A 144,179-nucleotide genomic window follows, 5' to 3' on the forward strand; every position below is an offset into this window, starting at 1 on the left:
TTCCAAAGTCTTCAGTTGTGTTTTGAGTCTCTGCATTTCTGTTCAAATTCAATTATTCATGTTTGACAGAACCTGCTCTGGCACTATTGTGCTTTTAAAAACTGAAAACTCCTCCAAGGTATAGTACAGAAAAAAAACCCCAAACCCAAGCTATTGTCCTTGAAGGAAACCCTGCAAGGCTGCTGATTCTGTTATTTCAAGCAGACTGATAGCTTTTTGTCCTATGATGTCCGTTCATAGTTGCTGAATGTATCCTAAAACATCTCAATTACTCTCTATTTTACAGACATTTTTATTAGATCTATAATCTCATGCCTCATATCCTCAGAGGGTCCTCAGTGCCCTGCCATTGCCAAACAATTATCAGGGGGATGTATTTTCTCCCTGATGGATTATAAGCTTTTCTTCCAGAAGCTAGATATTATTGCACATTTTATGTCAGGACAGCAGAGGCTCGTTGTTTCTTCTTAATTGTTCCCACTAGAAGTCAAAAGCATAAATACAGAAAGAAGAGCTGGAGTAATAATTCAGGCAAGAGAGAGTGAGCAATTTTTGATGTCCAACATTCTCATAAAAATTCATTTCATGGTCCTGCTGACCTCTTACTTGTTGATTCATGGCAGAGAAACAGAACACATATCTCTTTTTTCCTCTGTCATAATGCATCAGAGAGGCCAGGCTCCTCTCTTAGCCAGCCTCTTTACTGCAGAATAACAGGCTACAGGGTGGCAGATAATTTTGCAAACTTTCATATTTTTTCTGTTCATTCTGCCCATGCCTTTTACTTCATCCTCTTCATATCCTGGAAAACTTCACCCATCATAGGTAGTCTTAACTCCACAAAAATCGCCACTGAAAAAGCATGTTAATGCTGTCCCCAGAACATGATATTTCAGATGTCTGTTGTGCTTGCACTTTCCACAGCAAAACTACACAGAAATATATTCCTGTCTTTCAGCTAAGGGTGCCAAATTCATTAATCAGCTTTCTAATTAATATTAAGTCTAAACCTCCATTGTCTCTCCTCTAGCCATCACAGTAGCAATGTCATAGATAAATAAGACTTCTCAGAAGTATTGCACATAACCTGTTTCATTCATATATGGGCACTTCCAAATAGATATTTTAATGAATATATCTCTTAATGAATTGAAAAGACAGCATGTGAAGGAATCAGGCTAGACTTCTCAGTATCAGTGTTTGGGAGATTTCCTACCAGCTGGCTGCTATGAAGTTGCCAAGACTACAGACTGCTGACATTCTTTAGGATCAAAGCAGAAGATGGGGAACCAGAAGTCAACAACACTTTGAGAAATGAAACAGCAAGACAATCAAAGTAGACTTTCTTAACATAATTCCAGTGCATCCTTAGGGAAGCAAGTAAGAGTGTAGCATTTGATTTTTCACTAAAAGGCCAACCACTACAATGATTTTACTGATTTTGCTGAAAAAAATATAAGGTTTTTGTCTGCAAAAGTCTCACAATTTGAGGCTACTGCTGCCAAGTTTTTTATTTATTCTTCCTTCATTCTGAACACCTTCTTTGCCATGCATTTGACAAGCACTTTAAATACCACTACAAAACAAATTCACAGATTTAAGCCATCATCCTTTTGCATAAATGTATTATCTTCAGAAACACCTATATTACTTTGGACCCAAAGCAATTTCTAAAAATATCACTCAGAGGAGTGATAGGGTAAAATTATATCACTCTCCAGTGGAGTGCCAAGGGCAGTAGCCTCTGTAGTTGGGCGTCACTCACGAATTGTCCCATCCTAACAAAGTGCCTGGTAGGCTGATGTATGAACAGTGTTATAGCTTTCACAGGCAGGATTTAGGGTCTGTCTCACCACCATAGAAACTGGCTTTTATCTGCTTTGGGTGCCTGAGAGAAGTTGGACCAGGTCCCTCACTAACAACCTATCTCACCAGTAAAACCCTGAGATGCTTCATTCTTGCCAAGCAGCACATTTGAGAAGAAGATAAATACTCATGGTTAATATTAAAATATTTAGTGTTTCAAATTCACTCTTGGGTTTTTCCCACCCAATTTCTTGCAAAGGTTGCCTACTGCCTCCTTCCCCATTCTGGCAGCAGCCTATGTGTAGGAAAACTCATGTCTTGGTAAGAAAGGAGCTCATAACCATAGATTTGAAGTGTTCAAGCCTGACAAGATATAGCTTTCAGGTTTAGAATGACCACAACCCCAATGTTGTGGGTCTTCCTGTATTGCTTCTTTAAAAGAATAATACAGTTACATGTGGCTCCTTTTGGTATGTTTTGCATTTCCAATCTGCCTTCTATTTGAATCTATCCATGTCTTAGGATATGAACTGAACATTTGTGAAGGGCAAACTGTGAGGGCTGGCTGACTTTCCAGCCTAACAGCACAGTGCCTTAGACAACTTAGCTTGCCATGAGTTGTGCTTCTGTGGGGTGACTGCATTACAGTGTCTGAAGTCTCTTCATTTTCTCCTTTGAATTGAAGATCTCTTTTGATTTGTTGTCTCTGTCTTGTAAAACTAATGTAAAAATGTTTGGGACTTGGTTCTGATGTGCATCTTTGGCCACTTGCACAGCTGGCTCTGCATGATCCCGACCCTGAGCTGGGTTCACATGAGCTGGCTCTGCTAATTCTGGAGCTGGGAGCCTCAGGGTGTTACCCAGCTGGCATCTGCAGAAGTGCTGCTATGTTACTCCTTGTGCTGCTCCATCAGCACAGGGCTCCATGCTGCAGCAGGGGGATGCTCCAGCTCAGGCGAGCCCATGCCAGGGCTCCCTGTGCCCTGCTCCATCCAGCAGAGCTCTGCCTGTCCCTCCTTGACACAGTAATACACAGAGAGGTTTTCAGACAGTTTAGCTGGGTTTGAGCCTCTGTATTTGATTTTAATATTCTGCGAGTGGCAGAACCAACCTTGTGATGATGGACAATTTTCTGCAGAAAGCGCAGGTTTAGATTGTGTATTTTTATGTTCTTATCTGCTTCTGTACACTACCTTGGGCAGAAATGGTAGGAAAATATTTGCCATACAATTGTAAGGGAAAATGGAGTCAGAAGAGAGGATTTTATAGATCTACTCAGTACACGAGGACCCTAATGGTACCACCAGCCCTGACTGTCCCTGCCCACACTCCTGGGGCTCCCCCACACTGCCCACCCCATGTCAGCCCCCCAGGGCCATCAGCCCCTGCTCCAGAGATGCCACAGCAGCACGAGCCTGCAGCTTCCTACAACTCTGTCCATCCTGTCCCCATGCCCAGGGCAGTGACTGATGCTGGTGCCCCCCTGCTGTCCCTCTACCAGCCCAGTGGGTACCCAGGCAGCAGCAGCTCTGCTCCTTTGCTTGAAGCTCTAAGACGTGACACTGGGAGAAATTACTAAGTTAAAAATGGGAATGCCAGAGATGGGCTATCAAGCAAAATGAAGATATTCATAAGAAACAAAGCATATGGCTCCTAGGTCTGTATTACATGTCATTTCACCTTCACAGAATTACCCCTTCTCCCTGTGAGACAGGCAGGGACCGGGTTTGTGTTACCCAGGGGAGCTCACATCTACACAACTGCCAGAGTATTCTCAGCTGCAACACGCTGACCTGCAACTTTGCAGATGAAATTATTTTTGTTGTCAGCCCCCTCCTGCTCTATTAAAATTCAGTTTTATGGTGTAACTTTCCCTATGGACATGTTTTGTTATTTGTTTCCAAGACATGACAGAAACATTTATGTGCTTCTAGCAACTGCTGAAACCTAAGAGCAAGAGCTTATAAATTAGCAGCAGCATGCTTTAGTATAATAAACTCCTTACTTCTTTTGCTACAATATATGACCATTTGTAGCAGTTTTAAAGCCCAGATATATACTCATCTATTAAATACCATTCTGTGTGCCAAACCTTTTACTTCCACTGTATTAAAGCATGAGTGAGCCTTTTTTCTTTTCTTTTTTTTTCTTTTTTTTTTTTTAAGGACCACTAAAAGCACCAGCAGTAAATGAAACCCAAGATGACCAAGGTCCTGCAAGTTCAGAAGTGTTGCCACTTCCCATTACCATCAAGATGTGCATTTAGAGTGCTGGGAAACCTCTTAAGTGATGATTCTCTCAAGAACAGGGGATGATAGTCTTAAACTTTGCAGCAATTCAAGGGAAGTCTGTCTCATCAAGCTGCAAGAATCATTGTGCTATTTTGACTGTGTTACCTCAGCATCTCAAGGGAGATGATACAGTCATTGCATTGAAAATGTCTTGGCATCTAGAGACTTTTTTCTAGTGAAGAATCGTGAAAGAGGGTTAAATCATCTGCCTCTTTCTGGAATTATCTACATTGCCCATGGTTTTTGATGTTTCTGATCAGGCATGGTTTTTTACTCTGATCTGCAAGCTCAGAAAGGCAGACTTGGAATCGTGCATCTGTAGATTTCCATCCTCTCCTAACCCAGATCTTTGCACAGCAGATTAGAGCTGCGTAGCACGGCTGTCAGCTTTAATGTGACAGCTCAGTTTGCCTGCATTCATTCCAAAAACAGTGCCACTGGTTCATTCCCCACACCTTCAAGATTTGATTATACCTCCTTTATGTTTTGATGTCTTTTATGATTCCCAAGCATACCATCTACACATACAACTTTCTGAACTCTAGGCTTGTTTTTTTATAATCACACAGCATGATGTTTAACATGGTGTATTGAGTACTGGGCATGTTTGAGTTTGCATTTCAGATTAGCCATTTGCATCCAAACCTTATGAATGTTTGATGTACTTTACTTACTTTATTATTTTAATGACTGGTTATGGGGATTATTTCTTCATTTGGTCATACCTTCAATATTCTGGCAGTCCTTATATGAATCTAATGAAAGAATTTTCCCCCACTGTATCAATGAGTCAGTGGAAGAGGTTGCTGCTATGTATCCTTGCTTAGTCAAGGGCAGAAAACTGTTACCGCTCTTTTCCATTAAAACAGAGTCAAATTTATATTGGCCCCTATGCTTAGAGTACTTGCCTTTGTGCAACTGTTATTAGTTTACCTTAAATTCAACAAAAACCTAAATAAGATGGTAATTCATGCAACATTTTCCATCACAATTTTGGAAGTTTTTCATAAGTGCTGTTGGCTTATTTTGTCTGTCCTTAATTCCAATTATATAATAAATCTAAAATACCTGCATGGCATGCTTTAAGGACATCAATAAGCAAATTAATTGTTCTCTACAAAAAAAGAAACAACTTCAAAACAAAACCAACCACAGAGAATTTAAACATCTCCCATGAAAAGCAAATAGCCACCCCTGAGGTAATCAGGCAGTTGGACTAGATGATTATTGTAGGTCTCTTCCAACTGAGCACTTCTCATCTCTAGCTCTTCTCTATTATCAGAAACTTTCTGGATTTAATATTTCATTTTATTTTTCACTACTTTTGATAAAGTTTCCCTCTTTTATATTGTTTTCCAGAGCTATTCTTTTTTTCTCCTCTTACATGAAGGCAAAGCACCTTTCATGCCCCATGAATGAGCAGGTCCATCCCTGGCAATACACCTCCCTTGACAATGGGCTCTACACATTCACTGCCATGACCATGATGACAACAATTCCTCAAGAGGATTGTAAAACAGTAGTATTCTAGGACCATGCTATTTATAGAAGTGTCTTATTAATTTATGTTTGGAAATCACCTTGCTTACTGAAAATTATTTTAATTCAGCTAGAAAATTCTCATTTTTAAAAGGGAAGGGTGTTAGTTGACCATGTTCCTCAGAGCTTGCTTTATATATGAGCAGGGAAAATATTTGCTTCATTTGATATAAAGTACCAAAAATAATTCATTTATTGGCTTTCAACCAAAGATTGTAAATGAAACTCTTAAACGTTATTTTTCTCTTATCATTCAGCCCACTTCAACCTAAATTCCTGAGGATGCAGTATTCCATAAAACCATTGCTGAATATTTATGGCTTCATTCTCAATAGTCTCTTTTTAAAGTAGTGGAATTACTCTTAATTTTATTTTATTGCTTTGTCACTGGTTTTCATTTTGGCACTGAGTTTCTGCCTCAGCAACTGCCTGTGTTTCAAAAATTCATTCTTTGGATATATTCTGCACCTTCTCCAAAGGCAGCTAGAATAATCAGCCCAACACAAAAGATATAAAGAGAGGTCTGAGAGAGGACAAAGGATAATGAAAATGAAAATAGAAAAGGAAAAAAGTTTGGAAAGTGTAGTCCAGTCTTCAGTTTAAGTCTGTCCATTTTCCTTTACAAATATGGAGCATAATTCAGCGTCAGCTGCATCACAGTAGTCCTGGGTTTCCCCAAAAAATGAGCACAGGCAGATATGTCAGCAGAACAAACTGGTACGTGTGGCATGTTACTGAATGTGCCAAGAACAAGCTCTAGGGGGAAACTCACAGGAGACTAACAGACTCAGGTAAATGAAAAATTATTTTAGTGCACCTATTAGATCTACCTAGTCTAAGTAATGAGAACACAAAGTAATAGCCACTTTGACTGTAATGAACAAAGAAAGGAGAGATGGTCCTTTGACATAAAAGAGAGCAGCAAAGTCATCCATGAGTATGATATGGTATCAAGATCAGATATTTAAAACACAGTGAGTGGGAAATAGAAGCACATCATCTTAAAGGGAAAAAAGTGAGAATAAAAAGTCAAGTTAGATAACCCCACTCATTTTCTGCACTTTTAAATCAATGCAGAATTTGTCAGCAGTGGAATTGCATCAGCAAAGATAATCACCTAGGGAAATAATATGATTGCTTTATGTCACTCAAGGGCTATATATATTTCATGCTAATAAGATTATTTTGGCAGAAAAGAAATATACAATTTTATACCACCAAAAATGGAGAGCAAGGGTGCTATGCTTAGCAGCAACTTACGTTTAGTGCTTACCCTCTGTGTTCAAATACTAAGTAATGATTCTACAAAAAACTTACTTGAAAGCAACAGAAAGTGACAGAAAGAATCTCTCCAGAAAGAGATACTGGATTCACAGGCTGATGTGCTTACTGTTTTGAAAGCACAAGATTAATTTAGACATTTAGGATTCAACAAATACAGTTTATTCAGGGTTTTTTTTTTAATATATGTCTAGCATCTTGCAGATTGTCCCTGTTTTCTCTATGTGCTTATGCCATCAGCATTATATTTCAATAACTCTATGGGGAAATCTCCCTGAATATAATTTAAAACAGGGATTTGGGGTCCAATTATACAGTAGGAAACTACATGCAGAAAAGGCTCCCTTTAGATGAAATGGGTGGCAATTTCACCACTGGAAGGGCATTTCCAGCTTCCAGTAGTCAAATGGAAAGTTTGTTCTCCTAAAGAAAGTGAAGGAGAAATAGTACAAATATATTATTTTTCTGATGTTTTATATCAAACATTGCCACTAGGCCTTTTTTAAGACTAGCAACCTCCTGGACTGTTTCCAAGGGAGCAAGAGGCTATGTAGCAAAAGAGAAGACTTCCTTAGGCAGAGTCATCCTGTTCTGTAAAAGCCCTATCATTTGCAGACCAGTAGACAATGTTATGGCTTCTTATACCATCAAAAGAAGCTTGCCTCCAACAGATACACTCAGGAGGAGTAGAGAAGGTGATTTTCCCTTTTAGGACCCCTGTCCATGCTGTGTATGCTACAGGCTACAGAGAGGACCCAGACATTGGATGATAGTTCAGGTGAAATTTTTCCAACATTTTTAGTCCTGTTTCAGGAGGATTGCTTCATGGTATCTAAAACTGCCTGTCATGATGTACAGTGCTATTTGGCAAACAGTAAAGAATAGTATAAACACAGCATCTGACTTTCTTCTCTTCACAACAATGTAAATCAAGATGACCACCACTGGAATTCAGAAACACACTGATATAAACTGGTGTAAGAGCATTGCCAGGCTCTCTTTGGTGATGCTTGGGAACAAACTGCCTAATGCAGCCACTGTGACTGATCCTCTGCACTGGCTGTGCAGAGAACCTGACCATGCTCGGCAGTGAGGGAAATCACAGGTAGTGAGGGAAATCACATCCCCCACTGCTGCCTTGTACAGCAGCACTGGCTGACATGTGGCAGCACATTACATGGCCACACGGCTGCTGTCCCCAGCCATCCCGGCTGACAGATGCTGCCACCGATGAGTAAGGACACTTGATCCCCTCATGAGTCCTCTCCTGAACTGCCATGGCTTTCTGCCCAGGATGCTGAAATCTCACATTACCCTAGAAGAGAGGGCTGAAGCCTGCAGTGGTTCAGGATTGGACCTGCAGTGAGATCTGATGGATCTGCCTTCCAGGACAGTCACCCCTGTCCCTGTCATATTTTCTGGAAAAATTCCTTTGCAGGATTTCTTCTCCTGGGAAACGGAGAAGCCTCAGAGAAAAAAATGAAAACAATAATTATCTGATTGCTTCTCCTGTGTTTTGCTGCTTTGGAATGTGGTTGGAGAATTGTTTATCAAACATGTGAATTGTTTTTACTTAATGACCAATCACGGTCAGGCTGTGTTGGACTCGGAGGAGTCAGTCACAAGTTTTTAATCAGTATCTTGTTATGCCTTCTGTAAGTATCCTTTCTCTATTCTTTAGTATAGATTTAGTATAGCATTCTTTAATATAATATAATATCATAAAATAATAAATTAGCCTTCTAAGAACATGGAGTCAGATTCATCTTTCCTTCCTGCCACAGGTGACCCCAAAAATACCACGACCCTTCTCAAGAGGGCAGGGCAGCCAGTTGGGACCAGTCACACAGGTTTCATTCATATCCACACAGCTGTCAGAGCCCTGAGATACTGTAACAGAAGCAGTGCCTGCAGCTATAAGAGGCACTGTATTGAAGAATTTCACTGTCTGATTTCTGTTTTCAATCATGCATATTTAATATTCTCTTAATGCACTTGCTTTGAGAGCATTTGCAGCCGGATTTTATTTTTAAAGACAAATTCTGTGGAGCTGTCATGCAAACTCACAGGCTTTCAGTCACCCAAACTGGTCCAAACTGTGAGAAGTGGATGTTCTCCATGTAGGAGTGAATGCAGAGAGAAATCATAGACTTGGATAAACCCATGCAGAATGACACGTTTTATATATTCATTTTGGTACACACATTTAGATAGGTGGGTGTCATTTCCAATACATAAAGCACAAGGCTCAAACAGTAATGGGATAAGAAAATGAAGCATAGATAGAGAATAATAAAGATAATTACTCATAGCCCCTCTGCAAATATACTCAGAGAACAGGACCATGACATGGCTTCTCCAGATATTTTAGCCCTTGATAGGGAAGTTAGTTTTTTGGGTCACTATGCAAGTGACAATTATGCAAGAGAAATTTTCAGAGGCACCTCAGTACAGTGGCAAATCCATCTGATGATTTATTAATTAAAATGGGATTAATCAAAACTATGTATGAAAAGTGAAGGACATGCACAACTGTTTTAAAGATACGCATTTTTGTAGGGTTAGGTAAGGTACTTTTGACTTGGTACCTATTTTTGTACTAAGACATTCCAACATTTTTACTTTAAGTTTTGACCTGCCATGAGAATAAACATTTAGCTTTAATTGCAATATTTCCTTGCAAAGTTAAACATTGTTTACACAAACTTTTAGTTGTTTTAAGTGTTGATGGCATAATACAAAGCTACTACTAAGAAATGTGTGTTAAAAGTCTTTTATTTCACTGTCACATTTCACAGTCTAGTAGAATACAGATGCTAAAAAAGCTGCAGTCATGCCTAGCACTGAATCATGTGTACAGATGTGTATTCCATAAATATGTTTTGTCTCTGCCAAAGGGTTTTCTTCCTAATAACTTGTTAAAGAAGATAAAATTCATGTCACAGAATAGAGACTCATAAGACTTTGTGCTATTTACTTCCCAGTTTGGCTGTTGTTTGGCTTACCTGAAAATTAAAAGGTCTCCAGACCTTATGCCCCTTTTCACAGTGATTAACATAAAGGAAAACAAAGGCAAGAAAATCTGTGTGAATGTGGTACTGCTGAACTGTTTTCCTTTTGTGAGAATATGACCTAAAATAATTTTCTAGTGTGTGTGGTGTTTAACAAATATTACAGACTTGTCCCTACTGCATGCCTAGTTAAGTAGAGCTGGATAAAACCTCTTGGGTCAATAGGGAGAGCACTTCACACATCAGCCTATGGAGCATTCAATGCAATCACACGGAAGAGCATTTCCTGCCATTGATCAGGACAACAATTCCTGGCATTTACAAGGCATCTTTAATCAGAGAGATAAAACTGCTCTGCAACGGTAATAAATTCCCAGAGTACCCCCCTGAATGAGATGACAGAGTTTTTGATTTACAAGTGAGCATAGTAAATTATAGAGAAGTGAAATACTTGCTTAAGGTCAGATAGTAATTTTTTTGGCAGAGTCCAGAAAAACATCTAACCTTACAGTCTTTTAGATTCGTGGGAAATAGGAGCAAACTTTCTTACTGTAGCAGATTGTTGGGTTTGTGTCTGCCATTTGCTTCCTCTGCACAGACCATAACATCTCTGTAATGACAATGCCAAACAATGAAGAATCACATTTCCATGTAATTATGTTAGATTGTATGTAGATTAGGAAAGGACAGGGAATGCTTGAAGTGTGGAAAACTTTTTAAACTTCTGAAGCACTGCTAGCTTTTGAATGAGGAGCTCCAATACAGAGGCACAGTAGCACAATCCCATATTCCAGTTCTGCTGTTACTTGGTAGTAAAAGGGACACTTGTTCTGAAGAAAGATATAATAGGCTGCACATGAACTATACTCACAGATCAGGCCCCAGCTCAAACAGCAAAAATTCTCTGTACAGAAATATCTGGTAACAGAATTGGTTTGCAAATGTATAGATCTGTGAAGAACAGGCTATAAATCTGACAGATGTCAGAGTATTTGTTTACAATCCAGTTCAGAGCTATGGGACAAAGCATAACTTCTTCAGTGTTCTAAGGAAAAATAATCTGAATAGTAAAAATACTATAAAGATTTTTAGTTATTTTATCACCCTTGCTTTTATTATAAAAAGGAGTGATGAACTGTCATGATTAATAGGATTTCTATTTCTGGAGGTTGTAGGGGGTTGAAAACCCTCTTCCTCATGCAAATCAAATTGCAAATTATATCTAAGCCCTAGTACATTTAATAATATAGACAGTTAAAAAAAGATCCTCTCCTGTATACTCAGTGTCTTGTTCTGCTCTTTTAGCACTTCAGCCCCTATGGTTTCAAAGATGTGCTTTGAGACCTGTTTCACACCCTCGCTTTCTAAATCTTATGTCATTCTTCTTCACAATTTTGATTTCAAATACATTAAAAAGAAGACATTTATGGTTTAACATTTTAATAATGCTGCAGTCAGATTTTATTAGTGCTTCTCTGTTACATTTTGCATGAGATAGGAAAGAGTAATGAAGAGAATATCATTGTAGGGTTTTAGGCTTATGAGCTTAATGTATTGTGATACAACAAAATGTATTATCCAAAGGTCCCTTTCTCACAAAGGCAAATGAGAGCACCATAGATATAGCAATATAGAGCAGTAGTCAAATCAGCAATAACGTTCTGTAATTGCAAAACCATTTTTGATTAAAATGTAATTTACTTTTTAAAAAAAGAAATAAAGCGCTTTAGGATTCCTGATCTTGGCTGTATGCACATTATTCAGCCTGTGAGAGTAGAAATGACCAGCTAAACAGAGTTATTTTGTCACTTGTCCCCAAATCTGCAGCCATCTGGTCGGGATGTGAGGAACCACAGGCCCAGTAGGGCACAAATGGTTGCAAGGAATTGATTCCTCAGGGAGTCCTGCTGGGGGGAGGGTTCAAACATTCCTGCAGCTGGGAGCAAAAACCTAATTAAAACCTTCTTGCTTTCTTCCCATGCTCTCCTTGCTACTCCAGCAGGCATGAAGTTAACCCCCAACGAAAAATGGACAGACACTGCTTAGTATGGAACCAAATCTCCATTAAAGGCAGAAGGTGAAGGGCTCTCTTTTGGCTCACATTCCAAGTTGTAATGAACCCCACTCCTTATTAGGGCTATCTCTGTAAACCTGTGCTATACTGAGTATCCATTCCAGGAGAACTGGGACCGGTGTCTCCGCAGACACAGGGGGGTGCACACACACACACCCCCACACACTCAGGTACATGACACACGCTGTGTGTGTATATATGTACACCATACACAACACACACTCTGTGTGTGTGTACATGTACACCACACATGACACATGCTGTGTGTGTATATATGTACACCATACACAACACACGCTGTGTGTGTGTGTACATGTACACCACACATGACACACGCTGTGTGTGTATATATGTACACCATACACAACACACGCTCTGTGTGTGTGTATATGAACACCACACATGACACACGCTGTGTGTGTGTGTGTATATGTACATCATACACGACACACGCTGTGTGTGTATATTTGTACACCACGCATGACACACGCTGTGTGTATATGTACACCATACACGACACACTCTGTGTATATATGTACACCACACACGACGCAACACACACTGTGTGTATGTATATGTACACCACACACGATGCACGCTGTGTGTGTGTGTATATATATACACCATACACAACACACACTGTGTGTAGGTATATGTACACCACACACGACGCATATATATATATATATATATCTGTGTGTGTTGTGTGTACACCCGTAGCTAACCCGCACCCTCAGGCCGCCTCACACCGCTCCGTCCCTCCCGCCCGGGCCGCCAGAGGAAGCGGCGGCGCGCGGGGGCGCGGCGGGCACGCGCACTACCCGGCATGCAGCGGGCGCGGGGCTGGCAGGAAGATGGCGGCGCCGCTGGAGGAGTACGAGAAGGAGGCGGGCTGCGTCCCCATCCTGCACCCGGAGGTGCGAGCGGCCCGCCCGCACGGAGCGGGGCGCGGGAGCGGGGCTCGGGCCGCAGGCCGGGGCGGCGTCCCGCCGTGGGGCGGGGGGGAGCGGGGCTCGGCGGGCGGGCGGGGTGCACGGAGGGCGGGAGGTGCGGCGCCGCCGCCCCCCGCCGCCGGCCTGGGTGTGCGCGGCGGCGGCGGTGGCGGGCCTGGGTGGGCAGGACCGGGCCGGGCCAGGCCGGGCCGGGAGGCGGGTGCGGATGGCGGGGAGCGGTGCAAGGTCCGCCGCCGGCCCTCGCCGGCAGTCCCGGCCGCCCCCGAGCCGGGGGGAAGCAGCGGCGGGGGCAGAGGCGCCCCGGGTGGTGCCGCCGCACCGGCCCGAGCGGCAGCGCTCGGAGCCCGCCCCGGCCCGGCTGCCCGGGGGAAAGCGGCTCGCAGGAATTAGCGTTTCCCTTGGGTTTGATGGCACCGGTCTGCAGCTCACCCGCAGGTCGGGGCTGGCCCCATCCAGCCCAGCGCTCCCTGTGTGGCGTGGGCTTATCTAGAGAGCAAGCGGTCTGGTTTTTTCCAGTGTTGACGGTGGGAGGAATGTTTACAGGTAACATGTAGAGGTCGTTTTATGCCGTTTTCTTTTATCCTTCTTTTGTGCCGCCCACCTTTGTCAGCAGCATGTGTGTATTCTTGAGGACTAGCATGATTGTTTTGAAAGGTATTTTAAATAGTTTAGAAAAGCTTTTACATTTGGACTTGTCACCTGATACGTTAAGGACTGTAAGAATTGATTTTTCAGCCTACAGAACAGATAAGTGCATATGTCAGGCTCCAGTTTTTGCCAAACAGATGGTATCTTTTCCTTAAACAGTATCTTAAAAGACTGTTAGTTTATTTGATGACTGAAGAGGCTGTATAGGCCTCTGTACATGGTACCTTACCTGCTCTACCTCTCTAAACTATGCTCATGACTTTCGAATAGACCAGTCTGTTCTGAGAGGTAATTAGCTATCAATAAACCCCAAGTGAATGTCTCGAGTTTTTTGTTGTTGGTTGGGGTTTTTTTTTGTGGTTTTGGTTTGTTTGTTTGTTTTTTGGGGATTTATTTTAAGGGATGTGTGTAGACTGTTGCTACACGTTTTTGCAGCCTAACTGGAGTCAGATTAAATGCAGTACCCTCGGTAGTGATGTCTGATGATTTTCAGAAGTGACACAACTTTTCAGTACTGATCCAGACTGCAGGATATTGATGTTCTTTGAAAGGAAGTGTTCTTAACTTGTGGAAACTTTAAATAGGCAATCTAAGATTGGAAAGTGGAATAAAAAGCGTTTACAGCTTGTCAGAAATTCATTGTGTTATAAAGATTGAAGACTAGTGTTTGTTAACTTGGAGTACTTACTGTATAGCAAACGAAAATATCTCAATTTAAATTTGTAGTCTAGCTAGTTCATCTGGTAGAATTTTATACTGTTCCTTTGATGCATAAAGTTGAATGTCTGCCCAAAAGATGGGAACGGAAGTTAATATATATTGTGTGCTGTAATATAAACTGGAATCTTTTAATATGCAATCAACCTCACTAGTTTGGAGGGAGTTTTATTCGATATTTCCAGAAATGCTGAGTTTTTGACTAGATCTTACTCACAAGATAGTGTCTATATGGATTTCAGTGAGTGTTTCTTTATTCCCTAAAGTCTTTGTACAGATAAACTTTAAAAGAGAAGGATGTTTTTCATGTTGGTGCTGACACATCAGTGTCTGGCTGTTAAAAGAGCCTCCAGAGATGCTCTTTTAAAAACTTACGGATTGTGTGCCATAGCGGAGCTGTACTGGCACAGACCTGCCCACTGAACAATGCACTGCATCTGTGTTCAGTCGTTTCTGAAGGTCAGGGGCCCTAATACATGGTGATTTCCACTTTTTAAGAAAATAGCACCATGTCCTTATGTAAGTAATGACGTTAGAGCATATAATCAGTTTCAACATTTGTGTACATTTAAAACCGACGCTTTTTATAGGACTGTCAAAATCTTAACCATTTTTTTTTTTTTGCTTCATGCTGTTGTTTTTTTTGGTATCCAGGTATTTTTGTATGCCTTTTTTAATGAGGCTTTTGCTTCTTACAGTCTTTTTGTATTGACTAATTTGGATTACTTTCAAATTGTTTGAAGTTTTTGCAGGTTTTTGTTTGTTTGTTGGTTTTTTTTTTTGAAGGGATGTGTTTGTTTTTATCTGGGCTCTAAGGCTTTGAATTTTGCCATGAAATACTATGAATACAATATTAGTGTTGTAGGAAAGAGCTTTGAAGGAATAGTGAAAATTACTTAAATACTGTCATGCTGGGAGATCTGTTTGTTTATTTATTTGTTTGTGAAAGACTCAGTTTAAAGCGATTTGGTAATTTTGGTAAGAAGAGGTAGAAATGAATGGAAATGTGAATGCTTTAGGAAATTTATGGCGGGAGTGCTTTTGAGGGGGGTTTGTGTGGTACTGTGCTGAGTGCTTGGGCCTCCTCGCTGCCTCCCTCATGAATGCAAGCTGAACCTAAGTAATAGACTCTTCTTTCCAATGATATTTATTCTGCTTTATTACAAGTTCAGTTTAGTGTGACAGGGTAGATCCCATCTTTCTAGCTGTAAGATTGCCAGTGGGACAACAAAACTTCTGAAGATAATTTTAGTGGTGAAGTACAACAAATAATATTGATTGCAAATGGGGTACTTGTAGGAGGATCTTATAATATGTGATAAATGCTTGGAGAACTGTTGGCTAACTGATCCATCTTGGTAATAGCTGTTAGGATTATTCCTGAATTTCATTGTTCCTAAAAGTCTTGAAGGAGTTAGTCTACTAGACTCAGATTTTTTTCTTTAATGATTTGGATGCAATATCAAAATTGTCAATAATTTTGCAGACAAACAAGATGGATGGGTGCGAAGCAGGGAGGATGGAACTGTAGAAAACCATATAGAATTCATGTGAAATTATGCTAAAATATTAGCAAGGCACACCTTAGAGCAGCTATATTCAAAGTAGTGCACTGAAGGTAAGAAGCATATGCATGGGATTGTATCCCAAAAGTTATTGACTGATAGGATACAAATATGAACAAGCAGTTCAGCAGAAGTTCTCAGTATAATGCTTTGTTTAAAAATGTATAAGAACAAGGAGATGATTTTTGGCTGAACATGTGGCAATGCTAATGATGAAGTTTTGTCTTTAAAAAATATTAAATAGTGAAGAGTATGGGAAAGAATTCAAAATTATTTTAATAATGCCTTACAGAGGTAAAAGGCCTGCAAAAGCCCTGTTCACATTATCTGAAAAAGTGAGTGGTATCTTTTTTTCCCCTTTGTGAATATTTTCTTACTGAAATCCAGTGTTTTATTCAGTTTATGCTTAACAAGATCCAGTGACTGGAAAGTGAAGTTGAATGGGGTCAAATTGAAAAGCACAAGTGGTAAACGTGGAGGGTGAGTAATCATTGTAGTGAAGGAAGGAGGGCAGTAGTGGATTATCCAGCTGTTGATGCTTTCAGCTGGAGTTCAGGGATCTTTCTATAGACCAGATCTAAGTTTTTTAATTCCACAAATGGATAACTGAGTGGTGTGGCAAATATATGAATGTAGATGAGTGTAGACTGTGTTGGAGTGACTCTGATTCATATACATGAATTCTTAGGAATTCTCAGCAGGACTGGGAAGTGCATGGTCGACCAAAGGGAGCCCCATGGGTGTAGGTCTCAGATGACCTGCAGTGTGATATGGTAGCTCCATTAGAAGGGATGCAGAGCACCCTGCCATGGCAGGCTAACACTGGGCTAAGGACTCCCTCCCTGCTGGTTTGTTTCCTTCTCCCAGTGTTTAGGTTTCTGGCGACAGAATAGCAAGCTCTGCTTCCTTTTATACAGTGTAGCCCTGCTATGGGAATATTGTTCATGCTGATCATGTTTGTTGTCCTCAGATTTAATTATTTTTATAGGCCAACAGACCTAACTTTAAATTCCTTGGATCTTCTAAAGAAGAGTGAATTCCTAACTCTTCTGTGGTAGGTGATGATAGGTTTGGATGTTTTATTCTGAAATTCAAGGGGTGGGAGGGAGAAGAATCTTAGAAAATGGATTTTGCTTGTAATGCTCCTTTGTATTTGAAAAATATTTTAGATACGTGTCTAGTATGGCCCTAACTGCCAAAGATATTGCAGCTGTTGAGAGCTGCCTCTCTTCCTAAATTGTAAGAGCTGTTACTGGGAAGAAGATCTGGTTTGCTACGTCAGTGTAGTGTATTTACCGCTATCAGGTGGTGGTGGATATATTTGAGAAAGATGGAAGTTATTGTTTATTACAGATTCCTCTTGGCATTAAAAAAAATCTTGTCCAAGAACGATCTTCCTGCAAAGTTGAAAAGCAATTTTAACAGTTATAGCCTCTGTTTGACAGGAATTTTTCCAGATGGAAGCCATCATTCTTATCTTTGTTTCTCTCCTTGTGGTTCAGTTTGTAACTACCAAGGAAGTTAGAAGCATATATACTTATGTTCCTTCTTGGTGATTTGAAGAAAGCAAGTAAACCTATTGTAAGTTTTGCTCTAATTTTTTCTGTTCAAAATTTCAGTGAAAGGCCTGACTTTACCATCCAGCTCTATTCTCTGTGGAGTTCTGTAGATATTGTTGAGGTTGTCCTGGAGTGCAGATTGTTCTTAATTGTCCCGTACAGATCCAGAACCTACTGTGTTGTTTAGTCAGGATCACTCCAGAGACTAGTCTTGCATTTGTGAGCTCATTTAAAGATCAGGTATCACTTACTATACTGCTTAGAAAGGACAGCAGATCTGTGAAGTCTCAGACAAATTAGCATGCTTCATACTGAAGGTTTAGTCTTGCTTGGTGTATCTTGGGTAGCTCCAGAGGCTGAGTATGGAGAGGACTGCAGATCTAATCCAACCTTATATCACAGGCTGAAGGTTTTTTAAATAATTCTTTTTATTGCCAGAGTGCTAATTATAAAGTAAAAAAGAAAATAAAATCCTATGTTAATAGGTCATATTGCATAAATGGGAAAGTTGCCCTCAAATTTAATTAGTCTGTTTAAGACTTAAACATGTTTCTAGCCTGAATTTAATTTATTTCTGTTCATTACATCTTGCAAGATACCTATCCAAATATAGGTCTGTCTGTATCTATTTAATATGCTGATGATTATCAGATCCCTACACTACTGTTATGGTCTGCAGTCCTCCTGACCCTTTGAGTCTCTCGTGTTCATTTGTTCTTTCAGTGTTTTGATGGCTTTGCTGTCAGTGCAGTGGCTGTTGCAGGAACTTGGAAGCAGTGCACTGTTCTGGCTCTGGCAGCAAACACCCTCTGGATGACCCATCCCTGGAAGTTTTCAAGGCTAGGCTGGAAGGGGTCTGAGCTCTTGTGGCAGGTGTCTTTGCTCATGGCAGAGGGGTTGAGCTCGATGGGCTTCAAGGTTCCTTCCAACCAAGGCCATCCTGTGATTCCTGCTCATCGTTCCCCACAGATATATTTGCACTGGTCTTGTTGGGAACTGTGTCTCACTGGAAACTTGTACTCAGATAATGACCAACCCTTTGAGGTAGTTTCTAGGATAGGTCCTTATTTTAGATAGGACTTGGCTTTTGTTGATATTTAAAAAACCCTAATTTTGTCCTGTCCCAACATTCCCTAAGTTGTATCAGAAAGAGAGTAATACTTGTTCCCCCTTTTCTCTCTCCACACACTCCCCACCCTCCCCTCCCAGTAAGAATTATCTCTAACTGTTGTTTACTTCTGGGTTGCAGTGATGAAATAGGGTGGGTCAAGGTACAGCCTCTGAAGGATGCTTAGTATTTTCACATGGACACTTCTCTGGGGGTTCAAAAATTGGAGCTTGAAATAACCAGAATGAGGTTTTCTTGGAGCATATTCCTTAACAAGGAGAGTAGGTATAATGGTCACAAAGCAAATCATAAGAATAAAGCTTGCTCACCTGTAGCTTTTATACATGCAAGATAGACCACATTAACTTTCATTGTATTCTAATTTCTTAATCAAAATATCAGACACTACTAACCCAAACATTTTGGACATTAACAGTGTTCGACCATTGCTACTAATTTATCAAAATCAAGTGACAAGTTTAGTTTCCTGTGAAGCCATGGTACTAGTCTTTGTAGTCTGCTATATTAGTATTTGCCCTTTTGTCAGTTTTATATCAAAACCTAGAAAAGCCAGCAAGAACTTAAAATGTTAGCTGTTTATAACCCATGTCATTTTGTATCCAGACTGCAGGAGTTTCTTCTGGCATAATGAATAGCAATATTCACATCTTTTGGACTATATGGTTGACCCAAACAACCTGTAATTAACAGAAGTTTAATAATTACTGTCTATAGAAAGCATTTTATTGGGGCAATTTAAATTTTCTTTTTGTTCTGCACTTACCAAACATTTTCAAATTTTGTGGGTTTGTGTTTTTATTGGCAGTTCTATTATTCTTACTTTGTAATCTTGGCAACTTTTGTTAATTTCTTTTATTGCTAGGATGGTGCTTGCCCTTCTAGGGATAGGGAGGTATTGTATCCTTTTGCTGGCATTTTGTGTTTTCATATTTTTCTAATTTGTCATCATCATTGCCAATGCTTCACTTACAATTCTTACAAGATTTTTTTGCAGTTGTTTTGTTACAGTGGCCTTTTTAAATAGTGCAGTTTTTCACCACTCTCGTCTTTTTCTCAATGGTAAAATTGTGGCTTCTTGGGCATTGGGTAAAACACTTAAACTAGTTTTCAACCGTTTAAAATTTTTGTTCTGTGTATCTTCTGATTTGGGCAGTAATTGATTTTAAAGTTAAAAATTTGGTTTGAGACAGGCCCTCTTAATGCATAAGAGAGAAATGTCTGGTTTGATCCAAATTTGTGTTGATTCAGTTTGCTTTTACTCATTAAGCACAGGCCTTATTTCTCTCAGATTTCACAGAAGATTAGTCTTTCAACAGTGCTTGTTTCACTGTGTTTGCCTGTTTGATTAGGGAAGTAATAAGACTTTATGAATGTGGAAGAAAATTTACAGAATTAAGGAGGAAAATGTTTGTTTGCTGTTTGCTTGAAAACTGAACAATGTTGCCACTGGTACTGACATGTTTAGGTAGGAGCAGCCTCAGTAAGTGATATTTCAGCATGCACACTGTCCTCTGTGGCTTTTCAAAGACAGTATGAGATAAAGATTTGACTTTTGTGGTATCCTTGTAGTTGAGATAAACACTGGGGTATATTACAAATGAGACTGTGAAGCAAAGTAGAAAGCTTTTTGTGAAGTCAGAGGGAGTCTGGCTGAATTGAAGCTTTGGGCCTGTCACATCCAGTATGTAGTGTATCATTAGACTACAATTGTGCAATTTGGAGATCTAGTAATTTCTTCCTACACTTGCAGGATGCCTTGAGGTATGTAGAAGTGTTTCCTTGATTCTCTCTATGAGGGAGGAGGTTCCAAAAGTGGAGGGTAGTGGGAATGCCATGGTCAGAGCTTGGAAAGCTGCTCAAGATCAGGAGAAGATGACTCAAGAAGGAGGGAGGACATCAGAGCATACTCTGAGAACACTTGCATTGCTGGCTCTGAAGGATGTGATTTTTATGATTGAGTTGAAGCTGGTCTCAAGCCATGGTGGAGCACTGACACAGCTCCTCCCCCTTCTTGGGGTGAGCTCTTGCAATTGTGTGGCCAGTAGGTGACTTGGGGTGGCACTTGCTTGGTGGGTCTGTGGCCTGGTCTGACACCTTTGCTGTGCTGTTGTGAGAATGGGTAAGAGGAAGTGGAGAAGGTGCAGCCAGGACCAGGAGTGTGATCACCTGCCTGATTGCAGATTACTTTTAGCTTGGCTTAAGCTGTTTGTGATTTAGGTGCTTCCAGGTGCACTCATATGCCAGTGATGCTTCTCTGGTCCCAGGATGAGTCAGTTCAGAGAAGTAAATCAGTGGAAAATGCATCCATAAAAAAACTGCTGTGAATAACTTTCTGCTAGTTCACTAAGCCTACTCATGGAAGGGTCAAGTGCACTAAAGCACTGACAAAAGGTAGATGGTGAGCTGTCAGTCCTGGTTTGGAAAGTGAGGAGTTGGAGAGAACAGGACCCCTCTGCAGTGTTAGACCATGGATTCACTGAGCTGTCTCATTTGCTGCAGAAGATTGTCTGTTAGCATGACTTGAAACACCTTTCATGCAGTTCCTAGTTGTGGTGGGTTAACCAGCCTCTATTTATTATAAGTGGGAATAGGAGTTTGCTCCACTGGCTGTTGATGAGAGGTTCCATGGACTGCTAGAAAGTTGAGATGGGAATGGTGAATTGAAATTTTTTGTAAGGGTTGAGCACAACTTGTACTAACTTTTTTCTCTGTATCTGCCACGGAGAAAAGGGCATCTGTAGCTAGGCTGAGTGCTAATTCTGTTGTGTGCACTTGCTGGTGATCTAATTCTTGATGGGAAAAAACATTTACCTTTGAAAAAGACTTTTAAGAATATCCTTTTCTGTGAATTTGAAAAGGAGGACTTTTTTCTCCAAGTAACTGAGTATCAGTGTTGGGCTAGACACATCTTGGATGCATTTTTGAAGTTTAGCACTTTAAAAGAGTGAAATATGTAAATGGTTTTACACTAATTTCATGACTGACTCTTAAAGCTTGGTCTTTCAGAGATTTTTTTGTTTAGGTCAATGGCTCTGTAAGCTTCTGTGAGACCTAGACCTGTGTAAATCACTTGGAAAAAGCATAGTTTCATTTTTGCCAAAGTCCTGAGATTTTTGGCTAAGAACATAATGCCACACTCCTCGAAAAGAAAGCCAGAAAGATAAATGTACATGTTAATGTAAGTTGCTGACTAAACAAAAACTTTATAGTGAGCTTTACACCATAGCATTTTAAGTTTTTAAGCTCTTTAACCATTACAAATGCTGATAAATGTAACTCTTTTAAATAGTGCTTGCTTTGTGTGCAAATACAAAGCCTCTTGAAAAGCTTACTTGTGAAGCTATGGCTTCCTAAAGTATAACACTGTTCAATTTAGGAGCATCTTCAAGGAAAATATTAGAAAACAGTTGACTGGTTATGGGTGCTTGGTTTGAAGAAACAAAACTTATCATTATAGCTGTGCTTTAAATCACATGAGCTCTGACCTCTGCATAGAGTGGTTGGATTAAGGGCTCTAGTTGAGCATCTCTAACTCGTTATGTAAAAAATTAGATCTGTGTTGGAGAGTATGCAGGATTATGGTCTCTGTGTGATGCCTGACTTGCATGTGGGTGGAAATCTGTAGCAGCAAAAGGACTGCTTTATGGTGTTTGAGGTGAGGCTTTTCTCAATCTATTTCTCCACTTTTTAAAGAAACATTGTCTTCTTAAGCTGTATATTGATTAAAAAAAAGTTTGAGTATTAGGCAAAGATTTATTAACATTGTTTATATATTCTATAATTAGCTTCTCTAGAGATTTTCATAAATGCATCTTTTCTTTTAGTCAAGAAACTGGCAATTAGACCAAAATTACAGGAAGTAAGCTAACAGACTTCACAAAATGCAGTAAAATGTACACAGTAATGGAAAAAAGTAACAGAAATACCATTGAATGGAAGGTTATTTTATCATGTCATACTCATTTTGTGTAATTCAGTGCTCTAATAGGGGCAGGGAGAATCCTAATGTTAATGGTTAAGGATCAAAGTAAGGCAAGTCTGATGGTATATATTTGCAAGCCAAACACTGAACTATTTTTTAAAATGCATAATTTGATCAGTTAATAAAACAAGTGTATGGCATTTTTTTCCTATGGAGAAAGTAGTCTGGTTTAGGTGGAAATTTTCTAGCACGGATTAGCTAAACTGAAGGTGTGTATGAATCATCCTGGTCCAGACAATCTAACAGCTCATAGCTGCTGAACATTCTCGTTCCTCAAAGTTATGAACCAACATAGCCCTAGAGAAATCTTAACTTTCTGAGCTAGGTGTTGTGTGAATATGAGAAGGATCAGACTGTTCTCACTGCATGACAGTCAACAGTTAGATGAACTGTTGCAGCAGTAAACGTTGGGAGAAACTGGTTTTGAGAGAAGAAAAAGCTGCTCTTCTTAAGCCCGTGGTTGTGGTTCATTGTGATTTCTATAATTCTAACAAATTTTAGCCTCTGTTTCTGGAACTTCGTGAGTTGCAGAGTTAGCTAAAGGGGTGGGGAAGGAAGAGGATCTTTAGAAGAGGATCTTTCATTAAGAATACTAAAATACCATCAGTGTCTCTTTTTTGTTATTTGTGTTTGATCAATTTGCTTGTTTATTTTGGGAGCATTTTTCTATTAATGTTAGTTCATGAGTGACTAGTCTTTGTGTATATAAATGAATGTGGGTGTTTATAATATGCAAATAACTATATATAAATTTGTCTGTATAGATTCTTGCACCTTTTTAAAAGCAGGAGGAAAACTGGGAGAGAAAACTATAAACCACTAGACTGTAGTAAATGAAGTACAGGGAAATTGAACACACAGATATGGGGGAAGGTACTAACCTCCAGTAGTCCCTGCTAAATGTAACACACATACATCAGGGTTATTATTTAGCTTCCCTGAAACACTTGCAGTCACTTCCAATTTGATTATGATTCTCTGACTACAGCCAGATATGAAAATAGTGTAGTCATCAATTAAAGAAGAAATTTATTTTGTTTCTAGTAAGAAACAGATGCAATAGTATGCAATATTTTATGGAAGGTAATACTTCTATTTCTAAGTTAATATTTTGAAACCTGTTAGTATTTTCTCTTTTAGTCTCAATGATCTTGGTCCCCATTCAGAATTTGAGTGTCTGATTTTGATCATGGTATCTCTTCCTTGCAGCAACATTGCATAACGTTAAAGGAAAAGCAGTGCTAGCCATCTGTTAGTGCTCCCAGAGCCATGTGTGGCAGCTGTAAGCAGCAGTTCTTTCCTCCCTTCCTTATGTCCAAGCAGGCATATTGACCTATTCATATCCGCCTGCTATGTATAATTGTGAATTATGAAATTGCTATCTCAGAATAATTCAGCCTTGGTCATCTTATTCTTTCATGCATAACTTCTTTTTTTTTTTTTTTTTTTTTTGTAAATACTACTCTCAAAATCCTCCTTAAGCTTGTTTCATTTAGGCTTTTTTATTGGAAACTATTAAGAACTTTGAATATTGAGGGGAAATTAGTGTAACTTTACTTATGAATTTGGTTAGGAGGAGGACTGATTAGGAATGCTGAAACTAGCAGAGCTTCCGAGAATAAACACTTTCCCCCCTCCTCTCCCTTGTGCTTCATACTTTTGCCTTTGGAGTTATATTTCATATTTTGCATTATCTTCTCTTTCCCCATCTTACTGGTCCTGTTTCCTAGAGGAGGTTTTCTTTTTTTCTGTTGTTTCTTTTTTTACCAAATCATGTCTTTTTTTGTCGTTGTTTTTAAAGCATTATTCTCTTTTGAGGTTTTTTTTTTTACGTTGTGTTACTTGTGCATCTGTGCAAGCAGTCTGCACATTTTGTGACTAATGAATAATGACAAAATTGTCACAGATGCACATGAGTGATTAGGGCCTTGTCAAAGGATAGTCACTGATGTGGGAAGCTCATCTAGAAATGATCCTTGGTAGGAATGGAAGAACCAAATATCATTCTTGCAGATGAGTGAAATTTGTCTTTCTTGCAATCTTCCACACCAGACAACTCTAGCAATTTCTAAGCAGAATAATTTTTTCAACCTGTCAGCCCAACTTTTTTGGTTATTTAAAAACTGAAGTAAGTTGTCCATGATTACTTAGTCAAATTAACAATTAGCAGGTGCAGAAGTATTCATGCTGCCTTCTGTTGGCTTGCTTTCCCTCTGTCAGTGGCTCTGTGTTTTCACAGGACAGATTCAGCTCTCTGTCCTACTAAAAGGTTGAGGTTTTTTTCTGTTTCGTGTTCCTGCCCCTTCCCTGTCATGAGAGGAGTGGGCGTGGTGTGACCACAGCTCCAAGTACCAAAGTTGGCTTGAGTTAGGCAGCAGGAGCATGGAACCAAGAGCAAAGAGTGAGCAGAGGAATGACCTTTCTCTTTTAGCAAAGGTAACAATTTTGACTGAGTCCTGCTTGAAAATGGCTCCTTGAAACAGAATGGAACAACCAGAAATCTAGTGTTTGCAATTTGCCTATTTTAAATCATTGACATCAGGTCTCTGCTCTACTACCTTCTTACAGGTTTTCATGACTCAGCTGGGGAAGAACCATTGTCACAAAAGATCAAAATAGCAAAAGACAAGTGCACTTGGCTTTCAATTAGCTTTCTGTCTTTCAACTGGCTCTTGAGGTTTTTTTAACAGTGGATCATCATTGAAAAATTAAATTTTCCTGGAATAAATATTTTCATCAAAAAAGGGAAAATATTTTAACACTTAGGAAATGTTGTTGAAGCCATTTGTGAATGCAGTTTATACTCTAGGCTCAAAATGTTATGTTGCTACTTTATTATCAATCTGTCATATCATATGTTTAAAATAGTCTTAGTAGTTTCAAGAATTTAAAGTGTATTCCTAAAATTTGTGTGAGGGTGTATGAATTTAGGGGAGATTCATTCTTTTAAGTGGGAACTTACAAGTCTACACTCATAATTTTTCAGTTTTTTATGCTTATTTCTGTTCCTCTAATAGTGGGAGGCAGGCAATCTAGATCATGGTAGAATTTAAAAGTTGAGCGCTCTCTTCTGTCCAGCAAGTTGGAGGAAGCAATCTCTATTTTGTGTGTTACTATTATTTGTTAACTCTGAAAAGAGATACTGTGTAATGTCTTAGGTGTGATTTCTTTCTAGTTCAGCTGCTGATGCAAAATGCACGCTGGGCAAACTCCCCCCAGTGTAGCACCACTGCAGCTGGTCCTGCTGGTGCTGAGCAGGCTGTGTGATGCCTGGGCACAGGGAGCTTTGTTCAGGCAGCCTGCCATCCAGTTAGAGAGGTGCCTGGCTGTGTTATGGCAGTGTCTGCTGAAAACATTGCCTGTGGTAGCAATGCATATGAAAAGAGATTATGTTTAATATGTCAGGTTTTTTGAATGGCAGTCTTTTAAATTGCTGTGCTAAACGTTGTGAAATGGGGAATGTGGCCCCTTGAGCAGATAGCTGGTTTGCATTCACTCGCTGCAGGTCTTCTAAAGGTCTCCTACTTCAGGCTGTCAGTTGTTTTCCTATTTTTGGTAACTTGCCCAGTTAGTGGCGTAAGCCTATGTTGCATTCTCTTAGTCTTTAGTTATTTCTTTCTAAAACATTCTTTCTAGAATAATTAGGAAAATCTGCTTTTCTGCATTTATATTCTGGTGTCCTAGCACTGCACAGAAATTTCAGAGCCCTCAAACAATTGTTTTCAGTTCCTAGCTGCTACCTTGCTTCCTTCATTTTTGCCTTGTCAGCCCAGCATAGTGTGTAACAGCATTATTTGCATTGCCTTGGTCCAAATGACCCATCACCAGGTGAATCAAGGATTACTGTAATTCATAAAATCCAGGTTTTCTTTTCTCCTGATTCCTGATAGCTTTTTGACTCAGGAACCCAGAGGTTACTGTGCAGGTTACAGTCATCAACTAGGCACTCATAATTCAGGTAAGAGTTAACCCCCCAGAATGGCACTTGAAGTAGCCAGCATGCTACTGTGAGCCAGCATGCAACTGTCAAGTTGCATAGATAATAATGAGTAATAAATTTCAAGTCTAAGATTGGGAATCTGTGTCCAGGCTGCAGAGAATTGACTATATTGGCTGAGTGTTCAGATTTTATGTGCTTTGCTGTAATTTACTGTTAAAGATTTACTTCCAAAGTGGTCAGTGTTTGCATATTCTTCTCTAAAATGATCCTTTTCCCCACAGTTTATGCTGTAATATAGAAAACTCCAAGGTATGATTTTGGAGGAAGTGATGTTCATAAAACTTTGGGGATTAAGGAATTGTTTTAACTATTCCTAAATGTAAGATATGAACTCAGCTCTCTCCATGAATTATCTTATCTCCGGCTTATCTAGTAGCTGGGGAAAAAAAAGGTTTGGTTAAGCTGTTGCCTTTTTCAGATACAAAGCAAAGCTATGTTTCTGAATTGTAAGAGGATTGGTTGCAACGTAAGATTTGGATGACAGCAGATGCCCTGTTACATTTTTAGGTTGTCTCTCCTGTAGAGATGGCAACAAAGCAACCTTCCTGCTGAGCTGGCAATGCTTATTTGGTTCATCTAGGTAATTTTTCACACTAGGAAAGAAAAATTAAATGCTGCAGAATAATATTGTGGTCAAACAAAAAGATATAATCTGCTGATCACTTAGGTACTGTGTGAAATGGAAAAATTTGGTTTTTTGAAGAAAAGTCATATCTAAGAATAAGTCTTATTTTAAAAATGAAGACTTACTGCACTAGTCATCAGTGTTAACTGTGCTCTGGTTTTAAAGTTCTAAATGCTTCAAATTCTTGAAAGATTTTTTTAGTGTATAAATATTCATAATTTTTCTAACTATAAATTACTATATTAAGGCAACAAAATATACTCAATACATTAGAAATTCTTACTTGGATTTGTTTTCCTTCTGTCTGGAATAGGCATAGTGTATGTAATGAATACAAACATGCTCAACTGAAGTGACTCAGTTTTTACATAAATATTGAGAGTTTTCATATTTGCAACTAGACTAATTTCTTGATAGTTTACTCTGAAGTTATAACTGATATCCAAAGTTTTTAGACTTCTGCCTAAGTGGTACTTCAGCATATTGAAATCTAGAAATAATTAAAATGTGGGTTTCAGACTTAATTTTTTTCTAGCCTCATTAAAAGAATAATGTATGTAATAATTTTAGAGTAGAAATAGATATTTTAAAATAGCAGCCAAGATGAGTAATATCTGTGGGTTAGAGGGCAGTTTACTTAAAATCCCATCCATTCAAAGGAGAGCTGGGTAATGCCCCAGGAAGCAAGAAAGCACTTTGGTTCACTAGCCACAACTGGGCACAGTATGAAGTTGTTTCTCATTGTGCCCAACATCTCCTTTTGCAGAAATTACTGCCCAGCTGAGAGAATACGAGAAGTAGGAAGGCCTGTTCCTACTGGCAATTGGAATTCTCCCTCCCTGTAAGACATCTCTTAGTCAGTTGAGCTAACAGGGCAACATGCATCTTTAGGGAGAGGTAGTAGTGGAGATTCATGACTATGAATCCTTGTTAAGGTTAGATGCACTACATAATCATTGTCTTGACTCTATTGTCTTTATTTTTTAAAAAACATTTTAAATCTGTATAGTATAATAATGAACAAGTTGATTGCTCATTTCAGTGACTAAGTGGAAGTTGGAACTGTTTTAATTAAACACCTTTCATAAGGTGTTTAAAAGTTTTCTCAGATATAGATGAATGATAAAAATTCTTCTACTGGAAGTATATGTTGGGGAAAACTGAAAGTAAACAATATATTTTAATGAAATCAGCTGAAATGCATTTTTAGAACTTGTAGAGGACTTGCTTCTTTTTTTTTTGTTTTTTCACCTGTGTTGCAGTTTTCATGCTTTTTTTATTAGCATGGCTGATGCACAGAGGTGATTTGCTATAGCATCTGCAACACATACAAAATTGTCCAGAAGATATATAAAATTAATTGTTCAATTTCAGCTTGCTGAGCTTTCACGTGTCTAAAGAAAAACCATGTGTTTCTGTCCTAGTGATATATCAGTAGTGTTTGAATATAGATTCCACCTAAAGGAAGCACTGAGCCTGGAAGTGTTGCCCTTCATCAACAGAATTAAGTCAGAAAGCTGTATCTGCTGAAGAACACATCATGGTCATGCCATTTACATTCAAGACCCACAGCTTAAACATCCACAGATAACCTCTGCTGTTTGAAGTGCAACATTTATTTGTAGTAACAGTGTAAGACTTCATCAATTTATGGCAAATAGCTTTTCTACCTATGTTATGTTGCCTTTATAAAAGCAAAGTAAACCAAAAAAATAACCAAACCCAAACCAAAAGAAATTTGGTCATAGTTTTTGTTTGCCTTCTGTAAAAATACAAGTAGGAAAAAAGTGTAGGATTTGGCAGAACCCTGTGATTGCGAGTTTATTTTCTGTAAAGTGTTTGAGAAGTATACTGGGGGATATGGTGGCCTGCTTTCCAAAATGTAGAAATGTACCACTCTTTTATTTAGGTGGCTTTGTAATACATTGAATTGTTTGTAATAGGTGGCTTTGTAATACATTGAATGTACTGGTTTTAGTTTTGCTCATAATTTTTTTTTTCTCCGAAACTTGCTGATTTGGGTGTTCTAAAAGCAAGTTTGTCTTTTTTTAGGAAATAAAACCTCAAAGCCATTACAACCATGGATACAGTGAATCTCTTGGACGGAAAAGCCACATTGATGATTACAGCACTTGGGACATTGTCAAAGCCACACAGTAAGTTTGTTTTTGAATGTTAGATTTGTCTTGTCGGTATCAGTTAAAAACAGTAAAACAGGTTGTTTTATTTGTGTAAAGTAGAAGATAAACTTTTTTCAAACTGTATTTTTAAATCCAGTAGTGGAAGATTTCAGAGTAAGCTCTACAAAATTGCTGTTATGATAGATTTGGGATCATTGTATAAAAAATACGGGAGGAATTGTGGTAAGTTGTAGATATAGGTGGTTGCTGGACAGATTGTTGGAAGAGAGAATGGTACTGATGTTTATTTTCCATAGGTAATAATTAAGCTGGCAACATTTATATATATGTAAACATAAGGGTTTGATCGATTTATGGGTTAGAAAGAATGTGTCTCTAACTTCCATTATCTCTGATTCTGCAGTCTCAGTCCTACTATGAAACTGAGTTTAATACTGAAGGAGGACTGTAGGAGTAAACTGAGTGCAGATTTAATTGCTCTCTTTATGCAGATGTATTATACAAATTTGTTTGTTCTACAATCCTTTAGCAGACACTAATTTACAAGACAAGAAAGTTGTTACAATATTTTTAGTTTGCTCCTTTTTGCCATTCAGAAACCATCACCACCATCACTTTTCTTTAATGAGCTGAGATAGTTCTGTAAGATTTTTATTATTGTATTTTTAATTTGAATGCTTAAACCATTATGTATCTTGCAGAGCTATTCAGCCTTTTTCTTCTTAAAAGAAGATTTTCTTGCATTTTTTTTCTTAAAAAAACCCTGTCTGAAGTGAAAGCAGCTTTGCAGCTCTGCATGTGACACAGGCCCAGTTTAAGCATAGCAAGTATGTACTTTCCTTCACTTTTTGTTTTGACCTGTAAGGAGTTTAGCTTCCTGAAACAGATGTCTGACTCTGCTATTGTTGCTCTAAATACTTAATAGTAGGAGTGAAACCTATAATACTCACGTTAGGGTATTTTTAGAAATTAAAGTATTGGCACAATATCAAACTAGCTGCTTCTTATAGAAGTATGAAAGTGTGTTTGAGAGCAGAAGTGGTTTCACAAGTTACCTACTTCTATTCTTGTCTGCTCATTGCATGTTTGAAAACCTAAAATATCTTTGTCCTTCTTAACCCTCAGATTCAGGCTGATCTGTGCTTTCAGCTGAGTTGTTACACTTCTTTTCAGCTCTCCTCATACAGGGATCAACAGCTCTGAGTTGACCTCTCACCACAAGGACTGCAGTTTCATATTGTAGCCCTAATGGTTATTATTGTAGGGAAGGGGGACTGTCAACATGATCAAGTTGTGATATCCAGGCAGCACTTCCCTGGCTAGAAGGAGAATTCACAGAATCACAGAATAAACCAGGTTGGAAAAGACCTTTGAAATCATCAAGTCCAACCCGTGACCCAACATTACCTTATCAGCTAAACCATGGCACTGAGTGCTTCATCAAGTGTTTTTTAAACACTTCCAGGTGACTCAACCACCTCCCTGTGGTGGTTCTTCACTCTTTCTATGAATAATTGTTTTCCAATATGTAGCCTAAACTTCCCCTGGTGCAGCTTGAGGCTGTGTCCTCTCAGGCACACCTTTATTTGAGCATTTACTAGGTTTTGAGGGCTATATTATAAAAGAGTCTGTCATAAAGGGAAATAGCTCTGAAATGTCAGGTAGAAAATAAACCCACCAAATAGCATAAGACTTAGAATAAAATAAATAATGCTGCTGCTATATTAATTCAGTGTTCTTGAAAAGATACACTTTTCCTCCTAAAATGATGTAGCTATTTGCATTTATAGAAGCATAACCTATCACATCCATGTAGAAAAAGGTGATCTTATTGTCTATCCTGTGTCCTCAGTTATTAATATTCACTGAGATTAAAGTATCTGCTGATTTTTCCATACGTTTTAGTTCAGTGCTAATGTAAGAAAGATGCCACAACATTTTTTTTAAAAGGGGCCACTCATCAGCCTCCTAGAAGTCTTGCCCCAAGCAGGTCAGTAAGTTCAAGCAAGATGTAGCTAAATATAATAAGAATTATTTTCAGTCTCTTGGTTTGGATTGGTTTTTTCCCCAAGTCCCAGTTTCTCCTGGAAAAAAAAAAATAGTTATGTTATTGTTCCAACATACATGAAAATTGAGAGCATTGTTCCTTAAATCTTAAAGATGATGGTGAGAAAAATGGGACAAAAACATTAAAAACTCATCTGTATTTCATATATGCTGTTTGAGTTTAGAATTCTATTTCGACATGTTTTTATTGACACTAGATTACACAGAAATAAAACAATGTTAGTGAAATACTGTGCTCAGTTTTGTTTCTCAGCAAGGAAAAACAAGAGCTTGCAAACTCCTCACATTATTCCATAAGTATGTTGCTTCACATCTCACTGAACTGTTCCAGTGCTTTATCATCTTAATCTATAGATTGGACACAAATTAACATGCTCATACAGTACGAGCTACAGATATAATAACTTCTTATAATCACATTACGATTTCATATAGAAAACAGTGGTTAGGCTCATTGAAAAGAGTTTATTGGTATTTGTATTTTTTTATCCATTATGGTCCTCATAAGTTCTCACAAAGACCTGGGGCCCTAGGCATATTATGTATCAAAAATAGTCAGTCTCTGTTTTTTATTTTGCAGAAACTTTTGCTGGAGTAAAAATTGTAGTGTTTGGTTTTAGTACCTATTCATACAAAGAATACTTTTCACTGACTTTTTAAACGATCCAAGAGCATCTAGATAGCTTTAAAAGTTGTACTGTCTAGGCCCTTCATCTTGCAGATGTTAGAATGTGTGTGGAACTTTTTGTCATCTTATATTTGGTTACAGCAAAATTGTTTAGTTCACAGAAAGTCTCCACTGTGTTTCTGAAAGCAGAAGCAGGCCACTCATCTGTACTTGAAAAACTGTTTTCAGAGGAATAGTAAAAAAATCATCCATGCTTGCCTTTGGTTTTGTTCCACTGTTATATTCAGAGTTCTCACTGGAGCTCCAGGGAGAGAACGGAATCATTTTTTAAAAAAACCAAAACCCAAAACTGTCACAAGTGTTTTAAAAGTGAAATTTAACGGTGATATGTTGGGTACATTTATTTCTATGGTCTAGCAGCAGTAGCCATCTGTCATCCAAGGCAGCAGTCATAACTTTTTAACATGATGTCTTGGGGAGCATCTTGTGTTAACTTGATGAAGTTGCTGCCTTTGTTTTGTTTTAAATCTTTTAAGCTGAGAAACTGAGAAGTAGCTAAAGTTCTCATGTAGAGAAGCATGTGATGGGCTGTCACAGGAGAACAAAATCTGAGACATTAATCCTCGCATTGTGTTCTATGTTCTCTTGAGAGTGAATAGACACCTTGGGCTTGTAGCGAGCTTGATCCAATTCCAGTTTTGTTGAAAGTAAGTTAAATGATCATTATGAACATGGGTATTAAACATTAATGGTATTAATAAGTGCTTTTGTGACATCTGGAAGATTGATTCCTTGTGCTCAAGTATTATAATTTCATTATCTCAAGATGAACTTTTCTGTTAAGTTTTATTCAATGAGATCATTCAAAATGAAGTTGTGTGCATTCTGAAATAGTGCAGCATAAAATATAAATTATGTTGAATCTTGCCAAGGAAAAAATTGTCAGATACATGCTTTTTTCATGACTATTTCTCAGCAGTCATAGGGCAACTGATTTAGAAAAAGGTATATATAGAATAATTAAAATTGGTAAGGATTGGCCAAAGGAACAGTTACTCCTGGCTCTTTTCAGCTAGTCATAGGAGAGAGTGGACAGACTGTGACACAGGTACACATTCATTATTCCTGGTTATTTGTGCCCATGAGGTTGATTATATTGCTGAAAGTGAAATGTACCTGACTTTCATGTGGAAGGGTGGGACTTTTTAAACCACATTAGTAATATGACCACAACTGTCTAGACAATTTAGGGCTTTGGAACAGTATTTAAGAGCTGAATTTCTTTTGTCTTTCAACATTACTGTTAATGGTCTATTAAGTAGCTCTTGAATTAAACCTTTTCTGTTGAAAACAAAACTGTTTTACTGTTAACACAAAAACCTTGAGAATGTGTTAAAGGCTTTTTAAGTATCTACCACCATTATTCATGGGAAGGAGATTTCCAAAGAGGAAAAAAGATCGTGTTTCTGTTAATTGCATTTCCACTTCAAACAGCTTTGATTTGAGTTACAATGACAGCAAGATGAGGGAGTGAGCTCCTGGTTTACCTGCTCTTTGTTGGCATGGTGATGTGCTCACTGTAGAGAGATTCCTTGCTATTATTGTGGCCAAATCTAATGTTAATTGTGCTGCAAAGCTGGCAGTGTCTATTTCCAAGAGTCTGCGTATTTGTAGACAAAAGAATAGAAAATGGATTACATATTTAAAATGCAAAAGGCAGTAGGGTACTGTTTTTCTAGGTATTAAGGTCAGAATATCTTTAACCTGAGATGACAAATAAAATGTTACAGGTTAGTTACTGAAACGGTTTAGAGACTGTGGTAGCAAAAGGAGCTTGCACAATGGTATTTTTGTCCTGGACTAATCCCGTTTCTTTCAGAACAAGCCAAACTCAATAATATGCTTTAATATGCTCCGTATTGATGTTTACAGCATCACTCTCTAGGATTCACTCAGATGCTGAATATCTGTTGGATTAATGTATCGGTCTCCTGTGAGGATTTCAATCTTACTCTCCATTACCCTTGAAGGGCATAGAGCCCTTTATGACAGCATTGCAAGTGTGATTATGCTGAGTGTCTGAAATAGGTGACTTTGTCATTTTCTAACCTAACAGTGCATCATGAACCTTTGGAGAAGGCAAGGTGAAGTCAGCTGCAGCAAATTGATGGAACAAGACTGTAGGTTGTATGTGAGAGAAGAATGCTGCACTTCTGGGACGGATATGGAGAAACTATAACTGCAGCAGATTCAGTGTTTTATTTAATTGTAGAGAGCCTGCTGTTTCCAGGAAGAGGAGCAAATGGATGCAAATTCCTAACGTTTTTTCCAGGCAGATTTTGTCTGTCAAGATCCTTAACTCCTCTTCTGACAATAAATTGAAGAGTCAAAAATTATACCTTGTGTGCTGCATCTTTACTAAACAGTTATGATTGTGTTCAAGATACTAAATGTAAATTGCTAGAAACAGACAAACTGAGGTGACTTAAATTAAAAGATTTCTGTATGCTTCATTCTCAGTGTCCCTTTTGGAAAGAGCTTTATTTTCCTGTAAAGGCTGTTGTGGTATATTGCAGAATTTCATGTTCTGTTTTGTGGTGAAGTAGTACCATGCACTGTGACTTGTAGATTGCCTTCTAGTGGGAGGAATGGGAAGTCTATGATGCTAACACCAAAAGAGTGAATCCATTCCTACTATTCCTTCTTGTATCTGAGGCGATGTCAGCAGTCTTTGCCCTGGGCCTCATCACAGCGTATGGGTGAATTCTAGAAGGAGGTACTTGTAAACATCAGTGTAACATAATTGGAGCATTCTATGGCAACTGGCAACAGCATTCTGCATCTACAGGCTGCAGGGTCACTTGTGACTGCTTTCCTTGGTTTTCATGCATCTTAAGCCAAGTCCTTCAGAAAGTAGCATCACATTTTCTGTAAGACTGGAGTTTTGCTTTTAATTAAATAATCTGACAAATAACCCCTCCAACCTCCTTCCCACAAAACTGCCAAAGAATAATTACCCTTCTTCCCCCTTCCCCTAAGACTGTCAGGGGGCTTCTTGGTTTTTCCTATCTTGACAATATGGCCTAACAAAAACTTGGGTAGCAGTCAAAGGTTACTTTCAAGGAGGTTCATGTTGTGTTGTGTAGTCAACTTGATAGGACACTCAAAGCATATGTGCAGTTGCCATAGCTGGCCAATAGTGATGTAGTGGTTAGCTGCTGTGCAGCTGAGCCCTGCTCAGCTGCTTTCTTGCTTGCCTATGCTGGGGTGGAGAAATTGGCCAAAAGGGTAAAGGCAAACAATGTTTAATACATAAAGTAAAAGCTGCACAGACAAGCAAAGCAAAAAAAGGAATTAATTTGCTGCTTCCCATGGGCAGGTGAGTGTTCAGCCATACCCATGTAATGGTTACTTTGGTGGGTGAGCACCTTCACTCCAGATGTCCCTCCTATGTCCCTCAGCTTTTATTGCTGAGCACACTGCCATGCAGTATTGGCTCTCTTTGGTCAATTGGCATTAGCTGTCCCTGCCGTGTCCACATCCAACATTTGTGCACCCCCAGCCTGCTCACTGGTGGGGCAGCATGAGGAACAGCCAAGGCCTTGACCCTGTGTAAGCACTGCTCAGCAATAGCTAAAACATCCCTGTGTCACCAATACTGCTTTGCTCACAAATCCAAAACACAGCACAGTACAAACCACTCTGAAGAAGAGTAACTTAATCCCACTCAAAACAAGTACATGTAGGGAAAATCCTAATCCATTTGCATGAAAGCTTTATGTGATTGCCTCTTGCATTTTATATGAAGTAAAAGTTATTGTATCTTTGTGTTCTTTGTATCTTTCCAATAACTTAGAATATTTTATTTAAAAATTCCTGCTTGTTGTTTTGTACTCCTTATTTAAGCAGGATGAGAGTCAGCTAAACTCAGCCTTAGACAATACATTTTTTAAAGCTGGTGACTGTTAAAACTGATAGCAGGGCTTATGTGAATTATTTCTTACATAATGGTTTCAATTTGTAGTTTAAGTGAAGGCAGCAGGCATTCCAGCAGGAAAGAGTGTCATAAGAGCTGACTGGAGTAGAACTGCTTGTCAACAAATGATTGCATTGCCATTCTGTATGAATCACTTTCCAGGCTGCCTTCACTGTAATATGGCAGCGTGATACTGTACTGTGGGAAGATCAGAATTTTGTCTGGTTTTGGAAGTCCTTCTTTCCCCCATCTCTTCTCTTTTCTCTTGAATCCTTGTTCTTGCCTGACCTGCCTTTTTTAGTCCTAACCTATTTCAGTGGCCCTTCCAGCTGACATGAGAAGTCAGGAATGGTATGCATGTGTTACAGGCACTCATTAGGCGACGCTACTGATCTAAACTAGGATTTGGTAGATGGTGTGCTTCAAGGCTGGATTGACTTAGAACCTTACCATTTTCCTAGCAGTTATGTTTGTCTGAGTATGTGTATCTTGTCTAGCTGGTTGCATATTTTTAAGTCATCGTAACCCAAACGTCTTCTTTCCACCTGCCTCAGTGCATTAATGAAAAAAGCTTTCTTGTTAAAATTGTTCATGGCTGCTGCTTTTTTACTTAGTCTGGAGGACCACATTTTATCAGCATGTTCTCAGTTGGTATATAGTGCATGCAGTAGTCTGTGTGCTGATCTCTTGTAATGTTTGAAAAGATAATAAGTATGACAACAATTTCCAACATTTTTCATAGTTTCTCATGCAGGCTTCCTAAGAAATTGAAAACAACACAATCTTAGTTGGCTGTTATGTCTAGTACTTTTTTAATAGTGTCCAACTAATTTCTCAGCTTGAAATCTGTGATAGGCTTAGAAAGCGTTCCTGAGTTTTGTTGGCATGAGTCATTTGATCATTCGTTATGGGAGTACCGTCCAGATTGAGGTTACATTCAAATATATGAAAGAAAAAGTAAGAATGGTAACTACCCTAGGAAGGGTCTCTGCATCAGTTATGCAAGCTGATCAAGTGGAACAGAGGAGCCTTTTCTAAGGCTGTTTGTTCTGCAGAAAGTAGAACATAGAAGCAGCATATGAGAAACTTAAGTCCCAACTTTGAGAGGCTGTTAAAATTCTGTTTTAGCAGAAGTTAGATATCACAAGACCTTGACCTTGATTTCAAGATATTCCCACATTCTCCTCATTGAGACTTGAGCAATCCCTATGGGATGTACAGATTTTTGAAATGTAATCTTTACTTACTTTTCTGCATTACATTTTTGACCCTGAAAATAGGTGGTAAAAGAGTGTATACATCAAGGCAAAAATTATTTAATGTTGGAGTTACTCCTCCATTGAATGCTTAAGTGATGTTTATGCTTCCTGATTTGTTTCAAATTTCAGATATGTGCAGATTTTTTTTCAGAAAGCAGTACATCACATTTAATGTGATGTATTCTATTTATTTATAGAATACTTATTCTATAAATATAAATAAATATTCTATTCTATTTAGAATATTTATTTTCTTCAATAGAAGAATAAATTTCGCATTAATGTACAGAATTTCAAAGTGCCCTAAAAAGAAAATTATACTAACTTGTATCAGAAAGATGGGTATTTGTTGTTTTGAGAAGAAGAATGAGGAGAACTTGAGCTGCTTGTGTTTGTAATTGGCTTGATGATCTTATCTTCTGAATTTTAGGAAGATACTGTCAAATCAGCTAACTAAGTTTCATTTGCTCTTCAAGAGCTGGAAAGGAAGGAGAACCGAAGTGGGAGAAGCAAATGTAGTGGAGTCCCTGGAAAGTGAACAGTTACTTAAATTTAGTATACTACTAGTAGATATTTTGCCTTGCTCTGCAGTACAGTTTTCTGTAGACAAAAGTTTTGTGTAATACCTTGATTTGATTAAAGTTGTTTTTGCCATTGGAAGCTTCTTGTTGCAAGGTATTTGTAATCATTTAGAAAAAGAAAGTAAAGTTTCTTCTTCATTTCTCTTCTGTTGAAGATTTTGTATTGTGACCGAAAGTATGGTGTTTGCTGAATGCATTTTAATCTAAGGTAAGCATTTTGACAAATCTTATTTTATTTTCAAGGTATGGAATTTATGAACGATGCAGAGAGTTGGTGGAAGCTGGTTATGATGTTCGACAGCCAGACAAAGAAAACGTAACGCTTCTCCACTGGGCAGCAATCAACAACAGAATAGATCTGGTGAAGTATGTATTAGACTTTAAGTTTAAAATTAATTATGTCCTTAAAAATGTTGATTTGAATGTCTTTAAATTTAATGTGTTTAATATGTCCTTTTTTCCTTGACAGTATGTCAAAGGTCTTGTCCATTAATGCATCTCTACCACTGTGACATACAGCATTGCATTTTCTTCCCACTGTTTACTAGCGTGCATGTAACTACTGGTGTGTCTAACTGTATCTAAAATTCCCTTCTCTTGATGCAGTTCTTGCAGTTCAGATTCCTCTGTCTTTAGAGGATCTTGATTTAATTTTTTTTGTATCACTTGCCTTATTTTATGCTCTCCCATTCTCTTTTTGCAAGGCACTAGTTTATTTTATTTCCTCAGAATTAAACTATTTAGTGGTTTTTCTATTTGTTCAAGCCTACCACATCTTTCCCCAAGTGTTCGCAATTTCCCCATTATGTGCAGTGGATAATTTCATTAAATATGTTGGCTATTAAGCTTGGTACTGCAGAGATAAAGTTGTTTACTCTTGTGATACTAGATCTCAGTGTCTTGTTTAGTGAGTGTTGACTATGTAAGTTCTTTCCAGTGAAGTACCCTAGCAGCTTGTCTGTCAGGAGTGCAGGCTTGGAATTAGACTTCTCTTATTTTTAGTATTTCTTCATCCCATCTATTTTGAGACTTGAGATTCAGTGTACATAACAGTGAAACTCATTGATAAGAAAAACTACAGAACTTTTTCCTATTTCTGTAGAATCAGGGATGAGTGTCTAGAACACCATTCTGTTTTCATAATTGCACTGATCTATTGATATCTCTTCAATTCAACTTTGTAAAAATGCAAAAAAATGGCATTATGTCTCTACAGTTACTTACTTCCTACGTAGTTCCCCATCCCCTGGGGAACTTTCTCCAGACAAGGATTTCTTTTCTACTTTTCCTTCTTCTAATAACAGTGACTGCATGCACTTTGATTCCTCAGTGCAATGCTGAGGTGGTTTTCAAATGCCTGCCAAAGACTTAGTGATCCTAATGTGGAGATCAGTGGAAGTATTTTCTTCTTAAGGCGACCTCTTATGAGATCTGCTTGCTTTGAGTGTAAGTAGTTTGCTTAAATAGAACTGCATGCCTGGCATCTTCTATTGGAAGCTTAGATGACTCACTGAGAGTGGGATTGCCCTGTTCTTTCTTTCTTCAGAGACCTTCTCACCTAGCACAAATTTCCTTCTGCAAGATCTGCTTAGACAAATAGACTAAGTTCTCAGTCTGGTTTTGCAGAAAAATCTTACCATTTTTGTATACTGAAACCGAAATGCAGTGATAAATTTCAACCAAGTCTCAAAACACCCTTAAAGAAACATAAAATGTTATTTCAATGCACCATCTGGCAGGAGATTGTCGCCTTGTCTTTTCCCAGTTGTCAAACTGCAAGTTCTTCCTTCTAAATAAAACCTACTAACCAGTAAGCAGTTCTGCTGTCAGTAGAACCTGAACGTATTCTGCACTTCTGCAAGGCCCAGTGTTTGAATGAAGACAATCTGTTTAGTGTTCACCTCCCCATGAGTGGCTGTCACATCAGAGAGATGAATCCAATCCAAGCTTTGACTGTGAATTTCTCTGTGCCGTCTTTTTATCTAGACAAGATTTCCTTTGGAGCTCCTTCCCAAGGGGGAATAAATAGCTCTTCAGTTAGTAGCTGATACTTCACTGTAACAAAATTTCTTTGTTTCTTTACCATATAATGTGCTTTGTGTTTTCACCTAGGTGGGACAAAGACTTTCACAAAATCTCTGGTTTTTCTCATGGAGAAATAAAAAAAACTTCTGCAGAAAGATGTCAAAGTTTTGTTCTTTTAGTGTTGGAGGCCAGTGGAGTGGACTGTCCTCCAGCAATCAGAGCAGATCTTGTCTTTCACAATGTTTTTATTTTACTTCGGCAAATCTATTGAAGTACTTAATTGTGTCTGATGACTCTAAAGCAACTGTATAAAAACTTTAGATGTGTTCAGTCTGATGTGCATTTTTCAGTTGCTGTTCCTAAAGGTTCCTAAAAGGGCTGTTTTTGAAATTTCATTCTCTGAATCAATAAGCACTCTAGAAAATGAAGGTAGTTACTTAAGACTAATGTTTTTCAAGATTTTCTCTTTGTTGCCCTTCTTCTTGCCATGTCTTGAAACACTTAGCAGAGTTTGAGATGGCAGAAATTCAATGCTGAGGATTTGAAGGACAGCTCGTGTGGGTGGGAGAGCAGTGTTCATATATACCTGACAGGTATTTTCAAAGTGAAAAGTCTGTAGGCACATGCACTGGAAATGTGCAAACACAAATCTATAGCTAGGTATAGACAAAGGTTAGACAGTGATGAATGAAAAACTGGAAGACTTCTGGGAAGGCCTGGATTTGGAAACAGTAATTTCTTTATAAAGCATGCATTTCCTTCTACAAAGGAAAAGTAATCTTGCTAGTTTAGTGTTCCAGATAAAACAGCAATGACAGCCATTCACAGAAATATTACAAATGACTGTGAATATGAATTGTTGCAGTTAAAAATAGGTAACTTCTTTTGTTCTTACAGATAGATCATCTTTTTATAAATGTTTTTGAGGGGAAAATAATGTCTATCCCATCATTTAGAAATACTTTTTAAATACTCAGATGATTTTTGTCCTTTGATTATAATAATTGAAAAGTATGTAAAAATCTCAGTCCTTCACTAAATGTGTAACTTAAGTGTATTCTCTGGGATCTATGACTTCAGCGGTGTCGGGTTCGGCTGTCTGTCTCTGCCCCGACACGGGTAGTGTGGTTCTTGGGTGGCACGCGTTTTAAAGGACGAGTCTGGACTCTTCAGCTTTTCGATCTTCAGATTGTTTATTGTTTCTTATCTACAAAATTTTCTGTCTGCCCAACAGAGGTCTGATCTGCAAGCAGTCACAGGCACTCTCTGACCACCCATGGGGCTGTCATGTCCTTTTATACTAATATCTACGTACATAATATTTACCTTTATTTTCCAATGCTTTTCACCCATGTTAGCAAGTGCACCTTTACCATAAACCAATCCCCAAGTGCCAACATCACCACAGGAGATGGAGGACAAGAAGAAGAAAGAAGAAGGACGAGACACACCCTGATCCCTCCATCTTGTCTCCATAACCCCCCTGTACCAAAAACCTTAAAGTCTATATTTCACCCTCTAAATGTGTCCCTTTTACACCCTTCACTCTAAAGTGATTCTCTTGTCCTCAAACTCTTGTTACTTCTGTGTATGGATCAAAATCAAGCCACCAAACACTCCTGGCAACATTCCAGGATTTTCGAGACCCCCAAGGGTTCTCCTGGCATCTCTGGACATCGGGAACGATGTGCTGAGATCCCACACAGCGGGGTTATTCTAGTGATGATATAAGCTGCAAGTCTAACAGCATATAATTTAACTATTTAGCCAAAATTCTCTAAAAAATATAGTCTTCTAGCACTGTAAACTTTTACCAGTAATTCAGAATTCTATTTAATGTAACAGCCCCATAATATTTAAGAATAGCTTATGAAATACTTCTCTGGTAGCACAGTTTGTACTACTGTACATACTGTACGTTGTATATAGCAATTGTTCTGTTTTACCTTAGAATAAAATTAGGAAATAGCATAATGTTTAAAACACTGTAGGAGGCATCTCTAGTTTCCCAACCCATGTCAGAAATGCAAGAAAATTGAAAGTATATGCATGACATCTAAAAAGGAAGGTTATATGAAGGCAAGAAAAGGCTCTGGTCCTCTGATCTCGAGCTGCCTATTTTGCCTAACATCAGACATGCTCACCTGTGTACTTTCAATTTAACCAAAACAATCAGTAATGTTTACTATTTCTGCTATTCCAGGTACTATATATCAAAAGGTGCTATTGTTGATCAGCTTGGAGGAGATTTAAATTCTACCCCACTTCACTGGGCAACAAGGTATGAAAAAATCTTCTGAAATTTTCTTCTCTCTTTTTTTGCTTAACATGGAGTACTGATGGTTTTGTGAAACTGTTGTGTTTTATGGAAATACTTTTTACTACAATTAATTCAGTCTTTGATAACTGAGCTCACTGTGAATGTGATATGTTTGAATTTAAAGTGCTTTCAGCATATTTTTTTTCTGATATAGAGGAAGATGATTGCTACAGTAGGAAAACAAGTGAAGTATAGGCAACTTACTTCTGAGATCTTATTTTTGTCAAGTCATCTGAAATTCAGTGGCACTTTTGCAGATGGGTTGTAGGATGGTTTGGTGTGACATTGTCCTTGAAATGTTCTATTGCATATGTGGATTTTTAAAAAGATGTACTTAAAATCGGAGTTCTTATGTATAGTAGAAGATAGTCATGATAAATGGCTGGAAAAATTAAAGCCAGCCTTCAGGCATTACCTGCTCCTTTAGACAACCACCTAGAAATAGGTGGGAAAGAAACAGTGTCCATATTAATATTTTAAACTGTAGATGGCAAAAGGAGACTTGGAAAATTAGCTTTTAGAAGATTTAATGTATCAAAATAATACGTTTACTAAAGGTGTGAGGACTTGCTTGTTAGTCTCTATTAAAGATTTTAGCTCCTATATTTCTTTTTGTTACAGAACACAGTCTGTGATTCTGTGTTAGTAGCACAAAATCTTGACTAAATTTCCTGGTGTTCATTCATACCTCTAATGAGTTCTGTGAAGCATTGTCTGAAGTGGCTTCTTCAAAACTGAAAAGGTCTTTTGCTCATGTCAGAAATGGTGTACTGACACTTAGGCACTGTGTCTAAAAGAAGGATATGCCTATGCTCATTAAGCTAAAAAGATGCATAAGCTTTTAAGATAGTGTGGAGGAAATGTAAACCTTCAGTTTTCCTTTTTCCCCCTACTTTTGTTTTACTACAGTTTTTAATCCCCACAAAAAGGGAGAGTATCTAGCCAGTTTGACATCTCTTAAAATAGCAGGTTTCATATGTGGTTTGTAACAAGCCATAGTAGATTACGTTTCTCAATCATAACTTGATATTTTGGTTGACTGTCTTTTTTTGCTGTGCAGTACAGTTAAGCAAATGGCATGTGATGAGTGCACTATATGCATAGAATTTGTCATATGAATGAGTGTGCTTACTCACTTGGAGAATCAGATCATGGCAGTTGCTGTTTTTAAAGTGTGAGTTAAAGTGTGGGAAATCTGATAGTGTAATTAACTGCTAAACATACTTGTTGTTTTTCATTATTCAAATTTTAATAGTTTTCCTGCATATAGTTATTCAGTTGTTTGTTTTTTGTGTTTTGTTACATTTAGACAGGGTCACTTATCCATGGTTGTACAGCTGATGAAATATGGGGCAGATCCGTCGCTAATCGATGGAGAAGGATGTAGCTGTATTCATTTGGCTGCCCAGTTTGGACATACTTCGATTGTTGCTTACCTGATAGCAAAGGGACAGGTAAATTTTAAGTAATACCATATTTAAATAGATTCTACAAATTTTAGAGTAGGAACACAGTTTAAACTTATACCTGTCATTAAGGAGATGCAAAATACTTGCCTGAATAAATATAAGAATAATTCCATGTCCTTTTTTGTAGACTACAGTGTTGATGTGCCACCTATTAACTAATTTCCTGCAAGTCATTTGAGTACTTTGGCTTTGATTCACACCTGCCTAATGTAGTGTATGGAAATTCTCATTCTTTATTTCTAATTAATTTAATCTTTAAATTTAGCTATGGCAATGGTAGCAAGTGTTGTAGAATTCTTCAATGAGAATGAAACAACCCCAAACCTTCTTGCTAGCCCCTTATATTACTGCTAGATCTGTAAAGTGTGTATATAATGTGTACTCATTACTGTTCCTGTTATGTCTCATCTGTCATTCTGTCTGCTCAAAATCTTGATTGTGTTTTTGCTATGCACCCTGCACTGTAATTTGTAGATTTACTCACCCATAGGCATGTGCCTGAAGCACAGATTTGATTTACTGTGTAAACCATATAGGAAAGTCAAAGCCCTCCTCTTGTATGACAGTCCTACTAATGCTGTTCACACTTCTCTATTCTGCTTATTCTTTCAAATACCAAGTGAGATATGATCCAGTGAGTCATGTAGAATATGAAATCAGTGAGTTTGGTCTGTGTAAAACAAATACTGGATTTGCTGCAGAAAATTGCTTACACCTGTACATGTGAAAAACCCCAAGCTACTGCTCCAGGCAGTATTCAGTTTGTATCTGTTTGGTAAAACAGTACTTAGTGTATGATAAAGAGTAAGCTAGGCAAAAGAAGAGTCTGATCCTATTATGTATAACTGCTGTTTTGTAAGAAATAATTATTGGAGAGGAGGGTGTTTTTAGAGGAGCAAGTTTTGTAATTTCTTCTCAAATTATGTATAATTGCACGTAGGTTTTATGTTACTAGAAAAATCTTGCTGGTATTAAACAGGTGTGAATTTGTTTAGAGCATAGCATTAATAAAGCACTAATAGCCTTTAAAGTATTCTACTGTGGTTATGAAGTCTCCCTGTGTTTGTCTTTATGTTTGTATACAGATTTGTCCTGTTTATTTGAACATAAAATGCTTCAGGTTGAAAAGAAGCTGTATGTCTTTACATGAGTACATACATAAAGACACAAAAAGTGCCTTAAAATTTAAAACTGTTCGTTTGAAAATAGCTCTTCTTATAAATAGCTTTTAAAACAATGATTTTTATTAAATCTCTCAAATATTTTCAAGTATGATTTTGGTATTCTTTCCATGATGTAAATTTAAATTAATTTTAACAGTAATTTTTCACAGTGCTTCAAAAAGTTCCACTTGAAAAATTATGTATTGATTTGTATGTTTAAAATCTAGTAATATAAATAGCATTATAATAACAATCCCTAAAGTGATTGTTCTCTAGCTACATTACACAACTACAGAACCTTTAGTTTATCTAGAAGCCATGGGAGATACATGATTCTATTTTTAAATTTTCCTTCAATTAGTACTGAGGTCATTAATTTTTTCTCTTTATTTCTTTCCCTACCTTCCTGGTGGTGCTGAGATTCAGATTTGGAAACTTGAACTGCTTTTGGTTTTGTGGGCTTACCCTATATACTGCTACTTATTTTCCTTTTGTCTTTACAGAGACCAGGTTCCCTTATATCCAAAGAGTAGGCGGCTAGCCCTTGTTCTGAACCTAATTCTTGCAGCTGTGTGGCAAATGACAGCTAAATAAATGTCAAAATGAGGGTCAGTGTAGGCTGTTGTGCTGTGTTAGTTCAGATCCTCATGCCTTTGTGGATGAATGTGGTCAAGAAAAGCCAACTTTCATAATGGAATAGAGGACTGACAGGTGGATTGAGGAATTGTTCCTAATTGCTACCTTGTCAATTTTTGAGACAGATCTGGAACCCAGCTTCAGTGTTGCTGTTTCACTTTCTTCTAGGCTGTAGCAGCCAATGGTAAAATTTGCAATCTGAGGCTTGAGTGAAGGGGAAGAACTCTTGGTCAGATGCACTCTGGCTTTGATTGGAAGTGAACCCATTTTCATGCCAGCAAGTACTACTCAGCCAAGAGGCAGCAGTGGCTGATAGATGTTGCTTTTTCTTTAGTCATGCCTCTTACTGAATTGTGAAAGACTGATACCTGGCTGTATCAGAATTTGAACATGTTGTTTGTGTCACTAGGTTGCCTGGGTCAAAATCAAGCCTGGTACAGGTACATGGTATAAATATAATGAGAAATCAAGTAACAGAATCTGTAGCACAGTTCAAGTTTAGGTAAGACCTTTATTTAAAAAAATGTGAGAAAGAAAAACTGAAAAAGCGCTTGAAGGCACTTAATAATGTGCAGTGTACAATTTGACTGCTTGATCTTGTGCTTAGAGGCATATCAGGAGCTTACATACACAAACATTGACCTGGAATAAGTTAGGATACAGATGTGGTATATGAATGATAAAATAATGTGTTCTCATCCTGTGCATGTGTGAGGTAACTTAATCACAGATAATGAGTGACTGTAAGGTTGCTTGTAGGGTAAAATAATGTAAAAAATATTCTACTTCTAAAATCACAGTTTAACTATTTCATACTCATAGTTCAACTATCACTTTCATAGTTTAACTAGCACTTACTCATCAAGTACGTTTTTTATTTTCAGAGTTACAGTTTTGTATGTTAATAACGTCTCGAGCTATGGAGGGTCTCCTGAGCTGTGACTTAGAAGTGGGTGGCATCTAGGTTGAGAGATGCCAGTGTGGTGCCAGCAGCTGTGGTTACTTTGGTGCTGTGGTCCATGAGCAGTGCTCCTAAGCATTGTCACCTCAGTTGCCACTGAGGCTCCTTCTCTCCACCAAGCTCAGGCCAGCATTAAGACACTGAACCAAGTATTTTATTTCCTAGACCAACTCAGAGCACATTACTTAGAGAATTATAAGCCCAGTTGTGTTCTTCCTTATGATTCATGCCTGACTGTGTTTGATGGACTAGGGTATTCAGAACAGAGCTTTTGTTTGAAGGAATGGAGTATGTTTAGTTCTGTGTGTTGTCTTCTTTGTTGGTCTGTGCTCTGTTCTATGGGACTCTTACAAAATCTCTGCTTTAATGGGAATCTTACAAAATCTCTGCTTCCAGTCCGCAACTAGCACATCTTTTCTAAATTAAGAAGTATTTTCAGACTTACATCAGCCTTACTGATAAATCTTCTTTACTATATGCTTTTAAAGCCTTTTTTCCTTTCCCTGGGCAACAGTTCATGTGAAAGAGATCTTTTCCTTATGGACAATAGGATTCTGAGCAAGGATGTGATGGGTCTTTTCTATGAAGGTCTGTGTTTTGTGAAATAAGCAGTAATGGTTCTAAAGAGGATCAGACTCCTGGTTCCTTTCTGTGTGATTTAAAGTAATTCTAAGTGGGATCTCTTGATGCTTTCTGTGCATATTTTATCACAATACTGGTTTGACCATTGCTTGTTAAATCTCCTGGTAAGCCTAATGCTGCTCTGATCTCTTCAGAATTCTTCCTTGTCAAGTCTTGCTTTCAGAAAGTAGTATTAAGTAGCAGAAGAGTTGCTGCAACTCCTTTTCATGTAGAAAGCTCTTTCTCCCCAGTACTTCTGCCTCACTAAAAGCTTTTTGTGCAATGTTGTATTAGTGTCCTAGGATTAAGTCTGGTTATCTTTGCATGTAAAAAGTTTTTTTTCCTTCAGAACCAGAGTTGTTGTACTTTAGAAACATGAGGAAATTTTGCTTGTTGTGGTCCACAGAATTCACACTTGACCCACATGCAAAGGGCAGCAGTATATGCAACTTTTGATCATTGCATCAGTTATTGTTTGAATCTTTGGTTCTTGCAGTGCTTGCACCATGTCCTAACAGCACAGGCACACCCCTCCATGAGCCCTGATCTGTCACTGAGAGTTAAACAAGAAAGTAATGTTAAAGTGCCTGTTGGACACCACAGAATGGAAGAACAGTCTCTTAATATGAACCAGCTGCTGAAGATTTAATTTTTTGCCTCAGCCCTCTCCTTGTCAAAAAGCAGGAGCAGAGCTTCACTCAATCTGTGCTTATAGTAGTGATCTGGAGAAATAACAAGGAATTTTTGATGAGAGGTTTGTTGGAGCACATGTCTGCTATCCACAGCTACATCATCTTTGTTACATCTGTACAGCAGTGTGCAAATGAATCTTAGCTGCTTTGCCTCTCGTTAAAGTTCCTTTGAACAGGGATCTGCTTCAGCCAACGTGGTAGCTTAATATGAGTAGTAGCTGTAGCCTGCCTAGGTAACTTACATGTAGGGAATGCTCTGGAGCTGATGGGTTTGGGTTTTTTCTTTTAGCTGACTGTCATCTAGTGTGCAAAGTATAGTTTGGATTTGTCAGGTGGAATCATTGAAGGAATTGTTCTACTTACATCTAAACACATTCCTACTGTCACAAAGAGGTGCTTTTCTATACGAAATCTGAAGATGAAGGAGTGCTTGTTCCTGTTGCAGTAATGTGTACAATCCTCCAAGTATGTTGTTCACACAGTGTGAGCTGTGAGCCAGTTGCGCTTCTCAAGGATGAATGAACTTGAGATTGGGCTGTGTTTCTAACTTCCTTCATGATTTCAACCACAGGGGGTTAATGGCAATGCCAGCAGTTGCATAGTCCTGGTAGGCTCAAAAGGATCTAACCTATAGAAGTACTGTGGCAAACAGAGTTGGATCCTGATCTCAAACCATGTAACTCCTCTGAACAAACAGTAGGAGCAAGTAAATCAAGTAACTGTTCTTCTTCTCCTCCATCAACTGTGTTTTTTAAATAACCTTTTTTTTTTAAACTAAGCAACAGAGTAAAAACTCTGAAATACAAAGTAATCTGCAGGCTGGAGGTGTTTTAAAAGCAATTATTTGGAGGCGCTAAGTTGGATTTTCTGGAAAACAGCTGCCTGGCTCAGGCTAGCAGCAGTGTGAGTAGGGATACCAGGATGCTGGGCATTTTGTAGACTCTGGAGCAGAGGAGGTTCTGGGGGTGACAGAAAGCGATATCAGTCACTTTCTGGGTTTTTGTCAGAAATTTCTCTAGCAGAAGACTTCATTGAAATGCTTTCCAATCTATTTTTCCTAGTAAGAACTGAGAAAAGTGGTATAGGAAATGTTGTCATAGCTCTGTTGCCTCTAAGGAAAAGTCTTCATGTCCTGCATTACCTTAACTTGCAGTGATTTTGTTAGTGCTGGTCTGTGAAATCTGCCCAAATGTGCTTGAGAGTCTAATCTGCCTCGAAATATTTAGGAATGACCAATTTCTCTAGGCAGGAGGGGAAAGAGATTATAGATCAGTTTTATTTTTGAGGAGGTTGTTTTTATTAAGGGCTGTTTAATCTTAAAATTCTCTGGCATTCATTAATTGGATATCCAGATACATAAATACTATTGGAACTCAGTGAACTAAGGGAAATTGCTTTGCAAGTGGAAAAATAGGTGCAACTAGCATTTAGTAGGATGTAGAATTCATACAGTGGTATTTATAGTAATTTATCAAGTATCTTTTCAAATATTGGTGCATTATTTTAATTTTTTTTTCTGCTTTTTAATGCAATAATACACCACCTGTATATATCTTTAATATTGAAGATTAATAGTACATTAGAAATTACTGATCTTACACAGTATGACTGTTTCATAGTTTCCAAAATAGATTGGAACAGTTATTTTTTGGCAATGGTGGCATCAATGTTTGTTTTCATTTTTTAAATACTGTTTGACTGCTAAAAGCTTGCCAGTTTTTCTTCCAATTCAGATGATTAGTCTTAGAACACTGCTTCTCATTGAAAACATTGCATCTGCTGGATCTTAAGTATGCTTACTTACCTCACCAACTTTTTTTTTCTTTTCTTTTTTTAGGATGTAGATATGATGGATCAAAATGGAATGACACCTTTAATGTGGGCAGCTTACAGAACACATAGGTAATACATGCAGTTTTGACTTTATCTTAGAGTTAATCAAGTGGCATATAGTAGTGACTGGTTTAGGGAGTTTTTTGGAAGTTTTTTTCTTTCTTTCCACAGTTGCCATTTTATCTTTCTTCATTTATGGTTATTGTGAATTCATCCCACTTGGTAGCTCAGCCCCACACAGACAGTTCTTTACTCCTGCCAAGTGGGATGAGAAGGAGAATCAGGAGGGTAAAAATGAGAAAATTCATGTGTTGCAATAAAGACGGTTCAATAGATAAAGCAAAATAAGGAATTCATTTGTTACTTCCCTTCAGTAGGCAGAAGTTCAGCCATTTCCAGGTCACCAGGGCTCTTCACCTGTAACAGTTACTTGGCAAGGCAGATGCTGTAACTCTGAAATGTCTTCTGCTTCCTACTTCTCTTCCCCAGCTTTTATTGCTGAGCACACTGCCATGCAATACTGGATATCTCTGGTCAGTTGTCCCTGCTGTGTCCTCATCCAACATTTGTGCACCCCCAGCCTGCTCACTGGTGGGGCAGCATGAGGAACTGCAAAGGCCTTGACCCTGTGTAAGCACTGCTCAGCAATAGCTAAAACATCCCTGTGTCACCAATACTGCTTTGGTCACAAATCCAAAACACTGCACAGTAGGAGCTACTGTGGAGATGATTACCTTGATTTTAGCCAAAGCCAGTACAATGACTTTTTCAGGAGAGAGGGTACTATGAAGAGGTGCTCACTAATCCTTCCTGTGGTGATGACTGGAAAAAATGGATAAAAAATAACACTTCTCCAAAGAACAAATGTTTGAATTAGATTCCTGTTTGAAGGGCCTATCTCTATCTATTGTTGGGAGGAACACAAACTAGCTCTTAGCAATACTTGCTATTGCCAGCATTCACATCCTGTTTTAGTTTCATCTTCTGGATTGTGAAGTGGAAACATAACATGTTTTGAACTTTCATTGTTTAAGTATATAATCATGTGCATATTTTTACAAATCTGTTAGTAGTGTTAGATTCTGATAAACACAAAACTAGAGTTGTAGAACAAATGTTTCTTGATATCCCAAAATGAGCTGTCTTAGGGAGATCCTTTAAAGTCAACAGAATAGCAGTTGGTTTTGGTGGGAAGAGATTTTGAGTCATTCATAATTGGCAGCAAAAAATGTCACTTTGCTATTATAGTGTACCTGATTAATGATCTTCATAGATATTGAATGCATCAACAATAAGTTGTGATGTATTTGAGTTCATCTGTAGTTCTAACAAGAATTTTCTTTTCTAGTGTGGATCCAACACGATTACTACTTACATTTAACGTGTCAGTTAATCTGGGAGACAAGTACCACAAAAACACAGCATTGCACTGGGCTGTGCTAGCAGGAAATACTACAGTCATTAGTCTTCTGTTAGAAGCTGGAGCTAATGTTGATGCTCAAAATATTAAGGTAAACATTTGGTCTGGTTTAATTGTAAGTGGTTTGAGGCAGAAATAACAGAGACTATGATAAATCTCAAGAATAGGTGGGTATTGTTGGAATTGTTGGGATTATTGTGGGTATAGTGGGATCATGAAGATGAGCAAAAGCAATGACACTAATTTGTCATTTGGCAATTTTTTTCCTAAGAGTGATGCATAACCACTAGATTTGCACCATAAAAGATGCTCAAGGAAATTATTTAACAATGATTATGTGTAAATATAGGGGAATGGGGTGTGCAATCAGACTGTATGTGTGAAGACTGGTGTATTTGGATGCAAAATTGGAAACCTAACCAAATATCTTCTAGTGAAATTCTAGGGTGACTGTTGGAGTGAGATGTGAGACATCTCAGTCCTGTCCAGGGAGCTGACAAATGCTCTAGTCTGTCTCCCAGTGCCAGTAAGCAAATGGGAGGCCTGAAAATGCCAGTAAGAGTCAAATAAGCAAATGGGCTCTTTTTATGCATGTGAACTTAGCTTGCCTGATTACCAGAATTTCTTAGCTATGGATCTAGATTCTGTACTAGCAGAGCCCATCTTCAGCATATGTTAGACCAGCAAAACAGCTCTTAGAATTTCTGCCACAGACTTGGAGCTTCTCCAGCCTTGGAAGGTGTGCCTTTGGAATTTGGGATTTGGAATGTCCATTACTTCCAGATACTCTGTATATCAAATTAGATGCATTTTGCTACCCAAGCTGTTTCATCTGTGGTGTCAGAGAAGAAATCACTTTTAGAAAAAGAATTCTCTACTTAGTTTCTCTTCAAATATTTGTATTTTCCACTTAAATAGAGTGTTACAGGCAGAGTGGTTATGCTTGAAAACACAGCTGTAACTTAATTTAATTTACTTGTTCTTTCACCACATTTCCTATTGATTAAGATTGCTGGGGCCTGTTTTGCTTGGCCACAAGTGATAGAAATATATATTAAAAAAAAAGTACACATCAATTATCTTGGAGAGCATGGAATAGTCTTTCTAAGGGAGCAGCCAAATTTTGCTGGCAGCTTTTTAGGTACTACATCCACTTCAGAATATCAGAAATGTTCATAATCATGAATGAAAACTCATTACAAGTAATCACCTTTATATATGTTTAAAACAAATCATTTAGCCTCTTGCATGGATTGAGGTGAAGTTACTTTAATTATTCCTGGTCTGTAAGGTCAGTTGTGTGCAGTTGTGTGAGGGAGTTATGATTCTAGTCTCACTTCTTGTGTTGAAAAGCTTTTTTCCTATGCCACCTATGGTAAAAAATTAAGATATTTTTGTTGGGAAAAAAATCAGTATGTCATACCTTACTTGTCTTGGCAGACTGATTACTGTGACAAGAGTTCTAAAGTTGTCACTGTACCTACATTTCTGGACTCTTATGAAATCTGTAACAAAAATTTCTGTGTTTGGCTATATGAAAAAGTATATGCTAGCCTGAAGTAGTTCATGGTCTTGCCTTCTTTATTGACAGACAGCAGCAGTCAGTAGAAAAATAGGTTTTTGAACCTGCTGGATCATGATACCTTTCCAGTCATGCCAGAAGATATGTGTCTGGTTTCACTGACCACTGCCTATCTACTGCAGTGAAATCTAGGTTTCTTGCATGCCTTCTCAGGTTTTTAGGATCTTCAGAGGATCAAAATCATTTGAGCAATGGCAGTTTTGCCATCCACCCAGTGACTTGATAATGGATGCTGATTTAGGTGGTAGTAAGTACACAGGAAATATAACCATTTGGTTGATTCTTAAAGACCAATAGAAACTCAGTTTGGTGCCCCTCCTTTGACTGTTCAGCAAAAGTTTTCTTTGAGCCAAAAACTAATTAAGTGTTTGGCTCATGCTTCCTCAGAAATAAAAGGAATTGTGAAAGGCTTCTTTCTGATGCAGTCAGTTCCAGATTCCTGCAGCACTATTTAGTGAATTCCTTTTCTCAGCTAGCCCATGGAATTGACCAGGAACGGTGGTAAGACAGCTGATATTACAGAAATGCATTGGCTGAAAGCTGTTCATCTTCTTCAAATGATGACATGACTGAAATATGAGATGTGAGCTTTGACTTTATTGTTATCAGCTCTAGTCAGTCTGTGTTAGAAAGGCACGTGCTGCTGGCTGCCTAGGCTTGGAACAAATTGGGACCAGTCATCTCAGCAAGGTGTTCTTTGCTTTGCATGACAGTTTGTGAAGTATTTGAACAACAGCACTCCTGTCCTAGAGCAAAGCTTGATACAAGCAGTGAGTTAGTCCTGTTTTGTTATTTACTCTCTTTTTATTATGCTGTACAAGAAATTAATATTTTCCATTTGGTAGTAAGACACTTCTTTTGTTTTTGAGAACTAGATTAATGTTAGAGTTGGAAGCTGTATTTCAGGAATCAAAGTAGAGTGGATTTTTTGTTTGGTTGATATTTTTCTTAAGGAAATTTTCTTGCCAGACCAGTAGACAGTTTGGGTAGACAAGAATAGGATTTCCCAGGGAGCCAGGGTATCACTGGGAACTTGGGGAAAAGTTGTAAATTTTATTTAAGTACAAGCAGAAACTCCTTTTTTTAGTAGAGAGATATAGAGACCCAAAAGAGCTCTTATGGTCTAAGAAAGATTTTTTTTTTTTTAATCTGTAAGTGAATCATTTATTGAACTTCAATAAATGTAGTTTCTTGATTATGCAGTGTATCTTAGGCTTGTCCATGGAAGTCTGCATGTACAGTTCCCTGTTGTAATGACTCTTCAGATTATATTTTCTATCTAAATACTTTAAATATGTATTACTGAAGCCTTATTGCTTGCTGACAATTTTAAGTATGTTATTAGATTAAGTTCCCCAATACATTTTTTTTTTAAATTTTTAAGGAAGTCAGCCATCAACTACTCCTGTAAAGACAAGGAGAATATTAAAATGGCCAGATGATGAGAGGCATAGTCAAAGACTTCTTTAAAGCTCCCTCAATTTTTTTATCTAGGCAGTTCCTAGGTGTCTCATGGCCCTCTAGTGGAAGGGATGCTCAGCTGGACCCCAAGACAACTTCAGGATTTACTTGGGAGATCAACTCCCAGAGGGAATTGCTTGTCCACAGGTAATCTTTACAGTCTGGATATATAAGGTGATACTAAAACAACAGCATCTCTGGAGTTTCCTAGATATTAGCAATTCAAGGTGCTATTAAACCTGTGTTAAAACAGGCACCAATAGTTTGATTTCAGGCATTTCTGTTGAGAATGGAATTAATTTAATCTGTATTTTTAAACATCTGTCTAAATAACTTTGAAGCCAAGTCAGAAGGTTATTCTTTTTTAACTGATTTTTCTAGTTAAACTTCTCACACAGAAGGTGTGAAAGATCCTGTTAAGTAGCAAAAAGCTTCACCTCATAATTTATATTCTATGCTATTTACTCTCCTAAAGATTTGGAGCAAGATTTGAAAGGCAGAGATGACAGTTAAGCACTCAGTTCCCGTTGTCTTTCTATGGGACATAGGTAGCTAACTGCAGTTTTTAATCTTTGAAATCACTTCTGTCTATAGTAATTATTGCCCTTTCTGGGTAGTTTCAGTTTCTAGTACCTGTCTCACTTTTTTTTTAGGAGGGGGCCGAGCGATGGAGGATTCAGCCATTTTTCAAGCCTCCATGAATGATTTGTTTAGGAGGGGAGTTAACTCCAGTAGAAGAGAGGAAGAGTCAAATGCAAAACTGAAGCTGGAGGTACCTGCAATTGGTTGTCTCTTGCCTCCTCTATAATTTTAGACCGAGTCAATAACTTTTTCATTTATCTCTCTTCCTAAGTGTTTAAAAACAATAAAATCAAATCAGTTTAGTAGGCACCTTTGGTCCCTGTATCTTTCACTCTGTATTTCTCTTTTGCTTCATCTGTTAGTCCTTTCTGAAATTACAGAAATAAAAACATGAGCCATTGCTGGCTTAGCACCCAAAATACATGAAACACAAGCTCAGAGTAAAAGCTTAGAATTTTGAAATAAGTTGGACATGAGCACTCAGTTTATTCTTTCATGTTTTCTTCCTAGGACTTCCGTAACTGAAATGAATTTTAAGAACATTAGGCTGGTGAAAAAAAAAATCCTAGAAGCATTCCATGATACTAGTAACTTCAGTCTGCCAAAAGGCAGAGAATTAACGAAGAAGTCAGGCTTTAGACTTGGGAGAGTTTCCATGATCCAGTGGGTCACAAGTTCTTATTCTTTGCTTGATTTCTGCTGCCTGTCAATAGCTGAGGGGGAAGCACAGTCCTTCCTTTACAGACTAGTAGACTGTGTGTAGAATAGTGGAGCACAGATTTGTTCTCTGCTAAAGGCAACAATTATTACTGTCAGGACATACATCTCGTCAGAATCATGCATTTAGTATGTTACTTGTGCACACTTGTATAATTATGAGAGTGAAAAACCAAAAGGAATGACTGATGTTTGGTGTCAAGTAAGCTGCAGAGCAAGAAGTATGCCAGAATGTAGCTAAACTGCTTTAAAATGTGTTAGTTTTAACAGCCAGTCTTCTGTTTCAGTGCTCCAAATGCATTTTATTTTAAATTGGATGTTTCGCACATTTTTACTTTTGATAGGGAGAATCACCACTTGATCTTGCAAAACAAAGGAAGAACGTTTGGATGATCAATCATCTACAAGAAGCAAGGCAGGCAAAGGGGTATGATAGTCCATCCTTTCTGAGAAAACTAAAAGCAGATAAGGTAAGTAGTAGCATAACACTTGTGTAAATCAATCTTATGGCTGCTCTTGGTTTGGGGACCTGTGTGTTTGTTTAAAAGAAGTTCAGGACTGTGGTTTCCCCACATTTCAGCTTTAAGGAATGTCTTCTTATTATGACTAAAGTGATTGCAAAAGGGAAAAAAAGTGCTTTATTTAGGGCAGGAGGAAATAAAATCCTTAGCTTCTATACACTTACTTTTAGTTTTTGTGCTAGCTAAAAGAAAGTGTTAGGAAGGTATTGTGTGGTCATGTATTGTTTGGGTTAGCCAAGACGTTCCAAAACTGACTCTCAGGTAGCTGAGGAAAGAAGCATTTTGGGTATCCTGAACTCTGATCTCCTCTCTAGTTATGTATTGTTTATTGTTATTGTGTTGAATGAAAGAAGCAGTCAGTCTTAGCAGTATAATGTAATACATGACTCTCTAATGTGGAGGCCTTTTGCTTCCCAGAGCATTGTTTAATACTGCAGATAGGAAGAGGCCATAAATGAGGGTGTAAGGGTTAACATACTGCTCTAGCCTGAAGAACTGTCTTCCTACATATTGTTTGATAATCTAAAAAGAGGTAATGTTTTCTTCTTAGTATCCATCGACACTCAGGCAGAATGTTGTGCTGGATATTAAGTGTTGCTACCACTGATTTAATTTTTTTAAAATAAAGATACATTGCATCAAGATGCTCAAAGTACTGCTACAGTCTGGGCTTCAACCCTGTGGTACTGTAACAATGCTGTGATTATTGACCTGAAGTGGTTTGTACATTTCATTGTCACTGTACTTTAGTTATTTGGAAAGAGTTCAGTGCTCTCATCAGGAGTTGTATCCACGCAGTGTAAGACAAAAAAGGTCCTGTCTATTAATAGATGCTTCTGTATGGCTTAAAAACTGCAGTTACACGAGTAATAAAAATTTACTGACATTGTCATATGCTGTGTGGCAGTTCATACACTTATGGATTTGTTAAAAAGAGCTAGTGTTGTCTTGGTTCTGGATTAGCAGCAAAGTCTCTAGAAGATAGTTCTGAAACAAAGTTATTGATTTGGATTATATAATTTTAGGAAGGTTTATTTTCCTTGCAAATTCATTGGAGGTGTGTAAAGACAAGAAATGAGAAAAATTTATGTGAAGATTTATCCCCCTGAATTTTATTGAAAATTTTTTTATGACTGTTTTTATTATACAATCTGTTCCTGAAAACAGAGTTACTTACTGGTGTTTGTTTCTATATAGGAATTCCGTCAGAAGGTGATGCTGGGAACTCCTTTCCTAGTTATTTGGCTGGTTGGGTTTATAGCAGACCTAGACATTGATTCTTGGCTCATTAAAGGGCTGATGTATGGTGGCGTTTGGGCTATGGTACAGTTTCTTTCAAAGTAAGTGTTTTACTGGGACACTGTCTGTTTAGTGTGCATGTAAGAAGTATTTTGCTGGCATCTTTATTGGATAGATAACCTTAAATTTCTATTTGTTGGAATTGGTCTTTATTTCTGCAAAAATCTTGTGCAACTATAGCTCCTGTAATGCTCTATTGTCTTGTGAAAGCTGGAATTATCTTGGGTGAATACTGCTGAGCTAACAGAAGCTAACAGCAGAACTGAAATTCGGTCATTATCCAGAGGAGGGTGCTGAATATCTGTCTACAAAGAGTTATCAGCATGAATGTTGCAGAAAGCAAGCAATGGAAAAGTTACTATCGAGTAATCAAGACAATGTGCAAGTGTACTATTAAAACTGTTTTCTCTCAATAATTTAAATGCACAAGAGCATCTAAAGATATTTATAGCTAGAAATTAAGTTAGAATCAGATTTTGAAGCTTTTGTTGTTGTGGAAATAAGTGACTAAAGAAAAAGGCTGCTTTCTAAAGTGTTTTTTGTACATCTTGTTACCTGATCATAAATACTTTTAGTTGTATTTATGATTATTTCAAATGTCTGTAAATGTATCTACAAATACACACACACACATATACACATATATGTGTAGTCATACTCCAGTGGATTTTCAAGAGCTGTAGACTACCTCAACTCTCCTTTGCTTTTCATTATCATGTGCTGCCAAGATAGGAGTACTTGTTGTATCCCCATGCTTAGGAGCTTTCTGCTTTTCTAGGGTTGGATATCATGTTTATTTACTTCTCTTTTCTTTCTGTATGAAGAGGAAAATATATCTGCTCCTTAAACCAAGTTCAGAAGATTTTAGTGGACTTAGTAGACTGGGAGGGAAGTGGAAGGTTATCCAGCATTTGCAGGATCTTGGAGATGATCTGTTTGGTCTTTTTGTCACCTCTGAGGCTTTGCAATTTGCTGGCCTCCTCTCACAAAAAAATATATTTCTCATTTGTCAAATTCTCAGCTGTGCCTCCTACAGAAAGGACGGCAAGATTTCTTCCAATCTCTCAAGATCTGTGTTTTGTCAAGTTTTATATTTTTGGCCTAACTGACATGAATTCAAGATTAACATTTTTATTTTCTCTTATCTGTTGCTTAATATTTAGTATAAATAATTTTTAAAATGTTTTACACAAAGCCCAGGTTTAAATTAAACTTGTGCTGTTATTGTAATAGTGTTTTCTTTCCCTGTAGAATTTTAGGTAATCTGCTTAGCTGTATTTTCCTCCCTACGTTCACACACACAAAAATGCCCAGAAGTCACTGAAAGAAAGATTAGTGCAGAGTAACTACTGTGCGTCCAAATGTATATTCACTTATTCATCGAATGAGCTCATGTTCTTTACAGGGTTTTCTCCAAAGACCTAGGGAACTTCCATTAGAGAAGAGAGTTACTGTAAGGGAGTAAAGAAGTGAAATGGAAACTACTCCCTGCACACATTTGTCTGTGGCAGCCCTGAGGGAATCACCAGCACAAAAAGCAAAATGGATCAATATCAGGATGTTTAGTCAGATGATGCAGAAATTTTATTTCAGGGAGGTTAGTTGTTTAGAGTGTTGTTTTCCATAGGTTTTGTAGCAATTTCTTCTTGAATATGGAGTAGCCTAGTTATTCACCTAGTTTGTCTCACTGTATGCAACTTTATTCAGAAGAGTCTTTAAAATGCAAAATTGCAAGAAAGTGAAAATCATTCTGATGGCTTAATTTTTTTTTAATTAATGTAGCAGCATTTTATCTTAGAACTTGGCAAATATAGTGATATATGGGAAATTAATTAGTCTGGATTTTTTTTCAACTTTATATTGGCAACTGTAGCAGAAGCAAAATATTGAATTATCTGAAATATTTCAAGTATATAGGCTGATAACACCGAAGTCTCTAAAGCTTTGTTTTCTTAAGGACATAATTTTAATGTGCAGTTTTCGTTGTATGGGTTTTCAAAATGTCTTTACACTGGAATCTCAAAACTTAATGCAGTTTGCAACACTGTCAGTGTTGCTAAGAATCTCACAGGTTCCTGACTGCTTGCACAGTGTAGTTTTAGCATCAGTATTTACTCATTCTGCCTGTCTTGGCAGGTTGAAAAAAGGAATTTCTCGTGAACTTTGAACAGAAAAGTGAGGAAAATGTATGTATGGCATATTTTGCAAAATCCCATATAATACATATTTTAATAGGAAGTGTTTCCCTGAAGCGGTAGTCAGGATTTACGTTTTATGAATCAAAACTTACCGTGTGACATTGTTCCTACATTACAGGTCATTCTTTGATCACTCCATGCACAGTGCACTGCCTCTTGGAATATATTTGGCAACAAAATTCTGGATGTATGTGACGTGGTTCTTCTGGTTTTGGAATGATATCCTTTTTTGTGTACAGTAGTATTTTTTTCATGTTCATAGTATGAGGAATTACATAGCTATATCCTATATATAACACTAAGTAAACTAATAATAGTTTTAAAAAGGGAATCACTAAACATTGCTTTCTATATTAATGTTAATTATTTTATTGCTTTAAAAATGTGCATGCTATTGCTGTGCTTTTGATTTTTCTCAAAACTTAATGACAGTACTCGGCAGAATTTCCTTTACCAACTTCCTATGTGGAGGAAATGTTAGCAACTTTGTAAAATATTCTCTGGCTGTGAGGGGAAACAATGTAATTGACTGCATTTTTTAGACACTCTTCTGAAAACAGTAGGCTGGTTCATGGTCTGTATCAATTGTAGTGGAATTGGTTTCACAGTTACAGCTTCCTAAACATTTTGGAAATTCCATTTTGTGCAAACTTTGGATGCATTTGATAACTATATTTATAGTTATTTTGAAAATATGTGTATTAACAATACTAGATTATAGAGATTCAGCATATTGCCGTATTTTTGTGTTTTGATTGTCTGTCTAGATATGAATTTCCCTTACTCATGGAGGTAGAAATTGAGTCAGAGTTCAGTGGGGAATGTTAGTTTTCCATGGCAAGGAAATAGATTCAAACTTTTAAACAACTTTCTTGGGTTCTGTAATTTCAGTACCCAAGAAAACAAAGTAGAGATTTGATGTTTAATATAGTTCTTAAAGTTGTAATTGTGGGATTTTTATCCTGAAGCTCATATTTCATTCATATATCTATTAACTTGCTTAGATTTTTATTTCTGTAATTCATTCTGATTAAATAGCTTGAAGTTTGTCATATTTTTTTTGGCATAGAATAATCTTAATTGTTCACTAGAGCTATAGGCAATTACCCTAATAAAACCTGACTTCAGAATGTCTATAAAATACTGTCCTACTTCTGTCCCAAGCTGGTGTCTCAGAACCTTTGCAACAGTATAGAGAAGTTATGGTCTAAGACCTTCAGTTACTAATTACTTTCATTAGAGCTGACACAATTCTCTGACAAGCAGTTTTAGAGACCAAGTGCTTGAGGCCATCTTCCTTTAATTGGTGATTTTTAATCGGAAGTCTTTGTAATAAGATTCCAGATTCATTCTTCTTCTGGAAAGTAGCCCTGTAGCTTTATTGCAAAAAAGAAATTGCATGCCTCCTCTATTTTTATAACAGGAGGCATAGCATTGTGGTTGGATAAAGAATTCCTGTATTTTTATAGCTTTATATGATTGCTTACAGCAGACTAGAGTACTACTTTACACTTTGTTCTGTTCAAGTGATAAAACCTGTCCTAGTAGTTTTCACAAATTCTGACTGTCTTTTGCTTGAGGAAGAGAATTTATAACCTTAAACAACTGTCAGGACTTGCCTTACTGGAACTTTACATTATAAATAACATAAAGATCTTAATTGCTGCAAGTGCAACTTTAATATTTAAGTATTTAAAGATCATCAACTCCTGTGTGTTTAATCCTAATAGGACAGAAAAGGTCAGGTGATGCAATGTGTCATAAAGAAAAATAAAACCAAGGATTTGCAGTGCATTTTCTTGAATTTCAGTGTGGTCACATGAAAAATAGATCTCTAAATTCCAAGGTTTAATCATGTGTCTTTCAAAAAAACAGTACTGAAAATGTACTGAGCGTTTTGTAAATGTTTCAATTTTATTGGATTTTTCTTAGCAGCTTCTGAGTCTGGTGTATTTGATAAAGTAGAAATCCTATTCTTGCAGGGAGCGAGGAATATGATCTGTGTATTTTTGAGTCTGTATATGAGTTTATGGTCCTATGCCTCCCTGCCACTGTTTTGCTGCATCCTTGTAACTATATTTTGCTTGTAACAAAGGATACTTATGTCTTGCCCCATTAGTGTATTCTAGTTTTCTAGTGTTTGCAGAGTAGGAGCAAAAATGCCCTCAAAAATCCTACACACTAAGTCACTATGTTTTAATTTAGTTTTATCTATAAAAGAAAAAAACTTACTGAAAATTACACTTTTAATAATGTGAGACTAGAATTTCACATTTTTTTCTTTTTCATTAGTATTTATAGGTATAACATTCTCTTGTGTCCTGTAAATGTCCTGCCAAGATTATACCTCAGTTGTTCATGCAGTCTTCCCAGTTGCAGCTGAACAAATACTGCTCGTTATGTCAAAAGGTTCTTACACTGCTCTGTTTTTCTAAAATGTCAGAGTTCACTGTAACCCAAACTATTCACAGTACTTTTTCTCTTCTGTTTGTATTTGGTGGAAATGGGAGTATGCAAGCTTTTATGGCTGTCACAGCCTTTCTGCAATGCTGAGATTTTGGGATTATATAGGGCAATTTGTGTTTTTTAAAATAATTTATCATTGACTAATACTGTATTGATTATCTTATTTCAAATATACTTCACCAGTTGCTGGGGTCTAGGTTAAAGGAAACAAACATTGCACACATTTTCAATTAGTGATTATTTTAAAACTGGGTGTAAGAGAATTCATTGTGATTTTCATTCTTTCACAAAGCTGATACAATTTTATAGGATTTAAAAAACTGTAACAAGATAATTGGTACAGTTAAGCAGTTAAAAAAAATTTATTACCGAAATTAGTTTCAGGAAAAGAGCAAAAAGTCTTCATGCAGAAAAAAAGAAGTCAGCAGCTGTTTTTCTACAGGAACCAAAGACCCAAAAGATCCAAACTCTGGGCCCAGCTGTCCAGAGCTTCTGTTCCCATGTCTAAATACTTTTTCTAAAGTTAAAGAAAAAAGTTTGAAAAAAAAATCCAGTGTGGAGGAGATAGGCTAACTGAAATAATTTGTAAGCTAAGGGATTCTTTTATGTCAGATAGAAATGGAGATAGAGGGCTTTTGCAGAGCTTCAGTTAATTACAAACTGATTTTGTCTAATAAATGTCTAGTGAAATGAGGCTTCTCATGTAGCTAGCTGCTGTTACCTGCCTGGACTCTTACATCCAGATGTACAGCTGTTATGAATTGGGGATTTGAAGCACCTTTCTTGTAAGGAAAGGCTGAGGGAGTTGGGCCTGTTGAGACTAAAAAGAGATATCTGAGAGACATTAGTCATCAATGTCTATAAGAATCTAAAGAGAGAGTGTCAGAGGATGTTTCCAGGCTCTTCCTAATTGTGCTAAGCAGTAGGACAAGAGGCAATGGGCAGAAATTGATGCACAGGAAGTTCCACCTGAATATGAAAAGGAGCCTCTTTACCATGAAGGTGAGCATGCACTGGAACAGATTGCCCAGAGAGGTTCTGGAGTCTCTCCTCGGTATTCCAGAACAGTCTGGACACAATCCTGTGCTGTGTGCTCTGGTGTGACCTTGCTTGAGCAGGAAGGTTGGACCAGATGACCCACTGTGGTCTCTTCCATTCTGTGATGCTGTGATTCTGTGAATTGGCAGGTTTATTAGCATATATTTGATCTCTGACACCTTACACTGGCTGCAGATTTTTCTGTGCAGGAGAAGAGGATTTTTGGTTAGTGAAAGGGCATATCTGGGTCTATAATGTGCATTTTGGCTTGATCTCAGACTTGTATGATACCTGATAGCAGGAAGCTGCATATATTTGGGGCCTTTTAAATAGACTACAGTTCACAATGAAAAATTAACTTATCCCATGTTTACCTGACTTAGGGGTTGTGTGGTGCTTGTTTGGTTTTAATTTTCTTTTTAATGAGATGATCCTTTTCATTCCAATTCCTGTAATGATTTTCAGCATCTTGTACTTGTTCTAATAATTAAAGAATATTGATCAGGACTAAAAGTAGGAAGTGTTTTGTGGGTGTTTCTGCTTTGTCTCTCAATGAAAACTGGGGAAACCGCATAAAAGAGGAGCAAATTGGTGGTAAGGCAGGAGTTGTGAATGCCTGGTATATTATGCATTTTGTAGCCTTTAATAATATAGTAATGTACCTTTTCCTTGTGTAGCTATAAATGAGGATGTTAACATGAAACGAGACACTCCCTAGAGAACCAATTCCCTACTCTACTCTGAAGCTATTGCAAACCTACAAGAATTTCTTACATGTGAAGAGTTTTGAGAGATGTCTATGATGCAAGTTGCTAAGATCTCTTTCAAAGTAGACTTCAGAAGGAAGTTCAGTATGATTTTAGATACCTCTAGTGTGGGCATCTGTAGTGAAGTGTAAACACTCTTCATAGCCAGTGGGAAAAAATAGCCACTTGTAAGGCTCTGCTTCTCTTATATAATTTAAATATCTTAATACTGAAAATAGATGGGACATGGCTTTTTTCCTTCCTGATGTCTGTGAAGGCATAGTGAGTGATTTAAAGTGGGTGAGATGAATCCAACACCTGAAGTTGTTTACCTACATCACATGCTGGAAATACCCTGGAGAAAACTTACAAATTCTCATGTAGTTTCCCAGCTGCAGCAGAGAAATCTCTTATCTGCCACAATTTGCATTGTCAGCATTGCTCTCATCTGACACCACCTGATAAAAAGACAGGGAAAACAGGTTCTGCGGAGTGTCTCTTATGTATTTGAGGGAGTAAAATGGGGGAGAAGTCCATTGAGACAATGGACTCTGCTGCTTTGTTACAGGTTATCCAAATTTAAGTTAGCAGAAAAACAATTGCAAATCATTATAAAAACCCTCTTAGTCTTTTCTCACATCTTCTTTAAAAGTCTAGACATGACGTATGGTATTTAGAAATGGGTCATGAAATTGGTTGCAGTTGTACCTTCATTGTTTGTAATGGTTGTCTGATTAAGGTACATTTAATGGAAAATCAGTTTTCACTGTTATAAAAAACCCACCAATTATTTTAGTATTCTAAAAAAATGTAACCTCTCTCTAGCTAAGCAGTTCAGTTGCACCAGCTTATTCTTGGCAGCAGGTAGCTTTAGAAAAAATTAGGAAGTTGGATTGTGTAAATTTTGACGTCAGAGCTTTTAATCTCTAATGTATAAAATAGAACTGTGAATGTTTAGGTTATAGTATAGCTGATGTTTTTTCCCCCATTATAAACTTGCAGGAAACATCTTGTTACTGGAAAGATTAATTGCCTTTAGTAAGCTGATACTAACATTCTACTATATAAGATACTTTATTAAAATTTTAATTTATCTTGCCAATTTTTTTTATTAGAAATTCACAGCCAATTCCTTGCCCCAACCGGAGGAAGACAAAAATTATTTGTGATACATTTCACATGAACAATGAGACTTCCTTAGCATTACAGAAGTCAAAAAGAGGCCTACTTGTATTTGTTTGCATTTCTGGGTTCTTTTGCATTGCAAGCTGTTTAGATCTGAATGTATCTAAGTTCCTCAAAATACAGTGTAATTTGGGTGTGTAGTGTTTTCTGCCTGAGTACTAGGTGTCCTTTTTGTTTGGATAATGCTGTAGAGGCTTCTGCCACCACAGATTTGTCAAGTAGGGCATCTTCTGGCAGTTGTAAGTGGCAGTGACAGCAGGTGTCTTCATTCAGTTTTGTCAGGTCTTTTGTAGGTTTATGAAAATAAATAATTTTCCTTTTGTGGAAGAGAAACATCTGAAGTATTTGGTTTTTCAACATCACTGCTAAAAATGTTTTCATTCTCTGAAGAAATGTCAAGTGCTGTACAACTAGCATGTTACATGACAAGACATTGAATGCAGGAAATGTATTTTAAAACAAATGGCTATTTTCTGTCTTTATGGTAACTGGTTTTATAAACACTTCTAGAGAATAATAAATCCTGTGGTTTTTAAAGTATTAGACATATTAGGAGGTTAAAAATAACTTTCAGTGATGCAAAATATGTGTATTGCCTTATTACAGGACCAGGTTTCAGACACTACCTTTCTTGGAGATAAGTGGTGTTGGGACATGATTGCTATGCAACAGTGGCCATTGCAGCAAAATTCCTTCTATGGCCAGAAACAGGCTGTCCTGTGATATCATAGGAATGTCAAGCCAGTGAAGACAGAGGCAGTCGAATGTCTGTTTTATAAATAGAGCTCCAAAATGTTTATTCTGAAAACAGGAAATAGTTATTGACAAGATAAATTTCATGGGATTTAATTTAATTAAAAGGCAAAACAGTTACAAAAACTGAACTATTGTTATTCATCCTTTAGAATAATAAATGCTTTAGAAATACCTTATGGAACAGACCATTCTGAAAAGTAAGTTTTGAAGGTCGAGCAATGGCAAATGCGAAGTACCAAGCTAGTTCTTACAGCAGTGCTGAATTTTGTTAATTTTGAAGACAATGACTCAAGGGCATTAGTAAAATTTAATTTAGTTAAATTTTGTTTCAGAATTATCAGTGAGAATGTTGAAGAGGAAGTTCAGTTTTACACTTGAGATTCCTTGACTGTAAACACATCTCAATTTTTTCTTTATACATCTTCCGTTCCTTGCTAATAGTGTTGCACTTTTCTACAATTTTGGAAAATCCTGGAAATCTGATCCGGGAATCATCAAAGCCACGGAAGAACAAAAGAAAAAGGTAAAGCCAAGAGATACGCACTTGTTCTTCAACAGCCTTCCACCAGCTGATCAGAGTATTTAGTTTACTAGTCAGTACATTCAGTAAGTTGTATAAAAAAAATTTAAAATGTTGAAAAGTCTTCCAGATTTATTTTTTAACATGTGGAATGCATTTCAAGACTTAACTGGTGCAAGACTGCATATTAGTCATTTTGAGTAGCAAAATAAAATTGTAACTTGAATTTTCAATATTAAAAGTTTGAAAAGCAGTTAAGTGAAAAAGGAAATGTGAAGTTTCAGACTTTTGCTGTACTGAAACAAATAGCCCATTATGGGAAAAGTGTTAGTTAATTTTATGAAAACTTTCCAGACTTGTAAGTACCTCTAATTTTCTTTACCTTTGTATCTAAAAGTATTAGACTGACAAACATTTTGAAGCTACAACAGCCATAACCCCAGGCAGTTTGGGGTGGGCTTTTTTTTTTGGCATAAATGTCAGAGAAAACATGGGTGATCTAATGATATCTAAGACATTGTATCATTATTAGCATCTCATATTGTTATTTTAAATTAAGTACATTGTTCTCAGCAGCCAAAATGGGCATTGAATATGCCAAATTTATACAAGCAGCAAAACTGTTTTGTTTTGTTTAAGTTTCCTAGAAGCCAACATTCCACCTAAAATGAACTTTGAGCTTCTGCTTCATGGTTATTTGTGAAAAGACCTGTGTGAATCAAAATCAGACCACTTGGAGTTATGTTCTTATGTAGGAATGAAAATATAATAGCCATTAAAAGGATGGTGTCAATGAAATAATTTTTGTGTTCTGCAATAGGCTATAGCTGAGTTCTTAGTCAAAATGCAGATTTGGATTTACTCTGAAAATTCCGTTTCTGTTATTGCCAGTTGCTTAAGTAAATTCCCAACTCAATTCTACTCCTTGAACTGGACTAGATTAAGTAGAGTAGTCAACTATGACACTTTGGATTGGATTCAGCAAATTGCACAAATATCCAGTTTATTTAATCTACTTGATTAAGTAGGCGAGTGTGGTTCCAAAAGCCTCATTGAACTGGATAGGAATTGCAAAATGTAACTTCTTGAGGCAGATGCATATGGCTGTGAATGTTTTGGATTTCTTACATTGCAGCTAACCACATGGTAAAATGTTCTGTTACCAGGGGTATGAACCACTGTAGGACATGTGTGTTACCTTCATGCAGTGTAGCACTTCATAACATTTTCATAATTTGTCTTCAAGTATTTAATGCTGAGTTAGCCTTTAGCTTTGAAATAACTAAGTAAGAAACTTCATTTCAGATGAACATGTTAATTATGTTTAGAAATGTATAGTAAGCAACAATTGCAGATGTTTGTTGTTTTAATATGTCATGTCCTTCATTCTGTGTTACAAAATAACCAAATCACTCTTAAAGCAAGTGGAGGAATAAATAAGATATTCTTATAGTTCAAAAGCATAGAAGGTACACAAAGGTTAACAAAGCACAATGATGTGGATCTGACTGAAGTGATCCTGGGTCTGCACAAGACTTGTATTTAAAAGCTCTTTATCTGCTCTTGTTCAGTTCTGTTCTCCTCGGGTTTGGGATTTTGCTTGTGGACAAGCAAATACTCAAAAAAACCTCCAGTTTTGGGTTGAATGTGCATGAGACCATGCACATTTGTTTTTACATCCTTTTGTTAGTCTGTAGTGTAGTGTTATACTCCCACTGAAGTCAGAGGGACTCATAATGAAATTGTCCAGGGTATCAAAAGTCACACCAGCAGCACTGAAATCACAGTAGGTGACTAGGAATAAGTATAAACTAGAATTAATTTAGAAGTAAATATGCATATTGGTTTAATAAAGTAGATTCAAAATCAGTTTGATCTGAAATGAATTTGCTCCTTTGTGTAGAAAGTACCTGAAATAAATGGTTCACACCACAGGTCTGAAAATGCTTGTCACCATTTGTTTATATGCTAAATTCTAATTTTATTTTTCCTGCAGACAATAGTAGAACTTGCAGAGACAGGAAGTCTGGACCTCAGTATATTCTGCAGTACCTGCTTGGTAGTATATTTTTAGATCAATTTCTCTGTTTTTTTTTTTTCTTTAATGATAAACTGAAATTAGTGTTCCTGTAATGAACACATATTTGACCTTATTGCAGTTTCAAAGGGAGAATTTATATGTACTCTTTAATCTAAGCAGTGTTTTCAATACATAATATGTGCACAAAAAAAATACAGCAGTGAGAGGAAAAAGATTATCTCTTTGGAAATAACTTGCCAGTGTCAAAATTCAAGTATCCAGTATATCTACCAGGTTGGTTGGTTATACACCTAGCAAGTTATAAAAATCCCATGTGACATTCCACTTACCTCTATAACTTGCAGTAAAGTTATGTTGTGCTTCTAGTAAAACATTTTTTTCAAAAATCAAGTGTGTTTCCCTATCTGGCAATAGTCAGGAGTAGGGGAAAGAAATCTTAATTTTTGTAAAGCAAATATAACGTGCTTTTTCTTTGGAAGTTAACTAGCAGATACAAAATGCTCACGCATATCAGTGTTAGCACTGCAAAGCTCTGATGTATGTGGAACATGACTGCTGTTTGTATCTCCAAACTTGAAGCTGGAAAATTATATACAGATGTGGCACCTTAAAAATGATGTGTGTGTATATACATATATATTTCAGACCACTTCTTTCAAAACATAACCTTTCAAGAAAAAAATTTGGGAGTAATTTAGCATTTTAAGTTCCATCAAGTTCTACTTGTTGAGTCATATTTCTGTCTTTAGAAAATAACCTGAAAAGTTTATGTTAGAGCTTGGTTATGAATGATACACAATCATGGAACTCAAGTTCATTCTTTATTTTCATTGTTAAAAGCTGAAATGAAGCTGGTTGCTATACAAAGCTCAGTAGCTGGAGATGATAAAAGAACTTTGTATGAGGAAAACAGTTCTTCGTATAAGAAAAAAAAGTGAAAATAATTTCAGTGCAGTTTTCAGGATGTTTGTGTTAAAAAGTGTGTAGATTAAGCTAAATAGCTAGGATTGCCTTTAGAATTAGCTTCAAGTTTGAAGTTCTCTGAGGAATTAACAATAGCACAATCAATTTACATTTAAATTGAGGGTTTGTGGTTTCTCCTATTTAAAATACATCAGGGTAACTTGCTTTTCTAAACAAATGTTTGTTATCCGTTGCAGATACGGAAGCCAGTGAGGTCCAAACACTGCGGTGTTTGCAATCGATGTATAGCGAAGTTTGATCACCACTGCCCGTGGGTGGGGAACTGCGTAGGTGAGGAATTTGCTAAAATGCTCTGCAAGGTCTTGCCTGTTCTCATTTCACAGTGGAAGTGACTTGGCTTTTAAGAAAAGCTTTTCAATATTGAGCTTAATTCCTTTTCTACGTGTGATTCTCTGCATTATTCTCATTTGTGTTGTCTATTATATACCCCGTCCTCAAAATTATTCTGTGTCTAATTCAGTTTGCTACATATGTATTTTAATTGACATGAAGTTTAGTAATGAAAAGATTCAAAGCTTTACTGCTGAAAACGTATGTCCCAATTCCACAACTGATTATTATCCATTACATAAGATGAAATTTTTCATTTTGACCAATATTCAGTAGCTTATTGGTAGAATATGCGTATTTAAGATTGGTGTGATTGTACAAGTTAGATCCAGAACGACTTCCTGTTGAGGTATTCTCCTCTTTTTGACCATCCAGGTTGTCTTTTGTTCTCCCAAGTGATTATGAAATGAATGGATATAGAACAGAAATAAAGTCTCTAAATGCTGCTATTTCTAGTCATATTTTTTGAGAAACTTATTTGAAAACCATTATTATGCAGGGAGCACTGAAGACCTCTCAGCTAGGAAATGAGTGCAGCTTGCTTCACGTGTTTAATTTTTTAGGACACAAGCAGAGGTAACTTTAATCTTGGGGAGGAGTTAAGACCTGGGTTCACTGACAGTTGACAGTTTCATAAAAGCTTCATTGTAGTCCTTTCAAATAGATATAATAATGAATAATCAGAGTAGCTTGGTCTGAAAATCAAGAGTAAAATCCTGGCATTTAAGTTGTATTAGAACATCTGTAAAGTCTCGTTGAAATCAACTTATATCACCCCCTTCTGTTTTATGTTTCCTAAAGATGTTTCTGAGGTATTTTTGGTTTATATTTTAGATGTTTTAAAATGAGAAACTAAGAAATTTTTAATTCAGACAGGCAGGGGAGCATGGGCTCAAGTTCTACAAGAGTACTTTGGAGTATGTGTCAATGGGACAGAAAGATCCAGTAGTTTAATCTGTAACTAGAAAAAAACCAAAAAACAAATGGGGGAGGAAAGCCCTTAGTTTGTGTCTATTGAGAGTGTATGAGTGATGGGATCAGGGTAGGTGGAGGAAATGGTTTTTAAGTCACAGTGGTGATGGAAAAGTAGAATCTGTCTTTTAGTGGTGGTGTACAGTGTGGGGTAACTGGAGGTAAAAGTAAACTTAGGGCCCTTGAAAGTATGCTGGGAAAAAGCATTAGAAATCACAGTATGGGAGCTGGAGTGACCTGGAGGGAGTGGTGGTCTGAACAACCTTATATGGCTTCTCTGCCTCAGATTGGTGCGTGGTCACTCTAAGCATGGGATTGTGAAACAGCATCCATTCTTAAAACAGCATTTGTGGTATGTTTGCCAAAAAGGGAAACATGAATCATGCCTTTCTGGAAAGGTGGAATTTGGATGTGTGTGGAATGTGTTAAAAGGATAAGAATGTTGCTAAAGATAGGACTGAGAAATCTTGTAAGAGTGTTTACAGACACTTTAAAATAAATCCTTTGGGGATAAAACTTGGCACATAAAGAGACCTAGAATATTTTTACCATTTTTAAGAGGTTGACAAAAAGTGGAGACTATTTGAAAAATAAAGGAATTGGCAACTAGGGAAAATTGTTTTCCTCAAAATTTTAGTTAAAATACAGCAAGCAAATCTCTGGAAGTGATGATATTTATATTCTAAATGGAGTATCAAAATAGCATTATGTTTTTCTACAGTTTTTAAAATTTTATTTTAACTGCAGAGGGTGACTCTATTCCTGCCAGTCCAGGAGGCAGCTGTAGAGCACAGTACTGTGTTTTGCCTAATCTTACTCAAAATACAGTTTCTCCAGTTTATTTTTTCACATTTTTTTTCTTTTTAAACTGTGATCAAGATTGTACTATTTCATTTATAGTTTTAAATGCTACATGTTTTTTCCTTACACATATGGATTTCCTGTTAGGCAGAATTTTGTTTAGTATCACTAAAGATGTTGCTGAAAGAAGCATCCCATCAGATGTTTCTCAGATGGGCTTCTAGGCCACTGTTTAACTTCTGTGCTCTTTACAGAATGTCTTTTATGAAACTTAACAGTTCTAAAATTTAGCATGCAAATGAAAATGATACCTTAGGGACGTTCCCACCACTTTCTCATATGCCCTTAGGTGATTGAAGGCAATATTACAACATAATTTCGTGTTTTCAGGAACTTGTTTCATTTTCAAGGAAGTGTCTTATGTTTAGTCTAGCTTGTGTTATATGTATGTTTTTCCTCATCTCTTATTTATGCAGTCTTTCAGCTCACTTGCTAAAAGCACTTGATTATTTTCTGCCTCCAGAGGATGCTCTTGTTTTAGGAGGGAAAACATTTGACATAATAAAGAAGTAAATGCTGTGCTGGTAAATGATGACAGCCAAAGCTTTTGTAGCCCATTATCTCTGTGGGTTTAGTTTACAGCCTGGAGCTGTTGGAAGGTTGCAACACTGGACATATTTTACCAACAGAAGGAAGCCTGAGTACTTCAGAATTATGATGTACTCTCATAAGAGGCATATTTTTAGCTCTACTACTGTTAAAAATAGATCAGTCTTTTAGTAACTGAGTTTTCTTGCATTAGAATTCTGTCAAAAGCAGAGTTGTTTTTATCCCATTCATTGTTACAGCTAGGTTCTTAGGCCTTGTTTGTTCAGTTACACGTATTTGTTTTACAAGTTTTACCAGATATTTTATTTTTAGCTAGCTTCATCAGGCATCCAAACATAAGATGTGAGTTAATTTATTATCAAGGAAGGTTGTATATTTGTTCATATTTCTGTTACTTTTAAGAAAGTGAACTCCATAGTTTGATGATTTTTCAGTGGCTTTTAAAAAATGCTTATCAATTTTCAATTCCTGGCTGTTAAGGGCTCTGCAACAGCTGTCACCAACTTTTGCTCTATCAATAATTTTATTCGTTCATGAAAGAGGTTACAAATTAATTACTGAATTGCAGTTGTAACATGACAGAAAATTAAAGAAAAGTTGCTGTGTTGTCTGAGAAATAAAAGAAAAATCATAAGTAAACCAGCTAATTTCACTGTCTTGAAGTTATAGGGGCTTAATATTGTAGCATAATGTTTCTATATACAATAATAAGCAGTACTTCTAAGCAAGCCACTAAACTTTCTGGTGTTATGTTGTCTTTCTGCTGCTGAAAGTGTAGTAATTTGGTCCCTGTTGTGCAACTTTAGGAGCAGGGAACCATCGTTATTTTATGGGATACCTGTTCTTCCTGCTTTTTATGATCTGCTGGATGATCTATGGATGTATCTCTTGTGAGTAAATGTGATTTTTGGCTTTTTTTAAATTTGCTTCTAAATATTGCTTCTAAATACTTTATCTCCTCATATGGATTTTTATAGGTCTTTGCCTTATCAGGGTTTTGGGTATTTTTATCCTGGAATTGAACTGCACATTAATATTTTATTATATTGGGTATTTTAATTTAGAAAATGTTTTTCTTGTTCTAGATCTTTTTTTTTTTTTCATCACAGACAAGTATGTGTATGTGTCATGTATTCAAGGAGCTGGGAAAGGAAGAGAGAGCAAGTAAAGCTCAGAATTCTGGCACTTGTCATTTTCTTATTTAATTTAACACATTCTAATGTGGGCATTATATGTTGCTGGAAAACAAACATACCTTAAATCTTCGTATATTTTTTGACTTTTTTTTCCCTCTAGACTGGGGTTTCCACTGTGAGACAAGTTACACAAAGGATGGATTTTGGACCTACGTTACACAGATCGCTACCTGTTCTCCGTGGATGTTTTGGATGTTTCTAAACAGTGTGTTTCACTTCATGTGGGTGGCTGTGTTACTCATGTGTCAGATGTACCAGGTATGGAAGGGCACTTCACTCATAATGCCATGTCTTGGGAGTGACATAAGAATATCAAATAGTTCTGTCATTTAAATTTTCATGTTCATTGTGCTAGACCAAGTGTTTTATCTCTCAGCCTTGCTGGAGGAGGCAAGCATCTGCTGTCTCTCAGTATTAGGCATCATTTTGCTCTAATTCACATGGCCTTTTTTTTTTTTATGCAAGAGGTTAAAATACCTACCTCCTGCTTTCATTCTCAGAATGACAAAAAGGTAAAACAGACCAGAAAAAGGCAACAAAGACTAATAGAGGATAAAGGCCATGGGGCAAATTTATAATAATGCTGTATGTTATTAACAGAAAGGGAGTGGTAACATGAAAGAGGATCCAATAATTTCTTACACTGCTTCAGTGTGAGTTGAGGCCATATTATTATACTCTAGTCTGACCAAACCCAAGTATTTGTTTTTTTTTAATCCTTTCTATGGAAAGAAAAGTCATACTGAAAGCCTTGAAGTATGACTTGTCATTAATGAACCATGAGACTTTATTTCTATTTCCAGGAAATCTTCTGGAAAGATTATCCTCTAAAGCTTAGATAAAACTTACAGGAAGTTTAAATTTTGTCCTTCATTTTTACAATATTTGTCACTTACAACATATATCAATTTCAAAGTCTTATGGTTTATGTTTGCTCCTGATAATTTCCCCAGTCAAAAACTCGTTTGTTTAAAAATGAATTTAAATTTGGTCCCTTTTCAGTCTGTCTTGTGCAGTACTTGGTTGCATGTTTTTATGTGAGCTAAAATACTTATTCTTCCTGTCTTAAGATATCTTGCTTGGGTATCACAACAAATGAAAGGATGAATGCAAGAAGATATAAGCACTTTAAAGTTACAACCACATCTATTGAAAGCCCATTCAAGTAAGTTTTGAAGCATAGACAGTTTTCTTATTTGTGTAGCCTTGCATACATTTGAATCACATTGCTTGTTGAAGCAGAACACACCTAAACACTTCCAGACTATTTTCTCTACTTGAAGTGCTGAATCCTGTCAGCTATTTTCAGTTACACATTCTGTCCAGTTAAAGGAAGTGATTAATGTTTTGTAGTGTAGGGTGGACAAACACAGAAAAGAATGCTTTCCAGCAGTGGTTGTATTTCACTGTAGAGTTGATGGGGAAATAAGTATCATCTTTATAAAGCAGATGCTCAAACCAGAGGTAGTTGCTTACTGCAGCATGTCTATGTTGACCTGGACATTCATTTCCACACTGGGCACTTTCTCCTGAGTAATACTTACTGTGCTGGTGAAGTTGCTTTGTGCAGTAGCTCCCCTTTCTCTCTACTGTGAGAAAAGAGACTTCACTTTCTTCCTATTCATCAGGAAGAGCATGGCCAAAGCTGTTTGTGGGGAGGGAGCAGGATGTCCCAGGAACTGAAGTGGGTGTTGCATGGGTGAGAGCAAGCTGATGCATACAGTTTTTGGGCATCAGTATGTTAAAGAGTAGGTTAGGATTCTGGTTTCTGTAGTGATGAGGGTGCAAAATGAAAGATGAGAGCTTGGGGATGAAATAGCACTGAGATGGAATACAGTGTCATGGAGCAGCTTGTGGAGCCAAAGCAGACATAAATAAAGGCATGAAGCTGGTATATTGGTGGGTTGAGAGCATGTTACGAAAGGAGCTGGAAAAAGAAAAAAGCACATCTCATCCTGCTGCACATGCTGTGCCTCCTGTGGGAGCTGCTGCTCTTTCTGGTGCCACAGAGGGTAAAGGAGATAGGAATTGTGATCAGGAGCAGTCAGCATGGATTCACACGATCCTGTACAATGAGCTCTAGGATGACCCTGGTTGAGCCAAGGACCCTCTGTCGTCCCATGCAACCTGCCCATTCTGTGATTCTGATCTGTAGCAGATGGATTTCTGTGCTAGGATTTTGTGTGGTCTTTTTTTAATATCTCTTCATAGAAAACTTGTGAGAAGCAGACAAGCATCTCTTGTAGTTGCAGTGTTCCTACAGATTAGAGTTGTAACAAAACCAAATAATTTGCCTGGAAAACACAGGATGGTGCACAGGATAAGAAAAAAGTGCTGGTTTGATCCAAAATTGCTGTCACATTCACAAACCATTTTAACTGAAATAGCTGCTGTTATAAAAATTACACCTGAAAATAACACCAGATGTCTGAAATAACTGACTTGGCATCACCTGTCACATGAAGCATTGACATCAAATAGTTTCATCTCCTTTTCGCTTAGACCTGCTCTCTCATATATCATTACATGAGCTTCTCTTCCAGAAAACTGTGATCTATTCAGCCCATGTCTAATTAATTTAAAAATCCCCAGCATGTTGGGAGTTTTTATGTAGCTTTCTTAAATATTTGACAGTTAATTGATTCAGCCACAGAAAGTGCTTGAATGGTTCATTTAATTCAGATCATGTTTTCTTAATTTTGTGTTGTCAAGGGACCTGGTTGATTCTAGACCTGCAGCTGGTGAACCAGTATGTATGCAGAAACAGATACCAATAAATATGGAAATTATTCTAGGAAGACATTCATTTCATGCCATTTTGTCTTGCATCCATCTGTACAATGCAACTGTCCTCTTAAAACAGGATCTGAACTACCAGGTTGTGCTACATGGTGATGGACTGCTAAAAACATGTTTTGGTAGATAGTGGAAGAAAGTTGGTGTCTTGATTATGCCCAAGGATCAAACATTTACCAGTCTGGTGACCACTTCTTATTTCAGAACTTACTCATCAACTTGCTTATCAAATATGAGAAAAATTCTGAACAGAGCTCGTTTTCTAAAGTTAGAAACTTTAAGGGTGGAGAATCAAATTTGTAGGTAGGCAAAAGATTGTGTACTTTGTAAGATGAGCTATGATATTGCTTGTTAATGTGTGTTTTTCTTTTGTTTTTAGCCATGGATGTATAAGGAACATTATAGACTTCTTTGAATTCAGATGCTGTGGTCTTTTTCGGCCTGTTATTGTGGACTGGACAAGGCAGTATACAATAGAATATGACCAAACTTCAGGATCAGGCTACCAGCTAGTGTAGCACCACCTTCATCCTGTGAGCATATCATCCTGAGTGGTGCCTGGAAAATTTTCCCTCTCTCTCTCTCTCGACTCCGCATCCCTTGAAGAGTAGCATGCTATGTGTAGGGCTGATGATGAATCATAAAGGTACCTTCTCTTCATCAGAATTTTATTAACAAAAGAAAAAATGGACAGAATAAACTGCCAAACCTGATAAGGAAGAGGAGGAAGATCAAAAAGGGATTTTAACAGTTCTTAACATGAGAATTATTCATGACAACATATTCACAGTATTTGTTATCAGGGTTTTTTATTTAATGTCTTTCACAATGGAGCATGAGATTATTGAAGTATTGACATAAGTAGTTATATTGTGCTGAGCAGAAAAATTTGTATCCCAATATCAATTATTCCACTGAAACAAGAATCTAGAATATAAAACTAAATTTCATGATACAGAGTTCACTGATCGCTATGTTGTAGTTCCTGTAATGTGATTTTATTAATACAGATTTTCTGTAGTAAGATGTACATTGAAAAATGTGCTTTTCAGTACTGTTATAAACATCCTGTGGTGGGGATCCCCTGTAACATGTTAAGTTATAGCAGTAGGGCGCGTCAGGTAATGTTGAGTAAAAATATGTTGCCCACGTTTTTTGGTGATTGTTTTTGCCACCAGTTAGTGGTACAACTAAATACTTGTAACAGCCCTGTTCTGAAATAATGTAGTCTGAAATAAACAGCTGCGCCAATAAGGAAAGCTTTTCTGTCAAAGTTAAAGCCCTGCCTAAATGCATGATACACCTGTAAAATTAGTTTACAGTATATAATGTTCAGGGAAAAAAGTGGGGAAAAAATAATTATCTTTGAAGTAATTGTATAAGCAACTTACAAACTAGCAATGTTTTAGTAGTAGGTTTGGTCCTCATACAGTACAGTGTAGTGTATTTGGAGACACATTGGAAGAGAAATTACATGGGGGATACCACAGATGTAAAAGCAAAAGTCTCAGTTATTAAAAGACAAGATAGTTTAAAATTGAATGCAATTGGAGAAGAAGAACCCAAAGTTGCCTGAAATGCTTATTTCATTTGGTTGTGAAATAATGGAACCCAAACTTTAACAAAAACAAAAAATTAAGAATCCCCATAATGGCACGTGCGCGCAGAAAATGCAGAGCAGTGTTCTGAGGAAGATGGTGCGTTGGCACGTGGAAATCACCCTTAATTTCTGTTTTTAAGTTCTCATGCTACAGATGTGTTTGGAAGGTAAGGAATGATCTGAGATTGCATTCCAAAGGGGCTTTTCCTGAATGTGATGCACTGATTTTTGTTATGGTGTTTTCATATACTCATAGTGAATTGTTCACTGCTTCCTTAACTATTGTTTACAGAGAGACTGAGAATCAGTTTAGTTCTCTTCTAAGTGCTGTAGCAACCCAGTGGTTCAAGGAACCTGTGAGGGGAGTTTGGGGAGGGTCCTGAAAGCAGATGTCTGAGACCAGTGTAAAGAATGTGTATCTGTATATAAATAATTTATCAAATAGTTTTCTCTCTGTGAGTGTGTGTTTAGTGTATTTAAAGCTGCTCATTTTCATTTTATTCAACCAAAAAAGTATAGGAAGATATCTAATGAGCTTTTAGTGATGTTAAATATTGCTGTTAATAGGCATTATGCCCTGCAAATTCACTGCATGTTTGATGCTTGGCAAAATTAGCGTTTTCTGTAATACGCAGATTACAGATAATAAAGCAATCTAGTGGTATTCCCGGCCCTTGCCTTAGTAGGAGGAGCAGTGAAACTGTAAATAGTTGATGTTCAGTATTTGCAAGTAAACATTTTTTCTGTAGTTGTTCATTGATCTCAAGACACACACTTAGTTTGCAAGTACCAGATATCAGGATTTACAGAAGTGCAGCATCAGAGTCCTTGAATGTTAAATACTGGAAAAATCAATGTTGTCTGGGACACTTTTAACAGGAGAGGTCTGGGTATAGGGGTGAAGAAGCTTTGGCTACTGTTGTCAGACAAAATTTGTAATCCTAACAAAAACATGCTCTATTTCTGTGAAAACGATTGACTTCAGTTATTAATATTTTTTTTCTAATCAGAAAAAAGCCTGAAAGCTTTACACTATGGTTTGTTTTAATCACCAATGATGTTCTGCATATTTGTTCATTTCTTTTTCACATTTTAGTTGGGGGTTGCTTGACTTGAGGAGCTTCAATACACTTTTTAAAATATCACCCAGTTCAGTGCATGATGAAGTTTTGGTCACATTTGCCCAGTAGCATTAAATGCCATGAATTGTATCATGCACTCCATGTCAAAAATGTTTGCAAAAGAAGAGGTGATCCTTGGTAGCACGTAGGAAGTTCTGCACTATTTCCATGCCAGTAGCTCTCTGGTGACAGATTGGTTGAGACCTGCAGAATCTGAGCGATAGTAGGTAGTTGTGAAAATTAACAGGCATATATGGATATTTGGGATGTATGAAGTTTCCAGTGCAAAATGTAACTTGTCTTGAGTAACACTGAATTGTTGATGTGAAATCGTAAAGCAAGCAGGGGGGAGCCAACTATGCAGCATTTTTTCTGTCAAGTTATCAAACTTAAAATTCACTTGTTGAACCAAAACTGCATTGCTTCTGAAACTTAAGCTGATTTAGACCAACAGCAGATCAGACCAACTTAATCTGACATAGGTAGAATAAATAGGAATTTTGTCTTGGCCCTAAACATGTGCTGTTTCTTTGCAGGTTTTTGTATTCTTTGATGTCCACCAGATTTTTTTTCAATTAATGTGTAAAACAGCATCACTACATTTTAAGCTGTGGATTTTTTTGTATATTATTTATAACTGTGCCAAGTATTATTTTAATACTGTCAAGATCTTGATGTGTATTACATTGTGAACAAAAAAAATCTGTAAAATGTTTAATAAACTAGCTCTCCTTACATAAATTAAATCTGTTAAATTTTGTAAGTTATTAATCAAATAAATATTGACTCTTAGATGCAGTGTTTGTATTGACTTGGGGTGTGATTTCATACAGTGTAGTTTGTGTCCAGTTTCAGAAGCCTTTCTGGAAAAATGTACAGGTGTCTTACAGATGGCATGCACCCAAATCTGTACAGATGTGAAATCCTATGAGTTACTACACTGTGGTAAATTACACCTTTGCACTACCAATTAAAGTTAGCATTCACTAAATTAAATATTCCTATCTTTTGAGTGAAGCATGCTGGCAAGCATGCTTTCTTAAGGGAGAGCTCCATTTAGGGAATGTTTCATGTGGCCTAATGTCCTTACATATATGACATTATAATAATGTCATTTGAGGTGTTCTAAGGGTCAGCCAGGCATCTACATAGGGCTAGGATGTGTCACCAAGGTGTGTGCTTCTGAGTGGCACTTGCAGAACACAGACTACCTTGGCTATTCTGATCCACGCTAAAGGTTAGAGTTTGAGCAGAAACAAGGTAACAATCCAAGTTCAAATCTAATCAGGGTATTTATAACCAGCAGTGTGTATTAAAGTGTAAGGCTAGGACTTAGGAGCACATCTAAAGGGAAGAAAAAAGTGTTTTCTGCTGAGTCTTGTTTTGCTATTGGCGTTGAGAATTGGTGGTGGTGTTCCTGGTGAGGCTGTGTCTGGGCTGACCACCCTTTGGCTTGTCAGGAAAAGACCAGGGAAGACTTTCAACCTGTGCTGAAGATCTCCATCCAAGATTTGCAGTTCTCCACCAGAGGAATTGCTGTGCTTGGGAGTCCTGATGATTTGAAAGCTGGTTCCTGGGTTTGGGTTTTTTTGGAAAGAAGCCAGCCCTCTGCACCCTCATTATGCTTCTACTAGAGTTCAGTGCCTTGCACCTCCCATTAGCTGCCTTTTAGTAAAATCAGACTTCCTTGCTATGAAGGCAATGTCCATGGTATGAGTATGACTGAGAGTTTTTCCTAGGTTTCCTAGGCTGTGCTGTTGTTTACTGTCTCACTCCTACCTGAAATGTGCTGCTTCAGAATTACTGTTGTCTTTTTCAGCTCTAATCTTTCCTGCTCTGTGAACTGGACAAGTTATTGGGTCACTGAGCTGGCTTGTTTTTCCTCCTATCCACATGGTTCCTTTATAACCTGTACAAAATACTCTTTGTGTATTATTTTGAGTAGTACATTTTTCTAATTAGGCTTTTGGCTTGAACTGCTTCACTGCCTCAGACCACGGTCATAGATGTTGCTTGAAACTGCTTTAGACCATGCTGACACACTCACTTAATGTTTCGTTGCAGCAGTCCAAGTTATATGTGTTTCCATAAATTCAGTGTTGTGAAGGGTTCTTATATCCCAAAAAAGTATCAGCTTGTTTCTTAAACTAGACAAGAGTTTCAAAGTTCTTTTCCTATCTTTACCTAACTGCTTAATCTGCAGCTGTCTTGGTGGAGTATTCCTGCACAGTAAGTTCTGTGCATAACATACCTCAGTACCAAAGCACACTCAGCCCCCCAGAATATTACGGTTTGGTTTTCATTTACTAGAGACTCTGTGCCAGGGACAGGCAGCCATTTGGGCACACAGGTACCCCTTACCTATCACTTTCAGAGCTGTGTCACCCTAGAGAGCAGTAGATTAAGATTTACTACTTTTGTGCAGCGAGCAGCTCTTTGCCTTGCACACACATATATTATGGTGTGATCCTGGAGGAGAGTTATTCAGCTCTGAAGGCCATGACTGTGTAGGTCCAGGTGTCAGCAGAGCTGTGCATCAAGAAAGCATCATTCTTCCACCCAGCAACACTCCCCTCATCACTTTTATTGCTGACAAAGTAGGCAACACTTAGATTTAGGGTATATCAACAAGCAAAGCTTTATTGAATTGATACTCATTATTAAAAGTGTTACAGTGTGATACACAAGGCAAGAAAAAAAGCAGTGTGTGTGTTTGTTTTTAAAATCATTGGCTGAAGGTACACTACAGTAACTAGTATCTGTTTCACAGTAGTTAGTAACATTTGGAAAACTCTTGCTCCTTCTGGCAGGATCTCAGCAGAGCATGGAAGGCGTTTTTAGCTCCCTCACTGGGCATGAACAAGGGCACCTGCTCCCTGGCCATACCCAAATCCCTTGGGGCCAAAGTTCTTGGCATAACAACCTGTGAGAAAGATGAACACACAGTAGCTGAGTCTTCCAGCACATTAATTAAGAACAGCACTGTCTGGGCTAAGCCTCTCAGTGGCTTCTCCTTAGTCACTAGAATATACCCCTGGGAAGCAGCACTTAGAAACATTTTGTTAAGCTGCATAACTAACAGGACTGAACTCAGTAGCCAGGACTGTTCCATCTGTGTAGCTCCCAGCCCACTCTGTGAGAGCAACTCACAGGTCCAGTCTGTGGCTTGGTATCTGTTAAGTCATTTGTTGTCATCAAACCACTGTGTGGATCAAGTTTATATCCACAACCACTCAAGAAGGCAGAACACAATGCTTGCTGGCTTGTTTCCTTACTCTGATCAGGCACAGGGCAAGGCTGCTGCTGCATTTCTCAGTATGTGATGTTTTACTTGATGCAGATGTCACTTACATCAGCAGCTTCAGTAATATCCATTTCATTTTTTACTCTAGTCCTATGACCTACAGAGCACTTCCATGTGAACGTAAGCCTGAAAGTTTCTTATATCAGCAAGACATTGACCGTTTGTCCTTGTAAGGCATCTTGAACCATAAACAAATGCTCTTTGCTTCTTTTCTCACCTTTACAATAGATTTCTCCCTCTTTTTCAGTTAGGGTTGTAGATTCTAGGCTTTTTCCACACTTGGCACATCTGAAGCAGTTCTTGTGCCATGGCTAGAGAAAAAATAAAGATGATAGTATTAATACACAGGATGCCCAAGTTGGTAAAAAAACACATTAACTGGAGATATCTGCATCACTACTGATTAGAGACTGGTGCAATGAAAAGCAGCTGAAGTGCACCAGTAGCAGACAAGAGCATCTGCATTTCTGTGAGCAGCACAAAGCCCCAGATTCCACCCAGCATCCTGCTTAGAGCAGCATTCTGAAAGGTTTAGGCTTGCTGTGATCAATTCAGAGCAACCTTGGCTCTCCATAGCAAGTAACTCAGACACCTGGCAGACTGACATGCAGTTTAACATGGTATTTTCAGAGGCTATCCCCCTTCAGATGAAACATTCTTAAGATAAAACATTCGGCCTCCCTCACAAGCTGCACACCTAAAGATTGTTTCCTCTTCTGGGTGAGGGGCTTCTGTCGTTTTCTTCAGGTCTCTAGCATGAGACAATATTAAATCTTCACCTCTGAAATCTAAGGTGATCACTCATCACCCTGCATTTCAAGTGGGTTTTTTTTTCAATTAAGTTGATTGATTTGATTATTTCCAGTGCGAAGAAATGCAGTTTTAAGGTAACTGCCCTGCAGTTGGTTCCCTGCTGGGACTGACATAACACACCTTACCCAATTTAAAGTCCACATAGCAGGTACAAAACGGCACATGCAGTTCCTTACCTTTCCAGCTCCTATTACTTTCTCTGCTGCATAAACAGAATCACCACACCTAGAGCATTTCTCTGTCCCTCCAAACTTCTGAGCGAACTTGGACGGGTTTGGATTTGTGGTGGGCCGGTGAGGAGAAGGCGTGCTGAAAGAAACAGGACATTTGTTTTCTCTACTCTTACTAAAATGATCTCTTGCTCTGCTTAGCAACATGAACAGACCAGCACCCAGCACATAGTACAGAATACAGGACTGCTGCAAAACTGGAGAAGTAAGCTACCAGAAAGGCTATCCAATTACACTTGGTAGGGAAAAAACCAAAGCCACAACAACAAGAAGAGAAAGGCCTTGCTTTAAAGGATAAAAAGAAAGTACTGTAAAGGCTAATTTCTTGAGAGCCTTCCTTTTTTCACTTAACTAGAACTGAATTCCATCAGAACATGGATTTTTCAGACAGTAAGCTACAAATAATTCTGTTAAGTTCCTGTCCACTGATTATAATCAGGAACCTGAATGGATCACTGAACCTGGCTGCAGAGCATACATCATATAAACGTTAAGCAATCATTTGGGAACTTGCATGAAGCACGTTGTGAGACATACCTCAGCTTCTTTCCACAGAAAAGCTGTGCTTTTCTGGCATTCCTAATGCTCTGCTTTACAGCAAGAACTTAATCAGATTAGGAATGTTTACTATTTAATGTGACTTCTGGTTTTGGCTATAATTAGGCACAAATGGTTCTTCATTTGCCAGTTAGAAATTCATTCTGCTTGTAGCCCCAGGTTCTCAGTTGTCCAAATCCATCCCTGCAAGAATCTGTTGAACGGTAGAGCAATGTGAGACCCACATTCACCTCTGCAAGCTCATGCAATGCCATCAGCAGCTCCATAATCCAATCCCCTATGGCTCATTCATAAAATGAGTGTGTTCTTGCTTGCACTAACCCTGCTTCTACTGTTCTGACTCACACAGTCACCAGTGGGAGCTTCATGCAATGCAGGTTCAATGCCCTGCATTCAGCTAGACTGGGGTATTTTGCAGCAATTCTATTCCCAACATGAACATAAACAAAATCCAGCCTGAAAGACTCCTCTGAAAATAGTACTGAAGGACAAGGGCCATGCACCCCCAACTCAGTTCACTCACCTCTCAGGCTTGATGCCTAGTCTCTCTCCCCTGTCCATGTTCAGCGTGCCTGCCCCTTGGCCATATCCATAACCTTTTGGGCCATACTTTTTCCCATAGCAAGATTTGCAGTAAACTTCAGCATCATGAATTGCTACAGTTGTGCTGTCCAAGTTTTTCCGGCAGACCACTGGAGGTAAAAAAAAAATAAAATTAAACTGCCTTAAGGGACTATTTCTATCAGCACACATGGTAAGCCAAAAATCAAGTGAGAAGTGATATTATGTTTTTCCCTGTCCAAAATTCTTCCCATTAGGCAGTGGGACCACCAGAGATTAGAGGGAGCAAGTTGCTGTTTGAATTTGTGAATTATGCTTAGCCCCATAAAGGGCTCTATTCCCTCCCACCTCTTCATGACCGTGATATTTAAAGCCTGGAAACTTGCCGTGGTTTGATGAACGAGGCTGCTCAGAAACCCAGAGAGGGCAATCAGCAGTTTCCCTTGACAGATGCCATACAGCATGAAGCCAAAGCCTATCAGTACAGAAAAGCCCCTGCCCTGCCCTTTTGGCCAGGGTGGGGCTGGGAAAAAACCCGAATCTTCAAGGTTTCCCAGCTCCCTCACCCCCCCAATACTGCTTCAGGGCAGAGCTGGGGCTGGTTCACAGCTGACACCGGAGGGGCTGTGCTTTTCTGGCATTCCTACATTGTCCTCCAGCACAATGCATGCCCTCTCCTCAAGGTTACAGTAGAAGGGAGAACTATTTCCTTCCTAAACCTCCTTTTGTATGCCAACTGCCGTGCCCTTTCCATCTGCAACAGCATTATGCCCATGAAAAAGAATTTGGGGGAGAAGAAAAAAAGAAACACTCTCAATGAATTTTTTGTTTAAAGATTTTAATGTCTGCAAAACACTGGGTGACTTTTGCTTATGGCAATCATTAGCTCCAAGGTTCTTTTTCTAAGACACTAATATCCAATAAGTAAATCAATTAATGCAAGTTTGTTAAGCCTATGGACTTTAACCCCAACAGAAGTATGCACTAAGGAAAACCATGTATTCAGACACACTAGAGCCATTGTTTGACTGCAAGTTCCAGGTTTCTTTTAATAGTAACTCCCATAAAAGGCTGAAAATGAGGCAGCCAAGGCATCTAATCTTTGTTTTTTGAGACCACTGTAGAGCTCAAGGAAAGGAGTGTAGGTGTGCCGAGGCTCTCAACGCCAGCACAGCACACCAAGGTTAGGCAGCAGACTTAACAGCAAACTTGTTTGAGAGGCCCAGGGTAACTGCAGCCAATATAAGAAGGCTAAACCCTAGCTCTGCCCATATGTATTAATCACCAACAAGTGGGGAAAAGCAGTACCTCATGTTTGCAATAAGGTAAAATTCTCTGATTCAGACAGAGAGGCTGTCTGCTCACAAAGTAGGAGCCTCCAATTCACAGAGACCCTTTGTTCCCCTCATCTAAGCAGAGGTATTTTCAGCACAGAAAGCGATTTTCAATGCCTCACTGGGCTTGTTGGTTGGACTGGAAAATAATGCTTTGGACTCCTTTCATCTGAAATAAACCACAGGCCTCTGTGCCAAGAAAGTTTAGGCTTTTGGCTGTGCTAAAGGATCAACAACTCGGCTTTGCTTGTGCGCACTGCTGTCCTGCTCTGCACAGGACTCCAGGGCAGCAGTTTGATAACTGTTCCTTCAGCCTCTGCCAGCCCCAGGACCACGGGGAGAAGCCCAGCTGAGCTCAGATCAGCGCAAACAAGGCTCTGCCACTGGCCTTCCTCCTCTGCATGAGCAATGCTTAAGCCAGGTTTCCAGCCTCAGGATCCCTTAGACTCCTGAGGAAAAGGCTGCAAGAGTGCAAATGGATGTGCTTTGCTCAGAAACATGACAAAACCTCTCTAGGAGGTGAGCTCTCCCCTCAGGACTGCCAAGCCCAGGAAGCACGTGGGGAAGCAGGAATCATGATGGACAGTCACCTCTGGCCACTGCCATTCCCAGTGTCAGGACACCTCCTGTGGACCAGCCCCTTGCTGCTGTGACCCCCACAGCTATGGCAGGAGAGATTTTAGAGGAGAATACTTACTGCAGAGGAAGCAGCAGCGGTGGAAGCTCCTCCCGTCGCACTGCACCTCCTCAGCATGGTAGACGGTGCGGCCACAGGCTCCACATTTGTTGCCACCTCCCCAGTTCGGCATGGTGGTTCTGTGTGCCCAGCCAGTCAGGAGGGGAGAAGGGGATTCTTAAATGCACATTAACAATTAAGAGACATTGTTAAATGCAGTGTCCTCCATCACCCTGGCCCCAGGACAGCTGGGCTTACATGCTCCTTTAAACCAGATCTGTGAAGTTTGGGTGGCATCAGAGCACAACTCTGTAATTTCATCAACTGTTTAAAAACATGACCCTCCACTGCGTGAGAAGATTTTGGGACCAGTTCAATTTCCCAGCTCTTCAGATGCCAGACCAGACTTAAAGGCTTAGGCAGGCTCTCTACGGCTATTTGTAAAAGCAGACGAACTGGCAAGGGGAACAGAGACCACTGCTGCTGAACAGCAAGAAAAACAGAGACACAGTCTTCATGAGCCATGTCCTCTGTCCCTGCCTGGGGATTTTGAAAGTTACATAAATTGGATATGCACAAATTACAGTTTCATGCAAAAGAGCTTTACTGTACCTGGAACCAATGCCCCCCCAGATGGATATAATTTCAGTTTCTATGCTTCATTAATGCTGGGCCTCTTGTCTGATAGAAGCAAACCAGTTGTGCCAACAATGGCATTTTGTTTTACTGTAGGGCCTGTCATTTGGGATGTGGAACAAGCCAAAGTTCACTTCACCGGAAAACCACTTATTAGGGTTGTAGGAACCTTCTGAACTCCTTTGAGATCACACCTGCACTTCAAAGAAGTTTAAGGGGGATTATTTTCCAGGGACTCCACCCGTTACATGAACTGCACCTTTACCAGGCCGGTATAGCAACCAAACGCAACTGCTCAAGTAGCCACAGCTGATGTAAAAGGAAGTGAAACCCCCTCTCATGCATTACTTGCAATGGACACTCAGAAAACTCTGGGGACAGGCATCTCACCCACTGTGTCAGCCTGTAGCCTTGGGAACAGTCTCTTACATTAAGCCAGAAGCAGTAGCTGTCCCATCTCAAGCTGATCTGCTCCCTCACAAACTCCCCTGCACTCTCTGGCACCACCATCAGCAGTTCCCCCCAGCTCTTCCCATTCATTATCTGGGGTTCAAGCTCCAAAGCAGATCCCTGCCCATCACCTTTGAGATCTCTGAGGCTTTCCTCCCGCCGCCACTGCCACTATTGTGAGCTAACACAGCTGTGTTTGCTGAAGGCTCAGCTCAGCACCACCACCTCCCACCAGCACAGAGGCCAACAACAGCCAGACAGGGCTACTGCCTCCATGAGCTTAACCCAGCAGAGCTGCTCAGCACTCATCACCCCAGTGCCCCTTACTGATCCTCATTTCACACGGGGCTTTTGGAGGAGGACCATGGTTTACCCACTGGAAGCCCAAAGGCACCTCCTGCCACCCTCCCCCACCGGCAAGAGCATTCCCTCCCTGCAGAGTTCCCACAGCAGCACAGGTCAGCTATCAGGGAGGGAGGCTGGGAAGGAATTTCTTGGGACCTTCTGACTTTTCTCTGCAAAACTCTCCCTCAGTTGCCCTGAGAAGCTCTCCTAGGCCTGACAAGGAGAAGATACGCACAACATCATCCCCACACAAAGCCCAGAGCCTGCTGCCTTCAGTTAACTCTGCGCTCATCCCTCTGAGCCAGAAGCAGAGGACTACCAATCTCCAGTTGCCTCCCTTGTCAACAGAGAGGAACTAGAAGTGCCACCCAGGAGCCAGAGAGGAGCACTTTGCTTGAAGAGCTCTTTTCTCTAAGGGTTTTTTCTCCCAAAGTATGGGACAGGCCTCAGTGCAGAGCGAGCTGCCTCGTACCCCAGGCAAGGTAGAGCAGACTCCCAAATCACAACTGAGAGCAGCAGTTTTGGCTAAACCCGAGTTATGTGACCCATCTTGCCTGGTGAAACAAGCCTCCCACCCCAGCAGCATGAGCAGCAGTTCAGCAGTGCAAGGTAGGACGTGTGGTTCCCAAGTAAGACATGCTGCCAGGTAGCTGCTACAAGACTTTGGCCAAGACAGGCAGACAGCCATTCATGGCATGTGGGAAAATAAGATTAGTTTATTAAACTAAATTGGGGCACCTTCGGTACATTCCTAAGCAACAGCTTAGGAAACTTGCTCGGAGTGGCTGAGCAGTGCCATTTGCACACTGACACCAATTACTGAGAAAGCCCTTTGTTTAATACTTCCATGGGATTAGCATCATTACTGCTCCATGGTTTAGCACTAATACCCTGACCTAGCTCATAAAATTAGTTTTATGACATTTCCCACTTTGCTTTTGTCATTCTTGGCACAACAGTACAGTCTAAAAATCAAGATTCCATTTCTTTTATCCAAGTGCTTGGCTGTGCTACCGCACAGCAGCTGACATCAATCAGAGCAAAGAGCGTCCTTAGCTAAAGAGAATATAGACTACACAACACTCTGGAAAAGGAATGCATGGATGGGGGGGAGTAAAAAAGAAAAGGAGAAAAGATGCCTTTCCACTCTGTTTGCTTTCCAAAATGTAAATGGTATTTGGTACAAGAACTACTTGTGTCTTTTCCTCTCATCACCTCCATGCTCATGTTCTATTGTGCATTTTCATGAGCCTACTTTATCTTAATCGTTTTGTTAGCAAACAATAATTTCATTTTCATGCGCACTACAGCTGAGAACCTGAATCAGGTTTCCCCAGCTTTGCCCCAGATTTCACATGAAATGTTGGGCAAGACAGGGTGCAGCTCCACCCTTTCTTCCCCGGGAGAGACAAAACACTAGACGACTCGACAACCATTAGCTAACTCAAAACTTCTGATAAGGGCTTTGGGAATTCATTAAATGAAAAATAAAAAGGAATTGAAGTCGGTAGGTCAAGGTAACCGTATTCTCTTCCAGGGAAAGTATTTCCATTTATCCTCCCCATGATGTTCCTATGACTCTTGCGTGGGAAGAACGGCAATATTTCCTCAGTTACTCAACAGCAGGAGCTCCCTCCTGGCAGCGGTGCTCAGGAGGCGCCTCAGGGGCGAGGGCTGGTGCCCTGCAGCAGCCGTGCCCAGGACATCGCACCGCTCCTCACGGCCCTGCCCCGGCACATCGCACCGCACCTCCTCACAGCCGTGTCCCAGGACATCGCACCGCTCCTCACGGCCCTGCCCCGGGACATCGCACCGCTCCTCACGGCCGTGCCCCGGCACATCGCACCGCTCCTCACAGCCGTGTCCCGGCACATCGCACCGCTCCTCACAGCCGTGTCCCGGCACATCGCACCGCTCCTCACGGCCCTGCCCCGGCACGGCGCACCGGCCCCCGGCCCGCTCCTCACAGCTGTGCCCGGAGCCTGCTGCTGCCCAGGGCTCTTTCCCGAGCGCCGCGGGGAGCAGGCTCAGACCGCCAGCCCCGCCTCAAGCCTGCCCTGCTCCCTCGGGACTCTCCGGCTAGTTCCTGCAGGCCTCTGGGGAGCTCAAAAGCAGCAATTAAACATCCAGGTGATCTCACTGCCAACACCAATAATTCTGGCTGTCTGCTGCGGCTTGACGGCAGCTGCTCCTACCCAGCACGCATCCACGGGACAAGCCCCAGCAGCTGCCAAGTCCCTTCCGACCCGTTTGCTAACAGCAGCTCAGATTCAAGAGACCTAAGCCAGCCGCAAGACAGACACACAAGAATTCCAGGCTATCCGGTTTTCCTAGACGGCTTTGTCGGCGGCCCGTCGGGGAAGCCCGGTGCGTGGCAGCTCCATCATTAGAGCAGCGGAGCGGGTGAGCATCGCCCCCGCCGGCTTCCCGGCCCCGGCTCGCCTTGTGCCGCTCGCCAGCCCCGAGCCCTGCCCGGGGTCGGGTCCGCTCCGGCCCCCCTGCACCGGCACTCACCTCAGCTCGGCTCGGCGCGTCTCGGCCCGGCGCGGCCCCGCGGCGCCTTAAAGAGCCGGGGCGGAGCCAGGAGGGGCCGGGCCCCGCTGCCCGCGCTGGGCCGGCCGGTGCTCGGGACGCGGGGCTCGGCCCTGCCGGGGCCGCCGGAGATGGCCCAGCTGCAGCCTCGGACCGCAGCACCCCAGCTTGTGGTTTTACCCAGCTTTAGGATTTTGCTTGGCGTACTTGCCGGCTCCGTGACCGTGTTTCCCCAGAGCACACGGAAAGGATGCAGGGGTCAGGAAAGAGGTTTCCCAAGCCTCTGGGAAAGCGGGCGCAGGCAGGAGCCCGTGCCCGGCTCGTGGGAGCCTCGAGGACTCGGCACCGCAGCTCCCGCTGAACCACTGCTCCAGTGGGGACTGATTAGGAGGGGCCTTAATACGTTCACAAAAGGCCGGCAATTAGGGCTGTCTACAGCATGCGGGAGAAAACTGCCCGAGGCTTCAGCTGCTTTTTGTAAGCGTCCCAGTTTCCCAGGGCTGTTGCACACTGGCTCTGTCGGTTTCAGGATTATACGCGGGGCTCCCTGTGCCTAGCGGGAGATGTGGGCTTATCCCCTGCTCGTTATTAACCCAATACCAAGTCACTTACTCGTTGCCTACAGGAATGCCAGGCAGCACGGGAGCGACCTTTTCACACACACCAGAGATGGAGCCCCAGGAATGAAGCCCAGCGAGCTTGGTGGAGGCAGCCCCCAGGAGCCCTCCTGCACAAGCGCTGTGCAGTGAGGTGGGCTGTGGGCTGGCTGGGATGAAAGAGATCCCGCGGAGCTGCTGGCACAGACACTGGGTGACATGCCACCTAGGCCCAAACTGCCTGCACCGTGAGGTGACTGAATATGACCTCTACATCAGGTCAGAGAATGACAAGGGTACCTCTTCCCTTCCCTTAAAATGTTCTTTCCGTGTACTGCAGCCTGCGTGCTGGCAGCTGCAACTTGCTGAGATTTTTTGCTTTCCGGTTTTTAATTTTCTTTTTTTTATTTGTAAAGAATCTTGAGTGACCAGACTGTACATGATTTATGTGCATCTTGGAGTCCTGCTCCGTAAGCAAAGCCAGTATCTGTTCCTGTGGAACAAGTTGGTGTTCATTGTGGGCAAGACCGAGAGTCTGACCTCAAGCATCATAGCAAAAACTTTATGCTAGGCTTTGAGGGAAGCGAGCACTAGGAGAAGCAGAAGTGTTAGCAACTGTTGTTTCTTGACTTGGAGGTTGCATGAAGGGAGAGGATCTCTCAGAGTCAATGAGAGGCTGTGAGTCAGAGCAGGCTGACTCCATTTGCTGCAAGAAATGCCTGTGCTCTCTTGTCCAACTTGTCCTGCTCCCAGCCCTGCTGGAACTGCGTGTGATGATGCTAAGTTATTTACCATGTCTCCTTGGGTAGCCTCCAGAGCTAATAGATTTTGTCTTTTGATAACATTTCCTACAGACTATAAAAAATAAACAGCAGAGATCCCAATGGGGAGAGAGAAGCTTTGCAGACCCAGCAAGGTCTGACCATACTCAAAGAAAGGAAATTCTCACTGTGACTAAGGGGCCATGCTGGTATGAAATAAAACACTTTTCAGTGGTGAGGCACTGCTGAGTGAGCTAGAAGATAGTCTGGCAGCCAGTATTTCATTTTCTCATGTTTAGTATTTAGTCAGTTTGTCAGAAACAGAGTAACCATGAGGGTCAGACATATCAAGTAAGTCCATTACTATAGGAACAATATTAAGGATACATTACTGCAACACTTGGGAATAATACCTTGGAATGAAGAAAAACAAATGACAGAATGAAAAATGTTACCACGTACTTAATTTTCATTGATATGGACTATTTTTATAAATAGTATGCATAGGTATATGTATGCATAGGTATATTTGTTATCTATAAATACATAGTTATTTTATTTATGAGCATACTTATTCTAACTCCTCTGCAGGTCTCTTTTTCTCTGTTTCTTTCCTGAGAGCATAGTTCAGAATTTATTTAAGATAAAGCCTGGATCCAGCCCTGCTGCATTCCTCCTTGCTGTCCTGCACTCCTTCAACCTGTCATCCTGAACATGCCTGCCATTGCCCAAGCAGCCCCACTGCCCCCTCCACCTCCCTCAGCATCCTCCTGACCCGATTCTAGCCTTCCCTGTGTTCCTGCCTAACTAACACCTGCTGTAAGCTACTCTTTCTGACTCACCCAAAATTTCAGGTGATGCCTCTACTCACTGACTTGGGGAGAAATTTCCACCACTGTGGCAGGCCCCTGTAGGCAGCCTGGCTCCCGCAGTCTGCCAGCTTTTTGTCTGGCTTTTGCCATTTTGAGCTCAGCAGATTATAATTAGGGCAGTTTATTTCTGAAAAGCAGTGTTCAAGTGTATTAAGAGCTCCTGTTCCTTTCCCCTGCCGATTCAGCAGCTCAGAGGCCTGGGGGAATTGGTTCTGTGTGTTTCCTCTCTCTTCTTCTTCTTTCTTAGCCATGGGAAAGCCCACAGGCTCCACACAAAACCAGTTCTCCCTTTATGGAGGGATAGAATGTAAGAGAATACAGAAGTGCAGAAGGTAATCTCACACCTGAGGAGTTCCAGCTGTACTAATCAGCAAAGATTAGGAATAGGCCTGAATTTAAGAGGCCACAGCTGTGTCCAATAAGAAGAAGAGTGCTACAAAGGAGTGGGCTACCTGGGTGAGGAGAGAGCTGGAGTTTGTTGGCTGTGCTGTGAAGAAGGAGTCAGTGCTGTGAGGAGCTGCCCATTACAAATCACCAAGAAGGTATGGGACTTTCACAATAAGATGACAACACCCTTTCGCATGTAAAATTCACCTGAAGCATGTCTGTCACCTCAGAACAAATTTCTCAAGGTTTTAGCCATGCCGTAATTTTATGTGAGGGCTGTTTTCCATGTTTTGAAAAGCTGAGTAAATCATCAGCTTGTTTGACCTAGTTACTTCTCAAAAGACTTGGCACACATCAGTGTACTCAGGGCTTTTGCATCTGCTAAATACCTTCCACTCACCTGGGATTATCTTATCCTCGTTTGATCTGGTAAGCATGGCCCCACGGCTGCTTATGGCAGAATCAATCTGCTCTGCTGGTAACCTTTGCTATCATTTTCTGAAAGTTTATTCTTGTTAGTCTAGATTTTACTTTGTAGGGGGTATATTCATATTCTGACACTGTTTTTTTGTCAGAACTAGTTTTATCCAAATACTGTTATTAGTGACTGAAAATCTTAAGTGTATTCTTGTAAGACCCTGATTTTAACTATTTTGCCAATTAGGAAAGCTGTTTTGAAGCTAGCATAGAGTTTATTGTTTACCAGCCTGGGAGGTCAGACACTGAGCAGTGCTTCCCATGGTACCTTGGTTAATTTCTCACTGGCCATCCCCCAAACTTGCTCCTAGTAAAAGGGATTTTCAAGTGCAATATCAGCAAGTGAAAAATTAATTTGTGCCCAGCATTACCCAGATTTGTCCTATCACAGAAGGAACTATGTGTTTAGCTAGCTTCCTTGTCTAAGCATCCATGCATCTCAGCAGTGTTATACATATTCTACTATAAATATAATAATGATAGATTTGTGAAGTTTGCACAAATTTATGAAAATACAATAAGTGATTCTAGTGTTTACCAGAGCTGTGATTTTTGGTTTTTAATTGTCTCTTCAAGTCCAACATACAGATATGGAAAACATTCTCAGTATGAGAAGACCGTGCTTTCTAAGGTTATTGATTTCTTTATTATTGGTTATGTTTTTATTTTATTTTGCTTTAGAGGTTCCAGGTAGAAATGGAGGCAGTTTCAGAGCTGCCCACTGTTGCAAGTGAGTGCTGGTGGGATTTTAAGGAGATTGAGCAGTGGGGTTTGACTCAGAGGCTCTCAGATTCCTCTCCAGTTCAGTGAAGTTTTTGGGACCCAGCGTGTTCCTGGTCCCCCAGGGAGATGGACCATTCATTCTGAGGGTCTTGCATGCAACACTTCAGCCTGATGTGAGACTTATCTAAATGAAACACATGATTTGCATCTAATCCTAAATACATTTAGTGAGGTAAAGCACAGTGTAGGCTGCTAGTGATGAAATTATCAGATCACAGCACTGTAAAAACCCAGCAAAACATCAAAGTTACTATATTGAAGTTCTAAGGGTTTGAACAGAGGTTTCTGAAAAGTCTGGGGAAACATGAGCTCTATTTTAGATGCCAGCTCAGCAGAATATGAATACCTGGACTAGTAATGATGTCACCTCCCTGGCAGGAGGCATAATCTAGGCTGAAAGTATTGATTTCTTTAATAAAACTCAATTTTTTTTCACTGTAGGCTCACAAGGCTGGATTATCCCTTGTGTTGTGCTATGGGAAAACCTGCAGGTAAGAGCTTCAGTAATCTCAACCATGTACAAATTCTGTTGCTGACTGACAGGATATCATTAGCAGAGGACAGAATTTGAGGACTCACACAGCTTGTTCCAATAATACTGTTACTGATTTTGAGGAGGGCAGGGAAGTGTATTTAATATTAGATATAAAGAAAAGAGAGGATAGCCAGGTGAAACTCTCTGACTCTGCTGTTTTCAGAAAGCTTCCCAGCTCCATCAGGCTGCTGAGGGAGTTACCTGGATAGCAGATAGCAGTTTCTCCAAATACATAATGTCAAAAAGCTCTGGTTGGGTTCAGAAAAAGAGCCCATATGATCTTTTTTCCCCCCGCATTGTCCCTTTTCCCAGTAACTCTTAGGACTCTAAACCCTTCTGCACCATACCAGCACCTCTGCATGCAGCTTCTTGTCCTGATAGGAGGAAGCTCAAAGGCCTGTTATGGCAGGGAGTTTCATCACCTGTGAGCAACCTTCCTCAGAGCCTCTGGCAGTCTTGTGCCAGAGCCCTGCTAAGCATTGTGAGAAAGAAGAGGGTGGACAGTTTCCAGCTTGCATTGTGTTGCCATCACATGAAGTTTCCAGTGTCCTTACATCAAAGGAAAAGCATTTCATTCTCCACAGAAACAGCTAGGAGGTGGTCAGCAGTAAACCCAGCAACGTGCTGATGCTTGCTGCAAACCATTGCTACAAAAGCTGTCCCTGCCCCTGGCAGCACAACACACTAAGATGCAATGATGCTTTACCTTTCCCAGGCTAGGAACATCAGATGTAGAGAAAGGAAGGGAAAAATTTGGCAGAAAAGCTATCCTCTTGCAGGAGAACAAGCTATTGAATGTGCTGGGGCTGGTAGTTTCTAGCATGTCTCCTTGCAGCCAGGAGTACTTTAATTGCTCTGACTCTTTGCAGAGGGGCTTGATGGGGATATGTTCTAATCTGAACAAAACACGAGCGTCAGGCTCCTTTTTACTGACTGTAATGCCAGTGACAAGCACGTGTCATTTGGAAGTGTATGAGCATGCTGTGAAGCCTGTTTTTCTCCAGCAGTAGAAAAGTAAAGGGTAGGTAAACCTTGTCTCACATTGAACCTCCTGGGGGAGAAAGACAGGACTCCCCCTAAATATGATTGTGCTTCATTAACAGCCACTGAAGGGGAGTAGGACTCTAAGAGTGCCTCAGTGGCACTGCTCCCCACCTTAGTGGTGCTTCTAAGACTGGGTGTGGCAGCAGCACCAAGAGCCAGCCATAAGATACAGCCCCCCCCAATCCCTTTGCCTGAAAACTAAGCACCTGAAGCAGGCTCTGTCTAAAAAAGCAAGGGTATTCTGGCTGCAGACAGCTTGCCAAGGGAGACCTGTGCCTGAGAGCTATTCCCAACCTGCACAGCTCCTGTGCCTAGCAGCTGTCAGTCTGAGCCTCTGTGGTGAACCAGCAGCAGTGCTGCACTGGTGTGATGACTTTCTCCAGTGGGTACCAGCTAAAGGTGAGGCTGCATTAGACCCTGCCATGAAAGCGAGCTCCCATTAAGCTCTTGATGGACACATTTCTGACTCTGACATATCCCTGGTGTGCAAGACCCATGGCAGCAGCTGTGTGGCCATCAAGGAAGATGGAAAACTTCCTGGAATGGAAAGACACCCCCTCCCTCCAAATTATTGTGACTGCATGACACAACAGTGTCATGTTGTTGGCTGTGCTGCATTTTGGAGCTGAACCACTCACTTCAGTGCCATCTGAGGAGGAAGGAATACTTTGACAGTTCAATCAATCAGCTAATCTGATTATTAATTAATTTAGTTGTCATCACTGGCTGGAGTATTTTAATTACCTCTATCACTAAATAATATTTGAACCAGTGAAAACAGGTAATAGTAGCACCATGAAAATGGTGATTGTATGTAAGGGTTTCAGCAGGGAGAGGATGTCAGGGCTAAGTGCTTGGAGATGTGTTTGTGGTTGTATTAACCTAAAAGCCATTGAGGTGCACAGCGAGCACTTGATGCGAGCTGCCCAGCAGAAACTGCTCATTTGGGATGCTGCTGTCCCCCACCAGCAGATATATCCATCACCCAGCACTGACACTGGAACTCCCCATGTCCACTGACCCCAGAGCTCATTCCTACTCCCATTCCTGCCCGTTATTTACCCCTCTTATTGGCCACAGCATGAATCAGGGTGCTCAACAATCCCCAGCTAAAACCAGCCGTGCAAAAATCCCACCTAGTGGCAATGCTGCATCGTCAGGAACAAATCACTGCGAGGCACTCTGCTTCTCTGTGGTTTCTTGGGAGAGCAATTTACGACCCCTTCCACACACAGCGAGTGAAAACAACTGTGCTTGGGAAGAGCACTTTGGCCAGCTCTTGCACATCACGCAGTCTTGGCAGTGATCCCTGTTTTCTTGGCACAAACACAGAAGCTCTCGGAGGCTGGGGGTGTCAGAACCTCGTCTGCTCGGCGCCGATGGTCAGCTTTCAGTGCTCCGCTCAGTCATTATTGTTAATGCTGTGTTCAAATTATGACAACCACTGTCATGTAATGTGTGGTCTGTGACAGCCACACACCCTCCTGCTATGGTAGACCAGTGCCTGTAAAGTACAGATCTCTTTTGCTGAGAAATGTGGGCATAAAAAAGCAATGAAAGAGCTGAAAGGATTCCTATTGAAATTTTATCACTTGGAAAGAAGAACCAGCATCAACAACAGTGAAATTCCATGGTCAGGAAAAAGCCCAAACAATGTCCAATATTTTCCTTAATTGGATTACAAATGCCACCTTTGGAATACATTTTGAAATCAATTATTCTTTTCTCTTTGTTGTGCTGTCAGTTTGTTTTTTACACTTCATTAGGCAAGGGAATGAAATGAGGCTGTTGTGTTTCTTATTGATTCTGCTTTGTGTTTGAAGTCAGTTTATCTTCCTAGATGTTAGGCCACAGTTTTCTTTTCTAGCACAGATGAGATAGCTATCTGCACAAACTTTAAAAATAAGGGAATTGCCATTATCTACCACAGAGTAATTTCTGCTCTTCCTTAAGTCTATGTTCTTCCATACACTAAATTAAAAGACATATCATAAAAGAGTTTGTAGGGATGTTGGGAAGACAGCCTACTTAACCCAACCCCAAGAGGAGATGTACTAATAGAGATTGAAGGGGAGGTGGTTGAGATTCATTATCTAAAGGGCAAGGATTTAAAAAGGTTTTAAAAAAATGAATGTTCTGGAGGTTGTTTTGTAGGCATAAGTGGGGACACTGGCAGGCAGAGGAGAAAGTGTCAAGCTCGGAGTGAGCATAGGGAGCAAAGAGAGTAAACAGGGTAAATTCATAAATAGGAGAAACAAGATGAGTGGTACTGAGGGAAACTGGAACAGAGATAAGTAGGAAGATAATATGCAAGATCCTAGTGGGAAACATTCTGGAAGAGGACAAAGAACCAGCATTTAATGCTGTTTGAGAGTAGAGATTGACCTAGGGAGACAGTCATCAGCATGAGAGAGGTTTTAGTAATAGGTTAAAAAATACTTTAAAATGCAGAAGTTGATTAACCCCAAACTGGTTATGAGATGCAGGAATATGTGTATTTTCTGTATTCCTTGCAAGTTATGTTACTGCTTGTGCAGTGAGATTTATCTTTAATTTTATTTTTTTGTCCTAAGATTTTTTTCCTGCAGCAGTCTAGATGTTCAAAAACTTAATAAACAATACATTAATTGGAATTTAAGGATTTAAGGGTGATCTTTTCCTACTACTGAAAGGCCTGTTCTCTTAACTGAAAATAATTTGCATATTTCATCAGAGACTGGATTTTAAGTCAGAAATGTATATAGCCTTATCTGTCTATCTATCTGGATACAGATGTGGACCTGTTGGAATGGGTCCAGAGAAAGCCAGAACAATGACCAGGGGTCTGGAACACCTCTTGTATGAAGGCAGGCTGAGAGAGTTGTGGCTGTTCAGCCTAGAGAAGACCCCAGGGGCACCTTACAGCACTTTCCAGTGCCTAAAGGGGGCTGACAAGAAAGCTGGAGAGGGACTTTTTACAAGAGCGCATAGTGACAGGGCAAGGGGAATGGCTTCAAACTGAAAGAGGGTAGGTTTAGTTTAGGTATTAGGAAGAGATTCTTTACTGTGAGGCTGGTGAGGCACTGCAACAGCTTGCAAGAGAAGTTGTGGATGCCCTGTTCCTGGAAGTGTTCAAGGTTATGCTGGCTGGGGCTTTTTTTGAGCAACCTGGTCTTGTAAAAGATGTCACTACTCATTGCAGGGGGTGTTGGACTAGATGGCCTTTAAAGGTCCATTCCAACTGAAACTAATCTATGATTCTATGATACAGATGCCTGTAGTTTTTTGATCCTAGGCTATACACATTATTATTTATTCTCTATCATATGCTCAGCACAAGTACACACCCACCAGTCCAATGTAAATCACCCAAACATTTCTGCTCTCAATTGAAAACCCGTAAGTTACATGCTGTACCCTGCAGTTTAATACTATGCTTTGTGTGCACATAACAGCCTCAGTGACATGGTTCAGAGTGGGAGGAACAGCAGAAAGTTTTTGGCATTTCTCTCTCCCAGGGGCTGGTGTAGGTCATGCTAGAGCAGCTCTGGCTGCTGGCTGTTGCTGGGCTGCAAAACCCTCCTAAGACGAGGTGATCCCCTTGTCTAGCCAAGGCTGAGGGCAAATCAAGAACCTACTAATCATAGAATGGTTTGGATTGGATAGGTTTGGAATGGAAAGGAACTTAAAAGTTTGTCTAGTTCCAGCCCTCCCCACTGTTCCCCCACCATGGCAGCTAAAAAAAGCCCAAGGATTTCAGTAAGTTTTGGGTGGTTTTTCGCTCCTTTTCCTTGACATCTTACCCCTGTTGAGTGAGGATAGCAGCTAACTGTGATAACTGAGCAGGGGCAGTAAGGTTTAGAGAGCCATATCCCTCTCACAGCTGGTTGCAACTGTAATTAAAGGTCACTGATTAAAGGTCAACAGTCTAGTCTGAAGATTTAATGTTAGGCAATACTCTTATGGCTCTGGTCATTGAGCAAGCAGCCTGCTGGCTGTCTCTCCTCCTCCAGACGTGGTCTCAGTCTTGTTTCTGCAGTGAGCCACAAACTCTCTTTGTCCAACAGCAAATCCTCAGCACAACTCAGGCCAAACCCTGCAGAAACAGCAGTGGAGCAAAAGTGCAACTAACACTGAACAATTTCGGCAGGTATTGCAGCATTAAAAGCTTATGAATTTTTCAATCCAAAACCAAACCGTTGTGTTTGCTTTACAAAAGAAATGAAAGACTTTCATTTCCAGCCCATGATGATTTGGTGTGAATTTGGTGTGTAAAGGCCCCTTGGCATTGTATGCATTCTTCCAAACCTGGATTTTAATGTTCTAAGTGTAATTACGTGGGCCTGAAATTCGCAGCTAAAATTTGTTTTGATTTATTTACATGTAATTGTTGTCAGGCAACCAGATACTGTTTTCAATTAGGCATTATGTTCCCAGCAAGAGGGTTAACAGAAATCAAAAGTAATTAGCTCTCCTAAAAAGCAGCCATTTTATGCCAAACAGAAGAGGATTTTTATTTTTGCAGAAGATGTAAGGTAAAATAGAACTGCTTTGTAGGTTAGCAGAATTATTACTATTTGGTGATACTTTTGATGGTCTTAAGAGAAGGAAATGAGGCAATTCCATTGCCTGTGGTGAATCTGGAGTCTGGTGGCAAAACCAGTATGGAAATCAGCTGAGAGATGAGCATTCAACAATTTCATGAGACTCTCACTGATAATTTGGGGTAATCAATGCTGGTAGTTTCCATCAGCTGTTTTGCTTGAGCAGAGGGCTTCCCAAATTTAGGGCACACAGCAGAAGCCCCCTCATGTCCATGTTGCCTCCTCTCTCAGCCCACCTGGCTTGCTCTTACCAGTTTGCTATTTCAGGAAAATGTTCCGTAGGAGTTAGTGTGCTTCAGGAGTACAGCTCTTGTTTGGAGACATGGCAGGCAAACTGGTTAGATACTAAATCACTTTTTGATCATGCAGATTTACTGCAGAACACCAGGACACCTTGGAGGCTTGGAGGTGTTGGAGATTTCTATCAGTTTGTTTCCTTGCTTCCAGCCCACTGTTTCACAGCCCAGCTGGCATGGCACTCAGCCAGACATTTTTTGGCCTGTTTGCCCATGTTTTGTTCATTGTACATCTGATTGTATGTGCTCAAGCCTGTGCCTGCTCAGTGAGGCTTTTACTGTTGAGGATGGAGACCTCGCACTTGCCTGTGGATGTTTGTGGGGGTCAGGACATCACTGGGGCCTTGTTTGAAATGAGTTTGTATAAATGAGGAAACCATGGATTGCCTGGTCCTGCCAGTGGGGACCATTGACAGCTTGCCTGCCATCAGGACACTGCTCTTGTTGCTTTGGACTTGTACAACAAGACAAAGTCCTTCTTAAATGAGGAAAGCTGGTGATTCTCGGAGTTGTTTATTTAGCTACTGTAACTCCATAAAATATTCAAATCTGTGTGAATGTAATCCTTGTGTTTTCTATGCTGATTACCTTAGTAATGTGTATGGAAGTAGTTTCTAGGGGCTGTTCACTAACTTATGCAAGCATTTCCTGATACTCATTTTGCTTGCATTGCCTTTTTGCTTCTCCTGTTCTCACTGTATGGAAAATGCAGGACATAACATGTTGCTTAATCCTTTATTTTCCCCTATGCCTGGCAGTCTTTTTTGCCACCTTCACTCCAAAGCCTTAATCTGACCTATTTTACTCCTCCTTGCCTTAGAGCAGCCCTCAAGTTGGTATGGAATGCACACACATGCACAGACTCATGTGCACATCTATATACAATGGACTGGGAGGACAACATGGTTTACATCATCTCGCATCTATTGCCCTGACCTTTTCAAATAACTTATGTGAAGTTCCAGTGCTATTTTAGTTTGTCTTAATAGGAAGTTTGCAGTTGAATTTATATAGTATTTTATAGTTAGAGTCTTTTTTCCATAGTTCAACTGTACTTCAGGGAAGAAATGTTGGAAAAAATAAATGTATATTAAATAAAATTATTGTGCAACATACCACTAATATATGAATATATCATGCAATATACTCTAATGTTAGAATTTCACTGTGCTATAAATAATTTCATGTATAGATGAGGAACAGACTTTTGATTTACTACTGGCTGTCTGAATTAGTCATATATGGTAAATTTCTCTAAAGGGGTCATATTTGACCGAAGGTGTCTGTTATTGTTGGCATTAAGTAATGTGCTTTCTAGAACTGCTAGACTACTCATGGCACTAGACCAATTTGTTATTTTGGGAGTAGATAAAGTCTTTGTTTAGCCTCCTGGCACTCAGTGCAGCTCTTAAAAATGGTTTTCTTTGTTTTGCTAAGGTTTTCTGTTCCTCTTAAATCTACTCCGGTCTATGGAGTTTTGTCAAAGGAGACAAGAGGCCTGAGTATTAGGTGTTCTCCTTTCTTGGATGTCTTCCCAGAAGGCTCAATTTCAGGTGGGTGGGGGGGGGGGACACGAGCAGATAATGTACAATACTGTGCTTGAACATTGCAGTGTCAGCACTCCAGCATTTGTCTAAAACCAGCAGCTGTCACTGTTGCTGACATTCACTAGATGTCAGATATGATTTTCATACTATACAATAGTACCTGGAGAAGCTGAATCATATTTTTTTCCACTTAAAACTGTTACCTCATTGTGTACAACTTGGAGTCAAATCTGGTAGAGGACGTGGGCAGCTAAAGTGTGGGGATTTTTACTTGATGGCAAAACTTCCTCAGTTCCTGATTTTAAGATGGCTCGACCTGCATGTTTACAGAAACCCAGAGCTGCCCCAGCCCTGGCTCAGATGTTGCCTCGGGGTGTGGAGGATGCCAGAGACCAGCTGGGATCCCAAGCAAAATGTCCCTGCCCCGCAGCCATTGCTGTGCTTAGTACACAGGCAGGATTGTTCTTGCAGAAATACCATTGCCAGCTTCCCTGAAGGCAGCTTGTGGTGCTGCTCTGTGCGACAACCTTGCAATTAGAGCAGTTAACAAGAGACTGGGAAACCTGAACTTAGGTCCCTTTCCAGGCAGAAGGAATGCCAGCTGTCCCCTTGCCGGGCTCCAAGCTGACCTGTGGGAGTGGAATGTCACTTGTGGGTCCAGAAGGGGTCCATGCTGTTGGAATAAAGGCTTATCCACCCCGCTCTTCCTCATGCCAAGGCCTGCTTTAGTGCATCACTCAGGGACTGCGTCCTGTAAGAGCATCCACAAGTGTCTGAGCATCTGCACTGCTCCCAGCTCTGGGGGCTTGATCCTAGCTGAGGCTTTCACCGTGTTACACAATTAAGACAGACTTTTGTGGAGCTCAGGAGGTCGGTGGACTCCACTGATTTACAATCCAGAGCAATTTTCTAGATTCGGGCTCTGTATTTATGCTATTTTTATTGCACAAGTTGCCAACAATGCCTTTTGTTTGGTCAGTAAGTATGCTCCCTGCTAAAATGCCCCCTTAAGGACATACTTAAGTCCCCATCAGCTTGAATGAATCTTTAGTAGGTTCCCTGTAGTTGCTTTGCAGAGCAGAGCTGTGACCCACAGGACCTGATTTCATGTCCCTGCTCAGGCATTGTAGTCGGTGGGGGCTGGTATTGCCATGCTATGGCCTAGGTCTTGGAGCTGAGTGAGGGTTTCAGGCTTTGATTCTGAGTCAAGACATGAGCACCCCTTTGGATGTATAGCACAGAAATGGCACTGTGCTCTTTCTGTACTCTCCTGCCATGGCATGTTTTCTAGAGAGTTCAACAGAGGTGGTAGACTTGAAACATTTTTTCATTTGAGGCTCATAAAATATCTTTCACTCCTCATCCTTTGAACTGAAGTACTTCCATATTTTCTCAAGGCACATATTAAAATGCCAATCAAGGAAAATATCTCCAGGAATCCAGTTTTCCAGGAGACGGCTCCTCATTCATCATGAGCTCCAACTTAGGCTGCAAAAGGCTCAATTCAGCGAATGTAAACCCAAAAGTTTACCTCAAGCACCAAGGGAGCCGTGCTGGGTACAACTCTGGCTTGCATTAGCATGTGTTTGAAGAGCCTGAATGCAGAGACCTGATATTGGAAATATTTATTTGACAGCATTTTCTTGGAAATGTCACTCCAGCAGCCTGTGGCTCTCACTCCAGCCCTCATGAAAGCAGTAGGTGGGTGTCACTGATGCCCTGTGCTGCAGGTGCTCTGATAACAAAAGTTGAAATGATTTTTAGAGGGATGAAAATATGTTTCAACACTTGGTTAATTTTTATCCAACATATGCTCAGTCTGTACAATTTAGATGACTAAACGTCAAGTTGCAGTGTTGCTTAAAATGCAGGCTGTACTTTGTAGTCATTTAGTGGTTACTTGAGGCTTAGGCATCTGGATGTTCTGAAACACAGCTGAAGAAGCTGATGTGGACAGTTCTGTGTCACAGGTGTATGTAGTACCCCAACATCCCTGTTTTACTGAGACCTGGGCTTCTGGCTCTACCCCCACCTTTTGGGGGGCCTGAGAGGAAGGACATGCCCCAACATTCTTGTATATAATCCCCTGATGCTGGAATCAAGGCTTTGAAATCTCAGGGATGCCCTTTGGTTTGTTTGTAGTTCATGTGAAGTGACAGGACAGGGGTGCTGGATGCAAAGAAGGGAAGCCACCCAAAGACAGCAGCACTCAGCTGATGGGGGGCAGGCTGGTGAGCAGCATTGATGAGGGCTAGAGAGGTACCAGTGTGGTGTTGCTGGCCACATCCTGAAGTCCTCATGCTGCTATTTGCTCCAACAGGCTGTTAACATCAGATGGTTTGTCTGTATGAGGTGAGGTATATACAGAGTAAGAGAGAGCATCAGTATCTGATGTCTTACAGCGAGGGAGGGAGCTGTAAAACTACAAGTAAAGAATATGATTTAAACAACAATTTAAAGGGCAAAAAGGGGGGTGAGGGGTTTGACAGGAAGGCAGGTCTCTTGGTTTATAGCTAGAATGGATTTTTAAACAGAAGAGCATTGTGGGTACAGGAAGATTCAGCTGCTTTTCGATTCAGTGTTTTGGCTAACTCATCGCTTTGCTTGTTTTTGGCTGAGTGGCTGCAGTGGCTTGTTTCCATGGTCAGCGTTGGCTCATCAGATTTGCTCAATTCTTTGGCACTTTCAAAGGGACCAATTAAGGCCATTTCCTTGAACTTCATCATTGGAGACAGAGCTCAGTTTGTGCATTCTGGTTACTTGCCAGATCTGGTGCAGCTGTCCCATGTTTGGGGACTTACGTGCAGCTTCGTTTTGTGGAACTGGGATTTCTCCTGTCAGCAGAAGAAAAGTTTTCTACCTGACTTGAATTTCCCCAGGCATAGAAGGATACCCAAGAGGAAACTGGAACCCATGCTTCTTTTATTTTAAGTAGATCTGCCCAAACATCTGCCATAAAGGGGGGCTTTGAATTACTGGGAGCAGGGGCAAATGGAAGAACCCCATAGGGTATGGGAACATTTTGTAATGCATAGGATTTGGGTCTTAATTTGAGTTTAGCCAAAAGAAACATTTAACAAAAATGTCAAAATACTGATCTTTCCAAATTCTCTGCAGCATGCATTAGAATTGGCCACTGAGATTTTACTTCAAGCTTGCATCAGGATCATTGATACAAGTCACTAATACAAACATTACTAAAAGGTTCATTTTTCTCCTTTAGCATGGCTTCTGGAGTTTTCAGTTTCATAATTTTTTTTCCTGACTATTACTTACTAAAAATACACATTTAAGGGGTTAGCTTTTTGGCTAGATAGATATTTTATGGTGTGGTCAGTGATGTTTATTGAACAAAGCTACAGCCTGGGTCAAAAGTGATGCAAAATTTCAACTGTGCATTCCTAATAACTTTTAACAGGAAAGTAATGTTGAAGAAATATAGTCACCATCCTACAGTACCTGGCAGTGGATGCATTCTCCTACTTGAAGAATTCTTGGCATCACATCTCATGTGAAGAAATGAAACATTAGATTTTTTTGATGAGAAGAGAGGTATAGGGACACTTTAATCACAGTTACCCCAGCCAGGAGCCAAACCCACACAGCTGCTCATTCATTCCCACACCAGTGGGATCAGGGGGAGAACTGGAAGGGTAAAAGCCAGAAAACCCATGGGTTGAGATAAAGAAACTTGAATAGGGAAAGCAGGAGCTGTACACACAAGCAAAGCACAACCAGGAATGAACTCATCACTTACCATGGGCAGGCAGGTGTTCAGCCATCTCCAGGAGAGCCCCATCAGGACCTGGGATGACAAACACCGTCACTCCACACATCACCCCCTTCCTCCTTATTTCCCCCACTTGATACACCTTGCATGATGTCAGATGCTCTGGAATGCCCCTTTGGTCAGTTTGGGTGACATGTTCTGGCTGTGTCTCCTCCCAGCTGCCCAGGCACCCCCAGCTCCCTCAGCAGTGTGGCAGCATGAAAAGCAGCAAAGGCCTTGGCTCAGTGTAAGCCCTGCCCAGCAATAACAAAAATGTAGTACCAACCCTGTGTTCAGCACAAATCCAAAACACTCTGAAGAAAATTAGCTCTACCCCAGCCAAAAGTGGGAAAGGAGGAAATGAGATGCAGTGCAAAGGACCAAACCATGCCAAAAGTAACCTCACAGCTGTTGCAAAAGCAGGGGAAAAAGTCAAGGAGGAAGACACAACTTGGAGGGGAAGATATCAGGAACATGGCATGGGTACTTAAAAAAAAAAAAAAAGAAAAAAAATCTTCACCAAAGTGAATACCATCAAAAGGCATTACATGTCATCAAGTGCAGGGACATGGACCAAAGCTTGCCAAAATTGTTCCCCATTGAAATCACAAGATTTTGTTTCCCTTCCCGAAAGGAAATTTCATTTCCTTTCGGGAAGGGAAATGGGATCTTGTGAAACAGAAAAGAAAGGCTTACAAACCCTCTGGAAAGGAGATATGATCAAATGAAATGAAATTGAGAAAAAAATAAAAAAAACCCAGAAAATCTGGAGATTCAGTGACTAGAAGAAAATGGTCTGGGAGGAAATGAGGAGCAGTGCAAAGGACCAAAAGAGGCCAAAACTAACTTCACAGGTGTTGCAAAAGCAGGGGGAAAAATCAAGGACGAAGACACAACTTGGAGGGGAAGATATGAGGGACATAGCATGGATACTTAAAAAAAGGGGAAAAAAAAGAAAAAACCTTCACCAAAGTGAAAGCCATCAAAAGACATGGCATGCCATCAAGTGGAGGGACATGGACCAAAGCTTGCCAAAATTGATCCCCATTAAAATCCTGCAAACAGAAAAGAAGGACTTACAAACACTTCGCAAAGTAGATACCATCAAAGCAAATGCAATTCTAGGAAAAAAAAGAAATTTGGGAAATTTAGTGACTACAAGCAAATGGTCTGGCAGGAAATGAGGTTCATTGCAAAGGACCAAAACATGCCCAAAATAACCTCACAAGTTTTGGAAAAGCAGGGGAAAAAATCAAGGAGGAAGACACAACTTGGAGGGGAAGATATCAGGGACATGGCATGGATACTTAAAAAAAAAAAGAGAAAAAAAAAGAAAAAACCTTCACCAAAGTGAAAGCCATCAAAAGGCACTGGCATGCCATCAAGTGGAGGGACATGGACCAAAGCTTGCCAAAATTGATCAACATTAAAAACCTGCAAACAGAAAAAAAAAGAAGGACTTACAAACACTCTGGAAAGGCGATACCTTCAAAGGAAATGCACTTCAAGGACAAAAAAATTTTGGGGATATTTACACTGTTCTGGAAGATAGGATCAAAGAGCAGAAGTAATGCTTCATCTCTGCTTTTTTTCTTAATGAATTAAACAAGTTATTTGTTCCTGTCCTGTGCTCTGGCAGCCTGAAATGCATGGTATTGGTGGTGGTATTGGCTGTTTTGCAGTAACAGATTCCTTCTTTTTCCTTTTCCCAGCTCACCTATTTGTTTCAAACATATGCATCAATTTCTCTAAGACTTTGCAACAGGGTTTAATTGGAAAATCCAGAAGTTATCTGTTTCCAGATAGTAGTATAGTTAGGAAAGAAAATTCAGATTGGCCCAGGTTATGCTGTACAAGCAGTACATGTACTTCTGCTACAGAAAATCACTCCATTTGCACTGTTTTGAATGAATGAGCAATCAAAGTGATAAATGTCATGCTTTTATAGGTTTTTTCCCCTCAGAAAGGGCTATTAAAAAATGATTCATACATTTATTTCCAATTCAGTACTCACCTGGATTCTGTTCTGAGATGTGCAGAAGCTGCATCCTACTTGTGGTTCTAGTACTCATTTCAGCATTAGTCACCTCAGCTGAAGGCACTGGGGGTTGCACCACATGAATAATTTGATTTGTGCCCAGGACCACACATATATTCCCCATGTGCTGTGTACAAACACCCCGTGGTGAATAAACACTGGTCCAAGGGGTCCCAACAAAGGCTATCATTGACAGAACTGGTTTTGGATGAGGCAATGAACCTGGGCCTCCCTTTGCATCCATGAAACAATCTTCTGCTTTAGGAAAACTGACTCAGAAGCTTATTTGCCAGTAGATTTCTGTGCTGAACAAATGAATGCAGGAAGTAAGGAGAATTAAGTATGACAGCAGATGTAGGTAGGGAGTTAATAGCCCAGAAGGAGCAATGAAAGTTTTAGGATGTGGAGGTTTTTCCCCACTGCAGTGTTACGACTCTCCTGTATTGTGAAAGGGAAGATGATTAACCATAGCTGTATTGCTATAATGTTATAAAATGGATGGGACTGTATCTTTCAAGGGGACTATCTAATGATCCAGTAGCATGGATAACTAACTGCAGATTTCTCTGCATGACAAGACTAAGTTGTAATAACAGCTTGGGAATCATTCCGGTACATTTTTCCATTAGCAAAAGTTTAATTTCTGGAACTTTGACAGGTTTTTAAAGTAACAGACATTTCTTACCACTGAAACCCACATCTTTATTACAAAGCCAAACTGTTCTCTCTGAAACCGCATTATGCATGTTGTAACAGTACTCTCCCACAGATGATGAATACTTAGGACATATTTTTCCGTGTGAATCACCCATTCACTTAAAAATAATTTCTCTTGTTAAATAAAATACAACCATGTGACACATTTTGTAGGTTTGTCTCTCCTTTTCATTAGCTTACCAATGGTTTTTTAGTGCCTCAAATAATTTTCTGATGATTTCATTATTTTTCTTCTTTACCCCTTCCTCCTTTTCAGTGTAATACAAAGCACTTTCCACCTCACTTCATTGCAAGCACAGCTCAGTAAAGTCAGTGACCAAGAACTGATCCTGCAGTGAGACGAGTGCAAATAGAACTGTAGTGTTCCTTGAAACTAATGGTCACATAGCTGTATATAAAGTTGCCTGACTGCATTTCTCTGCTGGATAAAGCCCTTAAAGAGAGAGCAATCTTTGCAATTCCCAACCCTGATTCTTAAAGAAAACGGTCTCCACAAATTTTTTTACTTTCCTTCAGAACTAGAAGGTTACAAGAGGGCATGAAATGCATTTGTTGTTGTAATGCTGGCACTCTGGGTGAGCATCCATCACCAGATGCTAAGCCTTGCCACAGGTGATATGGTTTTCATGGTTATTATCTGACTGTTTCATAGCCCCAGATAAAAGATAAACAACATCCTATGTTCCAGGACTGATTAGTTTTGATAATTGTTCTGCTGCTTGCTTTGTGCAATTTACTTCTATAAACACACACTAGGGGAATCATTTGTCTAGTGTACCATGGCACAGTAATTTCCTATATAATTTTATCCAACTGCTGCAGGAACTCATTTGAGCAATTGTTAATTAATCATTAGCAGTCATTAACTTTGGGTAGCAATGATTGCTAATCAAGATTTTCACGCTGCATTTTTTATTTCTGAAGGTTCCTAATTAATCAAATTAGTAACATTTTTTGTTATTTGAAAAAAAGAAACAGTATGTTTCTAGCAGAGCTGTTAGTTGCATCTTTGCCTTTAAAATCTTTGCATGCCTTCACTCTGGCTGCTTTTTTTTGCCACATAAATTGCTGGAAAATATTTTGCAGTTTAAATTAACAATGCTCTCCCATTGTTCATGCTGTTGGCAATTATGCTGCTAGGAATAACCATGAAAGTCATGACACCACTCCAACTATTTCCCTTATGGTTAATTTTCTTTGCCTCATACCTCATGTCTTTGAAAAAAAAGAAAAAACCCTAGCTATTTATAGTACTTTTAATACCAGTTTTTTCTCAGTGGTGTAGCTAATAATAATCTATTTTTCTATTAGTGTACCCTTGTGGCCCATCACTGCCATGCTTGTAGATGAGGTAGATGTTTCTACCTCAAGATTTTGTGCAGCTCCTCAATGGAGGAATATATAATTCCAATTTTCTCTTGCACTGAAATGACTTTGCAGAGTCCCCTTAGAAAGAATAGAGTGGCACAACCCATGGATATGACACAGGGATAAAAACTTTCCCTTAGGGAAAAAGGTTGGCCAGGTATCTCTGCTTTCCTTCCTCCACCCCTTTGCCTGCTACCCTGGGTAGCAACGGTGGTGGGAAGAAAGGAGTAAAGGTTGAGCAGAGCTGCAGCTGGGCTGTGCCACATCTCCAGCAAGGACCTTCCCCCTCTGTAGCTTGGCCAGGCTGCATCAGACCCACACAGAACTTAGGGTAACCATGTGGGACAAATTGGACTTAGAGAGTGAAATATTTCCCCTTTCTGAGGTGGTGGAGAAGCAGCCCAGAAGCTGTCAGGTTAGCAGTGGAACCTTTGCAAGCACTGGGAGCACAAGGACAATGGGCTTCCTAAATGGGCGACAGGATCAGCTCCAGTGCCCCAGCTTTAGGCAAGAAACTCTCATATGTGTGCCTTCATTCTGGCCAGAAATGTTAATTATTAACTCACAGGGCTGTGAAGTACTTGACTAAGAAAAGAGCAGCATATTTGAACAGCACCTAAATCCAGCTGCGCCTACCTCCGTGACACCAGAGTGAACTGCCGTGACCCCCCAGCCTTGCGATGGAGGGATTAGCCACTGCTGTCACTGTGGTTACTGAGATAACCTGATCACACCTTCCCTCACTGGGAGCTGCAAAGACTAAGGTTGGCACGTCCCTTGACAGTGAAATGCTATTGAATTGCACTAACACTTTATCACTGCTGCTTGCTGCACAAATAGTTGCTATTACATCCATTATGAAAACACGTTTCCTATAGAGCTGCAGATTGCAAAGCTATGAAAAGTAAAAGGCTGAATTCAGGGTGATCTTTTTCCAAGGAATTCCAGAGGAATGAACAATAATTTGCCACTAATTGCAAAGAAGCTTTGATAAAAACTCTGAACAGATTCCCAACAGCGCATATTTTCCAGAGGCTGCCTGGTAATTTTCAGTAAAACCCAAGAACAATATGACTATTAACTTCTATGTTAAATGTCATCCAGATTTGTTCATATCGTTCTCCTCTGCACTGTATCTTTTCTGGGCATGCTTTCATAATTTATGGTGTGTGGCCACATTTGGTCTTGCTCAGTTTTACACCCATGGAAAAACACTTGATGAAGGTCAAATGAAGCCCATGGGGATGGTGATTATCTTTCTTTTAAAAGACTCAAAGCTACCTTCTAGCCTGCAGCTTCATTTGTAGAGAGATGGCATCTGCACAGACCTCTTCCCACATAAAGGTGCAGTCAGTATTTCCTTGAAAGGAACAATGTCACAAGCAGTGATGGCATTTGATGGCACAGTGAACCCCACGGGGATGGCTGGTGGCAGGCACTGTGTGAAACGTGTGCCAGGGCATGCTAAATAATGGGATGTGCTTATTAAGAAAAACCCCAAACTTCTTTGTGCTTGGCTGCTGCTGCTGATATTGTTTGATGGTTGTAAATATTCAGAAAATTGCCAGCTATTTGTGAGGCTGTGCTGAAGGCTTCCCATCTCTAGTAATGCTGTTTTGTTGTTGTGAACATTATACAAGGTGCAGGTTGGGTCTGCTTAGATTTGTTGCCATTTAAACTTCCAATAGCAGTACTCAATACCAGAAGGCTTAAGTTACCAGCCAAAGAGACCAGTGGATGGTTGAAACAATTTGTAATACCTCATGGGAAAGTTAATTGTTCAAATTATTCAGCAAATATTGCAAGTTCTCAGACAAATAGAACATTTGACTATTTTGTCATCATGAAAGATCTAGGTCTGTGCAGAATATTATTTAAATTAATATTTCAACTGACTCATGTTTTATTTCTTCTGTGTAGCTGGCCTGGTTTTGTCCTATTGATAGAGGAAGTAAAAAATGTATGAACGTGTTCTGAATCCCCAATTCCCTATTTAATAAAGCTTATTAAAAAATTAAAAACAAGCTTTAAGGCACATCCTGCTGTGCGGTTAGTTCTCTTAAGAAGATTAGTAGACAAGTCTAGCTGTGATGTGATCCCAGCTGCCAGTGGCTCAAAGGTTGGGATGCACAAGTCATTAAAAAATACAGTTGCTGATATTTTTAAGTTGCCTAAATTAGGAGAGGTCTTGATATTGCCTGAACTGGGAGATATGCACCATAGTCATTAGTTCAAATTCTTTGCTGATATAAAGCCACAGAAAGAAACAAAACTGGCTCTAAAGATCTAGAAAGACCTCTAGCACAAGACCTTTAATTTCAAAATAAAAACACCAGCTATTATAGTTTTGTGTTTAAATAATAAGGGTCAGTGCAGATGAGATTCTTTGTATGATACATTGTATTTGCTAAGCATGTAGGTAAGGTTTATTGTCTGTGTCCTGCTCCAACTCATGACTTTGGTGTGGCCACCACTCTTTTTGGCTATTTGTTGGTCTGAAGGTCCTAAAGAGAAATTTTGTACAAGTCTCTTACAATTTAAATGTACTCTGATTTAAAATGTAGGAAAATTGTAGATGCTGATGTATTTTTTTCCTGAAAAATAGCATGCAGCTTGTCATTTAATGAAGCCTCCTCAAGAGTTTATGTATGAAAGAAAATGGCTTTACCCCAGCAAAGCACTGACACTTTGCTAGGACACCTTGGTCTAATTTTTTTGTGGATAAGAACATGACCAGGTAGAGCAGCAAGCTGTACCAAGAGAGGAGATTATGTTTTTCCTGGCGAGAGCAATTTTCCCCTGCATTAAGTTACAGAAGATGGTTTGTGGGATAGAGCTGAAGAGCCAGGGCATCTCTCAGGTTTCTGGAAGCTTTTGCCCAAAAGGATGTGCTGGATTTAGCTGCACTTGAACATTCAATCAAATGATAACTCAGGCTTCCTAAAATACCGGAAAATCTGGTGTGGATGCTTTACACATACTTGATCAAAGGTGTGTATCTTACCCATGGGATCAGCAAAGATAAGGATTGAAGGCTTGAAAACCATTGCAAATGTTTGCTGCTGGTCTTTTTGAAAAGAAAATCCATTATAGCTGCAATTCTGGGGCAGGCACAAAGTAAAGATACACAGGTAGGTCTGTGAGACAAGCCCTAGTAAAGGGCTGAGAGGGTCAAAGCACGTGCATCAGCTGCCCCCATTCACATCTCAGCCTCTGAGTAGGTTCTGCTACAAAAAACAATGGCTACTGACATATTTGTTGAACTGGAATAGTCAAAATGCAATTTATCAACTTCAGTCTAACAACAGGGAAAAAACAGACAAACAATACACCACAATAACACCCACTATTAAACAAAAAAGCTGGTTTTCATCAAGGCAAATTACAAATCTGCACCTCAATTCTCCTATTGTCAGAAAGCACTAAGGTGACAAAATGCTTAGCCTTTCAAAAGGAAAGGACATAGATAGTTGTCCTCTTATTGTACAAGCTCCATACCTTCTCAGTGATTTCTCATGAGCAGCTCCTCACAAGACAGACTCCACCATCTTCACAGCACAACCAACCAACTCCAACCCTTTTGTAGCGCTCGTCTCCCTATTGGACACAGCTATGGCCTATTAAGGGCAGGCCTGTTCCTAATCTTTGGTGATTAGTACAGCTGCATCTCCTCAGGTGTGAGACCACCTCCTGCACTATCTTTATTTTCTTACATTTTATCCCTCCACAATAGATAGCTGTAGTATCTTCATTTTTGCTCATTTATGTCCTTTTGTGTAGCAAGATATTTTTAAATTACATCCTTCTGATAACTTTATATAACAGCTATAATTTCTTTTCTCCCTTTCTTTTGCTGTGCTTTGTAAAGTCACATTACACTGCAACATTTAAAGCATGGACAGAATTTGACAGTACCTCATACCAAAGGTACTTTTCAGGAACAGAAATAATAAATGCCCAGGAAATTGCTGTTTTTGCTGTTATTGTCCATTAAATCCATGGAAAGAGAGAAAAATGCACTGCAAAGTTGATAAAAGACCCACCAGCTCAATCTGGTTTTTAAACACAGAGGAAATTTCAGTGATATTTTCTACAAGCAGGAAATTCTTGAACTATGAAAATTTCATTCAGAAACCACTAATATAAATGGTAAGCTTATTTCTACTTTGCCTTCTATTCTGCATATAAATTTCCCATTATTTTGTCCTTGTATTAGGTGGTCCATTTGAGGCCAGGCAGATTTTGTAAGGCCAAAACCTCAGTTGTTGTTAGATTTATGAATCAATTTTTACTCCAATAAGGAGCTCTAAAAGAAGCTAAGCAATCTGATAGTTCTTCTGTAGGAAACAAATAATCTTCCACAAACTCAAAACCTTTTTTTTTTTGTTGCTTAATGATAGTATTATATTCTCTTCCTGATTTACATGTTTTGGCCCTTCCAAATACCCTTTATCTTCCAATTAGTTTCCCCATTACATGTATAATTAAAGACAAATCAGATTATGGTGATTAGCATATATTATAAGTCATTTTACTAATTTCTGAGGGCATATTCCTACAAGGGATAACATAGAAATTAGAAGACTAATTAGGCCAAAATTACCTTTGCTAATGAATCTAAGCAGTAGTTAAATCCTTGAACAAAAGAGACATTTTTGCGCTTTGGAGGTTGAGGTATGGTTCTTAAGAACCAACTTTAGGGAATAAATCTGTGGAGTTTGAATATCTAGAAAAGGTTCAGCTCCAAAACACCTGAGCTAATTCTCTGAAAATCTGCTGCCATTGGGTCTAACTGTGGGTGCTGGAGACTCTCATAAAATAGCTCTCTGTGAAGTACAGCTCTTTCCTCTGCTCTTGGAACTCACAAGGATAAAGAAGAAGGGCTCAGGAGTGAATGCCAAATTTTATTTGTGATGTGAGGTTATGATCAGGCAAGAGCAGCAGCACCCCACCAGCAGGGTAAAGGCAGGGTGTGTGTTCATGTGATTGCCTGTTTCCCAGGCAAAGAGATGTTGCATGAGCAGTTGATGCAGGGTTGTAGTCAAAGTGTCAAAGACAGAAACTTGCAGTGGAGGAGTTCTTTGTGCCTGTCTGTCCATGTCATGTGTGCACTGATCCCACTCCCTTACTGAGCAAGAAAAGTATTCTGAACTCAGGAACAGTTGTAACAGAACAAAACATCTTTAGGTGTCAAAACACAAGCCCAGAGCTCAGGAAACCCATTGTGATTTGAGGCCATACAGCGGGTACACAGCTTTTGAAGGTTAACAAATCCCAAACCTTCACATGCATTTGAATCGTTGAATCTCCTTGAAATTAGGAACCAAAATACGTTTGAGGGCTCGCATCTCAGTATCCCCATCATAGAGTGCTCTATCTGTATAGAGGAAAAAATTATTTTCTGCTTCAGATATGCTAAGTGTGCTGAAGAGGGAGAAGTTGTTCAACAGTAGAAATGAAAGGCAATAAAAGTCCTTAAGATGTACCAACTAAGAACAGCCAGAGCTGTTGCTGGGATAGGTATCTGTGCTCCTCCTGGAACAGAGTGCTTCGTCTCCTCATTCTTAATTGGGATGTATATTTGTTCCTGTTTAACAGCTATGGTTTCAGATTATAATTACCCACTGAAAATTTGGGCCTCTGAGCTTAAGCTTTCCAGACCAGTTTTTACCCCAGATTAATTTCATTTAGATGTATAGTTAACAAAGAGCAGCTATTCTTGTAGGCAGGGAAAATCTCCCATCATCTGAAGGAAAAAGGAAAAAAGTGATAGATCATTTTGAACAGCTTTGGTGTCAAAATGGGTGGGAGCAAGTAAAGACTGAAATAGTATAGGAAAATAGTCCTTGGAGAGGTGACAAGACTTTCAGAATTCCAGTGAAGCTAGCCAAGGTTTGGGTATGATAGTTTCCATATGTATAGTGGTTTGCACATGCATTTCCCCATTTTCTGCATGAAGTGAAGCATTGCTGCACGTGGTGATCCTTTTCTTTGTACACACTGGAAAACCTCCCCAGCCGGGGAGGTGGACTGCACCTCCAGTGCTCTGCTACAGGTGAGGGTGTGGGAGGAGTGAGCATGTAGAAGGGAACAAGCTTTAACTTGCAAAGGTGTCCATTGGAAGTGATGGGGTTTGATCTGTCCGACAGCTTTTTCCTTAAAAAAATAAAGAATAGCAAAAGACCTGCTACTGGGCATGTGTTTATGTAGGCAGAGCTGACTCCCAACTGTGTGCCTCAAGCTGTTGAGGCAGCCAGCAGTATCAAAGAAAGTGAACTATACATTCCAAGAGGAATAATATAGACTCAGAAACTGAAAGGAGAAGTGGGTAAAAGGGGTAAAAGGCTTTTTGGAGGAATTGAGTCATGTGAGGGGCTTGTAACTGTTTTTCAAATCTATCTCAAGTCCAAGGGCAGTTTTCAATATGACACTGGCAAAATAAACTTGACTTTGAAATTAACTTACCTTTCAGTACATTTTTTATTACTTTGGACTTTGAGGAAATGAAGATGATTAAACAAAGAGGAAAACAACTTTCCTCCCCATTCTCCTAACTCAGCTTAAGCCAAACACCTCTCAAGCCTCAGATTCCTTTGTTTCTGCCAGCCCTCACACCCAGCCCCTTCCAGGTCCTGTGGTGAGGCACTGCTGGATGGTGGATCTGTGCATAAGGGTTTCTTTCAATTGCTAGTTCCTTCTTACTTTTTTTCATCTGTTCACCAGCTGCGGGAGTGTCCCTGCCCTGATGTATGTCATCTGAGGTACTGCCCCAAGCACAGAGCTGCTTCTCCCAAAACTATATCACCAGAGTGCTGCGAAGGAGGGGAGAGCAAAGTATCAAGTGTGAGCAGTAGGTGCAGAAGAAATGCAAAGGAAGTCAGAGCTGAATGCATGAGTTACTTGGTAATGGTCTGGAGAGAGGAGAGAGAGGAGGTAACATGCCCAGTGCACAGCAAGCAGTGTGTCTGACAGAGGGGTACACACTCCTGGCCAGACAGCAGGCCAGGAGGGCCTTGGGCTGGAAGTCCAGCTCCAGGAGTTTGCAGGAAAACATCCAAGCCCAGGATGAGGTTGACAGGGTTAGGTTATATTACGCCCTTCCTTTAAGCATTTCCTTTTGGCGAGGTCAGGTTTCTGCCTCTTAACCTCCAATGATGGCATAGTCAAGGACTGTAAATCCCTCTCTGGAAGGCAGCCAGCTGAAAAGCTGGTCACTACTTCAGCAGCTTATTTAGTGGTTTTAGGTCTGTTTGCCTGTTCAGAAGACGCTACTGCCATCTCTGCTCCATGTACAGTGGTCCCCAAGCCCAGTTTTTGTGGAAGAAAGCTAAATGCTAGGCAGAATTAGATGAATGGTGTTATGCCCACTATCACTGGGCAGGGACTAAGAGACTATATAAAAAGAAAAAGCTGAGAAAATCCTGGGGGTGTAAATTTCCCCTTAGGGAATTTATTGTCTTACAACGATGAATGGATGAGTTCCCTGACATCACTGCCACTCAGCACCTGTGCTTCCTCTTTACCACAAAGTTTTCCTTCCTATGGACTTGTACAACAGTTTGTCCTGGCACCTGTGAGCTTGGTGGTGGCCCCTTGGCAGTGACACTAAGCAGCCACAAACCACAGCTTAGGCTGAGCTCTCTGGCTCTGGGAGAGCCTGGACACCAAAAAATTACCATCTTCACTTGGAGGAGACCTGCCTTGAGCCCAGTATGAGTGGAGCAGCTGGAGACCTTCAAAGATGTGTAGTTCCCAATCTTTTTTACCCCTGCCTGACTGTGCTGGGGTTGCTGTTGTTTGGTTGATCTGTTTGCCCTTGTCCTCTGAAGTGGGCACCCCTCAGAGGGGTGTCCTTGAGCTTCAGGGAGCTGGACTTGTTCACACTGACTGTCTATAACCATCACTGCAGCACATATTTAATCTCTTTAGGACATTTGCTTAGCCTCAGGAAGGTTTTCTGTTAGGGCCAGCCCTATGAGATAGCCTGATTAAGCTTGAGTGAGTGCAATTTTACTGCCTTGGGAAGAAACGGTTTCCGCAACATAACATGCAACAATTTATAAGGCTTTTCTTCCCTGTGGCACTTAGACAATATGTCAAGTGCAAAGAAATCCAGCCAAATATAGAATTCAAAACACAAAGAACCTTAATTAATTTTCTGGAAGAATTTATCGTGGGGGAATCAGTGGGAGGTGAGAAGCAGAGCTTTTAGTTGTGTTTCATTTTCCTTAGCTGTATGTGACAGTAGCTGTCTCTCAACATGGCTCTTTCTCGTAAGCATGCTCAGATGCAGCTGGAAGCTGGTTAAACTGTGACAGATGGTGCCAAACCTCTATTGTTTGGCTGGAGGTTGGTATTTTGGAATGGTTTTGCTTTGAAAACAACTCCCCTCCAAACTTTCCATTCTCTCTCAGGTCCAGGAAAGGTTTCCAGTGAGGCAGCAATCCTCGTAGTGATGTAATGGGTGTAAATCTACCATTATTCCATGATCATTTCTATGGGCTGAAGATGGAAAAACTCAGAAGCATTCCCATGCCTGGTTAAGCATTACTGCTGAGCCATTGCTAGAACGTTGTGCTCCAGGACAAAGCTTTCACCAAAGAGCAGACAGACGCTGCTGGTTGTGTACAATTGCAGCTGGCTGGGAGCTCCAGCTAGGCTTACCCTAGAAATGCTGGCTGCAGCAGGAATGTTGGCCGGGGTAGAGCATGTGTTTTAATACAGAAGATCAGTGCCAGCAGCAGCCGTAGTGTAGATGCAGCCATGCTAACACAAGTGCTCTTGCCAGCACAGTGTATACAAAGTATAAGAGCCACAGACTCCCTTTCCGGAGCTTGGCATCCACTTGAGGAATTGAACTAGTGCCTCCTGCGGAGCTGCGGAGCTGAGGCCTTGGAGGAGGAGTTATTGTCTCTGAACTGGGCATAACACACCCGCCAGGGGAAGGTGGCTACTGCTGCTGTCCTGAGCACAGCCCCAGAAACCAGTGGTTCCCACTGGTGCAGCAGGTTGCACCTTCAAGCAGGGACAAGCTTTGGGTGCAGAAGGAGCTGGTTCTTCTTCTTCCTGTGCACTGGGGATTGCATGGGTATGCCTGTACTGACGTCTGGTCTACTGAGAGCTCAAATCAGGACTAATCCCCATTATTGGTAAGTCCTTAAAAATTCTGCTAAGAAGGGTAAACCTTGGTAAAGAGCCATTCCACTTGGCAAGAGTCGCGGCCAGCTGGCTGAAGCAGGCTAAGATAGCTGGTGTTTCTTCAAAGTGAACACCCACAAGGCCCTTCAAAAAGCACCCCTATCAATATGTTTCCAGAGCCAGCATATTGCAAAAGCCGAAGGGATCTTGGGAAGGAGATATTTTGTTTGTTGCTGGGGAGCCTGACATCCTGTAAGAACAGCTTACCTTGTTAGAAGCTAGCGGGTGCCAGTGGGAGGGAATTTGTGTTCACTAGACAAATGCAAATTCCAGTGAGGAGATTAAACTTATAAGAGTCTTATGGAAAATAAACATCCTGGTTAGGGAGGGAGGCTGGAGAAACAACGCTAAGTATAACCATTGAGTGCTTTGCCTCAGCAAAGAGTATTAATGGATAACTCGATATCCAAAGTGCTAAAGAAAACCTCAAAAGCCCATTTGAAAGGAGTTAAAGAACCTCTGTGTGTGTATAAGATAAGGAAAGAGGCCAACAAACACAGCACTGTTGAAGGTGCTGGGAGTGATTTAAGAAACAGGAAGAAGATCCAAAAAGCTGTTAAGGCTGTAGGAAACCCTTCTTGCAAGGGTAATGGGATTCTGATTTTCCCGGTCTGAGGTGCAGGATACAAGCAGGAAAAAATATTTTATTCTCAATGAAAATGTAACTATTTGAGTAGAAAGGAGCACAGCCAAAGCCCTATTATACTCTGTCATTTTTCTGAAACAGAAAACTTTCTGTTTAAAGCATGTGCTTTTGGGAAGGAGTAGGATGATAGGGCAGAGGGTAAATCCTGCCAGACTTTTCTTTGAGAATCTCTCTCAGGCACGAAAAGAAAAGAAAAGAAAAAAGAAAAGAAAAGAAAAAAGAAAAGAAAAGAAAAGAAAAGAAAAGAAAAGAAAAGAAAAGAAAAGAAAAGAAAAGAAAAGAAAAGAAAAGAAAAGAAAAGAAAAGAAAAGAAAAGAAAAGAAAAGAAAAGAAAAGAAAAGAAAAGAAAAGAAAAAGCAGCAAGTATTTTGGCCCGCCAACTTCACTTTTGTTCCTGAAAAGATTATGGGATATGCCTTCTGGAATCCATTTGCAGACATGAGATGGGCAAGAAGGTACTCAGAAATAGTCAACATGTATTGCCTTCTACAACAGTGTGACTGTGTGGAGAAGGAGAGCCATGTAGGCAATACACTGTGACTTTATTAATGATCTTGGTGCCATCCATCACCCGCTGCATTCCCATGTGAAAGCTGAAGAAATATGGGCTAGAGAAACAAAATGCTTGGTGGACTGAAGAGCAGTGAACCTCTGGACTCAAAGGGTGGCTTACATCTGATTGGTTGTCACTTATGAGAGGAGTACTGAAGATGTTGCTTAACATTTCTATCAGCAGCCTGAATGATTTCACAGAATGAACCATCAGTGAATTTATACAAGATATTTAATTAAAATTAACATTTGACGAGATGAGTGGCAGAGCTTCAATCTAAAACATGTTTGCTAAACATAAGAACCAGGCCAACCTAAACAGGTCAAATAGTTTAATAAGGAGAATTGCAGAGTTTTGTGCCTGCTGCAGAATAACCCCACCTATCAGTACAGGCTGGGAAGTGACTGACTAGTGTCAGTCCTGCTCAAAAAGTCCTGGGTGTTCATGGGGGATGGATGCTGACAGGGCACTCTCATTGCAGATAAGTCAACCACTATCTTGCCTGCAAATAAGACAAAACCTAATGTAGCTTTCCATCAGGAAGAGTCTTGGGATGGCAACACTCCTGCTTTGAGCACAAGATTGGGGTAGATGGCATATAAAGATATATTCTAACCCACATATCCATGATCCTATAGCTTCAATATCAACAGCAGCTGAGCCTTAAAATGTTGTGGGTTTTTTTCCCAGCAAATATGAATGAAAGACTCCACTCTGTAGGTATACATCTAGTGTGAAATTTAGACAGTACTTCAATTTTCCACATAGAGTCATCTCCCTCCCCAGGCAAGAGCACTTACCATGAAATCATAAGGTAGACAGAAGAATATGAATGTGTTGTGTGAAAGTTGGGAGTTGGGCCAGTTACACTCCTACCCTGGATATTTCTGGTTGTCTTAAAACTGTTTGCTTTATAGCTTAGCTAATTGATGTTGGTTGTTATGAATCTTGATAGCTGGGAGGGACTGGGTATAGTTTCTTCTAGTTTTCATTACTGGCCTGTATAATTAAAGTTAATAAAAGCAATGATTTCTTAAAGTGCACTTAGTGTATTCCAGGTGTCCTCAGACAAGAGAACAGTATGTCTTGCTAAACACTCAGCCTTTACAGCAGCAGCATAAACTCTTATGTTCTCCTCTGAATCATGGGAGAGGATAATGGAGCGCATTCCTTGCTGAGAACAGCGTTTGGAAATTATTTTCTCCATCTTGCTCTGGTTACCCAAAACCCATTTTGGTATACTCATTTATACGCCCACTCTCTTTCTAAATTGAAAATGGAATGCTTTGTGCTTTTGGGGATTAGTGACTTGAGCAGAGCCACTGAGATGAGATCAAAGCTCATGGGAGAATGATGAGCTGGACTTTATCCAAATAAAAACAGAACAGAAACCTTCTCAGAGTCCTGTTGTTGCAGTGGCATGAACGCCTTTGGCCCAAATTCATCCCATCATATCATAGGCAGTTAACGAGGCATTTAAATTAAGAGTCTAAATGCATTAAATTCTCTTATTCCTGTAGCCAAGGGACCTGGAATGTCATTTATTCCTCTTACAACCTGAATTACTCTTTCAGACTTTCTCTCACTGGATGCTCAGGAAGCCTTGGGTGACTCAGGGAGGCACTCCAAAACTTTCATTTTGGTATGAAACTCAGGATCTAGATATTTTTCTATGGAAAGATTACAGGTTGTGGTTAATTCTGGTTGGTTGTATGATTTGATGCTATGAGCCAGCCCGGGGCTGACTCGCTGCTGATTTACTCTATCCCACCTAGAGGGTGCTACAGAGGAAACAAAGGAGTCAGTAACCTCAGTGACTCTGCTGTGGACAGATGGGCAAGAAATCAGCTAAGGGTAAGATCAGAACTTGAAAAATAGTTCTACAGATGAGCATGCACAGCAACCTAGCACTGTCAACATGCTGCAGCTGTCCCTCCTCCATCTTCTTCCCTCTCTTTCCTTCTTGGAGGCATCAGACAGGCAGTATGAGAGCAGTACGATTTGTTGCATTGGTCTGCATGTATTTAGAGAACAGACTTGCAAGATTTCCATGAGCTTCTTTGTACATACAGTGACTCTGACTCTGTTGCTAGCTGTTTGAGACTCTGAGCCATAAATAGGTGGAGAAAGACCTGCCATAGAGATCTAGTAGCACTCATCTTCTTGCCTCTCCACCTCTTTCTTTTGTCTTCTTTCAGTCTCTGCATGATCCAATCTCACTGGGTGTGCAAGTGTTCAGGAAACTTCCCAGCCTGACCATTCACATGGCTCTCTGCCCATCACACTCCTAACAGACTTTCACTGTTGGGACCAAAGCCTCTTTACAGGGGCCAGCTCCAGGGAGCCCACGGGTGCCCTCCTTGACTCCCTGCAAACTCCATTTACACTCAGACCAGGTTTCCTGAATGGTTCAACCCCAGGTTTTCCCCAGCAGCATCTCAGGTGTCTCATTCCATAAAACCATTTGTTCACAGTGCAGTAACACAGAAATAGCCTAAGCTGGTGTCCCTGAAGAGAGATCTCCCAACCAAGGAACCCCATGGCTTTTATACCCTCACAGTCTACTTGTGCTCTTCTCCTGAGACCTCCTCTCCTGCTCTCTCCTCAGTGTCCATCCACCTGGCTGATGCCTCTGGTCTTTGTGCACTTTGTTATCCAAAGGGTTGGCAGTTCATGGCCTCTTGTCTTGGACTCCCACCAAAGCTCCACCTGCACCTCAATGTGCATCTCCACCAGCAGCGAGCTGCCTGCACCAGGTGTGTTCCTCAACACAAATGTGAGCTGATGGGCTGTTCCCTGACCTGTGCCCCCTTCAGCTGGGCTCTTTCAGAAGGCTGTGAGATGGTTGGGGTAACATCCTTCTGTACAGCATTTTGCACACTAAGTGTGTTGAGGATGATGACATTTAGCTTTCCTTAGGGTTGGATTGCCCCCTGCTAATGGTTTCTTTACCAGCAGCTTATGTGGACTTCTCTTGGACCTGAGCTGATGCAATCATGTCATTTCTCAGCACCATCTCCAAGTAGTTCTGAAAGATGGCACTGTATTTCTTCTCCCATTAAAAGGAATGCAGTGATATCTCCCCTTCCATTTATCACATTCACCAGGAATTTTCTGGACATGCTAGTTGTGTCATACTTTAAGAAAAGTATTTATTGCCAGTGTATGGACAGAAACAGAAAGGAGCACCACAGAAACAAAACACATCCCAAGCCTCAAGAGTCGATTCTATGAAATAATGGTGTTGCTACCCATAGAAGATGCTGGCTTTCCTGTTCAGATGTCCAAATACACATTTAGCTTTTGTTTCATGCAGATACCCACTTGTTTGAAGTTGCAAGCACATGCTGAGTGTTAGTTTCCTTCTTTCCTTGTTTCAAAGTGTACACTCCATGTCTGTATAAAAGTATCTCTGAGTGTAGGAAATCCTCCTTCCTTTCATTGTGCATCTATTGGCCATGCAATCCATTTGTGTAAACAAAAAGGGAAATTTTGAAAAAGTGGAAGGAAAATCCCAAACACTTAATTGAATTAACACATATTTTGCCTTTCAATAGATTGTATTTATCTAATTTTCCAGTGTTCCACTCCTGGAAATTTCCACACATTCCTGAGGGACCCAGATTTTCCCGTGGAGACTCAAGGTATTGGATTAATCAGGAATGACTCAGATGTCTGTGTAAGCCTGGCTGCAGACAGAGTGGGCTCCACCTCACTGGAAATCATCTGGAGGATGTCTATTACATAAAGAAATAGAAATTCTTAGTTCATCTAGGCAGAAATAAGTAGTGTAGAGACAAGTAGCTGTTGCAGTACTCAGGAGAGCTCTTCTGCAGGGCACGTGCCCCAGCCATGGGGAGAGCCAGTCAGGCCGGCAGCGATGGGCAGCTGTGGCAGCATCCAGCCTTGCAGCTGTACAGCTCCAGGAACCTGGAGCAGCTGCACAGCCTCCAGGCCACAGCGTGGCTGGCCAGCACAGGGGACAGCAACAATGGCCACTGACGTGCAGCCAAGTGGTTCCATAGGACTTTGAAGTGCTTTTTCTTTTTCATAAATAGCTTGCTGCCTTGCTTTCCCAAAGAAGCACAGAACATGTTTTGCTTCCCAAGGATGCCCATGTGCCTGTGGGCATGAAGGAAACACCTGTGGAGATGAGCAAGCGTGGTGAGGGGCCTTTGCTCTGTGCTGGTTTGTGGGAATAAAGTGCAAGCCACTTTAAGGTTTTATAGAAAATGAGTAGTGTGCTAATGTCCTGGCCTTCAGGAATATTTCAGGACTGGGATTTTCCATTTGTTTTACTTCTTGCTAGTTGTGCTTGAGATGCCAAGGAAAATTACTTGGGGGGCAGGGGTGGGGGGGGGTGGGGTAAAGCTGCTCTGGCACTGTCTGAGCAATGCCCAGATCCCACCAGCCTGCCTGGATCCCAGGCCTGTGTCTGGTCACACTGAAAAGCGTGCCCAAACTGGTCAGGTGCAGGCACATGGCAGCACCTGGAAGGCAGCATCTTGGCACTCCCACTCTGTGCAATGCCCACACATTGTGTGGCACTACCACCCACACCTGATGTGACACAAATGGCAGGGGCCAGGGGTCCAGGGCTCGGTGCACTCCCAGCTGCTCCAGTCCCCAAGATGACTTGGCACAGCCTGGGCAAATGAACAGCTGAGAGAAAGAGGCCACAGAGATGAAACACAAAGCTACTCTTGGAATGCTGGCTGCCCAAGCTGATTCTGGAGAATGTTTTGGAGACTCGTGGGGCTTTAAGCTGTGGTAATTCAATATTTAAAAACAAATAGGTTCTCCTGTCCTACTTATCCACTGGACGATGACGTTGATCCAAAGTGTTCATGGTGCCAAAGGCCTATTCAAAGTGATAGGGGCTTTGAATCCTGCCTGTCAACACTTAACATATGTCTCCTTGGAAATCAGTGCTACAGGCCTAATCTGGCAGGCACGGCTTTGGAAGAGCCCAGATTTGTCTGTAAAAGAATGGCAGGAGGCTACTCTGTGGTATTTCTAATCCCAGTTGCTATAAACTATAACAGGATCTGCAATGCTGTAGTTGTTCAGGTAGATGCCTTGGCAATTGTTTTCTTCTCCTGGCATTTTCCCATTATTTCTTCTTGAAATGCATATATAAGAAATAATATTTTATTTTATGGAATTGGTCAGAAACTGGGAAAAAAAATCAATTAGAGCAGGAGCTGATCCTGTTTTGAAGGAACTTCTCCCCATTGCTCTCTCTTCTCCAGGGGTGGTAGCTCTCTTCATTCCCAGGCATTCTCTTCATTCCCAGCTTGTAATGTCTGAGATGAAGTGCTATTTAATGTAATTAAATATGTTTAGGAGACAAAATCTACTACCTTGGTGGTATCTATAAGAACAGGTGCTTAAAAGCTGCATGGAAAAGAGAAGTCCATTTTTCCAAGTATAGCAAACCTATGCTCAGTAATGTATTCTGTCCAACTGAATCTCCATGCCCTACTATTAAAACCCAGGAACCTGGTAAAGTATTTATTTCCAAACACCTTTTTTCCCCCCCTACTGTCTGAAAGTTGCCTCTTAGTTTTAAATGATGATTTTAAAACACGCCAGAAAATAATTTTCCTGCATTGGTTATTCATTCTGCCTTAAGAATATATAAAAAGCAGATGGGAATCATTTTCTCTTACTTGGTCCAAATATTTCAACAAGTGGGTTGTTTTTCTTACCAGTCTTTGGGCTCCCTGCTGTTCTTAACAGGATTATTTGGATAAATAAACTGATCCAACTTTGACCCTTTACTAACCATTCACCTGTGGCAGAACATGCAGAAATTAAGGGAAAGAAAGGATGTCTGTTCTGGTGAGAAGTGAGCTAATATTGCTTTACTATGAAAGGATACAAAATTATTATGTCTGAAACAAAAAAATCATGCATTTTTGGCAGAAATATCCTGGTTTATTTCTGATGCAGTTGAAAAACACCAAAACATTAACAGGTTGGAACAGTTTGGGAAGGAAAAAGAAGGAAGGCTTACTCTAACTACCTTATGGTTTACAGATGTTTCGGGTAGGCATATAGACATCTCCTTTCTTTCAGACTTATCCCTGTAGGATTTTGTCAGTGTTCAAACTCATTTTTCCCTTTAAGGCTTTGTCTACCTTAGCTACAATTGGAGGAAAGCAGGATACAGTCTAGCATACGGCAAAAGCAATACAAAAACAAACAATGAGACAAAACCAGTTTCCGCTGTAGACAGGAAAGGAAAATTTTCAAAAAGTGAAATGATGAATAAAATAGGACAGACATCCTCCTTGTTCTTCAGGTCTGAGTGAATTAACAATACAAAGGTGCCTATATCACTGATCAGACACTGATACCTATATCACTGATAGGTTTCAATGACAATACTGGGGTCGAGATCGTGAACAAGGGAAGTTAAAAGCTGAGCAGAGCTGTAAGTATGCAGGTCACAAAAGAGGTGCAGGTTAAATTCACATTTATCATCCTTCTATTGCTTCCCAAGCTCTGATCACCAAGGAGCTGAAGCTGTAGTAAAATGTTCTGGTGGGATGTACCTACCTTTAGGATTAAATGGTTTTGTGCTGTGAATGACAGCAATGACTGAGGTGCTCTGACATGCCACAATGTTTCTGGCTTTCTCCTCATTATCTGGTCCTTTTGTGGAGGGATTACAGGAGCAATGGAAGTGATGCTATGATAGAATGGAAGTAGGAGTGGGACTGAAGCATCACTTGTGTCTGCTGACCGAAGGTATAAGTGACATTGATGTGTTGTCCCAGTGTGCAAGGAAGCATGCACTGAAAACAGATGCAGCAGTGGAGGAGGGTGTTACCTGCTCCTTTTTGTTTCTTCTGGGCTGCCAAAAGCTCCTGTTTGCTCAGATGTGCTGGTAGGGCTATGCATGAAACTCCCTTCCTCCTTTCAGTCCCCATGAGCTGAAGTAACCACTGCCTCTGAATGGAATTGTTTGGACTAAGAAGGGGTTGAAGAGATGCTCCTGAGGAGCAGGGCAGAGTGGTGAGGAGTGGTTTGCAGCAAGCTAAGAGCACTTGAGTCTGACTGTCAGCATTGCATTTGTCCTTGGTGCCAGGCCCTGTGAATTTGGCACAGTAATTTATCATCCTGTAAACAAGGAGCTGGTTCCAACTGTGAATTCCAGGAGCAGGCATATAATTATAATGTTTTTACCAACTCCTTCAGCTAGAACTGCATTAGGACATTAGTTAACTATGGCTATTGAAAAACTAGACAGATCTGTAAAAGAAATTTTTCTCAAGCAATCCTCTTATTTTATATATAAAGTACTAATTAAAAATAATTCAAGATGTGGAAGAGTGTGTAGGTAATTGCATTGTACTATAATTTCTCTTTATATTCAATATTGTGGGAATAAACCAAGGAGACAGAGGTATATTTGACAAGAGGTAGAGGAGATGACCCTACTCAAGATCATTTTGTTTCTGTATGGGACATATGTCACAGCTGCAGTAGTGTTCTGCTCTGGATGAGAAGGGTGTGCAATGTAATTTCAATGAAATATTTAAGACCCTGTTCCCAATGTGAATGTGGTCCAATGAACACTGTGTACTAGTCCCATTAACGTTGACTGTGTAGTGACATTGGATAAATCATTGCATCTCCTTGTGCATAAGCTCATCTACAAAATGTCTTCCTCACAGATATGTAGTGAAGATTCATTGTTTAAGGCTTACAAAGTGCTTTGGAGAAATAAATAAATACTGTTATTACTTTAACAATGCATTATACCCTCTGCATCCCACTGCCAGCTGGAGGCTGCAGTGCCTGTCCATAGTAAATGCACCTTTCACATTGGTGTTTGCACACAGCTGTTGTCTTCTGCTAAATGCCATTATAAATCTACATGGTCACTGGCTATCCACTGTCTATGAGTGCCCAATCTTTTATAGCAATTAAGGAACAAATTATAATCATTTTTGCAAAAATTGTACACTAGAGATGAAAACCTTTTGCATGCACTGGTGTGATTTGGCACTCCAAGCAAATGCAGGGTGATTTGGTTTCAATCATTCCTGCATTCATCTAATCCATAGCACTTCATTTCCCTGGTTCAGAATCATATCTGAACCAGGGGATGCCATTAAAATGAAAGAAGTTTGAAATTCATAAATTTATTTCATGCCAAATCCCTGGAACACAATGGCATTGTTGTGTGTTTTCTGAACTTTCAGATGAATTTGCTAAACTGATATATTTACACTTAGGCTGTAGTTTAATATGCAAGAGGAGATCTCTCTAGCACAGTGAAACCATAGAAATCTTGATCAGAACTATTGAAAAAATATGCATTTTCATAAAATCTGACTAAAAATAGTATAAGTTGCTGAATATTAGATTTCCACCAATTAAAGTTAAATTAGACTTTGTCCCAGATTGGATGTTAGCTTATATTTAGGGGTTTTTTTTTGCCAAAAGGAACAGCACTGCCATGGAAATATAGAGGGGCTAAAAACTAGAAGTTCAACATTGTTTCCATGTTGATAAGCCTACAGTTACAATCATGCCTTCATTTCCCTGTGTTCTTCTGTTCTTTTGTATTAGGGCCTAATGTGTTCATTTCCCCCACAAAGGGAAACATTCATGGAGCTATGGGACACAACAGCTGTGTGTATGGAATGACATGAAATGGGCCATGAAAAGGTGGATGGGGCTACTTTCCTTTACCAGGAAGGGTTAACATGAAAGAAAGGAGATCATGAAAACCATGAGCACCATTCACTGATGACAAAACAAACAGAGAAGCCACAGGTTTTTTGACTTTGCTGCCATCTAGCAGAAGATGGACAGCCTGACATCCATCCACCCAGTGGGACAGAGAAGAATATTAGAGTGCTGAGGTAGCTGGGGGATAATGTGGGTTATGTTCAGGTCTGAGCTGGCCACTCTGGCTAGTTGACTCTTAAAAGGTGGCTTGTTTCTGGAAGAGCAGATTCAGAAGCAGAACTAGCTGAGACTCACTCCTGTTGCTGGAGGAGTGAAACAGGCTGGTCTCCCCTGTTGGCACTGTTGGATTGAAGGAGATGTGGACCCAAAAGAATAAGAGTTAGGAAAATTCAGGTATGCCCTCTGAAGACAAACCTTCTGAGCAAGGTAAGAGCCATTTTCAGTTCTGGGGAAAGGAAAGCATTCTTTGTGTGTACAAATCACATTTAAAAATAATTAGTTAATAATATCAGTCACCTTTATCAAAGTTTGGTCAGGGCATATGCTAAAAAACCCTTTAGCTTGTAACATATTTCAAGCAAGTCATTAGCTGATTCTGAGTTTATACTGCTTTATCATATGAATGGTCTTGAACAAAGCTTAGTTACGTAATGACCATGTTAGGCTCCTAAATGAGTTTCCTTTCCTGTAATTATTAATCCTCCAGCTTCTCTCTTTCTTGCAATCTCATTTTCTCCTGCAGTGCATGGTCCTTTTGCAGGGACAGATAACTATGTCTTGCAGACAGTCATTTATGGTCTGTGTTCATTAGTTCACAGGCAAAGGAAGCAAAGCAGACTGTACTCTGATTTTCCCTTTGTGCAATGGAAACTGAACATTTATTATGGTTTTGTTGCTGAGGAGAAGTTCAATTGCTAATGTAACACAGGCTAAAAATTTGCAGAAAGAAATGTTTCGTGTTCTGGAACAACTGAACTCACATGTGTTTTCCTGGGAGGGAATACATTGGCTAAACCTGGGTTGAGGTGTTCTTGGGAAGCTGAGAAACATTATGATAATGCTGTGCTTAGGCTCAGACTAAGGATTAACCAGGTCACTCAACCTCAAGGTTAAGCTTTAAAAGAAACTGAGACAAGTGTAGATAGAGGACTATACACACAAATCATACAGGTAAGTTTGCCCTGTCACTGTGTTCTTTAGATGATTGAAAGTAAATAAATTTCTTGCCAGATCTGATTAGACTGAATTTTTTAAAGATGAAGTGAGAAGTTTTATTCCCATTCTTCTTCTATTGGACATCACAATATGGCAAAGTCCACTTGCCTTTGAGGAGCATATCAGAAACTATGGGGCCCACACTCAGCTGAGTTTCTTTGATGCTGCTTTTTCCTAGGGCCTATGAATACAACAAAAAGTTACATTCTAGGTCTCTAAATTACATTAGATTTCATATGAATGCAAAGATGTGTTTAGTAGTTTAAGAAGTGCCTTGGGGAGGGGATGTTGGCCACCCTTCCATGCTGGAAGGGCACGGGGCATGCTTCACCTTCCTCAGGGGAGCTGTCAGCTGGACAGTGTCCTTCAGCCAAGTATGGGGAAGATCTCAAGGGCAGAGGCTGCTTCACACATTCAAGCCTTCTCCAAGTGCTGTGCATGAGGGCATCTCTTGCCAGGCCCTGTGGCTGGTGTGGGACAGGTATTACCCCATGAACATCTGCTTCAGAGTGCTGGGGTGATGGACTAAGGGGAGGGAGCTGGGCAGTGCCCAAGGAACCATCATGGCCCATCAGGATGCAGGGGCTGCCTGGAGGAAAAGCCTGGGTGCTGTGGGACCCTGTCCTGGCCTATGCATTACGGGCACTGGGTTCTCCTCTTAACTTTGCAGCAGGGATATTTTAAAGTGATTTTGTTCCACAAGCCTTCTTCAACTATTCCTTGTTCCACAAGCCTCCTTCAACTGTTCCTTTTCCCCAGGGCCAGTAGGTCAGAAGGGAGTGGTGTCTCTGCTCAGATATGCCCCTGCACCCAGCCCTGAAGAGCTCACCCCACTTGTGTGGGGGCTGCAGTGCAGTGGCAGGAACTGCATGTGTTCCTTGTGGGCCTCAGCCTGGCAGAGTTCCATGGTTAGCCTCTGCTCCTGATTAAGAGGGAAAACATTCATGTATGCTTAGGTAAAATAAATGACCTTAACCGAGAGAAAATGAGAGAGTAACTTTAGCTTTAAAACAAAATAGTTTTCAAAGCATATTGTCAGTGTCACCAAATAATTGTTTTAAATCCATTTAACTCAAATAGACTACTTTGTCAAAATGAGAGTGTCTCCTGCTGCAGAAATGTACATTTCTAAATCTAAAGCCATCTAAACAACACTATTGTGGCAGTACAATTATTATTAAAGCCAGGTTAAAGTAAATTTTTGCATCAACACACTAATGCCTCTTACAATAATTTCAGTCTTTCTGAAGTCCACCCCAATGTATGGGGTGGACTTCATATTCCTTTATGAGCTGGGAACTCCTAAAAACTCTACAGAACATTCCTTTTTTATGTTCGCCAGGTCCAGACTGGTGGAATGTGGGTTATTTTTGAAGAGCTATCCAAACCAACCTCTAAAAGCAAAGGATGTGTGAAGTGCCAATCAGATTCAAAGAAAGTGGAGTTATGTGCATGCTCCTTATATTATCCTGACTGATGGCTTTATTAAATCACTCATGGCCCTGTAAGTGCTTTCTGTGATAATTTACTTGCAGTTGGTCTGGAGATGAGAAGAGCATGGGTATTTTAGTGCAGTCTCCTTAACTGGAGGATGTTGTTGGTGATGCTCTGAGCATACTTTAACTGGAGTTAAATTTTCAGGGAAGGAATGATGTTTTCAGATGTGCATATGGGTTCAGTACAGGATCCCAGCATGCTTTTTATGCAAGCAATAAATGCAGCCGACTAGAGGAGGTAGAGAGTTCTGTCTTTCTCTTCATAAAGGATGTAAGGTATTGCCTGGAAAAGGACAGTTTGTCCAACCAGCATGGAACTAGCTAAAATAAATTTACAAAAATACAGTATTAGATGATGGATTCATGGGCTACTGATAAGTGACTAAAAGGAAAGAGCAAAGCTGCCTAAACCAGCACCATCTCTGTTATGAGTGTGCATTTATGCCTTCTAACATGCATTGAGGATATTCATTCACTCTTCAGTGTGTTTTATTCATTCCTTTTAATAAATTGACTGGTTTTATCAGAGGAGAAGAAGGTGGATCTTTTTCTAATGTCTCCTCTATAATGTTTTCACTTCCTCACTCAAACCAACATCTCTTTAAGTGCAGATAATTGTATGGACAGTCTAGCTCCCAGCAGAGCCTTACATGTTCAGGAGGTATCAGCCATGGAACAGTCATTCCAGTCATGGTATGATGCTCCAGTTTAGAAGCATGTTTTGAAGCATGATTGTTGTGGTGTGTTTTATGTTTGTTCAGTTTTCCCCCCATTGTTCTCTCAGAAGGTCCTGCCCTGTTACCAGTTTGTGTCAATCCCCAAACCCCTCCCCAGTTGTCTTGGTTACTAAATGTATCTTTCTTGTTCCCCACCCCTGGCTGCCTGCCTGTTACTCGACACCCTGCCTCTTTTTCTAGAAAGTTCGGGCCAGGGTGTCGGGTGATTGGGTTAGGGGCCAGGGTCCCCCCCACAACCGTGTTTGATTGGTTCTCCGATTATGCCAATCCTTAATGTATCCTTCTCTGATTTGCTATCTTTCACCCCTCCCACCCTCTTTAAAACACGAGGCTTTCCCTGCCTCAGGGGTCTCAGCTTCTTCCTCGCTACCCCCTGCATCCCCTACCAATAAAACCTCCTACCCCGAAGAGACTGAGAGTTGCCTCTTCCTTTCGTCCTGCGACCTTGGAGAATCCCAGCGGCCAACGTCCGTAAGGCTTGGCATCGCCTTGGGCACAAGGCCCTGACTTCGTGTTGGGGAAGTGCCTTACTGGCTGGAGGTTGGCTGGACACTCATCTAGCCTGGGTTTTTTTGCTTTTTATTCGGCCACCTCTCCACATGATGCTACCCACATGGAAACTGTTCTCTCATGTGAAGGCTTTGTGGAAAAAATGGCAAGGGCTATCAAGGAAAAGACTTCCTAAAAATTCTCAAAGCTGAAGTCTTTTTAAAAATGTTTTTCAGAAAAATAAAAAAAAAAATGCAGAAAAATTTGAGGAATGACATTTCTCTCCTCAAGATGGAATCCATGAGCAGAAAAAGAAATTATTGTCTGTGCTCCTCTGCTGTCGAGATATTTCCAGTCTCAGAGAATTTATGGCTGCTTGTGAAAGCTCCTACCTGGGTAGAAGAGCAATAAACATAAGAAAAACAAAAGGAGATGCCAAGATAGTATCATCTGTGCTATTTAAACTGTTTAGAAACTGGAAAACCCCACTCTGTTTATATCATGCATAGATTTAATTTCTTGCTTACTAAGGAAAGCTGAAATCACACTGATTTTTGCAATATGATCACTTTGTAATGCTGGGGAAAAGAGTAGGGAGTTTTACATGATAGAGATGGTCCCTGGAGGCAGTAGCATCATTTGATCCTTGGCACAGCCAGTGTCTGACATCATCTGAGACCAAAGACTGTCAGGTTAGTAGCTATTATCTTTACATAAAGAGACAGCAGTTATGCACCTTAACTGTTGTTTGAAATTCCCATCCAACAGAATAATTGCCCAGTGCACAAATTATACTTTGCTCATACCCTGAGGAAATGTATGTACCTGGCTACAAAGAGGGAAAATGAGGGCAGGCACTGGCAAGCTGGCTAGACCCAGAGGCCTGTTTTATTCTTGCAGTTAAGCTATTGTCAGCAATGCTGCATTTCTAGGAGCAGCTTGTGCATTCATTCCAGCAGGAGACATTGCTAGTGCTTGTCAGAACCCCAGACTAAAGCATTGACTTGTTCAGGGTTCTTCTAAACCCCCCCTATGCAGGACCATATGTCACATATACATGCAAAAAAAAATAACCCCAAGAAACCCCCAAACAACATTTTGGTTAAAGTATATTTGTGTTATGAACATATTTGGGTTTTGTGTGCAGCATAACAGATTTCATTATTGAAGGCTGTCATCAATTGGAGGTCACTTGGTGAGAGCTTTAGTGGTACAAAACTGAGTGCCTGTAGTTTTGCTGCTGCTGGGGACTTGGGGTGGTTAAAGTGGAGTTAAGAAATCTTCTTATTCAACCTCACAGTTGGTATTTACTTAGAAATCAGCAAGTTGTTCTTGTGGACAAAGCTTGGCAGAACTTGAACATATCAGCACTTGTGTAGTGAAGGATGCTCCCGCTTGCTTGTCCTCTGTGTCTAGGACTTTGTGGAAATTGTAAGCTTCTTAGGGCCAAAATAAACCTTTGTAATTCTCTATCTGGAGAAGGTGATTGGAAGAGGAACCAGCTGGAAGTGCACTAAGAGCTGTGACAAAATGGTGTTGAATAGATGATGAGGAGCACTGCTATCTGGGCTGTTAGGAGCTTTTGGAGACTATTCTACTTCCATCTCCCCATCCTTACCTTTCTGAAAAACTATCAAACAGTACTTTTATAGGGTAGTAGACTCCACCTATCTATGTTAGCTGGAATACCCATACAGCACTTTTCTCAGATCTTCAAATACATCATGCTTGGTATGTGATTTTCCTGGCCACAGCAGACTGTGGTTTGGGCATGGTGGTGAAGCACTCATTTGTTGCTAAGTAGAAACATTGCTTGGTTTCATATAGATTGAAATATTTTCAGTGTGTACAGCTCCCATTCCAGATGTGCATTTCAATGGCATGAAATCAGAAGCTATGAACATTTTGGCACACTTTGCTCCAGGGACAAAGTGTTGATAGGACAGAATTTAATTGAGATAAATGCAGTGAGATAACGATCTTATATGATATGACCTTACTGCAGGCATTAAAAAATGCCTAGCAATGAGACACCTTGGCCTAGCTATCATGCTGCCAAGATACTTTTCTTAGGCATTAATTTTGTCCACATCTCCAGCTACATCCATTGTCCTGTACTCAGAGAAATCAGTCCCACAAGCCTCACAAAATGGAAAGACTTAGGAAGCAGACATCAAAGCAACCTCCTTTGATAGTCTTGTAGTTTGTGCAAAAACAGTCTCTTTGTAGTATGTCATAATACGAATTCTGATATGTATGGGTTTCTGGTGATATTTAATCCAGGTCCCAAGCAGAATTTTTTAAATCTATGCTACAGCATGACCAATGTCCTATAGGAGTGACTTATTCATCCCTAAAATTCCCTGGAATTGGATCACTATGCAACGGGATATTCATTGAAAAAATCTGCTCCCAAACAACAAAACAAAACTGCACAGCTGAATTACACATTGGTAAAAATAGGAGGTGATTGTGGTAAGGCTGAATGCTGAATCCACTAAACTGAGAGTTTAAATAATACCTTCAGTGTTTTATATATAAATATATACGGATGTTTTACTTACTGTATAACTTTTACTATCTTGAGAGAAAGCCCAAAAAATTTGACTCCTCTAACATTAACCACAAATGTGATTTATGCAGTCAAATTGATCTGTGTGTTTCTGCTGAGAGAATTCATTACTTACCTGAATGAGCAAAAGTTTTATTCTGCAATTCCAGTAGAATTAATTACTTGATAAAATAGGAAACAAAGAGAAGAGAAGAGAAGAGGAAAAGAAAAGAAAAGAAAAGAAAAGAAAAGAAAAGAAAAGAAAAGAAAAGAAAAGAAAAGAAAAGAAAAGAAAAGAAAAGAAAAGAAAAGAAAAGAAGAAAACAAAAGGAGAAAAAAGATTTTTTACACTTTATTTATGGAAGTTCAACCATAATGCAACAAGGGCTCAATTAAAATATAGCAGAAAAGTTCCTAAGAACAGACTGACACAGATTCATTTGTTTCCTTAAAAAGTAATGACGTGGCATGCAAGTGTTCTGGAGACAGTATGGTATGGAACAGTCCACTGTTATCAGGACAAGATAAATTCTCTATTGCTTTTCTCAGAAACTGCTGCAGTTTCTAACCCTAACCCTCTCCCCACTTCCAGGAGCTTCTCTCTATTTCCTGTATATTAGAGCTGCTGATTTCTAAATGACAACTTGGGACAGGAAAGGCAGGACTGTCCCTGTAGAGGTGATACAGTTACATTCCCTTACCTTCTCAGAGGATGTGAATGCACATCCCTGACTCCTCCACTCCCATGAAAGCGGGCAGTACTAGAGAAAATTACCCTCTGAAGCAAGATGGATGGGTGAGGGGGGTCGTGCCTGAACAATTATGCCACTTTCCAGGCAGCACATTTATGGATTTACCTCAGGTTGTAATATCTTCCCTATTTTACAGAACTTAATTTGGATGTGCATCTGGTTTGCAGCCTGGAGAGTGATGGGACCCATCAGAATATGTCAGAATGCAGTGATATAGCAGGAATCCGTGGGAGAAGGCATTCATATGAGGAATTATCTTTTGGAAATGCAGGGTGTTTGACTCAAAGGGTTTCACCCTTGGTTAATGCACACAGGCAGAGGCAGTGCTGTCTCCAGCTGTTGTGCAGTGCTGGAAGAACACCAGAGCTATGCCAGCTAATGCAATCCCACAGGAGACCAGGTGAATAGTTTCAGGAGATGAGAAAACAGGCATGAGAAAATATCCCAGTGCAATACTCAGTGACTGTTTGCTTGGATTTGCTGACATTGTTTGCTCTGCAGAATTGTTTCTGAACCTGTGATCATCTCACAGTTGTTTCACATTTTCCTAGGTTGAAATGGAAATTACCTCGCTTCTATTCTGGTTCAGCTGTAAGTCACTGCCTGGCTGCTGTTATTACAAAGGTTTTGAATTTATTTTCTTATTCTCCTCTTCCATAGAATCAGTTTCAGTTCAGCATCTTGTCCTCCAAAGTGTTTTCAATGGGTTTTTTGCCCCTCTTTCATACAATTTAAAGCTGCTGTAAACAAATTGTATGGCTGGTGATCAGACAGGAAACAACTTGAAAGGATAAGAAAGACATAGAAAAATTAATTCCCTTCAGAAAAGAGCTTGAGTACTATCAGTTGTGGTTAGGCAGGTATTTGCACTTTGAGTGTGGCAATTAGATGCTGCAGTGCTGGGCTGCTGGAGGGATATGCAAACTTTTTATGATATGGCTTTCTGATAAGCTGCTAAGAACACAAATCCATCAGTTGTAGCAAATGCTCTGACTCTTTTGCTCGGGGAGAGCTTTAGCCAGATGTAGTAGGGCAAAATTCCCCTTGTGCCCCCAGGGTGGGTCACTGTTCAGCAAGCAGTGGCTGCTGCCCTCATCCCACAAATGGCTGTGTTCAACTGGCCCTGGTGAGCACAACAGAGAGAGTGACCACAGATCCTCAGGTTGGAAAGATATTTAATCTGTCTCTTCATGCTGCTAGTCATTGATCCAAATGTCCTCTGTTTGAAATACTGCTGAAGGGGAAAGTTTTTTTTACTCCCATCTGGTTATGATTAATCTTCTCAGCCAGGCTCCCTTTGGCCAAGGAGGAGCCCAAGACAAGAACAGTCTCTCTCCCTCTTAATTACACTGGTTTAACATAGAAACACTAGTAATTAGAGCCCAGAGATGCCAGTAGGTATATGTGAACATGGTGTCAGTTTACAAGGTGATGTATTAAAGCTGATTCAAGCCTTTACACAATCTCTTTCTCATTATAGAGGTGTAATTAATCACTTTGTCTCATTAGCACACTATTGGATTAAACAGAGTCATTTTAACCTTCCTCCCTATCTTGAAATCTACTCTCACACAACTGAAGCAAATTTCCTTTGGAAAATATGATCAAGCTTTTTCATCTGTGTGGACGTGGCTCTGCAGAATTAAGTTAATTTTAGCCTTTTGATTATTCACCCAAACTTGAACAACATGTTAAAGTCATTGTCTTGGAGACATCCCTGGTCCAGACGTGTCGTTGGCTAAGTTGGGGAGCTTGGCTGGCCGAGTCTGAGGTGGGCTGCTTTGCTGAAAAGGGCTGTGGTGAAGAGAGCTGAAGGTGAGACACTGGCCCTCCATTCCCTTGAAAAGCAGCTGCTTTTCAGCTTTATGTCTGGTCTCACCCAGGCTGGGTGGCAGCTGGGCAGCAGCTGTGCCTGGGCTCAGCCTCAGGCTCGGCCTCAGAGCAGCCTGGGCACTGAGCTGGGTGATTGCTGGGCTGCATCTGGCCATGGCTGCTGTCTCTGGGCCCAAACCAGACCCTCACGGGCATTCAGCTCCTGGCTGCTGAGGCTGCTGCCTCCCCCAGCCTTGCTACCACCCTTGGCTCCCAGCTGTCCTTCCCTGGGGAGCAGCTACCCAGTGCTGTGCCCTGCCACAAGTTTTTCCTGAAGAAGAAGGATCCAGGTCAGTGTCACGCCTCAGACCTTGTTGGTGCCTCACAGCCCTGCATGAGGAGTTATTTCAGAGAGGGATTTTTGCTACTTGTCATTGCATCTCATTTTTCTTTTAATATTGGCCAAGCAGAATCCCTCCTTGAAAATGAAACAGAGCAAATAAACATGACCCGATTTTGCATAAAACTACAAAATTAACATTTTTCTGTGCAAAATAATAATCCAGACCAAGATTTTCTGAGCTTCAACAGACTTAAAAGGTTTATGAACCTTTGAGATTCATTTTACTCTCTTTAATTAACCTCGTGTCTTGAGAAAGCCAAGGGCAGGTTTACAAACATCTTCAAAAAATAACAAATGACAAAGACTTTGCTAGGAAAAAGCTGGTGGTCTGGTACTTTCTTCCTGTCTGCTGTTTTTTCCCGGAGATAACAATTTGCTAGGGTTGTGCAGGACTTTGCAGCTTGCCTTAACTTGAAGAGATGTCCAGAGAGACTCTTAACAGGGCAGGAGGGAGGCTGGCGCCTAAGTGAATCCTTTTATCCCCTACAGAGGCTCCTGGAGCTCAGCCCTAGCTGCTCTGGCAGGGCATTGCATAGTTATCTGATTATACCAAAATATATTCCCTGAAACATCTTTTCCACTTTAATTGTGTATGCTGGGAAGAGCTTTTGCTTTCTCAGCCTCTTAAAATACTCTTTTTTTCTAATGCATTTGAAATGTTTTTGTAAATGTCTTATATGCATAAGGGCCTCAAACTATGTGCTTTCTGCCACACAATAATGGAGTGGAATCTTACATTAAAAACCAATGATCAGACACCAAGGGAAGGTCACACCAAGACCATCTGGCTTGTACTGCAGGAGCACAAGGGCAGGTTTTGATGCTGTCCCAAGCTAGCAGGCTCTGACATGTCTAAATAATGGGAAGATCCAAGCAAGGCTGAGCAGAAAATCCACAAATTATTTTAAAAATTATTTTCAAATCAGTGAGTATATTGACCTGCTCAACAGGCCCTTTCCATTTTCCTCCATATCCAGAAGCTAGATCCCCAGCTCTTGTGAGTCCAGGTGATATTCCTGGTTGCTGTTTCTCTGGATTTAGAGAAGTCAAAGGCTGCTTTGCTCAGTGATGTGCAGTAGATAATGGTAGAATTAAGAACTCCAGAACTTCCAGAACCAGAAGACTGACCCTTCTCCCCTTCAGGCCAAGGTAGACCAAGAGTGAGTCCAGTGAAATCACTGGCATTGTGCTACTATAAAGGCAGAGAAGAACACGAGTGTTTGAGTGTTTGCCACTTAGGCCTAGAGTGTCTGTAGAGACATTTTTAACCATCATCTTCTAAACATCCTAGGTTCAGTACAATAAGGAAAAAACCCTAATGGAGGTGAGCTGCCGAGTGGGGGATTTTGTCATTGGAGCAAGCCTCAGAGCAGAGCTCCAGTCAACTCTTCCCTAACATCTTCTACCTTATGTTCATTTAATTACTGGTGCCTTTCAGGCACAGAACTATTGGAATATGATCCCAATATTACCGGATGGAACGTGCCTGGGCTTGTCTGGCCCTTGCTGCTTGACCAGAGGCAGCAACTGAGGTGGTTTGCACCTCAGAGACACCTTTGGCTGGCTGGATGTTGCAGCTGGCACTTGGAACAAGTCCAGGCAAGCAGGAACTCAGTTTTACCTCTGGTGGAAAGGCCTTAGGCGATGGTGAAGGGAAAAAGGAGACTGATTCTGCCGGAGGGTTTAACCCAGAGCTTTATTCCAGGGTCACAGATCTCTGAATCTTGTAACAGCTCCAACAGAATCCTGACTGCATGGTCCCAGTGTCCTTTTAAGCCCCAGAGACAGGGGGAGGGAAGGGGTAGGTGTGCCACCAACCAGGTAGGAGGGGGAAAGGCTCAGAAGTGGCACCTAGGTAGCCCAATGACCCCAGGGCTGAGAAGCATCTTTTGAACTTTTGCCAATCAGATGATGCACTTGCTGGATTGCCAAGATTGACAGACAGCTCTCAGCAGGAGGCAAGGGGAGGGGAAGGGAGAAGGTATTGGCACACCTGGGAAAGGACTGGGATAGCTAAAACAGGATATTGCATCACACTGCAACACAGAACAAATCATTAGCAGTTAATCAAGATTTTGAAGGGATGCAGGGTGATTAAATTACACGCTGGTTGGTTATCAGTGAGATGCAGATACTACAGAGAAGCAAAGCTTTTTCTTTAGTGTTGAAGAATTGGCTGCCCAAATAAGGGACAGGTTTCCTTCTGGACAATTTATTGTGGGATCTTTATTTCTTATTTTCCAGGTTTAAATAGTTTCCCTTTTCTTCCCAAAAGATTAAGCCTGGTCCAACTTGGCCCATTTCAGCTGCTGCTACAGACACTTACCAAGATGCAGTATACTTTACATATATTGATGGTTTGTTTGGTCTCACTGCATTGCCTTTGCAATCACATCATGCTGGGGGATCGGAGTGTAAGCTGCTGGTTCATAGCTGTCAGTTTTGAAACGAGAAAGCAGCTGTTGGTTTCATGCTCCCCTCCCACCCAGATTTGGTATATCATCTATGAAATTACACTGTTGTCACATCCAAGGTGAGAAATACCCAGCCAGAGGCAGGGGAAAGGCATAAAAGCCTGGCATCTGGCATCTGGGGCCATAATGAGAATTTATTTACTTGGAAAATGCAGTAAAATGGAGGCTCTCCAGCTGAGAAGGTTTTGTCTCCTAGGAGGTCTGGTGATAGCAGACTTGGAGGTCCCAACATTTTGTGAACAAGCAATGCAGGCTTTTGCCACCCACAAACAAAGTTACCATGGCCTGCAAGGGCAATGGGGGAAGGCTTTGTGCTCTCAGAACTTAAGCCGGTGTTGACTGACATGATTAGAATTCATTTCATTGCTCTAGGAATCCTTGGAGAAAGTGCTTGAAAAAATATCCTAAATTCTCATGGCATTTCTGCTGCAATAAATGAATCTGGAAAGAATCTGGACACTAAGGCTTCCTGCACGCATGGATCTTCTCAGATGATCACAGTCAGCGTGGCTTGAATTTGCCTCAGTTGTGTGTGCAGCCTTTCTTTTCACTCCTTTACATCCCAAGCTATTAAATTTAAAATTTTTAAGCAGGCCATGGAGCCTTGCTCAGGAACACTGGGCTGGAAGGAGAAAGCATTGCCATGACCCAAGCCCCTCTAAGGAAACCCTTCTTGTTGACCAAGACAGATGGTGAAGACCTGCTTCCCTGGCCATGGTGGGAGCAGGCTTTGCTTAGCTGCCCATTGGAGGCTTTGCTTTTGCTTGCCTCTGGCTGGGTTTGCTGGCAGTGCTCGACACCTGCCAGCACCAGGGTGTCTCTCCCAGCTGGCTCTGGGCTGCCCAGCCCGGCTGGGAAGCAGTAAGACATTCATCAACAATGGTACTGCTCGTTAATTTCCCTTTTTCATAGCGAGAACTGAATCAGATGGAGTTTGGTGTACTCCCCCTTACTTCAAAAAAAGGGAGTTCCAAATGCACCAGTGAGGACAAGAACTGTTGGAGGATAGAGCCCTGCTCCACCTCAAGGAAATGATGGCCATGGTCCCATCAGTGCAGCTAGAGCAAGGTTAGGGCTTGTTAGTGATTCTCATAATGTATTTAATCTTACTAAACTTCTATTTTTTCTGTATCAATTGAAAGGGAAAGGTATTATTGTTGGAGTAGCAGATTAGAAAAAGTCCAAAAACACTGAGTGAGCTGCTGAGTTTTCTTTTTAGAAATGAATTTTGAGCATCTCACCCTTTTGCAACTCACAGTCATTTTAAAGCTGTTGTTGGTGACATGGGGCATTAACTCACACCTCTCTAATCTCAGGAAGGGTAAGGCTGCAATACTGGGCTTGCTGACATCAATAGTGAACCTGACATTGATTTTAATGGGAGCAAGCTATGTTTTGGTCAAACTGTTTCTTCTGTGTGTGGTTAGGGAAGGGCAGGAGAAAGGGAAGGGGAAGCCACAGGTCTGTGGCTGTTGTCCACTTGCTCTTCCAAGCAGCCGGTGGCTCTAAGGACGCAAAGCAAGCACAGCTGCTCGGTGTCTCTGGCTGCAGTGCGGCAGGCGCTGCTGCCCTCCTGTGGAGAGCAGGACCGAGGGACGGCTGCAGAGACACAGGGCTCCCGTGTGGCTCTGGGCAGGGCTGGGGGGCGCTCCCGTGGGGGCCAGCTGAGGATCACCTCGCATGGCTGTGGGCCAGGGTCACCCAGTCTCGCCCTGGCCTGCTCCAGGACTTTAAGAGCCAATTGACATCACACTGGTCCTGGTCCCTGCAACAGCTGGGTGGGAATTGTGCCCATGCTGCATGCAATAGCTGGGTGCTGGTGCCACTGGGGCAAGCTATTTTCTATCCTCTGCTAGTCCTGCAGTGCTCACAGCCAACAAAGACTCCTCACCTGGACATGTGGTGCAGGAATATTTCTTTTCAAGGTTGTCCTTGAAAGTCTTTCGAACTGAAATCAGAGCCTCGGTTTTAAGTTCATTTTTTATTCTGTAAAAGTTTAATATTTTGCTAACAGATAATATAAAAAAATATTCAACCCAACAGTGTGATTGGAGTAAAGCTATATGCTGACAGGTAAACAGATAACTAGAGAGCAGGAAAAGCAGGACATCTAATCACTGAAGAACAGTTATAAACAGCAATAAAATTAATATCTATATTAAACTAGCAGTGCAAAAAAAACCAAACAGGAAGCAGCTTTACATTAAAAATACAGCTTTTTAAATACAGAAATAGCACCAATTTACAGAAGACAATCAGAAATGTAAACGTGGCAGATAGATTCAAGTATAAGTTATATGCTCAGCCTCCTCAACAACTGACTTGGGACAGAAAGGTTTCACAAACCCTGCAGAACTTCCTGGGTATGCACTTTGTCTCAGTGCAAATACAAATTCTGCTTTTCCAAAGCTGCTTTGCTGATGAGTTGTTCGTAGTTTATTTAAATTCTTAGCTTTCAGTGAAGGTAAAGATAGGAAAGGTAAACCTGTTCCCTCCTGACAGCCAACTGCTCCCCCTCACCAGTCCAGTTCAGCAGCTCAGGTACAGAACATAGCTGCCCGACTGCTTCAGTGGTCTCACTCTATTTTAGTGAGAATTTTGCATTGACAAAATCAAGACAGCATATCAATATCCTTTTTCTCCTAGGCTCAAAACCTGCTTTCCCAGCCATGACTCACTGAGAAGAGGGAGTCAACCCTCATTTCCATACCTGCTGTATTTACAGAAACTCAAAACTGTAAGCAGAAATTGGAAATGGAAAATCCATTTTCACTCCCTGCATTTTTCAAGTATAGTTAAGTTAGTTATGGCACACAGTAACATCACCTACAAAGAAAGACAATTTTGGTGATGATGCTTCAACTGGAGCAAAGAGCCAATATTAGCTCTAATCCTCCTCCCTGCTCCCAGCTTCCATTTCACTAAAAGGCTGTATTGTACTAGAGGGAGAGAGAAGAGACAAGGTTTGGAGAATCAGCACCCACTGTTTTCCCTGGAACCCCAGCAGCTGGTTTCTGCCCCAGCAGCAGCACATGCACCCCAGCAGAAGCGCAGGGGCAGCACTGTGCTAGTTACACATTGCTTTTCAAAGCAAAATTCATCTAAGTGGGTGTATAAGAAGAAATAATTCAGAAGAAAAAACTGTAAACTTTCATAACTGTAGTGTCATTAAAATATAAAAAAAAATTAGCAATCTGAAGATGTCTCTTTATCATCCCTGAAATTTCCTATGATAATTCTGCTACAGATTTTGTTTGAACCAGGGCTAACCAAGCCCTCTCAAAACCTGTTATTGGTCTATTCTAAGAGAAGGCCACATTACTCAAACCCTCAGCTTCACTAAAATTCTTTCTTAAATTTCATTTTCATTATAAAAATAAGATGCCTTTATCAAATCCCCAGCCTTAAAGTCCTAACCTCCCTTGACCAACAAAATAGC

General features: G+C 40.2%; 2 protein-coding genes across 4 annotated transcripts; one reads left to right on the forward strand and one right to left on the reverse strand.

The window, feature by feature from the left end:
* The first annotated feature begins 12,843 nt into the window (after positions 1 to 12,843).
* Positions 12,844 to 79,285, forward strand: ZDHHC17 (zinc finger DHHC-type palmitoyltransferase 17). Its single transcript, XM_036400735.2, has 17 exons — positions 12,844 to 12,919; positions 29,233 to 29,336; positions 38,076 to 38,198; positions 42,061 to 42,138; positions 43,487 to 43,631; positions 49,557 to 49,621; positions 50,901 to 51,063; positions 55,659 to 55,784; positions 57,033 to 57,175; positions 59,451 to 59,551; positions 65,922 to 66,046; positions 68,040 to 68,102; positions 69,245 to 69,338; positions 72,587 to 72,670; positions 73,077 to 73,234; positions 74,047 to 74,141; positions 76,152 to 79,285. Exons 1-17 carry the CDS (start codon positions 12,857 to 12,859, stop codon positions 76,288 to 76,290), a joined length of 1,869 nt encoding a protein of 622 aa, XP_036256628.1. The 5' UTR covers positions 12,844 to 12,856; the 3' UTR covers positions 76,291 to 79,285.
* A 1,821-nt stretch (positions 79,286 to 81,106) lies between these two features.
* On the reverse strand, positions 81,107 to 90,249 carry CSRP2 (cysteine and glycine rich protein 2). Of its 3 annotated transcripts, none has more exons than XM_036401577.2 (6): positions 90,144 to 90,249; positions 85,991 to 86,146; positions 83,922 to 84,090; positions 82,787 to 82,919; positions 82,015 to 82,108; positions 81,107 to 81,416 (listed from the first exon to the last, which is right to left on the reverse strand). In XM_036401577.2, exons 2-6 carry the CDS (start codon positions 86,100 to 86,102, stop codon positions 81,340 to 81,342), a joined length of 585 nt encoding a protein of 194 aa, XP_036257470.1. In that variant the 5' UTR covers positions 86,103 to 86,146; positions 90,144 to 90,249; the 3' UTR covers positions 81,107 to 81,339. The 3 variants fall into 3 exon arrangements, with proteins under 3 accessions (XP_036257470.1, XP_036257469.1, XP_036257468.1); XM_036401576.2 differs by having other exon boundaries at positions 90,140 to 90,160; XM_036401575.2 differs by lacking the exon at positions 90,144 to 90,249 and adding an exon at positions 89,915 to 90,004.
* Positions 90,250 to 144,179: the final 53,930 nt, after the last annotated feature.

The sequence above is a fragment of the Molothrus ater genome, chromosome 5 (assembly GCF_012460135.2).
Source record: "Molothrus ater isolate BHLD 08-10-18 breed brown headed cowbird chromosome 5, BPBGC_Mater_1.1, whole genome shotgun sequence".
Classification (NCBI taxonomy): Eukaryota; Metazoa; Chordata; class Aves; order Passeriformes; family Icteridae; genus Molothrus; species Molothrus ater.

What these genes read in the sequence shown, in the direction of transcription:
- ZDHHC17 (XM_036400735.2), top strand. Translation starts at nt 12,857, where the DNA reads ATGGCGGCGCCGCTGGAGGAGTACGAGAAGGAGGCGGGCTGCGTCCCC. An exon ending in TTGATGCTCAAAATATTAAG is followed by an intron (nt 51,064 to 55,658) that starts GTAAACATTTGG and finishes TACTTTTGATAG; the next exon opens with GGAGAATCACCACTTGATCT. An exon ending in GTTCTTCTGGTTTTGGAATG is followed by an intron (nt 59,552 to 65,921) that starts ATATCCTTTTTT and finishes GACTGTAAACAC; the next exon opens with ATCTCAATTTTTTCTTTATA.
- CSRP2 (XM_036401577.2), bottom strand. Translation starts at nt 86,102, where the DNA reads ATGCCGAACTGGGGAGGTGGCAACAAATGTGGAGCCTGTGGCCGCACC. An exon ending in CTAGGCATCAAGCCTGAGAG is followed by an intron (nt 82,920 to 83,921) that starts GTGAGTGAACTG and finishes TGTTTCTTTCAG; the next exon opens with CACGCCTTCTCCTCACCGGC. An exon ending in GGGAGAAATCTATTGTAAAG is followed by an intron (nt 81,417 to 82,014) that starts GTGAGAAAAGAA and finishes TCTTTCTCACAG; the next exon opens with GTTGTTATGCCAAGAACTTT.